Below are 144,179 nucleotides of genomic sequence, written 5' to 3'. Positions count from 1 at the left end.
TGGTCAGAGAGTACAGCCTAATGTCGACAGGTCCACAGTGTTATAAACCATGGTCTGACAATGGAAGAGGCTGATCAGAGAGTACAGCCTAATGTCAACAGGTCCACAGTGTCATAAACCACAGTCTGACAATGGAAGAGGCTGGTCAGAGAGTACAGCCTAATGTCAACAGGTCCACAGTGTCATAAACCACAGTCTGACAATGGAAGAGACTGGTCAGAGAGTACAGCCTAATGTCGACAGGTCCACAGTGTTATAAACCATGGTCTGACAATGGAAGAGACTGGTCAGAGAGTACAGCCTAATGTCAACAGGTCCACAGTGTTATAAACCATGGTCTGACAATGGAAGAGACTGGTCAGAGAGTACAGCCTAATGTCAACAGGTCCACAGTGTTATAAACCATGGTCTGACAATGGAAGAGACTGGTCAGAGAGTACAGCCTAATGTCAACAGGTCCACAGTGTCATAAACCATGGTCTGACAATGGAAGAGACTGGTCAGAGAGGACAGCCTAATGTCAACAGGTCCACAGTGTTATAAACCATGGTCTGACAATGGAAGAGACTGGTCAGAGAGTACAGCCTAATCTCAACAGGTCCACAGTGTCATAAACCATGGTCTGACAATGGAAGAGACTGGTCAGAGAGTACAGCCTAATGTCAACAGGTCCACAGTGTTATAAACCATGGTCTGACAATGGAAGAGACTGGTCAGAGAGGACAGCCTAATGTCAACAGGTCCACAGTGTCATAAACCATGGTCTGACAATGGAAGAGACTGGTCAGAGAGTACAGCCTAATGTCAACAGGTCCACAGTGTCATAAACAATGGTCTAACAATGGAAGAGGCTGGTCAGAGAGGACAGCCTAATGTCGACAGGTCCACAGTGTCATAAACCATGGTCTGACAATGGAAGAGGCTGGTCAGAGAGTACAGCCTAATGTCAACAGGTCCACAGTGTCATAAACCATGGTCTGACAATGGAAGAGGCTGGTCAGAGAGGACAGCCTAATGTCAAAAGGTCCACAGTGTCATAAACCAAGGTCTGACAATGGAAGAGGCTGGTCAGAGAGGACAGCCTAATGTCAACAGGTCCACAGTGTCATAAACCAAGGTCTGACACTGGAAGAGGCTGGTCAGAGAGGACAGCCTAATGTCAACAGGTCCACAGTGTCATAAACCATGGTCTGACAATGGAAGAAGCTGGTCAGAGAGGACAGCCTAATCTCAACAGGTCCACAGTGTCATAAACCATGGTCTGACAATGGAAGAAGCTGGTCAGAGAGTACAGCCTAATGTCAACAGGTCCACAGTGTCATAAACCATGGTCTGACAATGGAAGAAGCTGGTCAGAGAGTACAGCCTAATGTCAACAGGTCCACAGTGTCATAAACCATGGTCTGACAATGGAAGAGGCTGGTCAGAGAGGACAGCCTAATGTCAACAGGTCCACAGTGTCATAAACCAAGGTCTGACAATGGAAGAGGCTGGTCAGAGAGGACAGCCTAATGTCGACAGGTCCACAGTGTCATAAACCATGGTCTGACAATGGAAGAGGCTGGTCAGAGAGGACAGCCTAATGTCGACAGGTCCACAGTGTTATAAACCATGGTCTGACAATGGAAGAGGCTGGTCAGAGAGGACAGCCTAATGTCGACAGGTCCACAGTGTTATAAACCACGGTCTGACAATGGAAGAGGCTGGTCAGAGAGGACAGCCTAATGTCAACAGGTCCACAGTGTCATAAATCATGGTCTGACAATGGAAGAAGCTGGTCAGAGAGTACAGCCTAATGTCGACAGGTCCACAGTGTTATAAACCATGGTCTGACAATGGAAGAGGCTGGTCAGAGAGGACAGCCTAATGTCAACAGGTCCACAGTGTCATAAACCATGGTCTGACAATGGAAGAGGCTGGTCAGAGAGGACAGCCTAATGTCGACAGGTCCACAGTGTCATAAACCATGGTCTGACAATGGAAGAGGCTGGTCAGAGAGGACAGCCTAATGTCGACAGGTCCACAGTGTCATAAACCATGGTCTGACAATGGAAGAGGCTGGTCAGAGAGGACAGCCTAATGTCGACAGGTCCACAGTGTCATAAACCACGGTCTGACAATGGAAGAAGCTGGTCAGAGAGTACAGCCTAATGTCGACAGGTCCACAGTGTCATAAACCATGGTCTGACAATGGAAGAGGCTGGTCAGAGAGGACAGCCTAATGTTGACAGGTCCACAGTGTTATAAACCATGGTCTGACAATGGAAGAGGCTGGTCAGAGAGTACAGCCTAATGTCGACAGGTTCACAGTGTCATAAACCACGGTCTGACAATGGAAGAGGCTGGTCAGAGAGGACAGCCTAATGTCAACAGGTCCACAGTGTCATAAACCATGGTCTGACAATGGAAGAAGCTGGTCAGAGAGGACAGCCTAATGTCAACAGGTCCACAGTGTTATAAACCATGGTCTGACAATGGAAGAGGCTGGTCAGAGAGGACAGCCTAATGTCAACAGGTCCACAGTGTCATAAACCAAGGTCTGACAATGGAAGAGGCTGGTCAGAGAGGACAGCCTAATGTCAACAGGTCCACAGTGTCATAAACCATGGTCTGACAATGGAAGAGGCTGGTCAGAGAGGACAGCCTAATGTCAACAGGTCCACAGTGTCATAAATCATGGTCTGACAATGGAAGAAGCTGGTCAGAGAGTACAGCCTAATGTCGACAGGTCCACAGTGTTATAAACCATGGTCTGACAATGGAAGAGGCTGGTCAGAGAGGACAGCCTAATGTCGACAGGTCCACAGTGTCATAAACCATGGTCTGACAATGGAAGAGGCTGGTCAGAGAGGACAGCCTAATGTCAACAGGTCCACAGTGTCATAAACCATGGTCTGACAATGGAAGAGGCTGGTCAGAGAGGACAGCCTAATGTCGACAGGTCCACAGTGTCATAAACCATGGTCTGACAATGGAAGAGGCTGGTCAGAGAGGACAGCCTAATGTTGACAGGTCCACAGTGTCATAAACCATGGTCTGACAATGGAAGAGGCTGGTCAGAGAGGACAGCCTAATGTCGACAGGTCCACAGTGTCATAAACCACGGTCTGACAATGGAAGAAGCTGGTCAGAGAGTACAGCCTAATGTCGACAGGTCCACAGTGTCATAAACCATGGTCTGACAATGGAAGAGGCTGGTCAGAGAGGACAGCCTAATGTTGACAGGTCCACAGTGTTATAAACCATGGTCTGACAATGGAAGAGGCTGGTCAGAGAGTATAGCCTAATGTCGACAGGTTCACAGTGTCATAAACCACGGTCTGACAATGGAAGAGGCTGGTCAGAGAGGACAGCCTAATGTCAACAGGTCCACAGTGTCATAAACCATGGTCTGACAATGGAAGAAGCTGGTCAGAGAGGACAGCCTAATGTCAACAGGTCCACAGTGTTATAAACCATGGTCTGACAATGGAAGAAGCTGGTCAGAGAGGACAGCCTAATGTCAACAGGTCCACAGTGTCATAAACCATGGTCTGACAATGGAAGAGGCTGGTCAGAGAGGACAGCCTAATGTCAACAGGTTCACAGTGTCATAAACCTTAACTTTTGTTACAGCATTTAATTCATAACAATACAGCAACTATTGTAAAGGTAAATGCAAGTCTGAAAATCACAATGTACTTTAAGATATGTATGAGGAATATACAGTAAAACAGTAATACAGTAACACAATAATGCAGCACAATTTGAATACTATCTGAATACTATTGAATACTATCTGTAACATGATCTCTTTGTGCATATCCTTTTTCTGTGTACTACAGTATTGACTTTACCCAGGAAACTTTTACCTACTGTTGAAATCGGTATCTAAACAGCTCAGTGTGATACACAATAGCATTCAGATTGACAAAACTGCCATTCTTGTATAGTACAGTAAGCAGTCAGTATCCACAAAAAAAAGTAGAACAGAACTGAAATGTGTATGTAACAAACATATCCAGGGTTGACTGCCATGGTGAAAAAACATCTAAGCATTTTGACCAGTACGGTGGTCAAAATGTACACGATGACAAAAAAGTGCCATTGGCCAATTTACTGACAATTTACTGCTTTGGAGCATGAAATAAATGTTTCGGGTGAGTTACTACATTTTGCAGACATGCAATAGTGTTGCGGTGTCCCATAAAACAGTCGTGACAATTGCACTTACAGTTTAGAGAATGTTAAGACTGTTTCAAAAAATAGAAAAGCTTTCAAAACCTAGACCCAACACATAAGAGGACTCAAGATATTGCACACGGATTATACTGGCAAGATAAACATGCATCAACATGCAGTGGTCAGCATGTTGTGGTCGACTCTAATTGCAGTGTCTACAAATTGAATTTTCCTTCTCCTACGCACCTATGAATTACAGTGAGATTGTGACTCAGAAGTCTGTTTCTTCAATGCCACAGATAAGAAAAAGTGCTGTCCACCTACTGTAAAGATAGGCACTCACTTTTTACTGTACTGTTTTAAAATGTTCATTTCAGTAAGAGTGCAAAACAGACGTGTTGAGTTGGAAGCTGGTCATGCCATTAAAGTGCTAAAGACACTGTGTCAGAGTGGCAGCAGACTTATAGCATTAGATTCATAATCATGATCTCATATCTCTGGCTATGGCTTAGTGGAGGGGAGAGGGGGTGTGTGAGGAGGGAGGAGGGGTTGGGTAAGGAGAGAAGAGGAGGGAGAGAGTGGATGGGAGAGACGATGATATCACCCTCTCAGGTCCAGTATGTTCTCTCCTCTCCTGCCTGTCCTGACCTGTTGGTGTGTGATGTGATCCAGGCTGTCTCTCTGGGCCCAGATCCTGCTGGTCTCCTGCCCAGTCTAACATCGGTTAGCATGGGGCGGCTCATTCCCATACCCCTGTACTACCCTCCCACAACTCAACTACTACCTCTGTGCGTGTGTGTTTAGAGGGGTGAAGGTTAAAAAGGGATCTTGAATGGAAAACAATTGTTGATCCCCAAAAAGTTCTCACAAGTATAGTGAGACATAGCTGTGTGTGTGTGTGTGTGTGTGTGTGTGTGTGTGTGTGTGTGTGTGTGTGTGTGTGTGTGTGTGTGTGTGTGTGTGTGTGTGTGTGTGTGTGTGTGTGTGTGTGTGTGTGTGTGTGTGTGTGTGTGTGTGTGTGTGTGTGACTACTACCAGAAGTCCCCACAAGAATAGTAAACAAACAACAATTTGACCACCTGGGGAGAATTTGTGTTGGTCCCCATATGGTCCAATACTATTTCTAGGGGATTTAAGGTTAAGGTTAGAATTAGTGTTAAGCTTAGAATTAGGTTTAGGGTTAGGAGCTAGGGTTAGTTTTAAGGTGAGGTTTAGGAGCTAGGTTTAGGGATTAGGGTAAGAGGTAGGGTAAGAGTACCGGTTAGGGTTAGGGAAAATAGGATTTTGAATGGGACTGAATTGTATCCCCACAAAGTTAGCTGTACAAGACTGTGTGTGTAAGAGTGTGAAAGTGTGTAGGAGAGTAAAAGTGTACACGCGTGTCTGTACCCTACGCCACCTGCTAAAATAGGAAGAAGGTCACAGACTCACCTTGGGTCATAGTGGCTAAATTTAACCAGCGACCTTCATTTGTCATGTATACTCCCTCTCCCGCGCTCGAAGTCACCAGGCTGCTCATTGTTATGCACACCTGTCACCATTGTTAAGGGCACCAGCGCCTCACTCACCAGGACTCCATCAGCTGACTGATTACCTTCCCTATATATGTCACTGCATTTGGTTCTTTCCCCAGGTGTTATTATTTCTGTTACAGTGTTCATGTCTGTACGCTCCCTGTGATTCTTATTTTGTTCTATGTTCATTTATTTATTAACTACACTTCCTGAACTTGCTTCTCGACTCCCAGCGTACACGTTACATCATTACCTTATTATACTTTAACTTCTAAAAGTCTACTAAGCTAACATGGAATTGTTTGAACTCATTGAATAACACAGTAATAAATGGCAAAAAAGACAGTCAAAATAAATCATAAAAATAAGGTTTTGACCTGTCTGTCCTTTATCTAGCAGATATAAGATATATATATTTTTTTTTTTTAAACATATTTAGCCCCTTATTTTTGTTGCCACAAAACTACCTCCATACTTCCATTAATTTGTATGGGTTTCCTTCAGACAAGTCCAGTGACACTTGTGGTGTCTTGGAGCACAACGGAGAACACCATCGTGTTTGCGAGAGTCACCCCGTTCCCAGTGGTGTACCGAATTGTCATACTTCAGTAAAATTAACGATACCTTAATAGAAAATGACTCAAGTGAAAGGCACCCAGTAAAATACTACTTGAGTTTAAAAGTATTTGATTTTACATATAATTAAGTATCCAAAGTAGATGTGATTGCTCAAATATACTTAAATATCAACACAAAAGTATACATTATTTGAAATGTATTATGCTAACCAGATACTGTATATATGTATGGATAGCCAGGGGCACACTCCAACACACGGATATTTAAAATGCAACTGGTATTTTTGTAAAAAGTACATTATTTTATTGAGGAATGTAGTAAAGTAAAAGTTGTCAGAAATATAAAAAAGTAAGATACAGATACCCCCAAAACCACTTAAGTAGTACTTTTTAAAGTACCTGTTGACATTAGGCTGTACTCTCTGACCAGCCTCTTCCATTGTCAGACCATGGTTTATGACACTGTGGACCTGTCGACATTAGGCTGTCCTCTCTGACCAGCCTCTTCCATTGTCAGACCGTGGTTTATGACACTGTGGACCTGTTGACTTCCTTACCTCCTGCGCTGTCGGAGTCTCTCGCCTGTTCAGCACAGCCAGAGCCTTCCTTCCCTCCTGCGCTGTCGGAGTCTCCTGCCTGTTCAGCGCTATCAGAGCCTTCCTCCTCTACAGCGCTGCCGGAGCCTCCTGCCTGTTCGGAGCAGCCTGAGCTGCCAGTCTGCAGGGAGCTGTCAGTCTGCAAGATGCTGTCAGTCTGCATGAAGCAGCCAGAGCTGTCAGTCTGCAAAGAGCTGTCAGTCTGCAAAGAGCTGCCAGTTTGCAGGGTGCTGTCAGCCTGCATGGAGCAGTTAGAGCTGTCAGTCTGCATGACGCAGCCAGAGCTGTCAGTCTGCAAAGAGCTGCCAGTCTGCAAGGAGCTGCCAGTCTGCAAGGAGCTGTCAGTCTGCAAGGAGCTACCAGTCTGCAGGGTGCTGTCAGCCTGCATGGAGCAGTCAGAGCTGTCAGTCTGCATGGACCAGTCAAAGCTGTCAGTCTGTTCGAAGCAGCCAGAGGTGTCAGTCTGCATGAAGCCCCTCAGTCCCGAGCTGCCCCTCAGTCCCGAGCTGCCCCTCAGTCCCGAGCTGCCCCTCAGTCCCGAGCTTCCCCTCAGTCCCGAGCTGCCTCAGTTCCGAGCTGCCCCTCAGTCCCGAGCTGCCCCTCAGTTCCGAGCTGCCCCTCAGTCCCGAGCTGCCCCTCAGTCCCGAGCTGTCCCTCAGTCCCGAGCTGCCCCTCAGTCACGAGCTGCTCCTCAGTTCAGTGGGGTTCTGGTTGAGGACTATTAGGCCATGGTCGGCGGCGAGGGTGGATTATCCCAGGACGCGAAGGGGAGGAACTATGACTTTAATGGAGTGGGGTCCACGTCCTGAGCCGGAACCGCCACCATGGACAGACGCCCACCCGGACCCTCCCTATGGTTTTGAGGTGCGTCCGGAGTCCGCACCTTAGGGGGGTTCTGTCACGCCTTGGTCATTGTATTTTGTGTTTTCGTTATATATTTGGTCAGGCCAGGGTGTGACATGGGTTTATGTTATTGTATTTTCGTATTGGGGTTTGTAGTATTTGGGATCGCGGCTGATTAGGGGTGTTGTATAGGCTTGGCTGCCTGAGGCGGTTCTCAATCAGAGTCAGGTGATTCTCGTTGTCTCTGATTGGGAACCGTATTTAGGTAGCCTGGTTTCGCTTTGTATTTCGTGGGTGATTGTTCCTGTCTCCGTGTAGTTTCACCAGATAGGCTGTAATTAGGTTTCACGTTCCGTTTGTTGTTTTGTATTTTGTATCGTTATTTCATGTGTCACTTTTTCTATTAAAGTCATGAGTAACCACTACGCTGCATTTCGGTCAGACTCTTTTTCGACAAACGAAGAACGACGTTACAGTACTTTACACCACTGCCCTTTCCACAATGGGGTCATATTAGTTTGTAGCCCAAACAGTTCGGACAGAAATAAGCACATCAGGACTTAGACTTTCATTTTGTGAGAAGACCGATTTTCGGGATGTCTCATGGTCTGACAAACGCTGTTGTAGCTCGGCCACCTTACACTGCAGATGCGGAAAGACAATTTAGGGTGATTGAGACGCAGCCCATGCAAAAAAAAACATATCTGCATCTTAAAGCTGACTGAGTTTGATGGGGATGTTACTTTTAGCAGAACAACACGAACAGAACCTAACATGTGTGGCATATCAAGAAGCTGATTCAACGGCTGATTCTAAAAGCACAACCAAAATCCAAATAAAAAAAATTCAACAACACCAACTAAAAAGTAGCAGTGCTCAGGGACACTTGACATTAAGGCCTAGATTCAATAAGATCAGGCGTAAACACCCGATAGCTGACACACACACAGTTGGTATTTTGGCGGTGTCAGAGGTGGAAGTGGGTTAGAGCTGTGAAATCGGTGAACGGCTGCTCGTGTGGTCATTGTCATGAAGCCACACTGTCCTACTCGCATTAGAAGTTCTGAATGATAAAATTTAGGCTATATAAAAATAATGATACTCAAATTGAAAATCATTTAAGAAAATAATGAAGACTGATTTCTATCAGTCTTTTTGAAGTGTAGAATACATCTCACATTCCAGCTCGGGACTGAGGGGCAGCTCGGGACTGAGGCAGCTCGGCACTGAGGGGTAGCTTGGGACTGAGGGGTAGCTCGGGACTGAGGGGTAGCTCGGGACTGAGGGGAAGCTCAGCACTGAGGGGAAGCTCAGCACTGAGAGGAAGCCCAGCACTGAGAGGAAGCCCAGCACCGAGAGGAAGCCCAGCACCGAGAGGAAGCTCAGACAGGTAGTTGGATCCGGCAGATCCTGGCTGGCTGGCGGATCTGGAAGAGTTTGGTTGACTGGCGGATCTGGAAGAGTCTGGTTGACTGGCAGATCTGGAAGAGTCTGGCTGACTGGCAGATCTGGAAGAGTCTGGCTGACTGGCAGATCTGGAAGAGTCTGGCCGACTGGCAGATCTGGAAGAGTCTGGCTGACTGGCAGATCTGGAAGAGTCTGGCTGACTGGCGGATCCTGGCAGACTGACGGATCTGGCTGCTCCATGCAGACTGGCAGCTCTGGCAGCTCCATGCAGACTGGCAGCTCTGGCTGCTCCATGCAGACTGGCAGCTCTGGCTGCTCCATGCCGACTGGCAGCTCTATGCAGACTGGCAGCTCTGAACAGGCAGGAGACTCCGGCAGCGCAGGAGAGGAGGAAGGCTCTGGCTGCGCTGAACAGGCGGGAGACTCCGGCAGCGCAGGAGAGGAGAAAGGCTCCGACAGCACTGAACAGGCGGAAGGCTCCGGCAGCGCAGGAGAGGAGGAAGGCTCTGGCTGCGCTAAACAGGCGGGAGACTCCAGCAGCGCTGTAGAGGAGGAAGGCTCTGGCTGCGCTGAACAGGCGGGAGACTCCGGCAGCGCAGGAGAGGAGAAAGGCTCCAACAGCGCTGAACAGGCGGGAGACTCCGGCAGCGCAGGAGAGGAGAAAGGCTCTGGCACTGGTGGTACTGGGCCCGAGGACACGCACAGGATGCCTGGTGTGGGGAGCTGCCACCGGAGGACTGGTGTGTGAAGGTGGCACAGGATGGACCGGACCGTGAAGGCGTACTGGAGAGCCTGAGAGCAGGACTGGCACAGGACGTGCAAGGCTAGGTAGGTACACAGGAGGCCTATTGCATGAGGCTGGCACAATTTTCACCAGCCGACTAACACGCACCTCAGGACGAGTATGGAGCGCTGACCCAGGTGCCATTAAATCCCCGACACGCTCCGTCGGGCGAATATCGTACTTAAAGCACCAAACTAGCAACTCCCTCATAACTCTCTCCTCCACTTTCCCCATTAACTCCTTCACAGTCTCTGCTTCACTCACCTCCAACACCGGCTCTGGTTCTGGTCTCCTCCTTGGCTCCTCACGATAAACAGGGGGAGTTGGCTCAGGTCTTAACCCTGACTCTGCCACACTCTCCCTGAGCCCCCCAATACATTTTTGGGGCGGACTCTCGGGCTTCCATCTGCGTCGCCGTGCTGCCTCTTCATACCAGCGCCTTTCCGCTTTCACCGCCTCCAGTTCTTCTTTGGGGCGACGATATTCTCCAGGCTGTGCCCAGGGTCCTTTTCCGTCCAATATCTCCTCCCAAGTCCAGAAGTCCTTTGATCGCTGCTCCTCACGATAAACAGGGGGAGTTGGCTCAGGTCTGAACCCTGACTCTGCCACACTCTCCCTGAGCCCCCCCCCCAATACATTTTTGGGGCGGACTCTCGGGCTTCCTTCTGCGCCGCCGTGCTTTTCTCTTCAACTCCATTCTCCTATAGCCCTCCTCGCACTGCTCCAGCGAATCCCAGGCGGGCTCCGGCACTCTCTCTGGGTCGACCGCCCACCTGTCTATTTCCTCCCAAGTCGTATACTCTAAACTTTGCTCCTGCTGCCGCTGCCTGTCACCACGGTGCTTGGTCCTGGTGTGGTGGGTGATTCTGTTACGGTTTTCTTCCGTCGAAGGAGAGTCGGACCAAAATGCAGCGTGGTTAGTTCGATACATCTTTAATGAAGAAAAACCACGAACAATACAAAAACAACAAACAGAATGTGAAAACCTATACAGCCTATCTGGTGACAACTAACACAGAGACAGGAACAATCACCCACAAAATACTCAAAGAATATGGCTGCCTAAATATGGTTCCCAATCAGAGACAACGATAATCACCTGACTCTGATTGAGAACCGCCTCAGGCAGCCATAGACTATACTAGACACCCCCAAGACGAAACACACCACAAAAACCCATGTCACACCCTAGCCTGACCAAATAAATGAAGATAAACACAATATATTTCAACCAGGGCGTGACAGGTGTAGATTACATATCACATTCCAGTGTTCCTAATGGAGGTGTAGATTACATATCACATTCCAGTGTTCCTAATGGAGGTGCAGATTACATATCACATTCGAGTGTTCCTAATGGATGTGTAGATTACATATCACATTCCAGTGTTCCTAATGGAGGTGTAGATTACATATCACATTCCAGTGTTCCTAATTGAGGTGTAGATTACATATCACATTCCAGTGTTCCTAATGGAGGTGTAGATTACATATCACATTCCAGTGTTCCTAATGGAGGTGTAGATTACATATCACATTCCAGTGTTCCTAATGGAGGTGTAGATTACATATCACATCCCAGTGTTCCTAATGGAGGTGTAGATTACATATCACATTCCAGTGTTCCTAATGGAGGTGTAGATTACATATCACATTCCAGTGATCCTAATGGAGGTGTAGATTACATATCACATTCCAGTGTTCCTAATGGAGCGGTAGAATACATCTCACATTCCAGTGTTCCTAATGGAGGTATAGATTACATATCACATTCCAGTGTTCCTAATGGAGGTGTAGATTACATATCACATTCCAGTGTTCCTAATGGAGGTGTAGAATACATCTCACATTCCAGTGTTCCTAATGGAGGTGTAGATTACATATCACATTCCAGTGTTCCTAATGGAGGTGTATATTACATATCACATTCCAGTGTTCCTAATGGAGGTGTAGATTACATATCACATTCCAGTGATCCTAATGGAGATGTAGATTACATATCACATTCCAGTGTTCCTAATGGAGGTGTAGATTACATATCACATTCCAGTGTTCCAACTTGTAAACAAGTGTGCATGGGATTTCTGTTAATGCGACTCCGTGCAGCCAATGGCAATTTCCACTTCAGGTATAATGCCAGGAGACGCTTGTGGATTAGACAGCTCTAACGCAGTTCCTCCTCCGACACTGCCAAAACAACCACTTTGTGGGTGTCTGCTAGCATGGCTCTGATAGTATCTAGCCTTAAGCATGCTTTGATATGCTTTGAGCCGCATCACAAGAGACATGCCAAATGGAAGATGTATAAAAAAATGACATCATTGATGCAATTTTAATGTCGTTTGAGTTGCTTTGTTTATCACCAAATTTGCTTGAGATGATTTTACTGCAAGAACTGCTCACTGCATCCAAGCTTCTTGACACAGGCATCAAGGTGAGCTCCCTGCCCAATCAGCCTGTCCTTTAAATCTTTCTAGTAGTTAGCAATGACAGAAAATGTCATTTGTCAAGGACTTTGAGCTTTTCTATTGCCCCAAAAATATTATGGGTGATATTTTAGTCACTCGAAAGACTACTTTTCATGGGAATCAGAATTACTGTTTAGGACCTTTAAGTTACTGGGAAATAATCAATAACCTCTTCATAATTCAGTTCATTACTGACACATTCTCTTACAAAATGTGCAGGACAGACAGTGTCTAAGAAGGTGCTCTACTTGTAGCAGAATAACCATCAAACATTTAAACTGCTTCAGCACGCCCACTGACGGTTGGCACCAATACACACACTATATATTTGACCATGCCCCCAAATATTCAAATGAACTATTATTGGTGTCTTGAACGATTTGGTGAGGGCCTTGGTCATGATTTTGTAGTCAACAGAGAGGAGGTTGATGAGGCGCCAGTTCCGGGGGCCCTTGAAGTCCCCTTTCATGGGGATAATTGAAATCATACACTGTTGCAGCCTCTTTTCCCTGTTTACTGCTCTTAAGACCTCCACCACATTGTCCTTTAGGAGATCCCAGAAGGTCTGATAGAACTCTCCTGGGATCCCATTTGATCCTGGTGCTCTGTGTTTGTTCAGGTAATGCAAGGCCCGGGTGAGCCCCTCAGTGCCTAGGTCGGGGTTCTCTATCTAGACTATCTAGGAAAGTGGCCATGAGAGCCTACCTTTTCGTTGGTAGGCTTGCTCCAGGATGCTACTGTATATTCCACCCACTCTTTTGCTAGTTTAACCCCTCTGGTTGTTTCTAGACCCAAGCTCCCTACCTTTTTGCACGTTGTACAGCCCAGCTTTGAATTCTGCATGAAAAGCCAGGGGTTATACGTTTGCTTGTTCTTGAACTGAGCATCCGTCCAAATTGCACCTGCTCCAGGAACCTGCTTCGAGCACTCCCTCTAAGTCTGACTCGCAAGTATGCCTACTAGCTAGTGGAGGTGCCGGTGATGATGCTGAACTGGCAGGATTAGCAGCACTGTTAGCTAAGGCATCTCAATCAGGAACAGTTTGTCCCTCTCCTTTCCTCCGGCACTGACAGTTCTCTGGCTCGTTCTCTGTTTGATTCATCATCTTTCTCTGGATATTTGGACTTGAAAAATGTAATCTAACTGGATTGCCGGGGTGGTCCATGGACTGGTGAGTTGGGCCGCAGTCAAGCCACTGTTACTCTTCCATCTTCCCCAGACATTCAGGTGATTCCGGCCTTGTCTGTTGGACTAGAGAGACAGCGCCTCCCGCGGTCAAGCCACTGCCAATCTCCTGGTTCATCCAAAGAAAAGGATAATGATAAAAGAGTGGGACACAACCCCCAGAAAATCTCTAGTTTACGCGTAATGCAGAAAAATGAGTCTCAAGCAATTAAAGATTTGCCATTCTGATCTATTCTCTATATAATTTGAATTGTTAGATAACCACTGCCACATATCACTTACATTGGCACAGCACTCTCACTAACGGGTTCAACAAATATAGCCTCTAACAAGACACGCCTAAAAAAAAGAGTGAGAAACAACAATAGCATGCACTCACCAGTGTTCAAAAGGTTTTTGGCTCTCCAAAAATGTGGTATGGTACTGTATTCTGAATTACAGTAAAATACTTGCAGCAATTGGCCAGTAATCTACTGTACAATTTCAGGATAAGGTTTGTAGAATTCCTAAAATATAGTAAATTACCGTATTCTGAGAGGTTCAGCATTCTCTCGCACGGAATTAACAAACACAGACTCTTACAAAGCATGCCTTAAAATGCAGTATGTTAATGAGCCAGAATCTTTTTTCGCTCACAACAGTTTCCCACAATGCACCATAATTAATAGTGTAAAACACATTTATGGTATTTTACTGTGCATTCTACAGTGTTTTAATGTTGAAAATACAGAGGTCTTACAGTGTGCTGTAAAACAAATGTATTTTACTGTGCCTTCTATGGTAATCTACTGTATTCGGTTTATACAGTGTCATACTGTTTATTAATACAGTAAGTTACTGATCAAATAAAAAAATAGCTAACAGTGCATACATACAGACACACCTCTCTGATATGCAGTTGTGCCAGTAATTGGTGTGCAGTCAGACAGCATCAGGTTTCTGTCACACACACACACACACACACACACACACACACACACACACACACACACACACACACATTAAAACAAGGTCACTGTCAAAGACAGGAGGCACAGAGACAGAAGAAGAGAGAGAGAGAGAGGAGAGAGAGAGAGCGAGTGAGTGAGTGAGTGAGTGAGTGAGTGAGTGAGTGAGTGAGTGAGTGAGTGAGTGAGTGAGTGAGTGAGTGAGTGAGTGAGTGAGTGAGTGAGTGAGTGAGTGAGTGAGTGAAAGGTAGAGTGAGTGAGCGAGTGAGTGAGTGAAAGGTAGAGAGAGTGAGCGAGAGCGATTGTTGAGTCCACCGAATTGACCTTTATCTCCTGACGAGCAGTACAATTATTCTTGTAATGCCTTCTCAACGCCTTTTCTGAATTACATTTTTTAATCACCTGTAATGAGCTTGGTCCGAGTTATCAACCCCGACATGTGTGTGTATCTTGTGTTAGTGTTCAATGGCAGCTCTGACCCGTGTCAGTCCAGTGACAGACATAGTAGACATTGTTTTTTGTGTGGTTGTACACACTGAATGATGGAGTTCCTGGTAGCCTAGTTGATTAGAATTACAGTTAGACTAGTCAGCAGCTGTTTTGCAATAGGACATTTGCATGTAAAATTACCAAAAAACACCAACATGTGAAGTTCATAGGAGCATAAATAAATAAAACCTAAGAGTACATTTATTTAGAGAAATTAAGGCATACATACATTTTTCAACCATTTTTCAAAAATAAGAGATTAGGAAATTATAACTATTTATTTACCCATATTTAACAAAAAAAAATTGCCACCACAATACTTCTTAAAATATGAAGACAACATGAAAAGTGTTGGTTTCATGAGCGGAAATAAAAGATCCCAGAAATGTTCCATACGCACAAAAACCATATTACTCTCAAATTCTGTGCGCAAATTTGTTTACATCCCTGTTAATGAGCATTTGTCCTTTGCCAAGATAATCCATCCACCTGCCAGTTGTGGCACATCAAGAAGCTGATTAAACAGCATTGTGAGAACTAATTCTGTGCTTCCTCACTCGTCCCATTTCACATGGCAATATAATTTCTTGGTCATCTCGCCAAATATACATTTTGGTTGAGTGTGTTACCTGTGTTTGATCTATTGTAAATTATTTCTAAACATTGAATAGAAATTGCATGTTGCTATTCTAAAGTAATACCTACAAATGTTTGTGTATAGATCTGTCTTGTAGCATGTGGACGGGCATTGCCACCAAGCACACAGGTGACATTGGTCTGCTCATTATTTAAGGGACACTACTAATTGGAGGGAAACATTTCTGCTCTTCTCCAGCTCTTTAAAGTATTCTATAAATCTGTGTCGTACAGGTTATTGTATCTACACTGTTGTTGTAGAGTTGTTTACTTTTTGCTAAGTGTTTATTGGCCCCATTTGACAAAGTGCTTTCTATTAAAACCTTTACAAGATCGAAATTGCACCTAACCTGGAATAATACATTGTGACCGTTCTCTTCCATTTCAAAGATGATTAAAACATAAATAAATATTATATTATCTAAATAAATAAATATGATCTTTTACCAGATCTAATGTGTTATATTCTCCTACATTCATTTCACATTTCAAATGTGTTTCCTTCCAAATGGTATCAAGAATCTGTGTATACTTGCTTCAGATCTTGAGCTACAGGCAGTTAGATTTGTCATTTTAGGCGAAAATTGAAAAAAAGGATCTGATCCTTAAGAGGATAATTATTAATTCAAGTTTTTTCTGTCACCTAGTCTCTGCCAGGTAATTTATGATTAGGTGTAGAGCATTATGGGGTAGAAGATGGCTGCCTGTCTCTGCAGGAGTTAGTTAGTTAGTTAGTTAGTTAGTTAGTCTATGCCCTCCCAGGCCCACCCAAGTCTGCGACCTTGCCCAGTCATGTGAAATCCATACATTTCCTTATACAAACTGTAACTCAGTCAAATCTTTGAAATCGTTGCATGTTGCGTTTTTATTTTTGTTCAGTATACATTAATTTATTAACCCTTGTGTGGTGTTTGGTTCTGTGGGACCCATTTTCAATGTTTGAACCTGAGACTCATTGGCCTTGGCTCATTTTCTGTGAAAAACATGTAAAAGAACACCTTTTCATTGAGTGCACACTGTGCACCCCCCTACACATTTATATTACATATGTGGGTGTAGGGGGGAAAAAGCATGGGGGTAGGTGAAAACAAGTAAACATTTACCAAAAAGATTGTATGTGTGCCTCTGTTTTCCTCCTCCCTGGGCCTGCTGTTTCAACACAGCACCAAGAACCTGTCTGCCTCCCTGCCTGTCTGTCTGTCTCCCACTTTTCTTGCACTCTTTACCCTTTGTAGTGTGTGAAACTACACAATATCTTACGGGAACCTGCACAATGTTATTACAATACGTTATTACAATACGTTATTACAATACATTACATCACAACGTACAGACTTGTTTACGTGCTGCTGTGCGTTTTGTTGCTAACCTTACTTTGCTACCTGACAACTTTACAGTTTTTACTTTAAATTACAGTTGATATTTTTAGTGTTTCCCTCAACCTTTTTTCATTCAACTTTTTCCCTCCCAACGCTTTATGGTTATCAGGACCTCCACCAGCCGAAGCTAAGTAGTAACATTAACATGATGCCTTCTAATTGCAGTCGCTGTACTCATAATATACAGGAGAACGATCGCCTTACGGCGAGGAGAGCTGTGCTGCAAGCCCAGCTTCAGACGCAATCGTTAGGCAAGGGTAATTTCAGTGTAGGAAAGGATGAAACAGCGTCTGTGCCACCAGTAAGTACAGATAGTAACGTTAGTATAAATCCCCTCACACAGTCCCCGCAGCCGGGCCAACTTTCTCAGGGCTTCTGGAGGGAAATGCTGTAGGAATGCTCAACCGGTGTTGCTCATTCAGCCGACAGAAACTTTCAACCGCTTCTCTGGTCTCTACTCCTCCCGTTACGGGGTCTGAGACGCCGAAGCCTCCCACCATTAGCTCTGACAAATTGAAAACCCTAGCCATTGGCGACGCCATCACCCGCAGTATTAGACTTAAAACTAATCATCCAGCGATCATACACTGTTTACCAGGGGGCAGGGCTACCAACGTTAAGGCTAATCTGAAGATGGTGCTGGCTAAAGTTAAAACTGGCGAATGTAGAGAGTATAGGGATATTGTTATCCATGTCGGCACCAACGAAGTTAGGATGAAACAGTCAGAGATCACCAAGCGCAACATAGCTTCAACTTGTAAATCAGCTAGAAATGTGTCGGCATCAAGTAATTGTCTCTGGTCCCTCCCAGTTAGGGGGAGTGATGAGCTCTACAGCAGAGTCTCACAACTCAATCGCTGGTTGAAAACTGTTTTCTGCCCCTCCCAAAAATAGCATTTGTAGATAATTGGCCCTCTTTCTGGGACTCACCCACAAACAGGACCAAGCCTGGCCTGTTGAGGAGTGACGGACTCCATCCTAGCTGGAGGGGTGCTCTCATCTTATCTACTAACATAGACAGGACTCTAACTCCCCTAGCTCCACAATGAGATAGGGTGCAGGCAAGGCAGCAGGCTGTTAGCCAGCCTGCCAGCTTAGTGGAGTCTGCCACTAGCACAGTCAGTGTAGTCAGCTCAGCTATCACCATTGAGACCGTGTCTGTGCCTCGACCTAGGTTGAGCAAAACTAAACATTGCAGTGTTCGCCTTAGCAATCTCACTAGGATAAAGACCTCCTCCATTCCTACCATTATTGATAGAGATCGTGATGCCTCACATCTCAAAATAGGGCTACTTAATGTTAGATCCTTCACTTCCAAGGCAGTTATAGTCAATGAACTAATCACTGATCATAATCTTGATGTGATTGGCCTGACTGAAACATGGCTTAAGCTTGATGAATTTACTGTTTTTCATGAGGCCTACCCTCCTGGTTACACTAGTGACCATCCCACAAAGGCGGAGGTGTTGCTAACATTTATTCAATTTACAACAAAAAAACAACGTTTTCATCTTTTGACCTTCTTGTAATGAAATCTATGCAGCCTACTCAATCACTTTCTATAGCTACTGTTTACAGGCCTCCTGGGCCATATACAGCATTACTCACTGAGTTCTCTGAATTCCTATCGGACCTTGTAGTCATGGCAGATAATATTCTCATTTTTGGTGACTTTAATATTCACATGGAAAAGTCCACAGACCCACTCCAAAAGGCTTTCGGAGCCATCATCGACTCAGTGGGTTTTGTCCAACATGTCCCTGGACCTACTCACTGCCACAGTCATATCCTGGACCTAGTTTTGTCCCATGGAATAAATGTTGTGGATCTTAATGTTTTCCTCATAATCCTGGACTATCGGACTATCGTTTTATTACGTTTGCAATCGCAGCAAATCTTCTGCCCAGACCCCAACCAAGGATCATCAAAAGTCGTGCTATAAATTTTCGGAAAACCCAAAGATTCCTAGATGCCCTTCCAGACTCCCTCCTCCTACCCAAGGACGTCAGAGTACAAAAATCAGTTAACCACCTAACTGAGGAACTAAATTTAACCTTTCAAAATACCCAAGATGCAGTCCACAGCCTTAAAAACAAAAAACATTTGTCATAAGAAACTAGCTCCCTAGTATACAGAAAATACCTGAGCTCTGAAGCAAGCTTCAAGAAAATTGGAAAGGAAATGGCGCCACATCAAACTGGAAGTCTTCCAAATAGCTTAGAAAGACCGTGCAGTATCGTGCAGTATCGAAGAGCCCTCACTGCAGCTCGATCATCCTATTTTTCCAACTTAATTGAGGAAAATAAGAACAATCCAAAATGTATTTTTGATACTGTCGCAAAGGTAACTAAAAAGCAGCATTCCTCGAGAGAGAGAGGATGGCTTTCACTTCAGCAGTGATAAATTCATGAATTTCTTTAATGAAAGATCATGATAATTAGAAAGCAAATTACGGACTCCTCTTTAAGTCTACGTATTCCTCTAAAGCGCAGTTGTCCTGAGTCTGCACAACTCTGCCAGGACCTAGATTCAAGGGAGACACTCAAGTGTTTTAGTACTATATCTCTTGACACAATGATGAAAATAATCATGGCCTCTAAACCTTCAACTTGCATACTGGACCCTATTCCAACTAAACTACTGAAAGAGCTGCTTCTTGAGCTTGGCCCTCCTATGTTGAACATAATAAACGTCTCTCTATCCACCGGATGTGTACATAACTCACTAAAAGTGGCAGTAATAAAGCCTCTCTTGAAAAAGCCAAACCTTAACCCAGAAAACATGAAACACTATCGGCCTATATCGAATCCCCCATTCCTCTCAAAACCTTTTGAAAAAGCTGTTGCGCAGCAATTCACTGCCTTCCTGAAGTCAAATATTGTACACAAAATGCTTCAACCTGATTTTAGACCCAATCATAGACCTTAGTGCTGATTTCAAGCACCACATTCTTTAGAAGAGATTGGAAACCCAAATTGGTCTACACGGACAAGTTCTGGCCTGGTTTAGATCTTATCTGTCGGAAAGATATGTTTGTCTCTGTGGATGGTTTGTCCTCTGACAAATCAACTGTAAATTTCCGTGTTCCTCAAGGTTCCGTTTTAGGACCACTATTGTATTCACTATATATTTTACCTCTTGGTGATGTCATTCAGAAACATAATGTTAACTTTCACAACTATGCAGAAGAAACACAGCTGTACATTTCGATGAAACATGGCGGAGCCCCAAAATTGCCCTCGCTGGAAGCATGTATGTCAGACATAAGGAAGTGGATGGCTGCAAATGTTCTACTTTTAAACTCGGACAAAACAGAGATGCTCGTTCTTGGTCCCAAGAAACAAAGAGATCTTCTGTTGAATCTGACAATTCATCTTGATGGTTTTACAGTCGTCTCAAGTAATACTGTGAAGGACCCCGGCGTTATTCTGGACCTTGATCTCTCTTTTGAAGAACATATCAAGACTGTTTCAATGTCAGCTTTTTTCCATCTACGTAACATTGCAAAAATCATAAACTTTCTGTCCAAAAATGATGCAGAAAAATTCATCCATGCTTTTGTCACTTCTAGGTTAAACTACTGCAATGCTCTACTTTCCGGCTACCCGGATAAAGCATGAAAATAAACATCAGTTAGTGTTAAACACGGCTGCTAGAATCTTGATTAGAACCAACAAATGTGATCATATTACTCCCGTGCTAGCCTCTACACTGGCTTTCTGTTAAGGCAAGGGCTGATTTCAATTTTGACTGCTAACCTACAAAGCATTACATGGGCTTGCTCCTACCTATCTTTTCGATTTGGTCCTGCCGTACATACCTACAAGTATGCTACGGTCACAAGACACAGAACTCCTAACTGTCCCTAGAATTTCTAAGCAAACAGCTGGAGGCAGGGCTTTCTCCTATAGAGCTCCATTTTTATGGAATGGTCTGCCTACCTATGTGAGAGACGCAGACTCGGTCTCAACCTTTAAGTCTTTATTGAAGACTCATCTCTTCAGTATGTCCTATGATTGAGTGTTATCTGCCTCTAACCCTATTACAGGGGCTGAGTCGCTGACTTACTGGTGCTATTCCATGCCATCCCTAGGAGGGGTGCGTCCCTTGAGGGGGTTGAGTCCCCGGAGATCTTTGTGGGATATACTCGGCCTTGTCTCAGGATAGTGGTTGAAGGTGTGGGGCTGTGCATTGGCAAAGTGGGTGGGGTTAAATACTGCCTGTTTGGCCCTGTCCGGGGGTATCGTCGGACGGGGCCACAGTGTCTCCCGACCCCTCCTGCCTCAGCCTCCAGTATTTATGCTGCAGTAGTCTGTGTCAGGGAGCAAGGGTCAGTCTGTTATATCTGGAGTATTTGTCCTGTTGATTTGGTGTCCTGTGTGAATTTAAGTATGATCTCTCTCTCTCTCTCTCTCTCTCTCTCTCTCTCTCTCTCTCTCTCTCTCTCTCTCTCTCTCTCTCCCTCCCTATCTCTCTCTCCCTCCCTCTCTCTCTCTCTCTCTCTGAGGACTTGAGCCCTAGGACCATGCCTCAGGACTACCTGGCCTGATGACTCCTTGCTGTTCCCAGTCCACCTGACCGTGCTGCTGCTCCAGTTTCAACTGTTCTGCCTGCGGCTATGGAACCCTGACCTGTTCACCGGACGTGCTACCTGTCCCAGACCTGCTGTTTTCAACTCTCTAGAGACAGCAGGAGCGGTAGAGATACTCTGAATGGTCGGCTATGAAAAGCCTACTGACATTTACTCCTGAGGTGCTGACCTGTTGCACCCTCAACAACCACTGTGATTATTATTATTTGACCCTGCTGGTCATCTATGAACATTTGAACATCTTGGTCATGTTCTGTTGTAATCTCCACCCGGCACAGCCAGAAGGGCACTGGCCACCCCACATAGCCTGGTTCCTCTCTAGGTTCTTCCTAGGTTTTGGCCTTTCTAGGGAGTTTTTCCTAGCCACCATGCTTCTACGCCTACATTGTTTGCTGTTTGGGGTTATAGGCTGGGTTTCTGTACAGCACTTTGAGATATCAGATGATGTAAGAAGGGCTTCATAAATACATTTGATTTGATTAGTTTGATACATAATTTTTTTAAATGCAGTATTTTCCCACACTCTACCACAGCTAGGTGCAAATTGGGGGAGGGACACTACAAATAAATAGCTTTGCATGTTTGGCTCCTTACTACAATCAATCAGCACAGCAAAAATAATCTCTGCTCAGGGTGCCTTGTTTTTGCAGAGAGAGAAGCTAGTGTGGATGGAGCGTCTTCCACTGTGGAAGATTTAGAATTTTCCCAAATATGAGGATCATGTCAATTCAGAGTGAAGATCATGTCAATTCAGAATCTGACAGTGAGTTGGAAGAAGAGGATGAGATTGACCCTCAGCTAGCCCCAGGACCAGCCCATCAGCAGCCATGACCAGGACCAGCCCTTCAGCAGCCAGCACCAGAATGCACCACCCTCTGGAGAGCCCTGCCGGCGGTGCAGTTGCCGTACCAGGTGGTGATACAGCCCGACAGGATGCTCTCAATTTTGTGTCTGTAAAAGTTTGTGAGGGTTTTAGGGGCCAAAAAATTTCTTCAGCCTCCTGAGGTTGAAGAGGTGCTGTTGCACCTTCACCACACTTTCTGTGTGGGTGGACCATTTCAGATCATTTTAAGATTTCCACCTTCTTCACTGCGATCCCGTCGATGTGGATAGGGCAGTGCTCCCTCTGCTGTTTCCTGAAGTCCACCATTTGTATTTTTTATTTTGTATTTATTTCACCTTTATTTAACCAGGTAGGCCAGTTCTCATTTACAACTGAGACCTGGTCAAGATAAAGCAAAGCAGTGAAACAAAAACAACAACACAGAGTTACACATGGGATAAACAAACGTACAGTCAATAACACAATAGGAAAAATGTATACAGTGTTTGCAAATGAAGTAAGGAGGTAAGGCAATAAATAATTACAATTGAGCAATTAACACTGGAGTGATAGATGTGCAGATGAGGATGTGCAAGTAGAAATACTGTTGTGCAAAAGAGCATAAAGAAAATATGGAGATGAGGCAGGTAGTTGGTTTGATTTGCTATTTACAGATGGGCTGTGTACAACTGCAGCGATCGGTAAGCTGCTCTCACAGCTGATGCTTGAAGTTAGTGAGGGAGATATAAGTCTCCAGCTTCAGTGATTTTTGCAATTCGTTCCAGTCATTGGCAGCAGAGAACTGGAAGGAAAGGTGGCCAAAGCAGGTGTTGGCTTTGGGAATGACCAGTGAAATATACCTGCTGGAGCACGTGCTACGGGTGGGTGTTGCTATGGTGACCAGTGAGCTGAGACAAGGCGGAGCGTTACCTAACAAAAACGTATAGATGACCTGGAGCCAGTGGGTTTGGCGATGAATATGTAGCGAGGACCAGCCAACTGGCTTTGTTGTGAAATAGGAAGTCGATTCTAGATTTAATTTTGGATTGGAGATGCTTAATGTGAGTCTGAAAAGAGAGTTTACAGTCTAGCCAGACACCTAGGTATTTATAGTTGTACACATATTCTAAGTCAGAACTGTCCAGAGTTGTGATGCTCCGCGGGCGGGTGCGGGCAGCTATCAGTTGAAGAGCATTCAATTAGTTTTACTTGCATTTAAAAAAAAGTTGGAGGCCACGGAAGCAGAGTTGTATGGCATTTAAACTCGTCTGGAGGTTTGTTAACAGTGTCCAAGAAGGGGCAGAAGTATACAGAATGGTGTCGTCTGCGTAGAGGTGGATCACAGAATCACCAGCAGCAAGAGCGACATCATGAATGTATACAGAGAAAAGAGTCGGCCCGAGAATTGAACCTTGTGGCACCCCCATAAAGGTCCGGACAACAGGCTCTCCGATTTGACACACTGAACTCTATCTGAGAAGTAGTTAGTGAACTAGGCGAGGCAGTCATTAGAGAAACCAAGGCTGTTGAGTCTGCCGATAAGAATTTGGTGATTGACAGAGTCGAAAGCCTTGGGCCAGTTGCTGCGGGGGGTGCAGAGCTGTTGGCCGGGGTGAGGGTAGCCAGGTGGAAAGCGTGGTCAGGGGTGGAGAAATGCTTATTGAAAATCTCGATTTTCGTGGATTTATTGGTGGTGACAGTGTTTCCTAGCCTCAGTGCAGTGGGCAACTGAGAGGAGGTGCTCTTATTCTCCATCGACTTTACAGTGTCCCAAAACTTTTAGGAATTAGTTTTGTAGGATGCAAATTTCTGTTTGAAAAAGCTAGCCTTTGCTTTCCTAACTGACTGTGTATATTGGTTCCTGATTTCCCTGAAAAGTTGCATATCACGGGGACTTTTCAAAGCTAGTGCAGTACGCCACAGGATGTATTTATGTTGGTCTAGGGCAGTCAAGTCTGGTGAACCAAGTGAACCAAGAGCTATATCTGTTCTTAGATTGTTATTTTTTTGAAAGGGGCATGCTTATTTAAGATGGTGAGGAAGGCACCTTTGAAGAACAACAAGGCGTCCTCTACTGACAGAATGAGGTCAATATCCTTCCAGGATACCCGGTCCAGGTTGATTAGAAAGGCCTGCTCGGAGAAGTGTTTCAGGGAGCATTTGACAGTGATGAGGGGTGGTTGTTTGACCGCGGACCGATAACGGACGCAGGCAATGAGGCAGTGATCGCTGAGATCCTGGTTGAAAACAGCAGAGGTGTTTTTAGAGGGCAAGTTGGTCAGGATGATATCTATGAGAGTGCCCATGTTTATGGATTTGGGGTGGTACCTGGTAGGTTCCTTGATCATTTGTGTGAGATTGAGTGCATCTAGCTTAGATTGTAGGACGGCCAGGATGTTAAGCATATCCCAGTTTAGGTCACCTAACAGTACGAACTATGATGGTATATTGGGGGCAATATATTCACATATGGTGTCCAGGGTACAGCTGGGAGCTGAAGGTGGTCTATAACAAGTGGCAACAGCGAGAGACTTATTTCTGGAGAGATGGATTTTTAAAAGTAGTAGCTCGAACTGTTTGGGCATACTACCTGGATAGTAGGACATAACTCTGCAGGCTATCTCTACAGTGGATTGCAACTCCGCCCCCTTTAGCAGTTCTATCTTGACCGAAAATGTTGTAATTGGGGATGGAAATTTCCGAATTTTTGGTGGCCTTCCTAAAACATGATTCGGACATGGCTAGGACATCAGGGTTGGCAGAGTGTGCTAAAGCAGTGAATAAAGCAAACTTAGGAAGGAGGCTTCTGATGTTAACATGCATGAACCCAAGGCTTTTCCGGTTACAGAAGTCAACAAATGAGAGCGCCTGGGGACACACAGGGCCTGGGTTAACCTCTACATCACCAGAGGAACAGAGGAGGAGTAGGATAAGGGTACAGCTAAAGGCTATGAGAACTGTTAGTCTAGTGCGTTCAGAACAGAGAGTAAAAGGAGCAGACTTCTGGTCCTTGTAGGATAGATTCAGGGCATAATTCACAGACAAGGGCATGGTAGGGTGCGAGTACAGTGGGGGTAAACCTAGGCATTGAGTGACGATGAGAGAGGCTGCATCTCCGGAGGCACCAGTTGAGCTAGGTGCTGTCTCCGCATGTGTGTAGAGCGGGACTAGGAGCTCCGCAGTAAAACAAAACAATGAGAGCTACCCTAAATAACAGTATACAAGGCATATTGGCATTAGAGGGAGGCATAAAGCAATCACAGGTGTTGATTGGGAGGGCTAAGACAACAATGGGTAAACAGTTAAGACAACAACAACTGGTAAATGGCAATGATTGGATAGAGAGTGTCAGTTAGCTACACACAGGGCCTGAGTTCGAGACTGGTGCCGACAGATAAACAAAATTAAGTATCGTGTTAACGATCAGCTCCTTTGCTTTGTTGACGTTGAGCGAGAGGTTATTTTCCTGGCACCACTCTCTAAGGGTCCTCACCTCCTTCCTGTAGACTGTCTCATCATTGTTGGTAATCAGGCCTACTACTGTTGTGTAGTCTGCAAACTTGATGATTGAGTTGGAGGTGTGCGTGGCCACGCAGTAATGGGTAAACAGGGAGTACAGGAGGGGGCTGAGCACGCACCCTTGTGGGACCCCTGTGTTGAGGATCAACGAAGTGGAGGTGTTGTTTCCTACCTTCACAACCTGAGGGCGGCCAGTCAGGAAGTCCAGGACCCAGTTGCACAGGGCGGGGTTCAGACCCAGTGCCCCGAGCTTAATGATGAGCTTGGAGGGTACTATGGTGTTGAATGTTGAGCTTTAGTCAATGAACAGCCTTCTTACATATCTATCTATTCCTCTTGTCCAGATGGGATAGGACAGTGCGATGGTGATTGCATCATTTGTGGATCTATTGGGGAGGTAAGCAAATTGAAATGGGTCTTGGGTGACTGGTAAGGTAGAGGTGATATGATCCTTAACTAGCCTCTCAAAGCACTTCATGATGACAGAAGTGAGTGCTACCACCATAGTCATATAGTTCAGTTATCTTAGCTTTCTTTGGAACAGGAACAATGGTGGACATCTTGAAGCAAGTGGGGACAGCAGACTGGGATAGGGAGCGATTGAATATGTCCGTCAACATTCCAGCCAGCTCTGAGGACATGGCTAGGGATATCGTCTGGGCCGGCAGCCTTGCGAGGATTAACAAGCTTAAATGGTCACGTAGAAGGAGAGCCCACAGTCCTTAATAGAGGGCCGCGTCGGTGGCACTGTGTTATCCTAAAAGCAGGCGAAGAAGGTGTTTAGCTTGTTCGGAAGCAAGGCTGCCACAACGTGGTTTTCCCTTTGTAGTCTGTGATTGTCTGTAGACCCTGCCAAATACGTCTCGTGTGTGAGTTGTTGAATTGCGACTCCACTTCGTCTCTGTACTGACGTTTTGCCTGTTTGATTGCCTTACGGAGGGAATAACTACACTGTTTTTATTCGGCCATATTCCCTGTCCCTTTATCATGGTTAAATGCGGTGGTTTGCGCTTTCAATTTTGCTGCCATCTATCCACGGTTTCTGGTTTGGGTAGGTTTTAATTGTCACAGTGGGTACAACATCTCCTATACACTTCCTGATGAACTCAGTCACCGTATCCATGTATTCGGCAATGTTATTCTCAGAGGCTACCCAGAACATATCCCACTCCGCGTGATCAAAACAATCTTGAATCATGGATTCCGATTGGTCAGACCTTCTAGCTAATTTGATGATACACAAAGCAACTCAAACAACAATGAAATTGTATCCATTACTGCAGCACTGACAAATCTTTTGATTTGATTTCAAACCTTCCACCCCTTTGTTCCATGCTGGCTGAAGACCTAGCTAGTCAGTAACTAGCTAAAACCAGACACAGATGAAGACCTAGCTAGCCAGTAACTAGCTAACACCAGACACAGATGAAGACCTAGCTAGCCAGAAACTAGCTAACACCAGACACAGATGAAGACCTAGCTAGCCAGTAACTAGCTAACACCAGACACATATGAAGACCTAGCTAGCCAGTAACTAGCTAACTCTAGACACAGATTAAAGGGGAAACATCTAAGTACAGTATCTTTGTCAAAGAGAAATAGTGTAAACTTTTAATTATATTTACTGACGTCCTATAGTTACATTTTGGCACCAGTAGAATAGCTATCTAACTGTATAAACCACGTCCCTGCAAACACGCATTCTCCAATGTTGGTTACAAGGTGATTGTCACACTCTGACCATAGTTTGCTTTGTGTATTTCTATGATTTGGTTGGTCAGGGTGTGAGCTGAGTGGGCATTCTATGTTACATGTCTAGTTTGTCTAGTTCTATGTTTGGCCTGATATGGTTCTCAATCAGAGGCAGGTGTTCGTCATTGTCTCTGATTGGGAACCATATTTAGGTAGCCTGTTTGGTGTTGGGTTTTGTGGGTGATTGTCCTTGTTCCTGTCTCTGTGTTACTGCACCAGTATTAGGCTGTTTCGGTTTTCCTGTTACGTTTTTGTATTTGATTCGTGTTTACTTTGTTTCATTAAACATGGATCGCAATAGCCACGCCGCATTTTGGTCTGACTCTCCTTCAAATACAGAAAACCGTTACAGTGATACTTATTTGAATTAGGTAGGAGAATATGATGTTACTGTTGGTGTATTAAACTAGAGTTAAGGTGATGTCACCTTGTCCCCTTAATAATGAATCCATGTGTTTGACATGGGGGAGGGGACCTGTAACTTTATGATCAAACTTTATCAAAGTAGAAGAAACATTTATTTGTCATACTTTTCATACTGGTCATCATACTTTGATCTGTTTTCATTTGAATATCATCAAATTTCATGAAAAACATTATTTTGATTGTTCATGACCTGTAACAAGTTTGGACAGCACAGCACAGTACATTACAGTAGATTACAGTAAAGAAAAGTACACAGTAGAGCACACTAGAGTTGACTACACTATAATGTACCGTATAATACTGTACTGTACTGTTCCGTACTGAACTCTACTGTACTCTATTGTACTTTACTGAACTCTACTCTACTGTACTAAACTGTGCTCTACTTTACTGTACTCTAATGTACTGTACTGAACTATACTCTACTTTACTGTACTGCTCTGTACTGAACTCTACTGTACTCTACTGTACTATACTGAACTCAACTCTACTTTACTGTACTCTAATGTACTGAGATATATTGTGCTGTACATTGATGTCCAAACTTGTAAAACATAGACGTCTACGATTGGTTCAGATTTGGTCCGGTCTAGAACAACCAAATATTGCTCTTGTTTGTGGGCAAAGCTCATTAAAATAATAGCCAGTGTGTAGAAATACTACCCAAATTTGCAAAGGAGGATATTGCATATTTATATATTTGTTGTACCTATTTATTTCTGCAGACATCTTTTAATCTTCATTCAGAGAAGATATTTATGAACGGAGCTTTGGGAAAACCTGGACACAAAGAACTGGGGGAGATTTTACTGTAATTCTGTTACCACAGTTGGCATTGGCACAGTTCTTCCAGTAAATGTGTTTTAGTAAAATGTTCTGTGTAAATTGTTCAAACGTAGTCCTTGTGCATAGAGTGGTATGGTTTGTTCAACTTTGAAATGAATGGTTTCTGTTTGGCAAACATTTTAAGAGTCTCAGCGCAATTCCATCCACGTGGAATTGTCCAGTGGTAAGCCCTTTATAGAAACTGATTTACACTCGTGAGAAGTCTGAACAGGCTTTAGGGTTGCCATGACCCAAGAAGACAGCACTTAGGCACAATTCAGCATCTCCAGCCTTGGAGAACTAGTCTGGAGAGAAAGATGATTGGATGTGGACACACACACAAACACATAAACAAACTCACACACACATATAAACACACTCACACACAAACACACGCATGTACATTCTCAGAAAAACTTTAAAGGACCATTTTCACAGACAACTTTTGTGGGCTTCAAGGTTTTGTGTTAAATGGTTCTGCTGGAAAAAGCTTTTTGTTTGTTGATGTGTTGTGCGTGCTTCAGACGGTTGCCATGGAGACCGCCTCCATTTTCTCCTCTCTGTGGCTGAGCTCATAAAGGACTGTGGCCTTGTCTTCATAGAAGTTACAAATTGAATACTGCACTTTCCAAGGACTCCGGTCTCTAACATACAGCTGTGTGTGTGTGTGTGTGTGTGTGTGTGTGTGTGTGTGTGTGTGTGTGTGTGTGTGTGTGTGTGTGTGTGTGTGTGTGTGTGTGTGTGTGTGTGTGTGTGTGTGTGTGTGTGTGTGTGCACACACTTTTTACTATAATTGAAAGTACCAGAAGTCCTCACAAGAATAACAAACCAACTACTGTAAAATCCAAAGAAGTGAGGACATTTTGCCGGTCCTCACTTGGAAAAAGGCTATTTTAGGCTCAGGGGTTAAAATTAGGGTTAGGCGTTAAGGTTAGGTTTTGGGTTAGATTTAGAGGGGTTAAGGTTAAAAAAGGATCCTGAATAGGAAACAATTGTTGGTCCCCGAAAAGTTTTCACAAGTATAGTGAGACATAGCTCTGTGTGTGTGTGTGTGTGTGTGTGTGTGTGTGTGTGTGTGTGTGTGTGTGTGTGTGTGTGTGTGTGTGTGTGTGTGTGTGTGTGTGTGTGTGTGTGTGTGTGTGTGTGTGTGTGTGTGTGTGTGTGTGTGTGTGTGTGTGTGTGTGTGTGTGTGTGTGTGTGTGTGTTTAATTGAGTCATCTTATGCTACACAAAGATAAATACAAATTGTCAAACGAATCCAGTCAGTTAATTAGATTTATTGCACTTAAATGGTTGTTCCAGTTTAAATGTTTTAGATAGTCTATTTTATCAATGTTCCCAACCCTGACAGTTGTTCTGAATACAGGTTGCAAGTGAATAAAAATTCCAACTGTTGTATGTCCTAACGCTGGCTGGATTCCAAAATGAATTGCATATCACTTTGCAAGCCAGCATAATGTGACTTGTAAACCAGTAGGTTCCTAACACTACCAGTGATGTTATGTTTGATACTGGAGCTCAGAGGCATGCGTCAAAATCGCTAAGCAGCTAACTCTGTCGAAATCCTTAAACAGCTAACGTCGAAGCAGTGTGTCGATGCGTGTATGATGTCCGAAGGCTTGGTTTGATCGCACTTTGTTTGATCATGCTTTTTCAAACCATGTGTTGCAAAATGCGAGATCCCACTTATTTAGCCGTGTTTCCAGTGCTTTCTTTGAATCCAAGCTGCTTTCAAACAATGATCTGAACATCGGAAACTATTCAGAGCCTTTGACTTTTTCCACATTTTGTTACGTTACAGCCTCATTTTAAAATGGATTCAATTGCTTTTTCCCTCACCTATCTACACGCAATACCCCATAATGACAAAGCAAAAACAGGTTCTTAGACTTTTTTTCAAATTTATTAGAAATAAAAAAATGAAATATTACATTTCCATAAGTATTCAGACCCTTTACTCTGTACTTTCTTGTAGCACCTTTGGCAGCGATTACAGCATTGAGTCTTCTTGGGTATGACGCTACAAGCTTGGCACACCTGTATTTGGTGTGCCAAGCCTGCACAGCTATTTTTAGGGTTCCAGTCCGATCGGCTGGGCCACTCAAGGACATTCAGAGACTTGTCCCGAAGCCACTACTGCGTTGTCTTGGCTGTGTGCTTAGGGTCATTGAACCTTCACCCCAGTCTGAGAACCTGAGAGCTCTGGAGCAGGTTTTCATCAAGGATCTCTGTTTCTTGCTCCGTTCATCTTTCCCTCGATCCTGACTAGTCTCCCAATCCCTGCTGCTGAAACCCATCCCCACAGCATGATGCTGCTGCACCACCATGCTTCACCGTAGGGATGGTGCCAGGTTTCCTCCAGACCTGACATTTGACATTCAGGTCAAAGAGTTAAATCTTGGTTTCATCAGACCAGAGAATCTTGTTTCTCATGGTCTGAGAGTCTTTTGGCAAACATCAAGTGGGCTGTCATGTGCCTTTTACTGGGGAGTGGCTTCTGTCTGGCCACCCTTTTATTTATTTTACCTTTATTTAACTTGGCAAGTCAGTTAAGAACAAATTGTTATTTTCAATGACGGCCAGTGGGTTAACTGCCTGTTCAGGGGCAGAACGACAGATTCGTACCTTGTCAGCTCGGGGGTTTGAACTTGCAACCTTCCGGTTACTAGTCGAACACTCTAACCACTAGCCTACCCTACCGCCCCTACCATAAAGGCCTGATCGGTGGAGTGCTTCAGAGATAATTGTCATTCTGGAAGGTCCTCCCATCGTCACAGAGGAACTCTGGACCTCTATCAGAGTGATCATCGGGTTCTTGGTCAACTCCCTGACCAAGGCCCTTCTCCCCCGATTGCTCAGTTTGACCTGGTAGCCAGCTCTAGGAAGAGTCTTGGTGGTTACAAACTTATTCCATTTAAGAAAGATGGAGGCATTGTGTTCCTGGGAACCTTCAATTCTGCAGACATTTTTTTGGTACCCTTGCCCAGATCTGTGCCACAACACAATCCTGTCTCAAAGCTCTACGGACAATTCAACCTAATGACTTGGTTTTTGCTCTGACATTCACTGTCAACTGTGGGACCTTATATAGACAGGTGTGTGCTTTTCCAAATCATGTCCAATCAATTGAATTTATCACAGGTGGACTCCAATCAAGTTGTAGAAACATCTCAAAGATGATTTATGGAAACATGATGCACCTGAGCTCAATTTCGGGTCTCATAGCAAAGGCTCTGAATACTTATGTAAATAAAGTATTTCTGTTTTTTTATTTCTAATAAATTTGCTAATATTTCTAAAAACCTGTTTGCTTTGTCATTATGGAGTAATTGTGTGTAGATTGCTGAATATTTTATTTATTTAATCTATTTTAGAATAAGGCTTTATCTTAACAAAATGTGGTAAAGTAAAGGGGTCTGAGTACTTTCCGAAGGCACTGTATAGTTGAAATCACACTTTCTGCAATGTATGAATCATTTGTTTTATTTGGTATAGTATAAGCATCCTAAATAAATGCCATAGATTCCGTTTTTGACAAATGAGTAAGCCTGAAGGCAACAAACGGAAGCATAATGTAAGATGCAGACATGGTACTTCAACTGATTATAGGCACACAAAAAACTGTTATTTATTTCTGAGAGTAATCAACTGTTTTTCCGACAAAATTTGGTGAAAGCGGCGAAGCCTTCAGAAAGCCTTGGTTTCCCATCACTGAACAGTACTGTGTTAGAGTAAAACATTGCAATCATAGTAAGGCCGTATGATATATGTAATGTATTGTGTTAAACAGTTACACTTGTATGGTAACCATTTCAGTAACGGGTGTAATAAATCAAACTAACTGATTGGTTGGTTGAGAAAAATGTATTTTATTTATCTTTGTGTAGCGTACGATTAATCAATCAATGTACATGCAAATACATATATAGATATACAGTACCAGTCAAAGGTTTGGACACACCTAATCATTCAAGGGTTTTTCTTAATTTTGACAATTTTCTACATCAAAACTATGAAATAACACATATGGAATCATGTGGTAACCAAAAAATTGTTAAACAAATCAAAATATATTTTATATGTGAAATTCTTCAAAGTAGCCACCCTTTGCCTTGATGACAACTTTGCACACTCTTGGGATTCTCTCAACCAGCTTTAATTTCTACCAGCATGTTATTTAAATGTGCAACCAGAGGGGAAAAAACTCTAGACCACCATTAATTACTCCACACACAGAACTTCCTCGCCCTCCATTTGGCAAATCCTGATTCCTGCTTACAAGCTTAAACTAAAGCAGGAATTATCATCAAATCAAATCAAATTGATTTGTAATGCCCTTTTTACATCAGCTGATATCTCAAAGTGCTGTACAGAAACCCAGCCTAAAACCCCAAACAGCAAGCAATGCAGGTGTAGAAGCACGGTGGCTAAGAAAAACTCCAGGCCAGAACCTAGGAAGAAACCTAGAGAGGAACCAGGCTATGAGGGGTGGCCAGTCCTCTTCTGGCTGTGCCGGGTGGAGATTATAACAGAACATGGACAAGATGTTCAAATGTTCATAGATGACCAGCAGGTTCAAATTATAATAATCACAGTGGTTGTTGAGGGTGCAACAGGTCAGCACCTCAGGAGTAAATGTGAGTTGGCTTTTCATAGCCGATCATTCAGAGTATCTCTACTGCTCCTGCTGTCTCTAGAGAGTTGAAAACAGCAGGTCTGGGACAAGTAGCACATCCAGTGAACAGGTCAGGGTTTCATAGCGGCAGGCAGAACAGTTGAAACTGGAGCAGCAGCACGGCCAGGAGGACAGGAGACAGCAAGGAGTCATCAGGCCAGGTAGTCCTGAGGCATGGTCCTAGGGCTCAGGTCATCCAAGAGAGAGAAAGAAACAAACAAAGAAACAAAGAGAAAGAGAATTAGAGAGAGCATACATAAATTCACACAGGACACCGGATAAGACAGGAGAAATATTCCAGATATAACAGACTGACCCTAGCCCCCCGACACAAACTACTGCAGCATAAATACTGGAGATTGAGACAGGAGGACACCGTGGCCCCATCCGACAATACCCCTGGACAGGGCCAAACAGGCAGGATATAACCCCACCCACTTTGCCAAAGTAAAGCCCCCACACCACTAGAGGGATACCTTCAACCACCAACTTACCATCCGAGTATAGCCAAGGCCGAGTATAGGCCACAAAGGTCTCCGCCACGGCACAACCCAAGGGAGGGGCGCCAACCCAGACAGGAAGCTCACGTCAGTGACTCAACCCACTCAAGTGACGCACCCCTCCTAGGTACGGAATGGAAGAGCACCAGTAAGCCAGTGACTCAGCCCCTGTAATAGAGTTAGAGAGATACTCCCAGTGAGGGATTCTCTCTCTTCCCCAGGAGAGAGGGGAAGCGGCCAGTTAGAAACAGCAAGTGCGGTTCGTTGCTCCAGTGCCTTTCCGTTCACCTTCACACTCCTGGGCCAGACTACACTCAATCATAGGACCTACTGAAGAGATGAGTCTTCAATAAAGACTTAAAGGTTGAGAGTGAGTCTGTGTCTCTCACATGGGTAGGCAGACCATTCCATAAAAATGGAGCTCTAAAGGAGAAAGCCCTGCCTCCAGCTGTTTGCTTAGAAATTCTAGGGACAGTTAGGAGGCCTGCGCCTTGTGACCGTAGCGTACGTGTAGGCATGTACGGCAGGACCAAATGAGAGAGATAGGTAGGGGCAAGCCCATGGAATGCTTTGTAGGTTAGCAGGTAACCCTTGAAATCAGCCATTGACTTAACAGGAAGACAGTGTAGAGGCTAGCACTGGAATAATATGATCACATTTTTTGGTTCTAGTCAAGATTCTAGCAGCCATATTTAGCACTAACTGAAGTTTATTTTCATGCTTTATCCGGGTAGTCGGAAAGTAGAGAATTGCAGTAGTCCAACCTGGAAGTGACAAAAGCATGGATTAATTTTTCTGCATAATTTTTGGACAGAAAGTTTCTGATTTTTGCAATGTTACGTAGATGGAAAAAAATCTGTCTTTGAAACAGTCTTGATATGTTCGTCAAAAGAAAGATCAGGGTCCAGAGTAACGCCGAGGTCCTTCACAGTTTTATTTGAAACGACTGTACAACCATCAAGATTAATTGTCAGATTCAACAGAAGATATCTTTGTTTCTTGGGACCTAGAACGAGCATCTCTGTTTTGTCTGAGTTTAAAAGTAGAACATTTGCAGCCATCTACTTCGTTATGTCGGAAACACAGCCTTCCAGTGAGGGCAATATTGAGGCTTCACCATATTTCATCAAAATGTACAGCTGTGTGTCATCCGCATAGCAGTGAAAGTTAACATTATGTTTTCCCGAATGACATCACCAAGAGGTAAAATATATAGTGAAAACAATAGTGGTTCTAAAACGGAACCTTGAGGAACACCAACATTTACAGTTGATTTGTCAGAGGACAAACCATCCACAGAGACAAACTGATATCTTTCCAACAGATAAGATCTAAACCAGGCCAGAACTTGTCCGTGTAGACCGATTCGATTTTCCAATCTCTCCTAAAGAATGTGGTGATCAATGGTATCCAAAGCAGCACTAAGGTCTAGGAGCACGAGGTCTGATGCAAAGCCTCGTTCTGACACCATTTAAAGGTCATTTACCACCTTCAAAAGTGCAGTCTCAGTGCTATGATGGGGTCTAAAAACCAGACTGAAGCATTTCGTATACGATGTTTGTCTTCAGGAAGGCAGTGAATTGCTGCGCAACAGCTTTTAAAATATTTTTGAGAGGAATGGTAGATTAGATAGTTTTAAAAATATTTTCTGGGTCAAGGTTTAGCTTTTTCAGGAGAGGCTTTATTACTGCCACTTTTAGTGAGTTTGGTACACATCCAGTGGATAGAGAGCCAGTTATTATGTTCAACATAGGCGTGCCAAGCACAGGAAGCAGCTCTTTCAGAAGTTTAGTTGTGTCACAATTTCCACCGTAGTCGGCTCCTCTCCTTGTTCGGGTTGTGTTCGGCGATCTACGTCACCGGCTTTCAAGCCATCGCCTCTTCATTTTTCACATGTCTATTTGTTTTGTCTTGTTTCCACACACCTGGTTTTCATTATCTAATCACACTGCATGTATTTAGTCCTTTGTTCCCCTCCATGTCTTGGTGTGTAATTGTTATTTGTTATGTGGGTATGTTCACGCGCTAGACTTTTGTACATGTTCCGTGTTTTGGGCACTTTGCTGTCATTTTGTGCTTATTTATTGGCCAGAATAAAAGTGCGCTTGCTAACTCTACTCTGCTCTCCTGCACCTGGCTTCGCTTCCCGTACACACCCGTAACAAGTTGGAATAGGGTCCAGTATGCAGCTTGAAGGTTTAGAGGCCATGATTATTTTCATCATTGTGTCAGTACCAGTGACTCTCTCAATAAGGAAGTGGTCAGATGATACAGATGCTAAGCTACATGACTGTTTTGCTAGCACAGACTGGATACTTCCGATGGCATTGAGGAGTACACCACATCAGTCACTGGCTTCATCAATAAGTCCACCGATGACGTCGTCCCCACAGTGACCATACGTACATACCCCATCCAGAAGCCATGGATTACAGGCAACATCCACACTGGGCTAAAGGATAGAGCTTCCGCATTCATGGAGTGGGACTCTAACCCGGACGCTTATAAGATATCCCGTTATGCCCTACGAAGAACCATCAAACAGGCAAAGCATCAATAAAGGACTTAGATTGAATCGTAATACACCAGCTCTGATGCTCATTGAATGTGGCAGGGCTTGACAACTATTACGGACTACAAAGGGAATCACAGCCACAAGCTGTCCAGTGACACGAGCCTACCAGACGAGCTAAATAACTTCTATGCACTCTTTGAGGCAAGCAACACTGAAGCATGCATGAGAGCATCAGCAGTTCCAGACGACTGTGTGATCACGCTCTCCGTAGCGATGTGAGTCAGACCTTTAAACAGGTCAACATTCACAAGGCATAACCTGTACTCCAAGTATGAACAACTAGCAAGTGTATTCACTGACATGTTCAACCTGTCCCTGACCGAGTCTGTAATACCAACATGTTTTAAGCAGACCACCATAGTCCCTGTGCCCAAGAAGACCAAGGTAACCTGCCTAAATGACTACGGACCCATAGCACTCACATCTGTAGCCATGAAGTGCTTTGAAAGGCTGGTCATGGCTCACATCAACACCATTATCCCAGAAACCCTAGACCCACTTCAATTTTCATACCGCCCAAACAGATCCACAGATGATGCAATCTCTATTGCATTCCACACTGCTCTTTCCCACCAGGACAAAAGGAACACTTCTGTGAGAATGCTATTCATTGACTACAGCTCAGCGTTCATCACCATAGTGCTCTCAAAGCTCATCACTAAGCTAAGGACCCTGGGACTAAACACCTCCCTCTGCAACTGGATCCTGGACTTCCTGACGGGCCACCCCCAGGTGGTACCTGCCACTCTGATCCTCAACACGGGAACCTCTCAGAGGTGGGTGCTCAGTCCCCTCCTGTACTCCCCGTTCACCCATGACCGCATGGCCAAGTACGACTCCAACACCATCATAAAGTTTGCACAACAGTGCCTCATCACCGACAACAACAAGACAGCCTATAGGAGGGAGGAGGTCAGAGACCTGGCAGTGTGGTGCCAGGATAATAACCTCTCCTTCCACGTGATCAAGACAAAGGAGATGATTGTGGACTTGGGGTCCACATCACCAACAAACTGTCATTGTCCAAACACACCAAGACAGTATGGCCCACTACATAACTGGATTAAAGCTTCCAGTCATCCAGGACCTCTATGCCAGGCGGTGTCAGAGGAAGGCCCAAATATTTGCCAAAGACTCCAGTCACCCTAGTCATAGACTGCTCTCTCTGTTACCGCATGGCAAGTGATCCGGTAGTGCCAAGTCTAGGTCCAAAAGTCTTCTTGTCAGCTTCAACCCCCAAGCCATAAGACTCCTGAACACCTAATCAAATGGCTACCCGGACTATTTGCATTGTCTCCCCCTCACCCCCATTTTTTCGCTGCTGCTACTCTCTGTTAATTAACCATGCATAGTCACTTTACCTCTACCTACATGTACATATTACCTCAATTACCTAGACTAACCGGTACACCCGCACATTGACTCTGTACCGGTACCCCCTGTATATACTGTAGCCTCGCTACTGTTATTTTATTGTTACTCCTTAATTATTTGTTATTTTGTTATTTTTTTACTTCAGTTTATTTTAGTAAATACTTTCACAACAGTTTTTTTCTTTAAACTGCATCGTTGGTTATGGGCTTGTCAGGAAGCATTTCACTGTAAGGTTATTTTTATTTGAATTGATGAGGTAGTCACCTGGAATACATTTCAATTAAGAGGTGTGCCTTAAAAGTTTATTTGAAGAATGTATTTCCTTCTTAATTCGTTTGAGCCAATCAGTTGTATTGTGACAAGGTAGGGATGGTATACAGAATATAGCCCTATTTGGTAAAAGACCAAGTCCATATTATGGCAAGAGCAGCTCAAAAAAGGGAAACGACAATCCATCATTACATTAAGTCATGAAGGTCAGTCAATGTAGAACATATCAAGAAAGTTTCTTCAAGTGCAGTCGCATAAATCATCAAGCGCTATGATGAAATTGGCTCTCATGAAGACTGCCACAGGAAAGGAAGCCCCTGCAGTTACCTGCAAAGGATGAGTTCATTGGAGTCACCAGCCTCAGAAATTGCAGCCCAAATAAATCTTCACAGAGTTCAAATAACAGACACATGTCAACATCAACTACTCAGAGGAGACTGCTTGAACCCTGCCTTCATGTTCGAATTGCTGCAAAGAAACCACTACTAAAGGACACCAATAATAAGAAGAGACTTGCTTGGGCCACGAAACATGAGCAGTGGACATTAGACCGGTGGAAATCTGTCTGATGAGTCCAAATTTGAGATTTTAGTTACAACCGCCGTGTCTTTGTGAGACGCAGAGTAGGTGAACGGATGATTTCTGAATGTGTGGTTCCCACCGTGAAGCATGGAAGAGGAGGTGTGATGGAGTGGGGGTGCTTTGATGATGACACTGTCAGTGATATATTTAGAATTCAAGGCGCACTTAACCAGCATGGCTACCACAGAATTCTGCAGCGATACGCCATCGCATCTGGTTTGCGCTTAGTGGGACTGTAATTTGTTTTTCAACAGGACAATGACCCAACACACCTCCAGGCTGTGTAAGGGCTATTTGACCAAGAAGGAGAGTGATGGAGTGCTGCATCAGATGACCTGGCCTCCACAATCACCTGACCACAACCCAATTGAGATGGTTTGGGGAGGAGTTGGGCTGCAGAGTTAAGGAAAAGCAGCCAACACGTGGTCAGCATACGTGGGAACTCCTTCAAGACTTTTGGAAAACGCATGTTTTTGGTTACAACATGATTCCATATGTGTTAGTTCATAGTTGTGATGTCTTCACTATTATTCTACAATGTAGAAAATAGTAAAAATAAAGAAAAACTAGGTGTGTCCAAACTTTTGACTGGTTCTGTTTATGCATGTATTCATTTATTAAAAACAACCTGCATAGCTGTCACGTTCTGACCTTTATATTTTGTGTTGGTGGGTGATTGTTCCTGTCTCTGTCTTTGCACCAGATAGGACTGTTTTAGGTTTGCTCACGTTTGTTGTTTTTGTTAGTTTGTTCATGTGAAGTGATTTATTAAAGCAATGAATCAAAACAACCACGCTGCGCTTTGGTCCGCCTCTCGTTCCGATGAAGAAAACCATTACAATAGCTTGCTGGGAAATGTGATAATGATGGGTGTGGTTTTGATGGGACTATTTTACTCACTGCCCAATTTGCTGTGTAGCACAGTAGTTTTCTCCCACATGCAGCCAAGGCTGCTTGGCATCTGCTGCTTTGTTTGCTGTGAACAGGCCAACCTTGGGTTTGTGTACCAACCTTGTACACTGTTACAGGAGAGAGAGAAAGAGCGAGAGAGACTGAGAGAGCCAGGGAGGAAGAGAGAGTGGGTAACTGGGAGAGAGTGGGGGACAGGGAGAGAGAGACAGAGAGATAGAAAGAGAGAGTGAGTGTGATAGAGAGATGGAGACAGAGAGAGAGAGTGGGGGACAGGGAGAGAGGAAAGGGTGTGTAGGAGAGGGAGGAGATTGGAGAGAAAGGGTGTGTAGGAGAGAGTGGGGAACTGGGAGAGAGTGGGGGACAGGGAGAGAGAGAGAGGGAGAGAGAGGAAACATGAGACAAAGAAATAAAAATGTGGCAGAAGGAGAGAGGAGGGGGTGTGTGTGTGTGTGTGTGTGTGTGTGTGTGTGTGTGTGTGTGTGTGTGTGTGTGTGTGTGTGTGTGTGTGTGTGTGTGTGTGTGTGTGTGTGTGTGTGTGTGTGTGTGTGTGTGTGTGTGTGTGTGTGTGTGTGTGTGTGTGTGTGTGTGTGAAGGGGGTAAACAGTAGCCAGTGTTTGTTTGTTCATTGTGAGATGTTGTGAGATGATGGAACTGTCACTGAACTACATTTATTAACTACTGGATTTACCCATAATGACTCCATGATAGAAAGAGATAGATAGAGAGAGAGAGAGTAAGGTAGACACAATTCATTATTAGAGGCTGTACTGCACGGTATATAAATAACAAGCAAAATAAACAAGAAGCAAAGAGCAATCTATAAAAAAAAGTACAATGTGAGTCATCTCTCAAACTACAGAGACGCGCACTCATGCACCTGCCATTGCCATTGCTGGTGAAAGGACAGAGTAAGTGGAGGAAGAGGTGGATTAGCCAAGGTTGAGAAGGACAGGGGGAAGATGGGGGAGGAGGAGGGAGGGGGCGAGGTAGTCAAGGTCAAAGCCATAAGTCTGCAACATGCAACTGAATCCATACACATCTGTCTGTCTCTGCTTCTGCTTCCTTTACAGCAGGGGTTCCCAAAATGTTGGCCATTTTGATAACAAAAAATGTTAATGACCCCACCATGTAAAAAAGGTTACGTAATCAACGGCCACTGTTTACTTTTTAAATTGGGGTTATGACAGTCTATTACAAATCAGTCTGACAGTACTGTTGACAGTATTTCAATCTGAAGGAAGTATGGTTTGAAGTGACTGAAATACATCAGAAAGGAAATCATCAGGTAAGAAGATCTTCTGTATAGAAAATAACAGTTCCCCAGTCTGATTTAGTGCCTGTTCTTGTCCACTCTGTTCTACCCAGTCATGAGCGGCTTGTGGGCATTGAAGAGGGAACATAAGTGTTCCTTAGTCTTATCTTTCAGTGATGGGGTCCTAATGTTTTTAGCTTAAACCGTTCAAAATATTTGTGTGAATATTGTGAGCCACATTTGTGTGAATTTGTATTTAAAACATTTATTGAACCTTAATTTAATATTTAATCATGAAGAAAACATAACCCGCTCTGTTTATTACAACCGCATCTAGAAGACCACATCAAGCAGACCACATCTAGGAGACCGCATCTCGAAGACCACATCTAAGCAGACCGCATCTAGAAGACCACATCTAGCAGACCACATCTAGCAGACCGCATCTAGAAGACCGCATCTAGAAGACCGCATCTAGAAGACCACATCCAGCAGACCACATCCAGCGGACCACATCTAGATGACCTTATCTAGAAGACCTCATCTAGAAGACCTCATCAAGAAGACCACATCTAGAAGACCGCATCTAGCAGACCGCATCTAGAAGACCGCATCTAGAAGACCACATTCAGCAGACCACATCTAGCAGACCACATCCAGCAGACCACATCCAGCAGACCACATCTAGCAGACCACATCTAGCTGACCTCATCTAGAATACCTTATCTAGAAGACCTCATCTAGAAGACCTCATCAAGAAGACCACATCTAGAAGGCCGCATCTAGCAGACCACATCCAGCAGACCGCATCTAGCAGACCGCATCTAGAAGGCGGCATCTAGCAGGCCGCATCTAGCAGGCCGGATCTAGAAGGTCGCATCTAGCAGACCGCATCTAGCAGACCATATCTAGCAGACCGCATCTAGAAGACTGCATCTAGCAGACCGCATCTAGCAGACCGCATCTAGAAGACCGCATCGAGAAGACCGCATCTAGCAGACCTCATCTAGAAGACCTCATCTAGCAGACCACATCTAGCAGACCTCATCTAGAAGACTGCATCTAGAAGATCGCATCGAGAAGACCGCATCTAGCAGACCGCATCTAGAAGACTGCATCTAGAAGACCGCATCTAGAAGACCGCATCTCGCAGGCCGCATCTAGAAGGCCGCATCTAGCAGACCGCATCTAGAAGACCGCATCTAGCAGACCGCATCTAGCAGACCGCATCTAGCAGACCGCATCTAGAAGACCGCATCGAGAAGACCTCATCTAGAAGACCTCATCTAGCAGACCACATCTAGCAGACCTAATCTAGAAGACTGCATCTAGAAGATCGCATCGAGAAGACCGCATCTAGCAGACCGCATCTAGAAGACCGCATCTAGCAGACCGCATCTAGAAGACTGCATCTAGCAGACCACATCTAGAAGACCTCATCTAGAAGACCACATCTAGCAGACCACATCTAGAAGACCACATCTAGCAGACCACATCTAGCAGACCACATCTAGCAGACCCCTAGTTTGGTAAAAGCTGTTCTCACCACTTCATTTTATTCACTTATTGTCTCTATTCTCCTCTCTCTTATATTCTTTTCTCTTGCTACTCCTCTCCCTTTCTTCTATTCTGTGCTTTTTTTATATTTCCCTTTACCTCTTTCTCAGGTTCACGATCCAGATCTTTACTCCATGTATCTCTTTTGTCCTCTCTCTCTCTCTGTTCTTCTTTTGCTCTCTGTCTCCCCTCTCTAGCCTACTACTTACGGTACACAGCATATTGGCCAGTGTTACCTAGTGGTGTAAATAACCCCAGTGTTGGTGTTAATAACCAGTGTAGAACGTAAGAGTGTGATTGTGTCAGTTTTACTCTGTGGAGAGTAAAACAATCCCATCAAAACCACACCCATCATTATTTCCCAGCATGCTCTACTGCAGCTAGATTGCTTAGGATTGTTTTTAATGCACACTATATACACAAAGGTATGTGAACATCCCTTCAAATGAGTGGATTTGGCTATTTCAGCCACACCCGTTGCTGACAGGTGTATAAAATCGAGCACAAAGCCATGCAATCTCCATAGACAAAACATTGTCAGTAGAATGGCCTTACTGAAAAGCTTAGTGACTTTCAATGTGGCACCATCATAGGATGCCACTTTTCTGAAAAGTCAGTTCAGAACATTTCTGACATGGTAGAACTGCAAGTGCTGTTATTGTGAAGTGGAAACATCTAGGAGCAACAACAGTTCAACAGGACTGCTGAAGTGTGTATTGAGTAGAAATAGTCTGTCCTCAGTTGCAACACTTACTACCGAGATCCAAACTGCCTCTGGAAGCAACATGATCACAAGAACTGTTTGTTGGGAGCTTCATGAAATGGGTTTTAGTGGCCTAGTAGCCGCACACAATCATAAGATCCCCATGCGCAATGCCAAGAATCGGCTGGAGTGGTGTAAAGCTTGCCACCATTGAATTCTAGAGCAGTGGAAACATGTTCTCTGGAGTGATGAATCATGCTTCAGCATCTGGCAGTCCAACGGACTAATCTGGGTTTGGACTAGGCCCCTTAGTTCCAGTGAAGGGAAATCTTAATGCTACAGCATACAGTGACATTCTAGACGATTCTGTGTTGCCAACTTTGTGGCAACAGTGAGGAAGGCCCTTTCCTGTTTCGGCATGACAATGCCCCTGTGCACAGAGCCTCAACTCCATCGAACACATTTGAACACCTTTGGGATGAATTGGAGCACCGACTGCGAGCAAGGCCTAATTTCCCAATATCAGTGCCTAACTTCATTAATGCTTGTGGCTGAATGGAAGCAAGTCCCTGCCGCAATGTTCCAACATCTAGTGGAAAGTCTTCCCAGAAGAGTGGAGGCTGTTAAAGCAGCAAGGGGGGGGGGCAACTCAATATTAATGCCCAGGATTTTGGAATGAGATGTTCGACAAGGTGTCCACATAGTTTTGGTCATGTAGTGAATGTGTTTTTTGCATGTACATTGGTTGAATTATTAACCTTATGCTACACAAAGATAAATAACATACATTTTCCTAAACTAATCCAATCAGATTTATTGAACCTGTTACTGAAATGGTTGTTCCAGTTTAAATGGTTTAGGTAGGTGCCATTATTAATATTCCTCACACTGACAGTCATTCTGAATGCAGGTTGCAGGTGAATGACGTTAAATCGAATTCAATCAGTGTAGATGAAGGGGAGGAGACAGGTTAACAAATTATTTTTAAGACAATTGAGTCATGGATTGTGTGCTATTCAGAGGGCTAAATGGGAAAAGAAATATGTAAGTGTCTTTGAACGTAGTAGATGCCAGGTGCACTGGTTTAATTGTGTCAAAACCCTGCTGGGTTGTTCACACTCAACAATGTCCTGTGTGTATCAAGAATGGTCCACCACCCAAAGGACATCCAGCCAACTTGACACAACTGTGGGAAGCATTGGAGTCAACATGGGCCAGCATCCCTGTGGAACTCTGTCGTCACCTTGTAGAGTCCATGTCACGGTTCTGAGGGCAAGAGGAGGAGCAACTCAATATTAGTATGTAATGTATTGTCATAAACAGTTTCATTTTAATGATAACATTCACCTACAGTAGAAATTCATATGGTGAAGTCCACAGGACTGAAAATGAACAAATTCAACAACCATGTCTCTGTCACTAACAAATGGTCACGGGTGGTAACTACAATTTAAAAAGGCACACTGGGAAATGATATTGGAGGTTAGTCTGTATAAATGTTTACAAAAGAGCATGTAGCAATCAAGACTTGTAAATATTATTGTGGTGTTCTTATACCGACACCTTGTCAATAGATATGGACTTCTTGGTGTGATGGTTAAAATGAACACCATTTGTGCAAACTATGTACACTGAGTGTACAGAACATTAGGAACACCTGCTCATGCCATGACATAAACTGACCAGGTGAATCCAGATGAAAGCTATGATCCCTTATTGATGTCACATAAATCCACTTCAGTCAGTATAGATGAAGGAGAAGAGACAGGTTAACTTAAAATATGTAGAGGCGAAAGAAACTCACAGCTATTTAGGCGAGGCGCTGGCTAGTGGAGTGGAACTCTTAAAATAATAAAGGTGAGCCACACACTCTAGGAGCTCAGACGCAAAAGTATTTATGTCTACCATTTTGACAGACAAGCTGTCTTCATCAAGGTATAATGACAAACACTGCGAGGTGACTCATTTATATAGTGTAAAAAGACACACACAGGTGTCTGTAATCATGGCCGGGTGTGGCCTGATATCATTGGTTAATTCTCATATATTAAAATAGCATACAAGAAAACATAAATTGATAGTGTACGATCATAGATACAATTTGGCTACATAAGCCTACAAACATTTACAATAGCAAAATCACAAAAATCACATAAATATGGACATAAATATTTTCGCATCTGAGCTCCCAGAGTGTGCGGCTCTCCTTTATTTTTTCAACTTAAAATATGTGCAATTCAAAGGGTGAGTGGACAAGAGAACATTTAAGTGCCTTTGAACGGGATATGGTGCTAGGTACATGTCCCAATTAATTGAGGCAGTTCTGAGGGAACAACGGGGTTGTCACACCCTGACCTTAGAGATACGTATTATTTATTTATTTGGTTAGGTCAGGGTGTGATGTGCGGTGGGCATTCTATGTTTTGTTTTCTATGTTTCTTTGTTTCTATGTTTTGGCCGGGTATGGTTCTCAATCAGGGACAGCTGTCTATTGTTGTCTCTGATTGGGAATCATACTTAGGTAGCCCTTTTTTCCCCCTCCTTTCAGTGTGGGTAGTGACTTTGTTTAGTGGCACTATAGCCCTGTAAGCTTCATGGTTGTTTCTTCGTTTGTTGTTTTGTTGGTGACATTTTAAATAAAAGGTAAATGTAGGCTCACCACGCTGCACTTTGGTCCACTTCTTTTGACGGCCGTGACAGGGGTGCTATTCAATATTTGGAAGGTTTTTCCTAATGATTTGTACACTCAGTTTAAACTTTGTGTTAAAAAAACTATATGAGGTGTTATTGCATGTAACACTGAACGTGTTAATTCCCTAACACTGACAAAGTGTAACAGCATCAGCACTAAGCACAGTGCTAACTTAAAAGTGTGAACCCGTATAGACACTGGCCCGGTGTTATGTAATACTGTCAGTCTTGGTTTTAACACTGAAGAATTTGCTGTGTATGTAGATTCTATGTACAAATGTGACTTATTGCCTCCTGTTATGTATAGCCTTCACATAGATACAGACACCCACTAATGTACGCACACGGCATGGGAGAATATATATTTTTATGTAAAGCCAATGTCAGTCTGCTCCAAAGGGGGGTGGAGTTACGTTGTGTGTACGTGTATCAGGGTGTGTGTCTGTCTGCATCTGTGCGTGCGTGTGTGTGTTTGAGGTGCTCTGTGAAATATGAAATGGCTGTTCTGAGGTAATCTATGTCTGTGCATGTGTCATCCTTTATTGGTCTCACGGTGACTTCCTTTTGAATATTCTGCCTGTGGGCTCCGAGCGGACAGGGTCATGTTTGCATATGGACGTAAATTAGGACACTAATAACAACGTTGCCGTGCCAGGAACAGACAGCAGGGAGGGGGGTTGGCTGATAGAGGAGGAGGGAAAGAGAGGGAGAGGCAGTAATGGAAGAAAAGATAGATAGGGGAAAAAAATACAGAATAGACAGAATAGAGTATTTCCCCCTAATTGTAATATGCAATATGAATGATAGTATTGTGGGTAAACACTTAAAGTCAACCAATGAAATCCATTAGGACCTGCTATAAACATGTATGTTGTTCATTGTTTGTTTGTTTTTTTGTATTTTCAATGTTGGACATAAAACACTGTAAAATCAGCAGGAAATCAGCTCCAAGTGATTTTAATGTTGGAAATGTGTTCCCAAATATTCCCACGTATAATAGAGGCACATGCGATCGTATATAAATGTAAGTTATGTTTGAAATGATTGTTTTATTTAAATATTATATCTGTTTGGGCTTCTTGCGGTCAATTTGCAGTCTACTAATTATTTGTTATGTTCCGGACCCCCGACCATCTGCTCAAGAAAAAATCGGTCCGTGGTTGAATCTAGTTGATGATCCCTGATGTAAAGTGTTACCTTATTGTGTGTATATGACTTCACACAATTAGATATTAGGAATATTTTTGGAACTAAAAATAACGTTATTAACCAGTTCTCAAGATTTTAAAATAATGGTTCTGTCCAGAAAACAAGAGATAACTTTAGTTCCCAGTTCTGTTTCTGTTCCCCTGAAAATGAGGTTCTTTTTATTTGGTTCTCTTCCCTAAACGGTTTACAACGCCTGAACACAGCTGCTTTTCAGTAAGTGTTAAAGTAGATGTGTGTAGAATGTCCAAATCATTAGTATAGGGTATGGGGTGATATGTGGAGATGCATTAGCCCATTATGGTCTGCTGTCTGCCTGTCCCCCTCTCTGCTCCCTCTCTCAGCCCCGTCTTGCTGGCCTGCTGTCTCTCAAGGTCTCTCTCCTGGACTCTGGCTGAGCCAAGGTCACTCGCCCGACACAGGCAGGCAGCGCACAGACCTTGAGCTGCTAACTGACCGGGGAATGTGTGCTCTCCTGTTCTCTCTCTCTCTCTCCCTGTGTGTGTGTGTGTGTGTGTGTGTGTGTGTGTGTGTGTGTGTGTGTGTGTGTGTGTGTGTGTGTGTGTGTGTGTGTGTGTGTGTGTGTGTGTGTGTGTGTGTGTGTGTGTGTGTCCACATTTCAATCAGCCGGATACAGAGCAGCTTTGGGCGTTCCAGTGTGTTAGCTAGGGCTTCGATGCTAGGTCGCCCAGTGTATGTAATCACAAACAACCAACCTTCTCAAGGCCATCCCAACAATGAGGATAAGCATTGTGGCTTCTGAACAGATGTAAATTAATATCTAATTAGAAGGGCTGCCATTGAAGTATATACAAATCAAATCAAATTGTATTTGTCACATACACATGGTTAGCAGATGTTAATGCGAGTGTAGCGAAATGCTTGTGCTTCTAGTTCCGACAATGCAGTAATAACCCATGAGTAATCTAACCTAACAATTCCACAACAACTATCTTCTACACACAAGTGTAAAGGGATGAAGAATATGTACTTAAAGACATATGAATGAGTGATGGTACAGAACGGCATAGGCAAGATGCAATAGATGGTATAGAGTACAGTATATACTTATGAGATGAGTAATGTAGGGTATGTAAACATTTTAAAGTGGCTAGTGATACATGTATTACATCAAGATTGCAAGATGCAGTAGATGGTATAGAGTACAGTATATACATATGAGATGAGTAATGTAGGGTATGTAAACATTATATTAAGTGGCGTTGTTTAAAGAAGCTAGTGATACAGTTTCCGTACCAGGCGGTGATACAGCCCGACAGGATGCTCTCGATTGTGCATCTGTAAAAGTTTGTGAGTGCTTTTGGTGACAAGCCAAATTTCTTCAGCCTCCTGAGGTTGAAGAGGCGCTGCTGCACCTTCTTCACCACGCTGTCTGTGTGGGTGGACCAATTCAGTTTGTCTGTGATGTGTATGCCGAGGAACTTAAAACTTACTACACTCTCCACTACTGTCCCGTTGATGTAGATCGTGGGGGGGTGCTCCCTCTGCTGTTTCCTGAAGTCCACGATCATCTCCTTTTTTTTGTTGACGTTGAGTGTGAGGTTATTTTCCTGACACCACACTCCAAGGGCCCTCACCTCCTCCCTGTAGACCGTCTTGTCGTTGTTGGTAATCAAGCCTACCACTGTAGTGTCATCCGCAAACTTGATGATTGAGTTGGAGGCGTGCATGGCCACGCAGTCGTTGGTGAACAGGGAGTACAGGAGAGGGCTCAGAACGCACCCTTGTGGGGCCCCAGTGTTGCACATTAACCTGAGTCCAGTCACCTTTTCTGATGTTGCTCTAACACTGTGTGTGTGTGTGTGTGTGTGTGTGTGTGTTGTTGTTGTTTATGGTTTTGCCTCCATCATAACCCCTGCCCTATAAGAATACTGGGTTAAAAAACAAAGATAGAACCAATTATACTTATAGGGTACTCTAGATGTGCTTATGGAACACTTAACAATTACCCGTGATTTGGCAGTAAGTTACTGGATACTGAAAAAAAAAGTATTTTTATAGTTTAATTAATTAATTAAGGTTGAAAAATGACTTGTTTACCTTACTTTCACTGCATTTTGAAATGAAGGCGGGGCACTCCCTGTTAATGCAATCTTTGGTTTCGCTTCATTGCACAACCCTGCATGTTGGGGATTTTCTGGGGTTGTGTCCCTCTCTCTCACTATCCTTTTCTTTGGACGGACCAGGAGGCAGCTACGGTAAAAGTGGTTTGACCGTGTCTGGCGCTGTCTCTTTAGTACAGAGGACAAAGCTGGCATATCCTTGAGGCAAGTAGAGCACTGCTGACCCTGTGCAGCCAGACTTATTTGCCATTCCTTTTGCCTCATCCCTCTCAAGGATACATGTTTTCTATTCTTCATCAATCCATGGGAATTTAACCGTTTTTACAGTAATTTTCTTAATGGGTGCGTGCTTATTAGTAACCGAATAAGCAATTTCATAAATACTTTGTAACGATATGCGTTGAGAGTCAGAAAGCTGGTTCAGGGAGTGGGTGTTTTAATCAAATAAACAGGACATAATACTAAAACAAGAAATACTAACAGCACACCTACACGAACCACTAACTGCACACAGAGATGAACCACTAACTGCACACAGAGATGAACCACAAACTGCACACAGACATGAACCACTAACAGCACACATACATGAACCACTAACTGCACACAGACATGAACCACTAACAGCACACAGACATGAACCACTAACAGCACACAGACATGAACCACTAACAGCACACAGACATGAACCACTAACAGCACACAGACATGAACCACTAACATCACACAGACATGAACCACTAACAGCACACATACATGAACCACTAACAGCACACAGACATGAACCACTAACAGCACACAGACATGAACCACTAACAGCACACAGACATGAACCACAAACAGCACACAAACATGAACCACTAACAGCACACAGACATGAACCACTAACAGCACACAGACATGAACCACTAACAGCACACAGACATGAACCACTAACTGCACACAGACATGAACCACTAACTGCACATAGACATGAACCACTAACAGCACACAGACATGAACCACTAACAGCACCCAGACATGAACCACTAACAGCACACAGACATGAACCACTAACAGCACACAGACATGAACCACTAACAGCACACAGACATGAACCACTAACAGCACACAGACATGAACCACTAACAGCACACAGACATGAACCACTAACTGCACACAGACATGAACCACTAACAGCACACAGACATGAACCACTAACAGCACACAGACATGAACCACTAACAGCACACAGACATGAACCACTAACAGCACACAGACATGAACCACTAACAGCACACAGACATGAACCACTAACAGCACACAGACATGAACCACTAACAGCACACAGACATGAACCACTAACTGCACACAGACATGAACCACTAACAGCACACAGACATGAACCACTAACAGCACACAGACATGAACCACTAACAGCACACAGACATGAACCACTAACTGCACACAGACATGAACCACTAACTGCACACAGACATGAACCACTAACAGCACACAGACATGAACCACTAACTGCACACAGACATGAACCACTAACAGCACACAGACATGAACCACTAACAGCACACAGACATGAACCACTAACTGCACACAGACATGAACCACTAACAGCACACAGACATGAAACCGAAACAATAACACCTGTGGAAAGAACCAAAGGAAGTGACATATACAGGGAAGGTAATCAGGGAAGTGATGGAGTCCCGGTGAGTCTGCTGACGCGCAGGTGTGCGTAACGATGGTGACAGGTGTGCGCCATAACGAGCAGCCTGGTGACCTAGAGGCCGGAGAGGGAGCACATGTGACATACTTTAAGTGCAGCGTCAGGATGGTCCCCATTACACACATCAGACCAACAAATATTTTTTCACATGTTCAACATAGGAATCATTGCAAAATCTCTTGTATGATCGCTTATACTCTATTTTAGGTCCAGTCTTTGGAACTTTGGTTTTCATAGATATGGTTATTATATTATGATCACTATATCTGATGGGTGTCGGTACTTCTTTAGAGCAGATTTCTACAGCATTGGTGAACATGTTGTCAATAAAAGTGACCTAATGTTGTAAGCTTTCCTGTAATAAGAAAATATAATTAACTTGCTAGTTGGTCAGCGCAGTCTGCTTCAATATCTGTGTTTTTGAATATACATTGATTGATTCAGGTAGTCTCATTTCTAGCACTGGCAGTCATTCTGATAGCATATTGTGGGTGAATAAAAGTTCCAATTGTTGGATATCCCCAACCATGTTGGATTCCAATAAGATTTCAAAATCCTTTTGCAAGCCACCACCATGTGACTTGATGCTGGTTTTGCTAGTGACCAGCATATGCCAGGCTGGTGACCAATGTCCAAAACACAGCGAAGGCTGGACACCAGAAAAAACACAACAAAGGATGGTCATCATCGAAAACACAGTGAAGGCTGGTCACTGGTGAAAGCACAACGGCGGCTGGTTACCAGCAAAATCACAACGAAGGCTGGGACACAATAAGGTTTTCTCTAATTATACAGACTACACACACATCAACCTGACAATTAACCAGACAACATTTTATGAAGGTTTCGTTCTGGAGGAAAAAAGTGACAGCGGAGAAAGGCACAAAGCCTGCGCCAGTGACAAGAATCACAGTGGCCTTGTGTGTGATGAAATCCTGCGTCCTTGCCTCTCTCGACCTCTGTGTTAAAAGCTCTTTGTGTCCCGGAAATTACTTTATGAACCCCTGAAAGACACTCCAAAGCTCCTATTCAGCCCCGACTGATAGCTTCACTGCGCCACTGTTTCGTCAGAGCAGAAGTTTATTTCTCTTTTTGAATTGTCCTCACCTTGTCCTTCATTTTCCTTTTCAGTCCCGCTCTCCTTTTGTGGTTTCTTCTCGTTCACTGGGACATCAGACTGTCTGCTTTCTGTGAGCCAAACACAAAGTAATGATCAAGGTTTCCTCTATGGAGGTTATTCATCAAACTTAGCATCCTGACATTTGCTTTGGTTTAGTTCATAAAACAAATGAATAAAGATTTGATGGATGCCTGATACTCTGTACGTCACTCAAGCAGAAAACCGCAAAGGTTGCTAAATCCCAATGAGTCAAATTTGACATGAGATGTAATTTTCTGGTAAAAGTCTAGTTTAAGAGCTATCAGTTAAGCATATTACAACCAGGTAAATCTGTTTTATTTTTGACATCAATGCCTGGGAAGAACATCATATTACAACCAGGTAAATCTGTTTTATTTACGACATCAATGCCTGAGAAGAACATCATATTACAACCAGGTAAATCTGTTTTATTTACGACATCAATGCCTGAGAAGAACATCATATTACAACCAGGTAAATCTGTTTTATTTACGACATCAATGCCTGGGAAGAACATCATATTTTGGTTGTTACCTGGTCAGGTAAAGACATTGCTAAAATATGTAGATTTCTTTGTGTGTTTTTGATCTCTCTGGCAATACAAGCCTACAAGTTTGAAATGCAATGGAGTGGTAGGGTTTTATGTACAAGCCCACTAGGTCTTGTAGTGTTAAAGCCTTGCATTCAGCCATCTCTACTATCCCAAACCTCAGTTGGAAAAAAACAGGCCTGTTTTTCATTCTGTCTTTCAAGGTCTCTGGAAATCAGTTTGTTTGAATATGCTCACACTGTGGGGACTGGAAGTGCGGTGTGTGTGTGTGCGTGCTTTCGTGTGCGTGAGTGTGTGCGAATCATATTTACGTGTGTGTTTTTGTTTATGTCTGACCGGACTAGGTTGTTTATACTCATACCTAGGCTGATGGAGCCAGATAAAAGCAGAAATACTAAACATGTGTCTCCACGGCCTTGAGACTTCACACAGGCCTTGACTACAGAGCTCCGCTTTGTGAACACAGTTCCCTCCAGTTGCTGTGTGTTTGGACAGGAAACATCGAAGCTGATCAAACACTGGCTCAGACGGCCACTGCTGCGCTGAGACAAAATTGTGCAATGGTTCCTTCAAATCGAAGGAAATGTGAAAAATAAACAGCAATGGAGTTGAGTCCCACTGATGTTCAAGCGTAGCTGGTTTTGTTTTTAATTTTGTTCATGTGGACGTGTCAGCAGCTGTCCCTAAAATAAAACCATGGTGAGCATAGATTCTTATCTTTACATGAGTCTCAGGCTTTGTAGAGGCAGCAGAAGCATAGACATACACATACACAGGTACAACTACACACACATGCAGAATTTCACACAAACATGTACATCTACTCACACAGACATACATACAGTACCAGTCATACAGTACTACATTTTGGACACACCTATGAAATAACACAAAAAAAGTGTTAAACAAATCAGAATATGTTTTATATTTGAGATTCTTCAAAGTAGCCGCCCTTTACTTAAATGACAGCTTTGCATACTCTTGGCATTCTCTCAACCAGCTTCTTGAGGTAGTCACCTGGAATGCATTTAAATTAACAGGTGTGCCTTGTTAGAAGTTCATTTGTGGAATTTCTTTCCTTCTTAATGCGTTTGAGCCAATCAGTTGTGTTGTGACAAGATAGAGGTGGTATATAGAAGATAGCTCTATTTGGTAAAAGACTTGCCATATTATGCCAAGAACAGCTCAAATAAGCAAAGAGAAAGGACAGTCCATCATTACTTTAAAAGATGAAGGTCAGTCAATACGGAACATTTCAAAAACTTTGGACGTTTCTTCAAGTGCAGTCGCAAAAACCATCAAGCGCTATGATGAAACTGGCTCTCGTGAGGACCGCCACAGGAAAGGAAGACCCAGAGTTACCTCTGCTGTAGAGGATAAGTTCATTAGAGTTACCAGCCTCAGAAATTGCAGCCCAAATGAATGCTTCACAGAGTTCAAGTAAAAGACACATCTCAACATCAACTGTTCAGAGGAGACTGAGTGAATCAGGCCTTCATGTTTGAATTGCTGCAAAGAAACCACAACTAAAGGACACCAATAAGTGTTCTGCAGCGATACGCCATCCCATCTGGTTTGTGCTTAGTGGGACTGTCATTTGTTTTTCAGTGATGACCCAGAACACACCTCCACACACACACACACACAGCAAAGTTTTGTGTGGCCTGTACAATAGATTTAACACTTAGTTGTGATAACATCATTGGCAGTAGACAACAGGGAGTGGAAAATAACAACCCATTAGCTGGATGGGTTCAAGGAGAGGGTTAGGACAGGACAGAGAGAGAGAGAGAGAGAGAGAGAGAGAGAGAGAGAGAGAGAGAGAGAGAGAGAGAGAGAGAGAGAGAGAGAGAGAGAGAGAGAGAGAGAGAGAGAGAGAGAGAGAGAGAGAGAGAGAGAGAGAGAGAGAGAGAGAGAGAGAGAGAGAGAGAGAGAGAGAGAGAGAGAGAGAGAGAGAGAGAGAGAGAGAGAGAGAGAGAGAGAGAGAGAGAGAGAGAGAGAGAGAGAGAGAGAGAGAGAGAGAGAGAGAGAGAGAGAGAGACAGAGAGACAGAGAGAGAGAGAGAGAGAGAGAGAGAGAGAGAGAGAGAGAGAGACAGAGAGACAGAGAGAGAGAGAGAGAGAGAGAGAGAGAGAGAGAGAGAGAGAGACAGAGAGAGAGAGAGAGAGAGAGAGAGAGAGAGAGAGAGAGAGAGAGAGAGAGAGAGAGAGAGAGAGAGAGAGAGAGAGAGAGAGAGACAGAGAGAGAGAGAGAGAGAGAGACAGAGAGAGAGAGACAGAGAGAGACAGAGAGAGAGAGAGACAGAGAGAGAGAGACAGAGAGAGAGAGACAGAGAGAGAAAGAGGAAACATGAGACAAAGAAATAAAAATGTGGCAGAAGGAGATTGTGCCTGCCTTCCTGCCTGTTCTGCAGAGATACAACTCTCGGCTCCCCTCTTGTGGTTGCTTGAAAAAAGCACACTTCACAACTCAGCTACTGTCTATGGCGCATAAAACTACCTCAAACTTATCTAGATGGTTGTGAGATCTACCTGGACATTCAATGAAGCAATTTGAGTGTTTGCGCCAACGCTTTGACCACTCAAATGTTATATCACCACAGGACTACATTTAGTGTACGCTACTGTTATGATAATGTATTGGGAACGATCCACTGTAGTGGGATCCGTATCAGAGTAACTGACATTTGTGTGATCAACATATTTATTGATTTTTCACAGACAAAAAAACAAGATAAAAACATTAGATAGAAGGTCATGTTCTCTTCATGAAAACATGACAACAGTGCAGATGTCTTCACTCTCCACCACTGCGTTTCCACCTCAATATCGATATTATATCACTGCAACTATTTGACAGCTGTTTCGTTTCATCATGAGAGAACGGTGTATAGGGGGAACTGAGAGGATAGACAGAGTCTGAGTGAAGGTAATACCAAAGTAGGTAAGGTAGCAACAATTTACATGTTCCATTAGGTTAAAAACATAGCTGCTGCACACACTCCCTCCTGGTCCTTCCCTGTTCAGAGGCTGTTTTTTAAAACTAGGGGGACAGTGAAACTGTCTAGTACTGGAGGAGAACTGAGTCAAGTTGGTTGGACCTCAGTAACAAGACGGTTTCTGAGTGCAGTTGTTTCAGGGGTCAGGGGTCAAAGGATGTCTTTAACTGGGGGGTCAGTGGTGAAGTTGAGCGGTCCCTGAGGTACTCCTAGGCCCCCAGCACCAGCACCAGCAGCAGTAGTAGTAGAAGTAGAAGCAGCAGCAACAGTAGCAGTAGTAACAGCAGTAGTAACAGTAGCAGCAGTAACAGCAACAGTAGTAGTAGCAGCAGTAACAGCAGTAGTAACAGTAGCAGCAGCAGCAGCAGCAGTAGCAGTGGGGAGCTGCAGGTCAGTTGAGATCTGGAGCAGGGGAGTACTGATCTCACTGGACTGCAGGCCGCTGGCCACCCTCAGCAGGCAGCTGAGCACCATGTCTTTGGCCCGGCCTGCTTCTAGGTGGCCCTCACGGCTCAGCTGCAACGTGATCTGATCCAGGCTGGTAAGAAGCATCTCTGAAGCCAGCAGGTGGCTGGGGAAACCCTCATTACAACCCCCTTCCCGGGCCATGCTCTCCAGCATGTACTGCTGGTACAGGTCCAGTAGCTTGTGCTCCAGGTAGCGGTTGAGCAGTGAGTTGGAGAGGGGCCCCTCACACCCCTGGAGGAGGAAGCTCTGGTCGCGGCCGCTCCCCGCCCTCCAGCGGGAGGATCCCAAGCCTGAGCCCCCCTGGAAAGGACGCAGTGGCCTGTCTTCAGAGGCCCGATCTGGGGGAGAGTCATCTGCGGCTGGGAGGACGTCACAGGAATAGAGGAAGGGGCCGTCGGCCTGGGTATCGCTGCAAGGCAGGAGCTCCCCATCGTGATCTGAAAGAGGCAGCACCTGGTCCCCACCGATGTGGAGGTCGCTGTAGTTCTGACAGATGCTCTGGCAGGAAGAAGGCACCAGGAAAGGGACGTCGCCACCAGAACGAGCCTGCCCAGGGATCTCCATCTCTGGGGAAATGTGTCTGCCAGGATGGGGCCTCTGGGAATTCAAGGCCTGCTGTAGAGAAGAACCCTGGGGCTGGATTTGGGCATTCACCCGGGAGGGCCTCTGATCTTGGGCCACTCTAGGCAGGATGGAGTGGCCCTTTCTGCTTGGCTGGTCTGGAGAGGCCTGGAGTGTGAAGAGGGGCCCGGCTTTAACCTGCTGTGAGCCAGGCCTCACACTACTCGTGGGGGGCTCTATCACAGGGGGGAGAGGGTCCAGTCTCTCCTGGTCACTACAGTAGGTCATGCTCCATAGTATGCTCTCACACAGCATGGCTGGAAAGGAACACACATATACAGCCGTTTGGTCAGTTTACAGCAGCTTGTGGATAAACTGTCTTTGGTCAGTTTACAGCAGATTGTCTTTGAGTCCCTTTTGAATATATTTGTTTATATTTTACAATGTATTCATACACTGGGGAGAAAAATGCATTTTTGTTTTGACTCCTTACCTTCAAATTCAAACGATGCAACACGTCAAATGACGCAACACTCTTCAAGCAGTCATGCAGTCCACCAACTGTTGCTCTGAGTTGGATGTGTGCTCCTCTCCTCGCTCTATTCATGTAAGTGTCTCCAGGTCTATTGTACCAAGCCAGTGCAGTACCATAGAGCAGTGTGAGTGAGTGGTTGTGACAAGTGTAGGTACCATTGCTTTAAGCTTTATACAAGACCAAGAGGAAGTGAGAGGGCTGTCTTCCATATCCTCCATCATAGCATCTGTCAATGTCCTGAACATGAAACAATACAGTTTTGTTTTCCACTGAAAAAAGCACAGGGGTTTAAAAGAGGAAGGAAAGCACAGGTGAGGGGTTTAAAAGAGGAAGGAAAGATTGATTTAAGGAGAAAGAAACTTCACACTAAGCCAAACAAATATAAATTGGCCTCTCCCTTTCACCTTATGTCTCAAACTGACAGAAGAAAGTGTGTGTGTGTGTGTGTGTGTGTGTGTGTGTGTGTGTGTGTGTGTGTGTGTGTGTGTGTGTGTGTGTGTGTGTGTGTGTGTGTGTGTGTGTGTGTGTGTGTGTGTGTGTGTGTGTGTGTGTGTGTGTGTGTGTGTGTGTGTGTGTGTGTGTGTGTGTGTGTGTGTGTGTGTGTGTGTGTGTGTGTGTGTGTGTGTGTGTGTGTGTGTGTGTGTGTGTGTGTGTGTGTGTGTGTGTGTGTGTGTGTGTGTGTGTGTGTGTGTGTGTGTGTGTGTGTGTGTGTGTGTGTGTGTGTGTGTGTGTGTGTGTGTGTGTGTGTGTGTGTGTGTGTGTGTGTGTGTGTGTGTGTGTGTGTGTGTGTGTGTGTGTGTGTGTGTGTGTGTGTGTGTGTGTGTGTGTGTGTGTGTGTGTGTGTGTGTGTGTGTGTGTGTGTGTGTGTGTGTGTGTGTGTGTGTGTGTGTGTGTGTGTGTGTGTGTGTGTGTGTGTGTGTGTGTGTGTGTGGCCGTGGCCCTGCCCAAGCGTCTGGTCTGTTTACAGGTGACAGAAAGGGAAGTGTGGCCTCACGCTCCAACCTGTGGTCATGCAACCACAACTCATCATTTCCTGTTTGAAACCCAAGACTTTGGGCAGCTCAGTGTTATGCTAGAAACCAGGCCCTGCATAGTCAGGTCCGCTCTGACACATTGTGTAACCATAGGTGCCCATGGAGGGTTGAGCCTATCTGATAAGGGAATCAATTAATGTGTTGGGGGATCCCTCAGTTTACAATCTATATACTGTATAGTTCTATTGCAGTCATGAAAAGATTTGCAGAGTAGAGGTGGGAGGGGGGTCGTTTTCTTGTGTTCACTCTCCAGTCTAGGGCTCCTTAGTCAATAGATGAGTCAATGCAGATTGCAGATCTTCGCCTTGCGTCTGTTGGCCAGCAAAGAACCAGCGCAACAATGGTGTTCACAGGGCCTGAAACATGACACCACAGTCACCTTAATTATTTATTTGGAGGGGATATTTAGACAGATATTATGCATAGTGTAATCCGTAATTTATTAAATGAACACTGAAAGTGTGGACCTGTACAGACACTGGAACAGTGTTAAATCCACACACTGCTTATTGTAAAGCTTTATTTACCAGAGTGACTTGCTTTTCGACTGAATTGTAGTTGCCACCCACGACTCTATTTGTTAGTGAAATTCGTTCATTTTCAATCCTATGGACCTCACCAAGCGTTTTCCTACTGGAGGCAAATGTTATCATTAAAGGTCCCGAACAGGCATTCTGATTCCCATGGAAAATAGCCTTTTGAGTGAATGAAATGTCACCCATTATATTTTAGGGGGATAGAAATGCTCAAGGTCTTTGAAAAATCTACATGGAAGTTTGAAAAAACATGCTGTTTTCAGTGAGCTTATATTAATGAGTTTGCCTTTACTGACAGCTCTTTGAAACGCCTGTGTCAAGAAACTTGGATGCAGTGTTGTAGTAAATTCATCTATTTGGAGCAACTCAAACAACATTGCAAATGCATTAATGGTGTCAATTGTTTTTTTTAAATCCTTTTTGGGATAGGGGGCAGCATTTTCACTTTTGGATGAATAGCATGCCCAGAGTGAACTGCCTCCTACTCTGTCCCAGATGCTAATATATTCATGTTATTATTAGTATTGGATAGAAAACACTCTGAAGTTTCTAAAACTGTTTGAATGATGTCTGTGAGTATAACAGAACCCATATGGCAGGGGAAAACCTGAGAAAAATCCAACCAGGAAGTGGGAAATCTGAGGTTTGTAGTTTTTCAAAGCTTGGCCTATCATATACACAGGGTCTATGGGTCAAGTTGCACTTCCTAAGGCTTCCACTAGATGTCAACCATCTTTGGAAACTTCTTTCAGGCTTCTGCTATAAAGGAGGGGGGAGTGGGAGCTGAATGAGTCATGGGTCTGGTAGAGTGTCTCAGGCTCGTGATGCGCGGTGGAAAGAATGAAAAGTAAAGGAAAGAATGAATGGGGTCATGTATCGTGAGATTTTGAGTGAAAACCTCCTTCCATCAGCAAGGGCATTGAAGCTGAAACGTGGCTGGGTCTTTCAGCATGACAATGATCCCAAACACACCGCCCGGGCAACGAAGGAGTGGCCTCGTAAGAAGCATTTCAAGGTCCTGGAGTGGCCTAGGCAGTCTCCAGATCTCAACCCCATAGAAAATCTTTGGAGGGAGTTGAAAGTCCATGTTGCCCAGCAACAGCCCCAAAACTTCACTGCTCTAGAGGAGAACTGCATGGAGGAATGGGCCAAAATACCAGCAACAGTGTGTGAAAACCATGTGAAGACTTACAGAAAACATTTGTCCTCTGTCATTGCCAACAACGGGTATATAACAAGTATTGAGTATTGAGATAAACTTTTGTTATTGACCAAATACTTATTTTCCACCATAAATTGCAAATAAATTCATTAAAAATCCTACAATGTTATTTTCTGGCTAGTAATAGGGGTTGCAAGACTTTAGGGTCCAGATTGTCTCGCCCAGCTGATTTGTAGGGATACAGATTTTGCAGCTCTTTCAGAAGAGGTCTGGATTTGGGTGAAGGAGAAGCGGGGGGCTTGGGAAAGTTGCTTTTGGCCGGGGTTAGGGGTAACCAGGTGGAAAGCATGGCCAGCCATAGAAAAATGCTTATTGAATAGATTTACCAGTGGTGACAGTGTTTCCTCGCCTCAGAGCAGTGGGCAGCTGGGAGGGGGTACTCTTATTCTCCATAGACTCTACAGTGCCCCAAACCTTTTTGGAATTAGTGCTACTGGATGCAAATTTCTGTTTGAAGAAGCTAGCCTTTGCTTTCCTTACTGACTGAGTATAATGGTTCCTGACTTACCTGAAAAGTTGCATATCAAGGGGGCTATTCGATGCTAATGCAGAACGCCACAGGATGTTTTTGTGCTGGTCAAGGGCAGTCAAGTCTGGGGTGAGCCAAGGGCTATATCTGTTTTTAGTTCTACATTTTTTGAATGGTCCATGCTTATTTAAGATGGCAAGGAAAGCATTTCTAAAGAGCAACCAGGCATCCTCTACTGACAGGATGGGGTCAATATCCTTCCAGGATACCAGGCCAGGTCGATTAGAAAGGCTGTGTTCCAGCTTGAATTTTTAAAAATAAAACAAGTAAAAATATCCATACAGTTGAATTCTGAAGTTTACATACACTTAGGTTGGAATAATTAACTCGTTTTTCAATCACTCCACAAATTTCTTGTTAGCAAACTATAGTTTTGGCAATTCGGCTACTTTGTTTATGACACAAGTAATTTTTTCCAACAATTGTTTACAGACAGATTATTTCACTTAAAATTCACTGTATCACAATTCCAGTGAGTCAGAAGTTTACATCCACTAAGTTGACTGTGCCTTTAAACAGCTTGGAAAATTCCAGAAAATGATGTCATGGCTTTAGAAGCTTCTGATAGGCTAACTGACATCATTTGAGTCAATTGGAGGAGTACCTGTGGATGTATTTCAAGTCCTACCTTCAAACTCAGTGCCTCTTTGCGTCATGGGAAAGTCAAAAGAAATCAGCCAAGACCTCAGAACAAAGACCTCAGAACAAAAAATTGTAGACCTCCACAAGTCTGGTTCATCCTTGAGAGCAATTTCCAAATGCCTGAAGGTACCACATTCATCTGTACAAACAAAAGTACACAAGTACAAACACCATAGACCACGCAGCTGTCATACCGCACAGGAAGGAGATACATTCTGTCTCCTGAGATGACCGTACTTTGGTGCAAAAAGTGCAAACCAATCCCAGAACAACAGAAAAGGACCTTGTGAAGATACTGGAGGAAACAGGTACAAAAGTATCTTTATCCACAGCAAAACAAGTATGATATCAACATAACCTGAAAGGACCATCAGCAAGGAAGAATCCACTGCTCAAAAAAAGCCAGAATACGTTTTGCAACTGCACATAGGGACAAAGATCATACATTTTGGAGAAATGTCCTCTGGTCTGATGAAACAAAAATAGAACTGTTTGGCCATAATGACCATCGTTATGTTTGGAGGTTTAAAGGGGGAGGCTTGTAAGCCGAAGAACAGCATCCCAACCGTGAAGCACGAGGGTGGCAGCATCATGTTGTGGGGGTGCTTTGCTGCTGCAAGAGGGACTAGTGCACTTTACAAATAGATGGCATCATGAGGAGGACAATTATCTGGATATATTGAACCAACATCTCAAGACATCAGTCAGGAAGTTAAAGGAAGTTAAAAATTGGTCTTCCAAATGGACAATGACGCCAAGCATACTTCCAAAGTTGTGGCAAAATGGCTTAAGGACAACAAAGTCAAGGTATTGGAGTGGCAATCACAAAGCCCTGACCTCAACCCTATAGAAATGTTTGTACAGAACTGAAAAAGCATGTGCGATCAAGAAGGCCTACAAACTTGACTGAGTTACACCAGCTCTGTTAGGAGGAAAATTCCTCAACTTACTGTGGGAAGCTTGTGGAAGGCTACCCAAAATTCTTGACCCAAGTTGAACAATTTAAAAGCAATTCTACCAAATACTAATTTAGTGTATGTAAACTTCTGACCCACTGGGAATTAAAGAAATACAACTGAAATAAATCATTCTCTCTACTATTATTCTGACATTTCACATTCTTAAAATAAAGTGGTGATGCCAACTGACCTAAGACAGGGAATTTTTACTGGGATAAAATGTCAGAAATTGTGAAAAACTGAGTTTAAATGTATTTTGATAAGGTGTATGTAACCTTCCGACTTCAACTGTATGTAACGGCATTCAGAGGTGGAAGAAGGATCGGACCAAAGCGCAGCGTGGTAAGTGTTCGTGATATAATATTTAATGAAACGAACTGAACACTGAAATACAAAACAATAAAGTGAACGAAGGAAAACCGAAACAGTACCGTGTGGACCAAACACTCACATGGAAAACAAACACCCACGAACCAAAAGTGAAACCCAGGCTACCTAAGTATGATTCTCAATCAGGGACAACAATTGACAGCTGCCTCTGATTGAGAACCATACTAGGCCGAACTCAAAACCCAACATAGAAAAACAAACATAGACTGCCCACCCCAACTCACGCCCTGACCATAGTAAACCATAGACAAAAACAAAGGAACTAAGGTCAGAATGTGACACTGTAAGTATTCTCAACCCTGAGTCAATACTTTGTAGAAGCACCTTTAATGATGATTACATTTACATTTACATTTACATTTAAGTCATTTAGCAGACGCTCTTATCCAGAGCGACTTACAAATTGGATTACAGTGCTGAGTCGTTTTGGGTAAGTCTCTGAGAGTTTTGCACACCTGGATTGTACAATATTTGCCCGTTATTCTTTCTAAAATTCTTCAAGCTCTGTCAAGTTGATTGTGTATCATTGCTTAACAGCCATTTTCAAGTTTTGCCATAGATTTTCACGCTGAATTAAGTCAACACTGTAACTGGGCCACTCAAGAACATTCAATGTCATCTTGGTAAGCAACAGTGTAGATTTGGCCTTGTGTTTTAGGTTATTGTCCTGCTGAAAGTTGAATTAGTCTCCAAGTGTCTGTTGGAAAGCAGACTGAACCAGGTTTTCCTCTAGGATTTCGCCTGAGCTTATAGCTATATTCCGTTTCTTTTTATCCCAAAAAAACCCTCTCTAGTCCTTGCCAGTAACAAGCATACCCATAACATGATGCAGCCACCACCATGCTTGAAAATATGAAGAGTGGTACTCAGTGATGTGTTGTGTTGGATTTGCTCCAAACATAACACTTTGTATTCAGGACAAAATGTTAACTTCTTTGCCACATAAATTTCCTTCAAACCAAATTCCACTTTGACATTATGGGGTATTGTGTGTAGATCAGTGACACAAAATCACAATTTAATCAAATGCAAATTCAGGCTGTAACCCAATAAAATGTGGAAAACTTAATGGGGTGTGAATGCTTTCTGAAGGCATGGTGAGTGCCTTTTCCATAGATGAGTAGTGTGAACTTTCAATTATATTTGCTGACACCCAACAGTCAAATTCTGGCACCAGTACAGTATCTGTCGCTCTGGATAAGAGCGTCTGCTAAATGACTTAAATGTAAATGTAAACCACACTCCTCTGCATACTTTGATTTGGTTTCATCCAAATATCATCCAACTTCATGAAAGACATGATTTTGACTGTTCGTGTTCTTTAAAATTTAAAACTCTCAAATGTAAAACTTTAAAACTCTTTAGAACAATAAATGAAATATATAACGCCTTACTTTGATGGCAAAGTGCTACCCTAACACAGCGGGTGTTAGGACCCTCATTGTTTACAAGCCACAGCATATCTGCAATGACACTTGGCTGGCTTGTAAAGTTATATGTAAGTCCTATTGTAATCCAGCCAGTCATCCAGCCATCTGACAATTTCTATTCACCCACAACCTGCATTTAGAATGACTGTTAGGGTTAGGAATATTGTGAGGAGACTAATATATAAGGGGACCTAATATAAGGGCACAAGGCGAGACCCAGATGCAGACATGGGAGGCAGATGGTTTGAATCTTTGATATTTATTATAATCCAAAACGGTTGGCAAGAGATTGGTCGTGGACAGGCAAAAGTTCAAAACCAGTTCATAGTCTAGGAGGTACAGAGTGGCAGGCAGAATGGTCAGGCAGGTGGGTAACAGAGTCCAGAAATAGGCACGGGTCAAAACCAGGAGGACTAGCAAAAAGAGAATAGAAAAAGCAGGAGCACAGGAAAACCACACTGGTTGACTTGAACATACAAGACACACTGGCACAGAGATACAGGAAACACAGAGATAAATCCACTGGGGAAAATAAGCGGCACCTGGAGGGGGTGGAGACAATCACAAGGACAGGTGAAACAGATCAGGGCGTGACACCTAAACCATTTAAACTGGAACAACCATTTCAGTAATGTGTGCAATGAATCTAACTAACTGATTGGATTAGTTTAGAAAAATGTATGTGCTATATCTTTGTGTAGCATAAAATTAAAAAAGCAATCAATGTGTATGCAAAAACACAGATATTAAAAACAATCCTTAAAAAAGAGCATGCTGGTTAAATCTGATAATGAACGGCATGGTTTTGATGAGAAGGTTTTAGTCTCCACAGAGACAAAACGTATATAATCACACTCTCACACTCAACACTGGCTATTAACACCAACACTGGGGTTATTTTACACCATTTGGGTGTTAATTTTACTCTTAGAGCCTTCATTTAACTCCTGAATCAACACTAGAAATGTTACACTGAAATATGCAACACTGGACGATTTTCTGTGTATAATCCACTGGGCAGCGGGACTACAGCATGTGCGTTTTGGTGACAATGGGAGCTTGAGGTGCCCATAAAGACATTTGACACGGGACAGCTGTTCAATAGTAATGACACAAGAGTGGGTTGAATTTCGAGGCCCGTTGCCATAGCACAACCCCCCATAACACCACAGTGATGGCCGGGAATGTTTTTTTTTAAGTGAGAGGAGTCTGAAGTTATCTTCTCTGCCAACGATACTCACGGGCAGTTTCATCCCCATGGACAAGACCAACTTTGTTCTTTTACGCGCCATGTGCTTGTTTTCGAATTGATTTCTGAGGAATACTACTTGGAAACGGTTATGGGCACCTGGATTGAACTAACATTATATTTTTTATAACTGTGAGTTACTCCACGCACAGGGGGGATGTTTAGGAAGATCAACAACGCACTCCGTCCCAACAATGGACACAGGGCTGGTGATGGCAGTCCGCGGTCCGAGCAGGACTACCACAGCGCGTGCACCGTCAAGTTGGTGCGAAGCACCTCCATGCTGATGGTGGGCCAGAGGAATCAGTCATCTGTCAACTCCACACTGAAGCGGAGCAAAAGTTTTGTGAATGTCGAGTCCACCACCGCCTTGTATTATTATCAGAGGCAGGAGGACCGGATATGGCTCTACTCCCAAAATCAGAACTGCCTGGAGTATTTGGAAGAGCTGGTGGCGTTGAGACGGCAGTACACGAGGAGTGTCAACAACTTCAAAAGCAACGAGATGAAGGCCACAATCTCCCCCAAGAAGAAGCCTGCGCCTCCCCCACCCAACTCCAAGAACGCACAGGTAGAAAGGCTTTGTGAATCACTTAATGGCTATGACCTCACCTCATAATTATCTTTGTGTCCTAAATTAAATTGTTGAACCACTGAATGCCTTCTACTAAAGAAATCGATAGACAATCATGTTCTCTCTTATTTTGTAATTTTTTTAAAGATCATGAGGACCAAACCGTCTGCCCCTCCAATCCCCAATGAGGAGGACACTCTGGACTTCTTTGATGCTGTCATCGCGAGCTGTGACCCTGAGCACACGCGCAAGCCCCATGTAGACGATGGGCACGCTGACGTTGACTTCATTGGTGAGTTGTGTTTTGGTTTGAAGTACGATCAAGTTGCCTAAACAGTGAAGACAGTGGACAGCTACCTGGTGCTGATATAGAGACAGTGGACAGATACATGGTGCTGATCTGGAGATACACAGCAAATTCTCCAGTTTTAAATCAACACTGACAATGTTAAATTTAAAACTGGGCCAGTGTCTACATGGGTCCAGACTTTTGCGTGTTAAAGGTCCCGAAGATCATTCTGATTTCCATGTAAAATAGCCTTTTGACTAACCATCCAACCTTTTTACGTGAGTAAAGTACATGTTGGATAAAAAAATGTCATGACTGGCCTGATGGAAACATAAATATTTTATGTAAACTTTCCAAATGTCAACAAAACAAAATACGCTAGACAAGGTGGATCTTCTTGTGTCGGTAAAATGATTTATGTGAGAAATGTCAGTGAAAACGATTTTATGCGCAAATATTGATATACTGTAATAACCATCACATCGAAGTAAATTTGTCATGCAATGAGATATTGTGTGGTCCAACTAGGACTGGTTGGGAAAGCATGCAGTTTATTAGACCACAGATGGAACAAGTTATGGTGAACTTCACAGGGTGGTGAAAGTGCACGGTGATGAGCTTGATGCTCCTTTCTACTAAATATTGACGGTCTTATTCTTGTGACATGATCACCAATGCTTGGCTGCCATTTGACAAATAAAAATTATCTCGCTCTTTTGTCCATAATAATTTCATCATGTAGGCTATACAATATGTGCACTGTAGCCGGTTAGAGTGCGCATGCAAAGACCAGAGTGGGCACACTCACTATAAAACGCACATTTTTGGGGTGAGATGACATGAGTAGAGTTGTTAATGCAATGACATTTTTTTACTTGTGTTTATTTGTGAATTTAACCGTGTACTTTTATGTGCACCTTTTATCTGCAACAAGTTAATTAGATGGAAACACCTTTCTGGTGGGAAAATCCGCAAATTGTTTTAATGCAGATTTTTAAAATATTCGCATGAAAATCTGTCGCCAATTGGATGGAACCCTAGCTCTAAAATATCCCCCAGAATATTTTGGGGGGATAGAAATGCTCAAAATTACAGAAAAAAAAGAGTCTACTTTCTCTCATGACTAACTACCAGGAACTTTGAAAAGACAAGCTGAGTGGGCAGGAGGTTATATTCAGGAGCTCACCTTGACTGACAGCTCTTTTGAAGGACTATGTCAAGAAATTTGAATGCAGTGAGCAGTTACATAATCTCATGCAAATTTTGTGATACACAAAGCAATTTAAACAACATTGAAATTGCATCAACGATGTCAATTTTACACCTCCTGTTTGACATATCTTTTGCGGTTCACAGCAGCGCTGACAGATTTTAACATGACAAAGGTGTCAGCATTTTGAACTACGTTCTCTAGTAAATAGCTAACACCAGATACATATGAAAGTGGAAACATATAAGAATATTTGCCATAGATGAATAGTGTAAACTTTTAATTATATTTGCTGACACCCTGCAGTCAAATTTGGTCACCAGTAGAGTAGCTATCTAGCTTTATAAACCACGCCCCTCTGCAAACACGCAGTCTCCTATGTTGGTTACAAGGCGGTACTTATCTAAATTAGGTACGAGAATATCATGTTACCATTGGTGTATTAAAATGAGAGTTAGGTGATGTCACCTTGTCCCCTTAATAATCCCGCCTCCTGAAATCAAGTGTTTGACAAGGGGGAAGAGATCAATAACTTTATGCTCAAACGTTATCGATGTCGGCACAACATACAAAAAACAGAGCCCCAATATAATTTCCCAGTGTGCCTTACCTTTTTGAGTGACTTGTAGAGTTACCACCCATGACTGTATTTGTTAGTGACAGAGACATGGTTGTTGAATTCCTTAAAATCTGGTCCTGTGGACTTCATAGTGAGGTTTTGCTGTAGGCAAATGTAACAGAGCCATTATGCACTCACGGGGCATGGCGGGGGCACCAGGCTGTCGGTAAGGCACATGCTCTGGGAGTGCAGAGCTGCCAGGGACCTGTGGATGGAAGCAGGCCCCCTGATCACCCCGTGTCTGCCAGCAGGGGAGGACCTAACACCTCAGCTCGTGCTGTATGGGGTGGGCCGAAGGCCTATTCCATCGAAGGCCTTCACCAAGTCCTGGCCCACCCTCACGTGCACGAAGGCCTTCACCAAGTTCTGGCCCACCCTCACGTGCTTGAAGGAAGCACTGTGGTCCTCCTGCAACCTGCTGGTAGGGAAAAGCGTAGAGACCACCCCCAGGCACTGGCCATGGTAGCCACGGAAGCCCTGGGGTGGTACAGAAGGAAGGGGGCAATGGGTCCCCCACAACACCCTAGGTCCCGGCGGCCACGGACTGACAGCGCTGCGGTGCCTAGGGGAAGGATCTCCTCTGGGCCCTGAAGGACGGGACGTTAATTTATTCAGAGGAGCAGGATGAGGCGAGTTTGATAAGGACTCACCCCGAAGACAGCCTTTTAACAAAGTGACTTTTTAACATGTTTTTCATGTCTTAAAAATGTTTTACCTTTGTTAGATCATTAGTACATATTTTAAATGGCTTTTACAGATTTGATGTTTACAAGGAAAGTACTTTTATTCATGGTTGTTTTAATTGATTTTAACATGTACTTTTTAGCAAATTTAAATGTAACTTTCAAATGCTGTGTTTTATGCTTTGTTGCAGTTTTATGTGTATGACATGATGTAAAAAATGTATGGGCTGTTTTTAAAAGAAATGTGTTAAAACTTTTCCAAAAGAAAACAATTCAAATAAAACTGTTAATGACAATATCTTACATATATCATAAGGCCTTCCTTACTTTATTGGCAATATTTTACCCCAACACAATGGTGTTAAGAACCTACTGGTTTACAAATCACAATATACTGACTTTCAAAGTGATATATAATTCCTATTGGAATCCAGCCTGAGTTAAGATAGCCACCAGTTACACTGTTTATTCACACACAACCTGCAGTCAGAAAGATGTTAAAGGTTAGGAACTTTGATGAAAGAGACTACCTTAACTATTTAATTAACGTGTGCAATAAATCTAACTAATTGATTGGATTGGTTTAGAAAAATGTATGTTATGTATCTTTGTGTGGCATAAAATTAATCAATCAATGTACATGCAAAAACACACATATTAAAAACAATCCCCTCCAAAAAATCTAGATCCAGTAGAGCGTGCTGGGAAATAAGATAATGATGGGCGTGGTTTTGATGAGAATGTTTTAGTCTCCGCAGAGTAAAACTGACACAATCACAGTCAACAATGGTTATTGACACCAACACTGGGGATTTTTTTGAGTTAATTTAACTCCTATATCAACACTAGAAATGTAACACTGAAAAATCAACACTAGGTGTAGTGAAGCCCTAGCTACCTGGTGCTGATCTAGAGACAGTGAACAGTTTGTTGCAGTCTCAGAGTAATTGTAACCGTAATAGATCACAAACTACACTTTAGTGTTTTTTTCTCTCCCCATGTACAATTTGGATGGGCATTTTGAGAACTGACGTGAACCCATCTCTCTCTTCATCAGTGGCCACCAGCACCAGTGAGCACGACCTCCACTCCAACTGGGTCATGAGGGTCCCACGGTGTCCCACAGATGAGTCCAAGCTGAAGAAGCCGGCCTCAACCAGCAAAAGCAGCAGCACGGCCAAGAAGAACAGCGACAACGGGACGACGAGCAGCCGACGACACCTGCAGAGAAACCCCATCCACCTGCCCAAAGTGGTGGAGAGCGCTTTCCAGACACTGCGCTTCAAGCCGAAACTCAAAAAAAAGTAGTGGGAACTTGCTTGTCCTGAGTTTCATAACAAGTACAAGGAGTCAACTTGGGGAGGTCCCGTGACATGCAAGCATTCAGCTGGTGAGGAATTGGCAGGGAAACCACAAAATAACCATGGATAGTAATATAGGAAGTGAGAGAGAGAAGTAGGCCTAGAGGAAGTGAGAACTGAGAGAAAGTAGCAGCCAATGATTATGGTATTGTGTTGGTGTGGACAGGCATAGCATGTGACATTGTTCGCTATGCCACCAGCCTGATAAATTATCCAGTCCGCTGTGGCCCGTGGGACTGATGGGACAGTAACCCGATCCACAAAGGACCGTGCGTAACTTGGACAGCGTAATTACCAACAAACACTCTCATTACTTAGTTACTGTGACTAAACAGACCACCTACTCCACCTGACATCACAATCAGTCAAGTCTTTTAACTGAACAATGCAACTGTCCATTTTCTTTTGCAAGTATTTTTATTACACATTTAGACTCGGCTTATTATATCCAGGTTTACCTGTCGCATCAGTCTCCCTAGACTCGATGATCAACATCACTGTATGAAATGTAAGATGTTCACCATGTGCCTCAGATTGAATCATTGAAATGATTCTTAAACATTAACCAAGGTACTGCAAATGGCACTGCTTATTTAGTTTTATACTGTAGTGGGCTACCATTGTACTGTAACAATATAATTTATCCTGTTAAGTCTATATTATTTATGTACATTAAAATGGGTCACCATGGCACTTTTTCCATGACTTGTGGACCCTTGGTGGGTGTTGTTGAAATGGTTGTACTTCATTGCAGGAGACGACAGGCTGAACTGATGCTGGTTATCGACACAATAATATGAGAGCACAGAAGGGATTTTTTATTTAGCTAGGCAAGTAAGTTAAGAACAAAGTCTTATTTACAATGACGACCTACCAGGGGGCAAAACGACATATTTTAACCTTGTCAGCTTGAGGATTCAATCCAGCAACCTTTCGGTTACTGGCCCAAAGCTCTAACCTCTAGGCTACCTGGAAGCACAGTTTAAACATAATTTATATACTCCCCCAAACCTTGAAGTAATAGCTATTCATGTTCTTGTTTTTTATCCTCTTATTCTCACAACTAGTGTGAATCAACTCCATTTCTCAAGGCAAGTTCAAATCACCTTGCTACAGATCTGTTTCCCTCAAAAATACTATTTTCTTTTATTTATTACTAAAAGCACAAATGTGCAAACAAACACACACAAGGTACACTGAGTGTAAATAACATTAGGAACACCTTCCTAATATTGAGTTGACACCCCCCTTTTCCCTCAGAACTGCTTAAATTCGTCGGGGCATGAACCCCACAAGGTGTCGAAAGCATTTCACAGGGATGCTGGCCCATGTTGACTCCAACGCTTCCCACAGTTGTGTCAAGTTGGCTGGATGTTCTTTGGATGGTGGACCATTCTTGACACACACAGGAAACTGTTGAGCATGAAAAACCCAGCAGCGGTGCAGTTCTTGACACACTCAAACCAGTACACCTGGCAATTACTACCATACTCCATTAAAAGGCACTTCAATAGTTTGTCTTGCACATTCACCCTCTGAATGGCACACATAGACAATGCATGGCTCAATGGTCACAAGGCTTAAAAATCCTTCTTTAACCTGTCTCCTCCCCTTTATCGACACTGATTGAAGTGGATTTAACAAGTGACATTAATAAGGGATCATAGCTTTCACCTGGTCAGTCTATGTCATGGGAAGAGCAGGTGTTCCTAATGTTTTGTACACTCAGTGTATCCACACACACATACAAATTCTGATGCACCATCCTAACATTCAGTTTTTCTGCTTTGCCCTTGGGGCTGAAGAAGGCAGACATGCTTTTCATGCCTGTTTTGTCCACCTTGGCCAGGATCTTCTGTGCCGCACTCATCTTCTAGGGCGGCTGGAGGAGGAGAAAAGATGTATTCAATAGTTTTGCTCATCGGCCTTGAGTGAAGACGGCTGAAACATAATTACACATCATCATGACTCCTTTCCAGACAGAATATACAATGTTACTTGAACCTTCGTCTGGATTTGAAGGCCTCTGCATTGCATTGCTTTAAACTGCACTCACGTGAACTTCAGCAAGGATCCTCCCCCATATATATATATATAATTCTCTCATGGGTCCATTCATGCAGGCTGCACCTAATCTCCCTCACTTTGCGGGAGAAATCGGAGCTGTTGAATATGGTGTAGTCCTCTCCCGCCTCCACTGATTTGTCAGACAGCTTTCACTTCTGCCGAATGAGGATGGGATGTATAGAGTGAGACCTGCTTTCCATCACTCTAAACACCAACCACCAATCACACCACAGACACACGTTTACAAGTTACCGTGGCAATACCGTGAGTATCACAAACTGACCAACCACATCCACCAACAATAGGCATAAGAACACACTAATCTACCTGTACACTGCTACCATCTGGTGAATCTCAAGAGAAAATCACGGTGGAAAAGCCAGACCCTAAAATAGTTTATATGTCAAATCAAATATTTATCCCGCTTTGGTTCCTAATACATGCAGAAAAGGAACAATGTCCCCAAATAAATAGAAAACTAGGAAAACAATAGGTCAGTATATACAGTAGGCCTAACTACACAGTGTGATGACACAAGTAGCCTACACAGAGAAGCTGAATAAAATACCTTTGAATGATGCTCCACTTTCTTAGTGCTTGAGAGCTCAGGTAACCTGTCAGGAGGAAGGTGAAAGGTGACTGACCATCAGACTGTTAAACACTAATAATGCTGCTTAATGCATTACCTTCAAAAGTATCACTGTCTTAATAGCACAATGTCACTTTCATCACCAGTACATTTCCAGTCAAAAGTGCTGACCTGGGCCCTGCAATTGTCTTCAAACTGTGGGATGTGTCTTGAGAAATCTAACTGCCACGAGTTATTTGATTTCGGTCTCCAAAACCGCACACTCATCTTCAGTTTTTTGGGGGTGGTTAACGTGTATTTCAAATGACTCAGTGACACTTACGATGAAGCGACATGAACATTTGATTTTAGATTGTGCATGTACATACTGTAGATGCTTGAGGAGAGCTTTTCTCAGGTCTTCACTGATGTCCGCAGATGTCAGACCACGGGCATACTGCAGGTAGTCCTCTGTGTTACAATGAAGAGAGGGCATAAGAGGGTTGATACCACAGCATCCCTTTATACACTTCATTATGGAATGACATCCATCCTATTGATATCACAGGAAACTGGGTTGACAGTCTGAGCTTTAAATATAAAATGAATGTGAAACATAAAATGTAACAGGTGAGGCTATGTTTGGTGTGGAAAGCTCCTGATCTCTAAAGTGGGTTTGGTGCCATCCTCTGGTTAATTTGATGTTTGCAGGCCAGTGAGAACATGGCACAGGTCTGCGGTATTAGACCAGGCCCTGAGAGTGACTCGCCTTCCTGGGTCTCTGACTCCTTCTAGACTCTGACGTATGTCATGGACTTCACCCTTTCTCCCACTGAGATGTTAGTCTTTCCGAGGGCCTTCACTGTCCTCTCAGCCTAGAACAGCAGGTACACAGCAAAACCAGCACACTGTTAACACTGTTAAATCTACTGCAGAGCAGCAATTCTGAACTCCTGATTCAACTAATCAAGGATTTGATGATTAGATTAATCTGGTGTGTTATTCCTGGGCTAGAACAAAAGCCTGCACAACCTGGAGGTTGCCAGAATCAGATTGCTTCAGGATGTACTATAGAGCATGACAAACCCTGCTTATGCAGCTCATAGATTGATCAATGGGTACCTTCTTTAACCCTTCCCATGGTCCTTTCCTGGCAGTAGCGGTGAAACTTCGGACTGCCCATCTCTGAAAGAGCAGTACACAGAACACGTATAACACCTGAGACCCCTCAACATTACACTTTTATAATGTGTTCATGTGCAGCTCATCTTCAGAAAATCTCAAACAATTTCAAGGGTGCTGCAGTCACGGAATTACCTGATATACTAATTAAATCTATTAATGTGCACTTCAGTCTGACATAGAAGTGAGAAATTAATTATTGGGTTTAGGGGTCTACAGTTGATTGTTTCTGAGGAGCACATTAACTTTCAACATTAGTTTGTGTGGGCTGAACAGTGATCTCTGACCTTTTTCCTCAGCCACGTGGTGCAGGGAGGCTAGGGAGTGCGTGCAGCTCAGCAGCCTGGTGTATGCTGGGAAGTCCTCATCCATCACCATCTGGTACACAGACTGGAACTTTGCCTGCACCAGAATGGTATCACAAAGAGAGGAAGACAGTGATGACATCACAAAAAGAAGGGCAGAAATTACCTTGCAAAAAGAGACAGAATGATGAATGATATGACATCACAATAACCAGACAGAGATCGAAGCACAGAGGACAGAGATGACATAACAAAGAAAATAAGAAAAATTAATGACAAAAAAAATCTGGATAAAGATAGAGTCACAGAGGGCAGGAGGTAACGTCACAAAGAAAATAATGAAATGACAGAAAAAAGACAGGGGATGTAGCAAATAAAGAAAGAGACAATGTATGACATCACAAAGGGATCAAAGGGATCAAAGCAAGAAAGACTGACTAAGATGAGATCAAAAAAGGGGAAACAAAGTTAAAGTCGGAAGTTTACATACACTTAGCTTGGAACCATTAAAACTCATTTTTCAACCACTCCACAAATTTCTTGTGAACAAACTATAGTTTTGGCAAGTCGGTTAGGACATCAGCTTTGTGCATGACACAAGTAATTTTTCCAACAATTGTTTACAGACAGATTATTTCACTAATAATTCACTGTATCATAATTCCTGTGGGTCAGAATTTTACATACACTAAATTGGCTGTGCCTTTAAACAGCTTGGAAAATTCCAGGAAATTAGACATTTAGAAGCTTCTGAAAGGCTCATTTACATCATTTGAGTCAATTGGAGGTATACCTGTGGATGTATTTCAAGGCCTACCTTCAAACTCAGTGCCTCTTTGCTTGACATTATGGGCAAATCAAAAGAAATCAGCCAAGACCTCAGAAAAAAAATTGTAGACCTCCACAAGTCTGGTTTATCCTTGGGAGAAATTTCCAAATGTCTGAAGGTACCAAGTTCATTTGTACAAACAAAAGTACGTCAGTATAAACATCATGGGACAACGCAGCCGTCATACTGCTCAGGAAGGAGACCGGTTCTGTCTCCTAGAGATGAACATACTTTGCTGCAAAAAGTGCAAATCAATCCCAGAACAACAGCAAAGGACCTTTGTGAAGATGCTGGAGGAAACAGGTACAAAAGTATCTATATCCACAGTAAAACGATTCCTATATCGACATAACCTGAAAGGCCGCTCAGCAAGGAAGAAGCCACTGCTCCAAAACTGACATTACTCAGCCAGACTCCGGTTTGCAACTGCACATGGGGACAAATATCATACTTTTTGGGGAAATGTCCTCTGGTCTGATGAAACAAAAATAGAACTGCTTGGCCATAATGACCATCGTTATGTTTGGAGGAAAAGGGGGAGGCTTGGAAGTCGAAGAACACCATCTCAACCGTGAAGCACAGGGGTGGCAGCATCATGTTGTAGGGGTGCTTTGCTGCAGGAGGGACTGGTGCACTTCACAAAATAGATGGCATCATGAGGAGGACAATTATGTGGATATATTGAAGCAACATCTCAAGACATCAGCCAGGAAGTTAAAGCTTGGTCGCAAATGGGTCTTCCAAATGGACAATGACCCCAAGCATACTTCCAAAGTTATGGCAAAGTGGCTTCAGGACAACAAACTCAATGTATTGGAGTGGCCATCACAAAGCCCTGACCTCAATCCCATAGAAACTTTGTGGGCAAAACTGAAAACGTGTGTGCGAGCAAGGAGGCCTACAAACCTGACTCCGTTACACCAGCTCTGTCATCGAGGAATGGGCAAAAGTCCCCCAAATTATTGTGGGAAGCTTGTGGAAGGCTACCTGAAACGTTTGACCCAAGTTGAACAATTTAAAGGCAATGCTACCAAATACTAATTGAGTGTATGTAAACTTCTGACCCACTGGGAATTTGATTAAATAAATGAAAGCTGAAATCATTCTCTGCTATTATTCTGACATTTCAGTCTCTTAAAATAAAGTGGTGATCCTAACTGACCTAAGACAGGGAATTTTTCCTAGAATTAAAGTCAGGAATTGTGAAAAACTGAGTTTAAATGTATTTGCTTAAGGTGTATGTAAACTTCCGACTGTAAATACGCAATAAGCACACTATAATTTCAAAAATATGTATTGACATATGGGCCTTGCCACTTTACTTTGATCAAGTAGGGCAACAGAAGGTAGAAGGGATCTATTGGAGTTAAGTACGGTAGTCTACCATCTGTTCAAATAAAAACATTTGGATCTTCAACCCCATTATTTACACCTTGTACTAAACCCATTAAGCTTACCTATCATTAGCCAAGTAAATCTCACTCCACTATGCTGATCACGCCAACGGAGTGGAGTGGAGACGAGTATGTGGCGAGAAAGACCAGAGTGGTGCAGCGGTCTAAGGCACTGCATCTCAGTGCAAGAGGTGTCACTACAGTCCCTGGTTTGAATCCAGGCTGTATCACATCCGGCCGTGATTGGGAGTCTCATAGGACGGCGCACAATTGGCCCAGTATCGTCCAGGTTTGGCCGGTGTAGGCCGTCAATGTAAATAAGAATTTGTTCTTAACTGTCTTGCCTAGTTAAATAAAAGTTCAAATAAACATTTCAAAACATGTGGACTGTATTGCCAACTACATCAAGTCGCCAAAGGTCGATACTTGTAAAAACTTGTATTCTTAAACCCTTACCGTGTGGCTATGTTTGTCCTCCGTGGCTGCGCATCTTTCTTTGTTGGCTGAAATCTATACTTTTTAATGAAATGTTAATCAAATACAACCACTGACTGTTTCCTCATATCAACTATCTAGTTCCATTTGTATCCACAGTGGGACGTTGCATGACGTCATCTTAAAGGCACATACTACAATAACAGAAATAGGCCTCCATCTATACTGAAAAACAAATATAAACGCAACATGTAAAATGTTGGTTTCATGAGCTAAAAGATCTCCGAATTGTTCAGTACTCACAAAAAGCTTATTTCAAATTTTGTGCAAATTTGTTTACATCCTGGTTAGTGGGCATTTCTCCTTTGCCAAAATAATCCATCCACCTGACAGGTGTGGCATATCAAGAAACTGCATAATCATTACACAGGTACACCTTCTACTGGGGACAATAAAAGGACACTAAAATGTGCAGTTTTGTCACAACACAATGCCACAGATGTCTCAAGTTTTGAGGGAGCGTGCAATTGGCATGCTGACTGCACAAATGTCTACCAGAGCTGTTGCCAGAGAATTGAATGTTCATTTCTCTACCATAAGCCCCCTCCAATATCATTTCAGAGAATTTGGCAGTATGTCCAACCGGCCTCACAACCGCAGACCACGTGCAAACACGTTTTAAGTACTTAGTGATTTACTGACATTGAGGGAGAGGTTATTGTTCCGGTCCCACACTGCCATGTCACTGACCTCCTCCCTGTAGGCTGTTTCATCGTCACTGGTGATCAGGCCTACCATCGTTGTGTCGTCAGCAAACTTGATGGTGTTGGAGTTGTGTGTGACCTCTCAGTTGTGGGTGAACAGGGAGTACAGGAGGAGACTAAGCACACAACCCTGTGGGCCCCCGTGTTGAGGGTCAGCATGGCAGAAAGAGGCACTGAGTTTCAAGGTAGGCCTTGAAATACATCCACAGGAACACCTCCAATTAACTCAAATGATGTCAGTTAGCCCATCAGAAGCTTCTAAAGCCATGACATAAATTTCTGGAATTTTCCATGCTGTTTAAAAGCAGTTAGTGTTTGTAAACTTCTGACACACTGGAATTGTGATACAGTGACTTATTAGTGAAATAGTCTGTCTGTAAACAATTGTTGGAAAAATTATTTGTGTCATGCACAAAGTTGATGTCCTAAACGACTTGCCAAAACTATAGTTTGTTAACAAGAAATTTGTGGAGTGGTTGAAAAATGAGTTTCGTTTGAACGTTCGCTGTCTTCCGAAAAATCATGACCACCTTGTTCATTGTCTGTCTTCACTGTCATGAATTTTCCATTGTTGCTCTTTCAGAAAGCTTTGTTACATGTCTCCTTATAATGCTCTTCACCACTGTAGAACATCAAGAATTGGAGGAGGGGTGTATTTTTGTTCATAAACATTTTCAATTCTTTGTAAGAAAAAAAAAAACTCACATCTGTTACGCACGCCTCTATGAAGAGGGAACGCAACACCCTGCTACAACTACACTCTCCGTGAAGTGAACAAGGTATGGACTGTAGGTGCAAGTGAGAATGACAACAGGCAGAATGTGGTACCGTTTACAAGGACTTTATTCCTTTACACGGTAATATGGGGAAAAGGGGCTGGACGGAACCAAAGCAAAGAAAGTAAATCTCAAAGCCCCCCTCTCCCATCTTACCTGCCGAAACCAATACTTAATTTAGCACCACCTGGTGCCCTAACCAAAATACAGGGGGTGGGCCGCCCAGGTCTTACCTAGTGTGCCTAGACAGCGAATATGCTACGGGTATATGTATGCCCGCGGGCCTCTTGCCTAAGCACTCCCTAGGTGCCTTCCCCTTCTCCCCTGGGAACAAATGAAACAGAATATTAAACCAGTTCACAAACAAACTAAGAAACAAAGGACATCAAATAAGCTCTATCTGAGCAACAAACTCACAAAACATACCAACTTTCCAGCAATGAACTCAGCAAAATCGACCCCTAGCAAAATCAGCCCCTAGCAAAATCAGCCCCTAGCAAAATCAGCCCCTAGCAAAATCAGCCCCTAGCAAAATCAGCCCCTAGCAAAATCAGCCCCTAGCAAAATCAACCCCTAGCAAAATCAACCCTAGCAAAATCAACCCCTAGCAAAATCAGCCCCTAGCAAAATCAGCCCCTAGCAAAATCAGCCCCTAGCAAAATCAGCCCCTAGCAAAATCTCTCTAGCAAAATCTCTCTAGCAAAATCTCTCTAGCAAAATCTCTCTAGCAAAATCTCTCTAGCAAAATCTCTCTAGCAAAATCTCTCTAGCAAAATCTCTCTTGCAAAATCTCTCTTGCAAAATCTCTCTTGCAAAATCTCTCTTGCAAAATCTCTCTTGCAAAATCTCTCTTGCAAAATCTCTCTTGCAAAATCTCCCTTGCAAAATCTCCCTTGCAAAATCTCCCTTGCAATTATCTCCTTGCAAAATCTCTCTTCTGAACAGAACACTGGCTTTTATATAGCTTCAGAATGAATGTGTAACTGGAGACAGCTGAGTCTTGACGAGGGGGCGGGGTCAGCTCTCCAATTAGCCATGGAGTCGACTAATCAGCTGCTTGAGGGATTTCAGGAAGCCATTTCCTGAAATAAACACATGCAAATACACAAACTACAACACATAAACTGGGGAACGTAACAACATCTGATAACATTAATGTTGAATCTGGAGTCAAGGAAATTCACAAATTCTGGTAGTTTCATTGATATACTTGCATCAGCTTTGGATTTGATTAATCATGAAGATCAAATGTGTTTTCTATTGGGTGATTACAACATACTGTAAATGTATTTAAATGTGAGAACCACTCACTGACATCAGATTTTGTGTATCCCCTTGTCTGTAAGCCCACAAGACTGATCAATTCATCTGACACCCTTATTGATAATATTTTTACAAATTATTTGAATAATGTGTCTAATACTTTATACTGACATTTCTCATCACTTTCCAATTTTCCACTTCTCATTGGCAGCTGGAAATGAACTAATTGGAATGATTAATAGCATTACATTTAGAATATTTAACAAAGGTTATTGTGAGCCCTTTGAGATGTTGATTCGTGATATTTAATGGGAAAATGTTTATAGTCAGGCTGATGTGGAGTCTGCTTACCAGACTTTTCATTCATCTTTCAATTCTATATTTCACCTCTGCTTTCTTTCATTTAGTTAAACCATGTAAGAGAGCAGCAGAAGTGTTCTGGAAACCTTGGTTTACAACGGGTCCAGTGGTGATTTTAAGCAAGTAAATCTTGCTGAGGAAAACTCCCCCAATATTTTTTAGACACATGCCAGCAAAGCCACTACACTACACAACACAACCCTAAACAATACATGAATTGCACTATAACGATGACAAGCAGTACCCACAAACTGTTACAGGCTGACTACACCGCTCGCGTTGCAAAATAAAATAATTCTTCAATTATTGCACCCACACTTCATGCGCGTGCCAACTACCGTCTGCTTTACCAAGGGCTAAAATAGAAGTCAGTTCTATTTCTGACGCAGATCGCGCTGCAAGTCCTGCCTCTCCCATCACCTCATTGGTTTATAGAAGTGAGCAAATGCAAGCTAGCTAGCTAAATTGCCATAAATGTTTAATGCTTTTCGACCTGTCCCCAATGAATATAATTGGTTCAGAGTTTGTTTTGATATTTTAATCTGCGTGTCTTGATCGCGTTTGGTGTGGGGGGACAAAATACATTTATGCACAATGGCGCACGCGCGCAGCCAGTTTGGATTCCGTGTTAGGGCATACATAAAGCTGGCCCAACAGCAGAGCTTTCTTTCCAGGGCAATGGAGTGAATCCTTACCAACACTACACTTGGCTATCGGTGGAGCCTAGTCTGGCAGCAAAACAATCAGCCTCGTTTACTGCCTTTTTTTGAAACATAGCTGATATGGCTTGCTTAAACCAATGTGGTTTCTACTGAAAATTGAGATGTACAAACTATGGCATAAAGGAACGATGAGCGAATAAGAGACAATCCGTAATTTCCATTAAGACATGAGCGTGCTAAGGTGGACGTAGTCAATATCACTGTTCAGCACTTTTGAAATGTACAACGTCAGCATGCAGAACATGGGCTACACTTAAAGTATTTTCCCTGTAGACCAAGTCAGAACTGTAGGATAAATAAAGGAGGCATATAAGCAGATAATGAAAGCTCATGCAATATTAGATGATGACATTTCTCTTAAAACAGGTTATAGGCTACATTTGCACCACCGAGTCAGAACAGTAACGTGAGGTGAAAATAGACCAAATAATTAGGGTGAGGCACATGGGCTACTAACAAACACTTAGTATTACTTTCTTAGTAAGTGCGGTGGTCCTTCGTGGGCAAATTTTATCATCAAAGAAAGAGAAAGATTTACAATTCCCATTTGGATGACCGTTCAAAACAAATGAGCCAAGTCTGAGCTCGTATATATTCTCCACTTACCAGTTGCCATGCTTGTGGTTAGCCACTGTCACCAAACCACTCAATGTTGAATTTGTGATTTCCAACTTGTTGTGTTATGTTATGGCCAATGGTCGATGAGCACCGATACGTTTTATCTATAATTTATCTTCATTATTTCTCTTCATATGACAAGGATTAAACATTATTTGTCAGTAGATTGTCGACTTGATTCTTGATGATGACTGCTAGTTAAGATTTTGAAAGTGAGATGTTTACATGGTCAGTCCAATCAAAGCTACTGTACATATAACGTGATTTGACATTATTTTATCTGTGGCCAATGACCTTGAGCCTTCTTGGAAGGGCTCTACTAATTTAACTTTATGGCAGGATGCAGAGGGCTAAAATGTACGATGTCTACACTTACTAAGGACTGGTGACGTAGTGGTGATGTAGTATCCCCATGCGTGACAGAACACTGAGCCAATCACGGCACAACACTCCTATTTTCTGCTGGCTTGCCCCACATCACAGATAGCACTGAGCTAAGCTGAAACACCTGCATTTTGGAGCTGCCTTACTCGAGAAAACAAAAAAGAGACCATGTTTGTATGCAGCTTTATTAACTCAATAATATATATATTTTTTTTACATTGTTTGCAAACCGATATGTGACTTGTATTAATGCCAAAATAACATGCAAAACAAGTAAACTTTTATTTATTTTGTTTCCTTTTTATTTTACCAGGCAAGTCAGTTAAGAACAAATTCTTATTTTCAATGTTGACTAGGAACTGTTCAGGGGCAGAATGACAGATTTGTACCTTGTCAGCTCGGGGGTTTGAACTTGCAACCTTCCGGTTACTAGTCCAACGCTCTAACAACTAGGCTACGCTGCCGCCCCTTTTGCTAAGAATGTGGGCCTGCCCCACCTGCCCTGAATGACGGGTCGCCACTGAACGGGTCTCAAAAAATCCTCTGTTAAAAAAAAAAAGTTGTATTAAAAATCCCTCTCCCCTGAATTCCGCAAATTCCAAAAAGTATAAGAACAAATTTACTCACCTACTTCGGATATCCCCAAAAAATATATATTACAAAAAAATGAATTCTTAAATAATATAAAATCAACTTGGAAAATCATCAATCATCTGTTGAATAAGAAAAAGGCGAATGACACAAATCCACAAAGTTTGCTGCTTCAGTGTCTTTAGATATTTTTTTTGTCAGATGTTACTATGGAGTACTGAAGTATAATTACAAGCATTTCATAATAGTCTTAATTTTTTTTTGCCAATTACATGAAGTTGATGCAAAGAGTCAATATTTGCAGTGTTGAACCTTCTTTTTCAAAACCTCTGCAATCCGCCCTGGTATGCTGTCAATTAACTTCTGGGCCACATCCTGACTGATGGAAGCCCATTCTTCATAATCAATGCTTGGAGTTTGTCAGAATGTGTAGTTTTTCTTTGTCCACTCGCCTCTTGAGGATTGACCATAAGTTCTCAATGGGATTAAGGTCTGGGGAGTTTCCTCGCCATGGACTCAAAATATCGATGTTTTGTTCCCTGGGCCACTTAGTTATCACTTTTGCCTTATGGCAAGGTGCTCCATCATGCTGGAAAAGGGCATTGTTCATCATCAAACTGTTCCTGGATGGTTGGGAGAAGTTGCTCTCGGAGGATGTGTTGGTACCATTCTTTATTCATGGCTGTGTTCTTAGGCAAAATTGTGAGTGAGCCCACTCCCTTGGCTGAGAAGCAACCCCACACATGAATGCTCAGGATGCTTTACTGTTGGCATGACACAAAACTGATGGTAGCGCTCACCTTGTCTTTTCCGGACAAGGTTTTTCCCGGATGCCCCAAACAATCGGAAAGGGGATTCATCAGAGAAAATGACTTTACCCCAGTCGTCAGCAGTCCAATCCCTGTACATTTTTCAGAATATCAGTCTGTCCCTGATGTTTTTCCTGGAGAGAAGGGGCTTCTTTGCTGCCCTTCTTGACACCAGGCCATCCTCCAAAAGTCTTTGCCTCACTGTGTGTGCAGACGCACTCACACCTACCTGCTGCCATTCCTGAGCAAGCTCTGTACTGGTGGTGCCCTGATCCCGCAGCTGAATCCACTTTAGAAGACACTCCTGGCGCTTGCTAGACTTTCTTGGGCACCCTGAAGCATTCTTCACAACAATTGAACCGCTCTCCTTGAAGTTCTTGATGATCCGATAAATGGTTGATTTAGGTGCAATCTTACTGGCAGCAATATCCTTGCCTGTGAAGTCCTTTTTGTGCAAAGCAATGATGACGGCACGTGTTTCCTTGCAGGTAACCATGGTTGACAGAGGAAGAACAATGATTCCAAGCACCACCCTCCTTTTGAAGCTTCCAGTCTGTTATGTGAACTCAATCAGCATGACAGAGTGATCTCCAGCCTTGTCCTCGTCAACACTTACCCCTGTGTTAACGAGAGAATCACTGACATGATGTCAGCTGGTCCTTTTGTGGCAGGGCTGAAATGCAGTTGTCACGCCCTGACCTTAGATATCTCTGTTTTCTATATATTTCGGTTAGGTCAGGGTGTGACTAGGGTGGGTACTCTAGGGTTTTTGTATGTCTAGGGGTTTTTTTAGATCTAGGGCTTTTGTAGGTCTAGGGTTTTTGTAGGTCTAGGGTTTTTGTAGGTCTAGGGGTTTTTGTATATCCATGTTGGCCTGATATGGTTCCCAATCAGAGACAGCTGTTTATTATTGTCTCTGATTGGGGATCATATTTAGGCAGGCATTTTTCCCACTTTCTGGTGTGGGATCTTGACTATGTGTCGTTGCCTGTCAGAACTATATTGTATAGCGGCATGTTTAGTTTGTTATTGTGTTAGTTTGTTTGGTGTTCATTCTTTTAATAAAGAGAATGTATGCATTCCACGCTGCACCTTGGTCCGATCCTTGCAACAAACATGACAGCAGTGGAAATGTTCTTTGGGGATTCAGTTCATTTGCATGGAAAAGAGTGACTTTGCAATTAATTGCAATTCATCTGATCACTCTTCATAACATTCTGTAGTATATGCAAATTGCCATCATACAAACTGAAGCAGCAGACTGTGAAAATGTACATTTGTGTCATTCTCAAAACGTTTGGCCACGACTGTACAATTATTCCATCACAATGTATTGTTGTAAATAAGACCTATCTTGATGTTATTTTATGTGAATTTATTAACTTTTTGTGAGTGTGGGTTCCTCTCTGTGAATGAAAATTGAGAAAACTAATTGGATTACATTGAGGGACATTTCCCTTCTCTGATTCAGTTTGATCCACCTGATGTAATGGTGTTGGAGGTCATCGGTAACTTAAAGATATCAGCAGCAGGTCATGATGAGATTGGTGCCTCTTTGATGAAATCAGTGTCTTCCTTGATTACTGGGCCTCTAATGTACAGTATACATGTATCTTCACCAAATCTATGCCAATTAAAGACTAGAAAATTGGCAAGGGGATCCTAGATATTTTACAAATTATTGCCCAATATCTGTACTTCCATGTTTTTCTAAAATCAGAGAAAAATGGTTGAATAAGAGAATGTTGAAACATTTAAATCAACACTGTATTCTATATGAGCACCAACATGGTTTTCGTAAAAACTACTCCACACATATGGCTCTTTTGCAACTTGTGGATAAAATCTTTACAGCCCTTAACAATGATGAATACACTCTCGGCATCTTTTTAGATTTATCCAAAGCCTTTGACACGGTTGATCAAGAAATATTACTTTCTAATTGCGTTTTTTACGGTTTTCATGATTATACGTACACTACATGACCAAAATTATGGACACCTGCTCGTCGAACATCTCTTTCCAAAATCATGGCCATTAATATGGAGTTGCTCCCCCCTTTGCTGCTATAACAATCTCCACTCTTCTGGGAAGGCTTTCCACTAGATGTTGGAACATTGCTGCAGGGCTTTCATTCAGCCACAAGAGCATTAGTGAGGTTGGGCACTGGATGTTGGGTGATTAGGTCTGGCTGACAGTCGGCGTTCCAATTCATCCCAACAGTGTTCAATGGGGTTGAGGTCAGGGCTCTGTGCAGGCCAGTTAAGTTCTTTCACACTGATCTTGACAAACCATTTCTGTATCGATCTCGCTTTGTGCATGGGGGCATTGTCATGCTGAAACAGGAAAGGGACTTCCCAAAACTGTTGCCATAAAGTTGGAAGCGCAGAATTGTCTGGAATGTCATTGTATGCTGTAGCATTAAGATTTCCCTTCACTGGAACTAAGGGGCTCAGCCCGAACCATGAAAAACAGCCCCAGACCATTATTCCTCCTCCACCAAACTTTACACTTGGCACTATGCATTGGGGTAGGTAGTGTTCTCCTGGCATCCGCCAAACCCGGAATCGTCCTTCGGACTGTCAGATGGTGAAGTGTGATTCATCACTCCAGAGAACGCATTTGCACTGCTCCAGAGTCCAATGGCAGCAAGCTTTACACCACTCCAGTCGATGCTTTGCATTACGCATGGTGATCTTAGGCTTGAGTGCGGCTGCTCGGCCATGGAAACCCATTTCATGAAGCTCCCAAAGAACAGTTATTGTGCTGACATTGCTTCCAGAGACAGCTTCGAGACAGTGAGACAGTGTTTCAACCAAGGACAGACGATTTGTACACGCTACACGCTTCAGCTCTCTCCAGCCCCGTTCTGTGAGCTTGTGTGGCCTACCACTTTGCGGTTGAACCATTGTTGCTCCTAGACGTTCCCACCCAATTCACAATAACATCACTTAGAGTTGACTGGGGAAGCTCAATCAAAGCAGAAATTTGACGAACTGACTTGTTGAGCTCTTCAGTACAGTCCATTCTACTGCCAATGTTTGTCTATGGAGATTGCATGGCTGTGTGCTCGATTTTATACACCTGTCAGCAACTGGTGGGGATGAAATAGCAGAATCTACTAATTTGAAGGGGTGTCCACATCATTTTGTATATACAGTGCATTCGGAAAGTATTCAGACCCCTTGAATTTTTCTACATTTTGTTACGTTACAGCTTTATTCTAAAGTTGATTTTTTTTTATTCCTCATGTACACACCATACCCCATAATGACAGTGTAAACATGTTTTTAGAAATGTTTGCAAATTTATTGAAAATATAAAACAGAAATACCTTATTTACATAACTATTCAGACCCTTTGCTATAAGACTTGAAATTGAGCTCAGGTGCATCCTGTTTTCATTGATCATCCTTGAGATGTTTATACAACTTGATTGGAGTCCACCTGTGGTAAATTCAATTGATTGGACATGATTTGGAAAGGCACACACCTGTCCTTATGGAAGGTGGTCCTTCTGTAGCATAGTTGGTAGAGCATGGCGCTTGTAACGCCAGGGTAGTGGGTTCGATTCCCGGGACCACCCATACGTAGAATGTATGCACACATGACTGTAAGTCGCTTTGGATAAATGCGTCTGCTAAATGGCATATATTATTATTATTATTATATAAGGTCCCACAGTTGACAGTGCATGTCAGAGCGAAAACCAAGCCATAAGGTCGAAGGAATTGTCCGTAGAGCTCCGAGACAGGATTGTGTCGAAGCACAGAACTGGGGAAAGGTACCAAAAAATGTCTACAGCATTGAAGGTCCCCAAGAAAACAGTGGTCTCCTTCGTTCTTAAATGGAACAAGTTTGAAACCACCAAGATTCTTCCTAGAGCTGGCCGCCCGGCCAAACTGAGCAATCGGGGGAGAAGGTCCTTTGTCAGGGAGGTGAACAAGAACCCAATGGTCACTCTGACAGGGCTCCAGAATTCTTCTGGGGAGATGGGAGAACCTTCCATAAGGACAACCATTTCTGCAGCACTCCACCAATCAGGCCTTTATGGTACAGTGGCCAGAAGGAAGCCACTCCTGAGTAAAAGGCACATGACAGCCCACTTGAAGTTGGCCAAAAGGCACCTAAAGGACTCTCAGACCATGTGAAACAAGATTATTAGGTCTGATGAAACCAAGATTGAACTCTTTGGTCTGATTGCCAAGCGTCATGTCTGGAGGAAACTTAGCCCTATCCATACGGTGAAGTATGGTGGTGGCAGCATCATGCTGTGGGGATGTCTTTCAGCAGCAAGGACTGGGAGACTAGTTGGGATCGAGGGAAAGATGAATGGAGCAAAGTACAGAGAAATCCTTGATAAAAAAACCTTCTCTAGAGCGCTCAGGACCTCCGACTGGGGCAAATGTTCACCTTCCAACAGTACAATGACTGTAAGCACATAGCCAAGACAACCTAGGAGTGGCTTTGGGACAAGTCTCTGAATGTCATTGAGTGACCCAGCCAGAGCCTGGACATTTTTTACCTTTATTTTACTAGGCAAGTCAGTTAAGAACAAATTCTTATTTTCAATGACAGCCTAGGAACAGTGGGTTAACTGCCTGTTCAGGGGCAGAACGACAGATTTTGTACCTTGTCAGCTCGGGGATTTAAACTTGCAACTTTTCAGTTGCTAGTCCAATGCTCTAACCACTAGCCTAGTGGACACCTCAAAATAGCTGTGCAGCCATGCTCCCAATCCAACCTGAAGGACCTTTAGAGGATCTGCAGAGAATAATGTGGGAAACTCCCCAAATACAGGTGTGCCAAGCTTGTAGTGTCATTCCCAAGAAGACTTGAGGCTGTAATCACTGCCAAAGGTGCCTCAACAAAGTCCTGAGTAAAGGGTCTGAATACATACGTACATTTTTTTTAACCTGTTTTGCTATGTAGATTGATGAGGGGGGAAAACGATTTAATCCATTTTAGAATAAGGCTGTAACCAAATGTGGAAAAAGTCAAGCGATCTGAATACTTTCTGATTGCACTATATAGTGCATCGCTAGCTTAAACTGACTGATTTTGATGGGATTTTTTAAAGCTTATATTGATGCACAGGTGTGTCCATAGACTATTGATGAAAATCCTGACTAAAATCCCTAATTAATAAAAATGAGACACATTTCGTCGTGGGACTTGTTGTAGCAGTTGCACACTGATGTCACTAGATGGCGTCAGAAAATCATGAAGATAGGGCCTGGAGGCTGGAACTGCTTTAAAGGGACAATTGGCAGTTGCTACATACATTTTTTTAACTTTAAATTGAAATTAATTATATGTACATATTAATTCTTGAAGAATATAACTTGTAAATGCCTCATGAGCTTACTTTAACTGTCGTACCACCATCAGAACCCAAAATATAAGCTTGTTTTACTCCAATGTTTGTAAACAAATTTTGATATCATAGATGGTCAGTCCTTGCATTCATAGCTCTGTCCATTAATTTGACAGTGATTGCATTTCAACTGCTGATTGGCCCTTTAAGAAATGTCTGTATCGTTATATAAGTCAACACAGACATGTTGTAAGGCAATTGTTCTTCATTACTTTAAAGTTATCCTACCTCTTACAATTCTACCAGTAGTTCTTCTGGACCTTTATTACTTCATTTTGGACTCCTTGGCCCTCATGGATGTCTCATACATTAGACGTATCTCCCAGTGGGATTCATGTGAGTCACTTGTTTTTTGTTCCTTCACCGTTCAGTCTGTTAAATAAGCCTGTGTGTTTCCTCCTCAGTTTGTTTATCCCAGCTGGCGTACTGCCTCTCTTTAGAACAGCTGGTCTCTCTTATGTTCATCCTTATCAGCCAGTTCCTGAGGATAAAGTGTTGCCTCTGTTTGGCTCTGTGACTTGAAGATGATATCATGCTTGAACACTCATATAGGGAGATGGAGAAAAAAGTAAAGACAGAGTAAATCATTGTGTGTGTGTGTGTGTGTGTGTGTGTGTGCGCGTGTGTAACAGTATAAGTTTAAACCGTTCCCTCACCCATACCCGGGCGCGAACCAGGGACCCTCTGCACACATCAACAACAGTCACCCACAAAGCATCGTTACCCATCGCTCCAGAAAAGCCACGGCCCTTGCAGAGCAAGGGGAACCACTACTTCAAGGTCTCAGAGCAAGTGATGTCACCGATTGAAATTATATGTAGCGCGCACCGCTAACTAAGCTAGCCGTTTCACATCCGTTACACTCAACCCCCTTTTGACCTCCTACTTTTCCGCAGCAACCAGTGATCCGGGTCAACAGCATCAAAGCTAGCCGTTTCACATCCGTTACACGTGTGTTCATGTACAATATGCGTGTGTACTTTTGATCAAGTGCTTACTTAGCACATTTGTGTTTACTAGTTTGTCTCAGCTTAGCTAAAGTGCGGGTGCCTCTGGCATGTTTCTAAGTCTCCTGTGTCATGTTGATCTCTCTGTCCTAGATGCACTCATAGTACAGCCCATTAACAAGACTCTAATTAGCTTATTTTGCTAACAAGGAGGGGAGGGAAGGGCTGTGTATACCGGGTGACCAGTGGAGCTTTGAAGCACCGCCATTGTGTCTATGGGGCAGAATGCAGCGCACTGAAAACCTACCACAGCTAGGCGTACATCTGAGCCAAGGAGCTAGATATGGCTCAATTTCCTCGTCTCCATCTGTCTCTCTGGCTTTTTCTTTCCTTCCATTTTGTTATTTGTCTCACTGATCCTCTCTTCATCTAGTTCTCAATGTGGCCCATCAGGGTTTCACAACTTTCCCTCGGATTTCCCATCTTTTTTGTTTGTTCTTTCTCTGCAGCTCTGCGTCCCTCTCACCTGAGGCATCTGGGACAATTAAGGTGAATTGAATAGCAAGTAGGAGAGAGTGGGGTAGGTTGAGCCATTTTTCAATTCAGCATCACTCCATCAAGGGAAATATAGTATTGTTTCTAAGAAAGATATCTACATATAAATTATTTCAGGATGTTGTGTATTCCTGGAAATATGTACAACATTACAGTTTTAAAAACAAAGCTTGTCCCAAAAAGTTATTTTTTTTGGCACAACTTACCCTTGGTATTGGGTAAGATGAGCCACCTACAGATTTCTGTACTGAATGAAATATTACCACTACATTTTTAAAACTATGTCTATCTTTATTTCCCAAACACAATTGAACAGAATCACAATCGCTTTTAAGATAGGCCTTTTGTTACCTCATATCCCCGCGATTAATGCCTTGCATTACGCCTAGGAAGAAAACACTTCAGTTTGCTCAACTTGCCATTGGCTCAATTTACCCCATGGCCATTGATGACTTACTGATGACATCCAACCAGAACCTGAACAAGAGCAGGCCAAACTATCCCTCTCAGCACTGCCTGGACTGTGACAAAATGCAAACGCCTTCCGTTTGAGTTATGTTATAATTCTTTGATGACTTACTGCAAGGCAAACATTTGGACTATATTAGCCCGCACAGTTACAAGGATGCACTTTTATGCTAGGTTTAAGACCTCATATTGAAACTTATAGAGACTCCAACTATTTTATTTTTTATATAACCTTAATTTAACTTTATTTAACTAACTGATGTATAGAGCAATCTTAAAAGGATCTAATATTCTTTAGAACCAAACATCATGAAACCTCTCTCACAATAAATTCATTTGACTTGGTGAAAATCCGTTTTTTGGACCTAACTTACTTACCACTTTTTCCATGTTGTTTCTTTCTTCAATTAATCCATGAAATGATGACGTCTTCCTAAATATTTGGTAAAGTGACTCATTTTGTGTATGGTGTCCTAGATAAAAGGGTGGCTCGACTTATTCCACTCACCCTACTGCACTTAAATCCATGCTAAATATAGTAATAATACCCCTCTGTTCTGCCCTGGACATAACATACTGTGGCATTAAACCCTCACACAAAACCACATTAGCCCTTTGATTGTAATTCTATTGATGTGTTGATGGATTATGGTCTGTGACAGACATAGATCTAGGGTGAAATATGTGGATTACATGTTTTATGGCCCAGAGAGATGTACATTAAGCAGAGCTGGGTTCAAATAGTATTTGTTTTCTTTCAAATATTTGTAGCATTTGATTCCGCCTGCCTGGAGAGAAGGCTGGGTAGGGTCTGCACTTTTTGTGTTCTTCCATGGGTTCCATTGCGCAAGGCGAGCTCAGTCCAGCGCAGCTAAAGTATTTGAAATAAAATAGGAATTGAACCGAGGTCTGATATGGAGGTGGGATATTGAGCAGCCAGACAGACAAAACAGTGAATGAAAGCATTCTTTCAGTAGGTCCAAAAGACAGTTATTGGGTCCGGGGGGGGTTCTCTCTTAGTGAGAACAATAACAGCCTTTCTGACTGAGGATGGCACCAGAGGACGATAGACAGCAGAGGTCTCTGTCTTCCACATGCACACAAGAACAAAGTGGCTCTAAATTTAGATCTGGTTCAGGGTTAGAGTGGGCCCAGACGACTAGTGTGGGCTACTCCCCTCTTCCTCAAACCTCTGCTCTCTCCTTCAACCGTACAGCTACAAAGAAGCACAATGTCATGGAAACACTCTTTCTTACTTACTCACTTTCTTTCTGTTTTATTTTCTTTCTTTCTCACTCTATCCCTTCTTTGGGCTAGTGGTGGGGGGTGGGGGACCACACCCCAGTGAACCGCTCATCTCCATAAGTCCTGCGTCCCAGTTCCATTCAGAGCCCAGCGAAGCATTACTCAGATGAGTTCTTTATTGCTCTGGTTACAGTTAATGCCTCGGACCTCCCTGGAGTTGTCCTCCTCAATCATACCAAGTAGAGGGGGCTGCTGCATCTGTCCACAGCCCCCCCACCCCACCCTCCCCACTACTGGCCTTCTGTGGTCTGTCTACTGGCCCTACCATGAGGCGTTTGGGGAAGGAGGGAGAGTTTGGGCAGGATGTGGTCTGAAGAGGGTAGACAGCGTTTACCCCTGGGGTTCATACTACTGTCATACAGGAAGCTATGTGGCCTCCTGTAAAGTCTAACAGTTTGTCTCAAATGGGCAACACATCTCTGGTCAAAAGTAGTACACTATTTAGGGAATATATAAGTGTGTGTGTTTATTTAATGCTCAGCTACAAAAGATTCTGAAGTAGGTTGTGTATCCTCTCATGAATGTTTTATGTGCCTCTCTCTCTCTCTCACACACACACACACACACGTGGAGAATTCCCCCTTGGCAGCAGAAACCTCTGAGTCACCATCCGGGTTTCCCTTCCTTTCTCTTCCAAATATGGGAGGGAGTAGGAAGGAAGAGCAGGAAGCGGAAGGCGGAGTGGAACCCCTTTGTGATGTCAGAACATTCTAACAGCAGGATTCAAACGACTTCACGATCCCACTGCCTGTAAAGACACACCACACCGGAGGAAAGAATTCCTGGCAATCATAATGGCATTCCCTGTAGTATAGCACTAATGTCTAAACTCTCTACTGGACACACACAAACACACACATACACCTCCCCTTCCCTTTTGGTCTTTGCACCAGAAAAAAACCTCTTCCCGTAAAATATCTTGACATTTTTCCCTCCTTGTTGTCCCTCCAGACGTTGACCAGTTATTCCCAGCATCACTCTTTCTATGGGAGAGCAAAGGACAAATGGTATTACTTCACATCCTTATTGGAGTTTGTCTGTCCGTCCGTCCATCCATCAGTCTCCTTCTCTCCCGCGTTAATTGTGTGAAGGTGGAACAGGTCTGGGTTCATAATATTCTGTATGTTATAATGAGTAGTTTGATGACAGTTGCATAACCATTGACCATGACTTCCAACACTTTGAGGCCCTCAAAGAGTGTTGTCTACCCCACAAATGGGCTCCGCCGTTTGGGTAAATCCTCACAGATAGCCCCCATGCCCTGGCCCCTTTTTCCCTCCTCTCCTCTTCTCTCTGTTCTGCCATATAAAAGTCCTGCATCACAGAGTACAGCAACCCCCCATCACCGCTATTCCCAACCCTAATTACTGTTTACCAGGAATGAGGTCCACACACTCATGCTCTCTCTCTCCCTAGCTCTCTCTCTCTCTCTCACACATGCACACACATGCACACACACACACACAACTCGCTGGTCTCTGAGGAACTGTGGATCTGATGTAGTAATTACATCTGTGGACCACTAGACTGCCATGACCCACAGACGGCTCCAAGTCTTTCTGCTGGCAGAAATTAGAGACTGTTCAGCAAACGCACTGAGATGTAATTAAAACAAACACTCATCAAGCGGAAATGTGTGGACATGTGTGTGTTTATTTATGAGAGCCCAGGCCGCTAGGGCACCAGTGTCGTCTTTGGTCTCCAAGGTCAGATGTGTAGCACAACAGTGGTGCTAGAGCTTAGAGGTAGTATAGTAGTAGAAGTTGTTCACGAAAGTTCAATCAGGAAAGCTGGTCTGAATGCTCATTTAACTTCAACAAGTCAGCATAACATCATTCACTTGGTTTCCTATTATACAGGCATAGTGGGAATGAATGCCAACGTATCATCATCAGCATAGTGTCTTGCTTCTACTCCTCTTTCCTATTAGCCACATGTGGAATGTTATTTACCTTATAGCCTATAAGCACGGCACAATAATGGACATTCCTCATGATTGCTGTTCAACCACACTTGAAATTATCACCTTCCTCTCTCTCAACCAATGGGTGTAAATCTTGGGATGTATTTATATGTCCTCTCACTTGCTGTTTTTCAGCAGCAGTTGTTGACCGTGTTGTTTAAGTCATGTCAAACGAAATCTCCCAAATCAATCTACACCCCACTCCCAGCAGGCGATCCAGGTGATTCCTCCACGACTAGGTTTCCCTGAGTAGAAGTAGAGAATTGCCATTAGGCAAGTGGACCATTGTCCAATGCTCAACTTCTGGGAATCCTGGATGAGAAGGGAATTCACAGTGGTTCCAGGCATTTCCAGCATGAGCTCCTCACAACTGGCTACGAATGTACTCGGCTCATTTCTGCACTCTCAGACAATGGTATTCCTTTCTCAAGAGAAGAGGACGTTTTTCCCCAGAGGGGAGAAAAGGCTCAAGAAATCGGCATCACCAGCGAAGGGGAAATTCCAAGACGTGGGACTATGGGCGTCTCCGACCAGGCTGGTCCTTCCGCCTCTCCCCATGCCACTCTTCAGCCACCTCCACCACATCCATCCAGGCCCTTCTCGAGCTGCCGCAACCAACGACCCGGAGCTGGCAGGAATCTATTGTGGTAGCGTTTAGCATTTACCGCAATATTTTGCTCCATGTTTACCACCAGGAGAAGAGAGCTTGATAAATTACACCTCTAAGATTTGCGGCTGTGGTTTTCCGTCATTCCACGTTGATATATAATATAATTCATGTCAGCCTTCAGATCTGTGCAGATATTTCGTAAATGCTCCTTTTTATGGATAGTCTCTCGAGGCTATGAACTGGGAACATTTAACCATATGGGCTTTCTTTACATCCATGATTCATATTCCCTATCATGAATGTAATGTAATCATGATTGATTATTAGACTACTCAGAACTTCTTTAATAAAACTTCTATAAGAATACATGTTGTGCTTCCCGCACTCTCACCAGTAGTACTAACATCCTGTTTTGCAATGCCTGAAGTAAATGCCAATAACAATTAACGGTGCGCACTCTAGTGTCAAGGGGGGCAAAATCAACAACATTACAATACATTTTTACTGTTTGCTAAACAACATGTTGTCTTGCGTCAAAGGGAGCGCACTGAGTTATTTCCAATATAGCTGTCCTCTGCATGGACAAGGGTGCATATCTGCTGCTGGTAGTGGCTCCCAAGTATTATTCATGATAAGCCTATTTATTTGACAATATTCATCTTAACTCATGGTTACTTCATTCTTAAGTTCTGCACACAATGCATAGGCATAGTCATTTTAATATAACCTCCATTGTAACGGCTATCGTGCCTGCACAAATCAATACAATCAAATGTTATTTTTGTATGTATAGGATGGATGCGGTGTAAGCTTCACAGTTAAATGAAATGCTTATTGTGGCAATCGTATTCACTCATCGAGCTGTGGCAATTTTTATCATGTTATGTTGATCTAGCAGGAATCTATTGCATGTCTAGGATTTATGTTTCAGGTGTGTAGTCCACGGGCCTACTCTTTCCCCCTAATGTGTGGTGCTGTTTCCTCTCCCCTTGCTTTCGCTCTCTTCTCTCTATTAGAGCTCTGCTACCCTACCCAAGCCTGACGGGCCCAGACACTATACACCTGGTTAAGGGCCGGGTAGAGCCTGTTTTTTAAAATCAATAACTAGGGTATGAGCAGGGCTCGGGTATCACTGAATTGAGCCATTTTCTCGTGCTCTGCTGCGCAGTAAAACGATGATTAACATCATAACATGGTGTCAAAGGTGCTTCAACCTCGTCAAATATAATACAGGAGAGATTATTTCACAGAAAATAATGTTCCTTGAGTTTTGTGAGTTTAGAGTGACAAAACGTAGCTAACAGTTAACTGCTCTCTCATGTCCCGTCACTGAGCAGAACAGCCCCAGCGGAGACAGGGTTATGGATACACACGGACTCAGAGCCAACATGAGCAGAGCGCATGCAAATGTGAGCTGTGCACAGGGAACGAGTGACAGACAGAGAGGAGCAGCTAATGGATTTAGAGAAGTTATTTTGGGTTTCGGGCAGAGCAATTGGGCCTGGGTATGGTAGCGCCTGAACATTGCAGGCATGGGTAGGGCTAGGGCTTAAAATTCATGCCCGTACAGGGCTCTACTCTCTATGAATTCTATTAGAATGTTGGAACGCCATATAACACAGGCTCGTCTTTCATGGCCGTGCCCCGCCGTGTTAACTCCAATCCACTGTTCTACACAGGCTGATTGCTGCCGTAATGTTCACAGCTAAACTCAGCTTACTTATTGTCAGCAAACTTAACATGTGTAAATATTTGTATGAACACAACAAGATTCAACAACTGAGACATAAGCTAAACAAGTTCCATGTGACTAACAGAATGGAATAATGTGTCCCTGAACAAAGGGCCGGTCCAAATCAAAAGTAACAGTCAGTATCTGGTGTGGCCACCAGCTGCATTAAGTACTGCAGTGCATCTCCTCCTCGTGGACTGCACCAGATTTTCCAGTTCTGGCTGTGAGATGTTACCCCACTCTTCCACGAAGGCACCTCCAAGTTCCCGGACATTTCAGGGGGGAATGGCCCTAGCTCTCACCCTCCGATCCAACAGGTCCCAGACATGCTCAATGGGATTGAGATCCGGGCTCGTCACTGGCCATGGCAAAACACTGACATTCCTGTCTTGCAGGAAATCACGCACAGAACGAGCAGTATGGCTGGTGGCATTTTCATGCTGGAGGGTCAGGTCAGGATGAGCCTACAGGAAGGGTACCACATGAGGGAGGAGGACGAGTCGCAAAACAGCGACTCGTCAGTGAAGAGCACTTTTTGCCAGTCCTGTCTGGTCCAGCGGCGGTGGGTTTGTGCCCATAGGCAACATTGTTGCCGGTGATGTCTGGTGAGGACCTGCCTTTCAACAGGCCTAGAAGCCCTTAGTCTAGCCTCTCTCAGCCTATTGCAGACAGTCTGTTACACGTGGTCTGCCACTGCGAGGACGGTCAGCTATTTGTTCTGTCTCCCTGTAGCGCTGTTTTAGGCGTCTCACAGTACAGACATTGCAATTTATTGCCCTGGTCACATCTGCATTCCTCATGCCTCCTTGCAGCATGCCTAAGGCATGTTCACGTAGATGAGCAGGGCATCTTTCTTTTGGTGTTTTTCAGAGTAAGTAGAAAGGCCTCTTTAATGTCCTAAGTTTTCATAACTGTGACCTTAATTGCCTACCGTCTGTAAGCTGTTAGTGTCTTAACGACCGTTCCACAGGTGCATATTCATTAATAGTTTATGGTCCATTTAAGCATGGGAAACCGTGTTTAAACCCATTACAGTGAAGATCTGTGAAGTTATTTGGATTTTTACAAATAATCTTTGAAAGACAGGGTCCTGAAAAAGGGACGTTTATTTATTTGATGAGTTTATATGGTTGCATAGGAGGGGACTCAAATTAAGATGATCCCAAGAGCAGCTTGTTGAACGACCTCGCCGACACTCTCTCGCCAGCGTTCATGGATTGGTTTTGGATAATAATCAGAGACAACATGTTTCCTAATGTCCGTAAGCATAGGCATTCATACTTGACAGTAAGTTTCAGAGATTTTACTGTTCATATAAGGAAATCAGTCAATTTAAATTAATAAATTAGGCCCTAATCTATGGATTTCACATTACTGGGAATACAGTGTCATGCTCCATGACACTGTCGACAGCCCCAGTAGCCGGATCTTTCACTGGCGTGCCAGGATAAATCGGGAGGTGACAGGGTGCAGCAAGGTAAGCATTCTGTTGCTTTCACCAGTGTAATTCAAATCTAGGATTAAGGAAGGAAGGAAGGATGTATTGAAACAGGCCCACGTGTGTTACTGTTTTTTTCAGCAGTTTTCTCTCTCGTTCTCCCTCTCTCTATAGGATGACGTCTTCTCTCAGAGGCATCCGGTCCCTTGCCTGTCTGAAATGTATGGCTCTACTGACTCAATCTTAATCCATTGAGGGACATGCTCACAGGCACTGCACCGACACCTGTCAGTCCATCTGTACATTTGTACATCATTTGATGAAGTCAAACAGATTGACTCTTCAGATGTTCCCAAAGGATGCTCATAAATATGATGCAATGACTTGACAATCAGAATGGCTAAAAAGAGAGATGGAAGGATGGATGGATGGATGAATGGACGGATGTGCGTGTGGTACAGACGGATGGACGAATGGAGGAAAGTTTAGGAAGATGGCTTTTAATGTCAATGAAACCTGACTCTCGTCATTAATGTCAAATGACTCTCGTCATATTTTCATGCATTCTTGAATTCATGAGCACTCAAGCATTTGGAAAACGCAAAGCTCCACTGGTCTGACACTACAAGAGCAAAGTCAAACAAAATTTTGACCCAACATGCATAATCGATAAACCGATTGTCATTTAAAAAAAAACTAGAGTCTAAGCCCGGGGGTGGGGGGGACCCCTTTAGGTATATAAAACATATATAAAAACGATATGATGAAACATTGAATTTGGCTTCATTGCTATTAACCCATAGACACTCATTTCATAACAGATTCATACATGGGAAAATCGATAGTCATATTAGTGTGTAAACTGTTGGGACGCTACAGACGGAAGTTGGCAGATTGGCGGTACCGACTTCAGACGAGTCGCGTGACGCTTGTGGGTGTCGTAGAGCAAAACCTTCTCATGAGAAGACGGATTTTCAGGATGTCTCCTGGTCTGACAAACAGCGCACATTCCACATTCCACGGCAGATTTTTATGGAGATTTTTTTATAATGCTAATTAGATGTCAGCTGGAGCGCGGACATCGACTCTAGGGGGTTTGCACATTTGTGTCTAGTGTACAAAATGGTTTATGTCAGTATATATTAACAGTAAGACAGACAGTGTATAAGAATAGTGACATCATTCTTCATGTCCAGAAAGACAAAAACTTGATTTAGGCTCCACATGAGCAGTTTAGCGCGTGGTGATGTCCATTATGGGTGTATCTCAATAGTCTAAAGTGGCTTCCTCTACTCTCCTCATATACATATACCTGCTGTGCTATAGTTAACAGTAGCATCCCCAATTGTTAAAACTATATCTAGGAGAAACAACTCTACCTAACCTCTGTGGTGACCTTTGGTCACGGTGACGACCTGGAGGCGCAGGGCAATCCGGATGGAGGAATTCTCGCAGCAGGGAAGGATCTAACACGTCCTCCACCCGAACCCAGCATCTCTCCTACGGACCGTGCCCCTCCCAATCCACGAGGTACTGAAGGCCCCTCGCCCGACATCTCGAATCCAAGATGGAGCGAACGAAGTATGCCGGGACCCCCTCGATGTCCAGAGGGGGAGGAGGAACATCCCGCACTTCAGCCTCCTGGAGGGAGCCAGCCACCACCGGCCTGAGGAGAGACACATGGAACGAGGGGTTAATATGGTAATTGGTGGGTAGCTGTAACCTATAACATACCTCGTTCACTCTCCTCAGGACTTTAAACGGCCCCACAAACCGCGGACCCAGCTTTCGGCAGGGCAGGCGAAGGGGCAGGTTTTGGGTCGAGAGTCAGACCCTGTCCCCTGGTGCGAACATCGTGGCCTCACTGCGGTGAAGGTGTGCTGCATCAAGAAAAAAAAGTTTAGTAATATAATATGGTCTGAGAAGAACAATATTGTCAGGCCAGGCATATAGCCAATATGCTGTGATAATGTATTAGGCCTACTGCACAAACTGCATTTTTATTAGGTTAATGTTAAATGTTTAAGTCGTGTTTAAAAAATAAATTTGAGCAGTAGATCTTGGCTTGCTTTTTGACTGCGAAAGTGATCTTGACTCAGAAAAGGTTGGTGACCACTGGGTTAGGCAGACAGCAAAAACGGCTGGTAATTGAAGGTAGTTAGAGAAATGGGGCAATGATGAGAAATTATCCAATTAGAAGCTCTGCAGGAGCACAGGAAGCATTGAGGAACCTAGACAAAAGGCACAGGTAATGAAACTAGCACTCATAGCATTAAGCATCTTGGTAGTAACTTTTCAGAAATTATCTTTGACCAAATATAATTGTGATGGGCTACCAAATATTATCAACTACGAAGATATTTTAAAGAAAACAGACTAGAGGTCGACCAATTAATCGGAATGGCCGATTAATTAGGGCCGATTTCAAGTTCTCAAAACAATCGGAAATCTGTATTTTTGGGTGCCGATTTGCCGATTTTTGAAAATATATTTTTTTATACCTTTATTTAACTAGGCAAGTCAGTTAAGAACACATTCTTCTTTTCAATGACGGCCTAGGAACAGTGGGTTAACTGCCTCGTTCAGGGGCAGAACGACAGATTTTCACCTTGTCTGCTCGGGGGTTCCAATCTTGCAACCTTACAGTTAACTTGTCCAACACAATAACGACCTGCCTCTCTCTCGTTGCACTCCACAAGGAGACTGCCTGTTACGCGAATGCAGTAAGCCAAGGTAAGTTGCTAGCTAGCATTAAACTTATCTTATAAAAACAATCAATCATAATCAATAGTTAACTAAACATGGTTGATGATATTACTAGATATTATCTAGAGTGTCCTGCGTTGCATATAATCTGACTGAGCATACAAGTATGTAAGTATCTGACTGAGCGGTGGTAGGCAGAAGCAGGCGCGTAAACATGAATTCAAACAGCACTTTCGTGCGTTTTGCCAGCAGCTCTTCATTGTGCGTCAAGCATTGCGCTGTTTATGACTTCAAGCCTATCAACTCCCGAGATGAGGCTGGTGTAACCGATATGAAATGGCTAGCAAGTTAGTGCGCGCTAATAGCATTTCAAACGTCACTCGCTCTGATCCTGTGGTTGTTTCCCTTGCTCTGCATGGGTAACACTGCTTCCAGTGTGGCTGTTGTTGATGTGTTCCTGGGTGGAGCCCAGGTAGGAGCGAGGAGAGGGACGGAAACTATACTGTTACACTGGCAATACTAAAGTGCCTATAAGAACATCTAATAGTCAAAGATTAATGAAATACAAAAGTTATAGAGGGAAATAGTCCTATAATTCCTATAATAACTACAACCTAAAACTTCTTACCTGGGAATATTGAAGACTCATGTTAAAAGGAACCAACAGCTTTGATATGTTCTCATGTTCTGAGCAAGGAACTGAAACATTAGCTTTCTTACATAGCACATATTGCACTTTTATTTCTTCTCCAACACTTTGTTTTTGAATTATTTAAACCAAATTGAACATGTTTCATTATTTACTTGAGGCTAAATTGATTTTATTGATGTATTATATTAAGTTTAAATAAGTGTTCATTCAGTATTGTTGTAATTGTCATTATTACCAAAAAAAACAAAAAAAAATTGTCCAATTAATCGGTATCGGCTTTTTTGATCCTCCAATAATCGGCATCAGCGTTGAAAAATCATAATCAAAAAAAAAATCAAACCTCTAAAACAGACACTTTAAAAGGGGTGGCAGGGGGCAGCAGGTAGCCTAGTGGTTAGAGCGTTGGACTTGTAACCAAAAGGTTGCAAGATCAAATACCCAAGGTTAAATCTGTCATTCTGCACCTGAACAAGGCAGTTAAACCACTGTTCCTAGGCCATCATTGAAAATAAAAATTTGTTCTTAACAGACTTGCCTAGTTAAATAAAGAAAAATATAATAAAATTCCTATTCCTTCCTCTTCTTGTTTTTGGGCAGAGTGCAAATTCATTAATCAAATTGAAGGCATTCAAAATTTCAATTTGGAGCAGTCAGCCATACTGCAGCGTGGCCGTGACCTGCTGTTCGGCTCGTCAATTATCTGCAGCAGTGAGTTAAAAGTGAAAGTGTGACCTCACCCCAACCAACAATCACATGGGCCAAAGTCACCCTGGCCCTCAGCACTGACATCATGGATAATGATGTCATCCCAGGATTCTAGAACTTCTCCCATTCCTTCTTATACTTTCAGGCTTAGTAAGAAAACACACCCGAACACACACACATACACCACACTGCCCCACCCCTATACGTACTGAAATACTGTATGTGTGGCTTTCAGAGGGCAAGACAAAATATTTAAGTTCCTTTGAACGGGGTATGGTAGTAGGTGCCAGGCACACCGGTTTGAGTGTGTCAAGAACTGCAACACTGCTGGGTTTTTCACACTCAACAGTTTCCTGTGTGTATCAAGAATGATCCACCACCCAAAGGACATCCAGCCAACTTGACACGGCTGTAGGAAGCATTGGAGACAACATGGGCCAGCATCCCTGTGGACCCTTTCCACACCTTGTGGAGTCCATGCCCCGATGCATTGAGGCTGTTCTGAGGGCAAAGGGGAGTGCAATTCAATATTTGGTGTTCCTAATGTTTAGTACACTCAGTGAATAATGCACATACTCAGAACAGCGCACACACACACACACACACACACACATACACTTTCCAGGAACCTTCGCAGTGTGAATATTTATATAAACAGGAGCAACAACAGGTGCGATAAGGATGTCATTTGGCCACAGAACAAATTAAACAAGCCTCCATTCTCAACTCAAAAGGTATAATAATAAGCTGCTTGCCTTTTAGCTTTCTGACAGAAGCCAGACCACAGTTTCTCGTATTCCGTCCTGCCAGGAAAAAGCTCTCTTTAAATCAGCCACTGAACCTAATCACATTGAGACTACTTTAAAATGGACAGAAATAGTACCCTTGGACCATTGTGTTAATTTTCTTTAGCTTATATACCGAACATTTTGGAGAGTTAAAAACCACAAGTAGAAATAAAACAGACCCTTTCCCCTCTTTCTCTCTCATTCTTTCATTTTCTCTCTTTCTTTCTGAGATGTCTGTACATTTCGAACAGAGCTGAATGTCAAATCAAAATCAAATCAATGTTTGTTTGTCACGTGCTGAATATAACCTTATGTTAATCAACAATGCAGTTTTATGAAAATATTTACGAAATAAACTAAAGTAAAAATTATTTGTAAAGTTACTCAATAAAATAACAATAATGAGGCTGTATACAGGGGGTACCGGTACGAGTCAATATGTGGGGGTACAGGTTAGTTGAGATCATTTGTAAATATAGGTAGAGGTAAAGTGACTATGCATAGATAATAAACAGAGAGTAGCAGCAGTGTACATGTAGGTAGAGGTAAAGTGACTATGCATAGATAATAAACAGAGAGTAGCAGCAGTGTACATGTAGGTAGGGGTAAAGTGACTATGCATAGATAATAAACAGAGAGTAGCAGCAGTGTACATGTAGGTAGGGGTAAAGTGACTATGCATAGATAATAAACAGAGAGTAGCAGCAGTGTACATGTAGGTAGGGGTAAAGTGACTATGCATAGATAATAAACAGAGAGTAGCAGCAGTGTACATGTAGGTAGGGGTAAAGTGACTATGCATAGATAATAAACAGAGAGTAGCAGCAGTGTACATGTAGGTAGGGGTAAAGTGACTATGCATAGATAATAAACAGAGAGTAGCAGCAGTGTACATGTAGGTAGGGGTAAAGTGACTATGCATAGATAATAAACAGAGAGTAGCAGCAGTGTACATGTAGGTAGGGGTAAAGTGACTATGCATAGATAATAAACAGAGAGTAGCAGCAGTGTACATGTAGGTAGGGGTAAAGTGACTATGCATAGATAATAAACAGAGAGTAGCAGCAGTGTACATGTAGGTAGGGGTAAAGTGACTATGGATAGATAATAAACAGCAAGTAGCAGCAGTGTACATGTAGGTAGGGGTAAAGTGACTATGCATAGATAATAAACAGAGAGTAGCAGCAGTGTACATGTAGGTAGGGGTAAAGTGACTATGCATAGATAATAAACAGAGAGTAGCAGCAGTGTACATGTAGGTAGAGGTAAAGTGACTATGCATAGATAATAAACAGAGAGTAGCAGCAGTGTACATGTAGGTAGGGGTAAAGTGACTATGCATAGATAATAAACAGAGAGTAGCAGCAGTGTACATGTAGGTAGGGGTAAAGTGACTATGGATAGATAATAAACAGCAAGTAGCAGCAGTGTACATGTAGGTAGGGGTAAAGTGACTATGCATAGATAATAAACAGAGAGTAGCAGCAGTGTACATGTAGGTAGGGGTAAAGTGACTATGGATAGATAATAAACAGCAAGTAGCAGCAGTGTAAACACATGGGTGGTGTCAATACAAATAGTCCGGTGAATGTGCTTCATGAATGCCACTCAACAGTATGTTCACACTGATTTGGCTGTCATGCCTGTTTTGGTTGAAAATGTTTGTGCTTTAAATTGGGTAGTGGACATTTTAGATATGATCGTACCCGTATATTTTAAATGGGGTTGGGGTCGATTCCAATACAATTAAATAACAATTGCTATCTGCAATGAGAATGCACACTCACTTCTCTCACTCACCGTCTCTCGCTCTCTTTCTCTATCACACACACACTCCAAACCCCATACATATGGACTACATTTTTACATTTAACCTTTATTTAACTAGGCAAGTCAGTTAAGAACAAATTCTTATTTACAATGACGCCCTACCACGGCCAAACCTGGACTACCTTAAGGGTTCGATGGCCATTCCCTGACCTTAGTAAATACGTGGCTAATTTGAAGCATGTGGCGGCAAATTGGAGACGCAGCTTTTAAAACTGTGGGCTTTTCTTTTTCTCATGCTAATTATTCCCTGGAGATCAGATCGGCTGCACAGACCCAGAGCATGTCAATGCAGGGGGGGGGGGGGACGCGCACACACACAGGTGGAAATTCTTGGGTTCTTCCTCTTGGACAAAGGAGTGTTCCGTGTACCACAGAGACTACAGGACAACAGGTGCTAGTATATTTTTGCCTACCTCTGGTTTATAGCCTACGCCCATATGGGAGACCACCCCTCCCGTCATTCTTTTTCCCCCCTCCTCTCCTCTCCCTCCTCCATCCTTGGCACGTGGATGAGGGTCCCGGTCCTCTTACAATCTGGAGGCCCTCGCTGCCTCCTCACACCCCATGGCGGAGCCTCCTCTCTGGGCTAAGTTTAGCAGTGTTCCTCCTGGTTGCTGTAGCAGGTGACGGTGACGGGGATCTTGGCCCTTACTCAGGTGACAGACGCGTGAACGGCACTACCAGAGCCCCTGATGAGATCTGTCACAGTGTGTAACACCCCTTTATCACACACACACACACATCGAAGACACACATACACACACTCAAACACAGACCAGACCACACACACACACACAAACACCTAGCCCATTGACACTGACTCACACAGGCACAAACATACACATATACAATCACACTGTGCGTCTCACCGTCACGATACATTCCCGCCAGTTCCACTACCACCTCCCTAACACTGTAAATATTACAATGTGCGTCATCATGTGTCGCACACCCAAACGTAAACGGCAAAATCCATCCACAGCTATGGTACACATACTGCATATACTGTAGATGTATAATATCTTTATTTACCTCAACCCAGCCTGCTAAAAACACCTCAGAGTAGAAGTTGTCACAGATCTAGCATCAGCTTACCCTCTTCCATTCCTGACCGTAAGCATTGAGATAGAAACTCAAAGCGGACATTAGATCTGAATTCAACAATGCATTCTACTCCTTGCACTCCCCAATCACCCCCCATCCCCCTCCTTTTGTCTCCACCATTTCTCCCTCAGCACCAATTCCTTCCCAAACCCTCCCATCCATCTCTCCCTCGCTCGACCACCCCTCTCGCTCAATCTCTATCCCTCCACCTCACTCTCTCTCCTCACCCCCACTATTCCTAATTTCTGAATCTTGCTGATCCCCTTATTGCTGGCCCAGTACTGAGAATGACATCATCGGCTCCCGTCTGTGCCAACAGCTCAATAAAACTCAGGAGTTTTTCATTGTGGGTGTGCACCAGCTGCATTGGGAGACCTGGTTGTATGTACTTCATGTGTGCTGCACATGCAGGATGTCAATCATTCAAGTAATATCAAATATTTAACAAATACTTTGAAACATTATTTATTCTGACAAAAAGGTCTGTTGACCTGACCTGGTGGTGGAAATGGTTCTGTTCATGATTGTGTGGCACTACCACAGCTGGATAGGTAATATTCCACTATCATTTTAGTGTTATTGTGTATTCGACAAACTAACATGTAGCTGTGATTCAGCTTGCACTTTATACTGACGGAGCACCCTATACCTGAAAACATATATCTCTTTGTTTAGAATTTTTGTTGTGTTGATTGTAGTTTTGATTTTTTTTCTTTTTGTTTTTGTGTCCAATAATGAACCTTTTTTTTAAAAAGTCTATCAGCTCTTTGCCCAGGGCTGAGTAGACTAAAATAGTGTGGTGAACACAGCAGACAATGGATTCTGAAGGCAGCAGCCTATGCCAGCCATTCTCCCATGGGCAGACCTAATGACAGTGTTTGTCTAGGCCTTGTGGTGGAATGGTGGCAATTAAACTAGGCTGCCCGTTTCTTCCTCTTTCCCACTCTCATTCTGTCCCTCTCCCACTTCATACCATCCCTTTCTAAATATTCCTCCTTCCGTCCCTCTCTCTCTCTCTCTCTCTCTCTCTCTCTCTCTCTCTCTCTCTCTCTCTCTCTCTCTCATCCCACATTCTCTATCGTTCACTTTCTCCTCCTGATGGCATTCCTTCTCTCTCTATCACTCTTACTCCCTTTATCCTCCTCTCTTTCCATCCTTCCCTTGCTCCCCATTTGGGCACCAGGTAGCCTAGTGGTTAGAGCATTGGGCCAGTAACCAAAAGGTTGCTGGATCGAATCCTCGAGCTGACAGGGTAAAACTCTATCGTTCTGCCCCTGAACAAGGCAGTTAACCCACTGTTCCCCGGTAGGCTGTCATTGTAAATAAGAATTTATTTTTGACTGACTTGACTAGTTAAATAAAGGTTATAAAAATAAATAAAAATTATCCTGTGCCTTACTTCCCTAACCTCTCTCTACCTCTCCACTCCTGTCCTTCCATACCACCCTCTATCCCTCTTCTTCCTCCTTCCCACCCTCTCACTCTCCCTCCCCTTAAATAGTAAAGCTAGCGAGACAGCGGGTGCTTGGCCGATGGTCTGGGTTCTGGCAGCTTTTTTCAAGCAGCACCTTCCCTCTAAAGGAGGGGGGCTGGAGGGAGGAGGGGTGACATCGCATGGTGATGTCATCCAAAATGACATCATCCTCTGGGCTGGAGCCAAGGGACCTGACGAGTTAGCATCCTCCGGCTAGCGAGAGAGAGAGAGGGAAAGAGAAGGAGAGAGAGAGACAATAAAAAGAAGAGGGAGAGCTGATGACCACTGACAGCAGTTGCTCCCATTTTATCAGTCTTGTCTTTCTCGCCTTCCATGTTCTCTTTTTCTTTCAGCATATCTCCCTTTCGCTATGTGAGCAGGTAGTGTAACCCCTTAGTGAAATGCACAGCGAGGGTGCAGACAGGCAGCAAAAACATCTATACAAAACAACACCCCACCCACCCACACAAAAACACACACATACCACACACACACACACACACACACACACACACACACACACACACACACACACACACACACACACACACACACACACACACACACACACACACACACATGCACAAATTAAAGTCCTACTCTAGCCTCCCTTTCACATCAATTATCACCTGATTTTCTTAACAAAATGCACATCTCAATAGTGGGTCCAGGTATGACTTGACATGGCACAAGTGGGGGGCTTTCCTTTATTATTCTCTATTGTACCCGCAAGCAAGGGGAAGGACGACGACATCACATCAGATCACCAGACCAACTTCTTGAATGGCGTTTTTCTTGAAGTTTGCATTTGTGTAAAAAAAAAAACACTATTTTGATCTAAACTTCCCTTGCTTGGATATAGATACTTTTGTACCTGTTTCCTTCAGCATCTCCACCAGGTCCTTTGCTGTTGTTCTGGGATTGATTTGCACTTTTCGCACCAAAGTACATTAATCTCTTGGAGACAGAACACATCTTCTTCCTGAGCGGTATGACGGCTGCGTTGTCCCATGATTTTCAATCTTGCGTACTATTGTTTGTACAGATGAACGTGGTACCTTCAGGCGTTTGGAAATTGCTCCCAAGGATGAACCAGACTTGTGGAGGTCTACCATTTTTTTCCTGAGGTCTTGGCTGGTTTCTTTTGATTTTCCCATGATGTCAAGCAAAGAGGCACTGAAATACATACTTTGAAATACATCCACAGGTACACCTCCAATTGACTCAAATGATGTCAATTAGCCTATCAGAAGCTTCTAAAGCCATAACATTTTCTAGAATTTTCCAAGCTGTTTAAAGGCACAGTCAACTTAGTGTATGTAAACTTCTGACCCAGTGGAATTGTGATACAGTGAATTATTAGTGAAATAATCTGTCTGTAAATAATTGTTGGACAAAATACTTGTGTCATGCACAAAGTAGATTCCTAACCGACTTGCCAAAACTATAGTTTGTTAACAAGAAATTTGTGGAGTGGTTGAAAGACGAGTTTTAATGACTCCAACCTAAGTGTGTGTAAACTTCCGACTTCAACTGTGTATGGAGACTGATTACTGCCATAAATAAAGGGTCAAATACATGTAAAACAGACATGGATTTGACTGTTTAGTGCTGTTAGTGTAGACTGTTTAGTGCTGTTAGTGTAGACTGTTTAGTGCTGTTAGTGTAGACTGTTTAGTGCTGTTAGTGTAGACTGTTTAGTGCTGTTAGTGTAGACTGTTTAGTGCTGTTAGTGTAGACTGTTTAGTGCTGTTAGTGTAGACTGTTTAGTGCTGTTAGTGTAGACTGTTTAGTGCTGTTAGTGTAGACTGTTTAGTGCTGTTAGTGTAGACGGTTTAGTGCTGTTAGTGTAGACTGTTTAGTGCTGTTAGTGTAGACTGTTTAGTGCTGTTAGTGTAGACTGTTTAGTGCTGTTAGTGTAGACTGTTTAGTGCTGTTAGTGTAGACTGTTTAGTGCTGTTAGTGTAGACTGTTTAGTGCTGTTAGTGTAGACTGTTTAGTGCTGTTAGTGTAGACTGTTTAGTGTTCGGAAGTGTCTGTCCTATATCTGAGAGATTTAAGAAAGATCAGGAAACTATTTTTGTCATTTTTGACATGTATTTATCCCCCTATTTTAGGCACTAATCTATCTCCATATATAATTCTCTAAATTGTTTTAACTGGTACCAGGACCTTGAGACAAGTCTTGTTGTTGAGAGTCTCGTCTTTCCATGGAGGAGTCATAATAGTCAGTAGGCCAAACCGTTCAGACGCTACAGACGTTCCTGGTCTGACAAACAACACTTTAGCTCTGCCACCTTTCACCACAGATGCGGATGGGCGACATCGGCAGATGCGGAAGGGCGACATCGGCAGATGCGGAAGGGCGACATCGGCAGATGCGGAAGGGCGACATCGGGAGATGCGGAAGGGCGACATCGGCAGATGCGGAAGGGCGACATCGGGAGATGCGGAAGGGCGACATCGGCAGATGCGGAAGGGCGACATCGGCAGATGCGGAAGGGCGACATCGGCAGATGCGGAAGGGCGACATCGGGAGATGCGGAAGGTGACATCGGCAGATGCGGAAGGGCGACATCGGCAGATGCGGAAGGGCGACATCGGGAGATGCGGAAGGGCGACATCGGCAGATGCGGAAGGGCGACATCGGCAGATGCGGAAGGGCGACATCGGGAGATGCGGAAGGGCGACATCGGCAGATGCGGAAGGGCGACATCGGGAGATGCGGAAGGGCGACATCGGGAGATGCGGAAGGGCGACATCGGCAGATGCGGAAGGGCGACATCGGGAGATGCGGAAGGGCGACATCGGCAGATGCGGAAGGGCGACATCGGGAGATGCGGAAGGGCGACATCGGCAGATGCGGAAGGGCGACATCGGGAGATGCGGAAGGGCGACATCGGCAGATGCGGAAGGGCGACATCGGCAGATGCGGAAGGGCGACATCGGCAGATGCATAAGGGCGACATCGGCAGATGTGGTGGATTGAGACACAGGCCATGCTGTGATACCTCTAGTTTATATTAGATTTCCGCGGGAGCGTGGAAATTGTAGGCTAAGGTTAGTAGAAACACAAACACACACACATTTATATGTCACACCCCTCTCGTTTCTCTGCGTGATTCCACAGTTGTCCACTTGGCTGTGCTGTGCTCCACTGTGAGCTCCCAGCGTGCCTCATGGTCCTGCCATCTGAATCCACTACTGAGAATGAAGACCAGCCTCATCACTGACAAATAACTCTTACTATAGCTCCTGATCAAATACTCTGATAAAGGCTCATGTCAAAATGCATTGGTGCATTATTGCAATAGGCTCTGTCTGTCTTAACCTGTGTATTCTGACCTGGACCTAAAGGGATCGGCTGGCTGAGGGAATCTATCTGTCTCATCACCCTCCTGACAACAAAGGTAAATAATAACATAAAGATCTTCTGAAAGCAAATAGGAAAATATGCCATACACATGCACACATATGACACATCTGACTCAACTGGAGAGATAGAGAGATGGCTGTATATGTGTGAAAAGGGCAGAAGTAAGAGATGGAGAAAGGCAGGGGGAGGGAGGGAGGGAGGGGGGAGGGAGGGGGAGGGAGGGAGGGAGGGAGGGAGGGAGGGAGGGAGGGAGGGAGGGAGGGAGGGAGGGGAGGGAGGGGGAGGGGGAGGGAGGGAGGGGAAAGAGTCGTGATAGCAGAGTGTCCAATGTGCTACTCAGCAGGAAATGTGTCATCATGGTTTGCAAATCATAAATAAACACTGGCATGAGAGAGAGAGAGAGAGAGAGAGAGAGAGAGAGAGAGAGAGAGAGAGAGAGAGAGAGAAAGAGAGAGAGAGAGAGAATTATTTGTAGACCCTCAATGCATGAATATAGCTTTACAGACGCTCTTAAACTTTCATACAGACATACACATAATCAAACAAAAACAAACAAACAAACGCACACACACACACACACACTGTCCAAACACGTTTCCACCAGGCACACACATTTATTTTCACATCAAACACACAGCAACACCACATATGCGTAGACCACACACACACACTCATCACAAACAGATTTCACTTGTGGGATAAAGATGTTCATCAGCTTATGCCCGGATGTGAGGAATGACACCCCACACAAACACACACACACACACACAGTGATGCCAGTGTGTGGGTCTATTTCAAGCCATTTTGAGTTACCTTCCCCATCTCTCTCCTCCCATCTTCTCCAAACAGCCATCTCCCTTTTCTCTATCTATCCCTCCATCATTCTCTCACCCCCCCTTGGCTTTGAATGAGTATCTCTCTGTTTCTCTCTCGCTCTCACTCTCCACCTCCCCCTCTCTCCCAAACCTCCCCTTCTCTATTTCTCCTTCTCTCACCCCCAATCTCTCTCCCTCCCTGTTCTCTCTCTCTGTCCAGTATTGGTATGGTCATCATCCTCCTAGTCTCGGCCCGTCTTAGTCACAGGCCTCTCTCATAAATCTCCAGCTGAGCCCCAGTGGATATGTGCGCCTCTACCAGTGTCTTTATCAGTGAGGAAAGCAGAGAGCTTCATCATTACCACAGTGTTGTTTGTTGACGTGGTGAGTTAAATTGAATGTGTTTGTGCACAGCATGTGTGTGAGAGAGAAAAACAGATAGAGTGAGAAACAATGGGAAAACTATATGAGAAAATATATTTGCTCGAAAACAGCAGGTGTCTCTGACTCAACTTGCCACGTTGCCTGTAGATTACTATTGTGCTTCCATCCAAACTCTATGAACTGACAGAACGAGACAGGCCAGGATGGCCAAGCATAGCAGCCAGGTCACTTGTGATTCAAGTCAGTATTTGAAGTCCATCCATGTCTGAGGACGTTGTGAGATGACATGGAACCCGGCCACTAGGGGGCAACACTGAGCGCCATTACCTTTAAGTAGGTTTCAGTTTTGCTAAGGTGTTCTGGACAGAGATGCTGGATGGGGGTTAAGCATCTGTCTCTGATTCCAGCGTTTTTGAGTTTTTGGTTTTAAGCCTATCCCAAACCTTACTTTAACTATTTGGAGTTAATGCCTAACCTTAAAATGTTGAAGTTAATGCCTAAACTTAACTCTGACCTTAAAAATGCTGAGTTAATTCCTAAACGTAGCCTTAACACTTTTAAATGTTATGTTTCCAACAACTTTGAAATTGGAAGTTTGAGAAACATGGCTGAACGTCTAATTCTGACATGAGACTGTGAGAGCTAGTTGAGCACAGACACACAGCAACAGCTGGCCCTATGGGAACAAACCTATAAGCATTGCCCTAGAAAATATAACACCTATTGTGCTGTGTGTGTGTGTGTGTGTGTGTGTGTGTGTGTGTGTGTGTGTGTGTGTGTGTGTGTGTGTGTGTGTGTGTGTGTGTGTGTGTGTGTGTGTGTGTGTGTGTGTGTGTGTGTGTGTGTGTGTGTGTGTGTGTGTGTGTGTGTGTGTGTGTGTTTGTGTACGTGTCTTTCACTTCCTGTTGGCCTGTGTATCCTGTTGACATACCTGTCTGGTGGGTTCTACCATAGCAGTGTAATGTAAAGAGCAGAACCAAAGAAAATAAACCGTTGAAAGTAGAGGGTGTTTTGTCGAGCTCAAGTGAGTGTTTCTTAGTGTTTTAGTACTCTCTGTCTCTCTGTCTCTTTCCCTCTCTCTCTCTTTCAGTGTAACATGACTGTCTTTATTTGATTATGACCTGTCCTATACAGACAAAGATAGAGAAGCAAGATAGAGAAAGAGAGAATAAAATCTGTTAGTCAAATGAATTGACAGACTTGAAATGCAATTGATCCCAATGGTGGAGTAAATACTGAGAACCCATTAACAGCGGAGCCCCCGAAACAGTTCAACTGTACATTCACAGAGGAGCCCCCGAAACCGTTAAACTGTGCATTCACAGAGGAGCCCCCGAAACCGTTAAACTGTCCATTGCGAAGCGTTCAGAAGAAAATGACCAACGTTTGGTTTATTTAAGGGGACAAATAGGTCAAACACTCTCTAATTATCCCTCAATCCAAGGCAAGAATTCCTTCTATGTTTTTCTTTCTTCTGTGTGAGAGAGCAGCACCGTTCCAACTGACCAACCAGTGGTCTCCTCTGACCTAGTTCTAACAAGGACCCAGGGAGGCCTCACCCAGCACTATATACACACACACACTCACACACACTCACTCACACATGCATGTACACAGATACACACATTCACATACACATACAAACAAGAGTGTCTTACATGTAGCTCTGTTTTACCACTGTATTTGAATGTGTTTTTTCCTGTACATTGTTTATAAAATGGCTGACATTAACCCTTCAGTTACACACCCCACCCAAAACCTTGTTTACAGGGTGAAAAGCTGCTGGTAGCTGAGACATCGTGTTGTATCAGTGGAAGTCTTACACACACATGCTGTTACACAGATACACACATAGAAATGCAAACGTACAGAGCAACACACATGCATACCATAATGCGCATACACACACCAACACACACATACACAGACACTCACACACACAGCATCAGTGTGTCAGTGTGAGTCATTAAAGGAGGCCTCCCACACAATATGACCTTTCAGTTCCTCATATTCTAAATATCGGCCACAATTTGGTTAAAAAGCGTATAGTGTTACAATGTTGTTTTATTTGAATCATTTCCATGGCAATCCTTGTCTCCTTAGTTCTTTTGCAGTCTGCTGTTTGTTTGAAAAATGCCTACCCATGAAACTCTACATTGAATCACAATGTAGTTAGTTACTGTTTATGAAGTGACTGAGGTCGGTGCCATTGCAGACAAAGAATACAATATTGTGTAAATGTGCAATATCTTCATCCTATTATTATCAGCTCCAGTGGTATGCAGCATGTTATTCATTCATTTTGTGTTGAAAATCCTAATCAAACACTTTGTTTCTTCAGTGACATTTTGGTACAAAAACGATTGGTCTCAGTGGTCTGGCTGAATGTCATTGTTCAACTTTTTCCCCCTCATTTTCAGCAGTTAGTCTGGAGGCTGTTTGAAACACAAACGCACACACTCACACACACACACACACACACACACACACACACACACACACACACACACACACACACACACACACACACACACACACACACACACACAAAGTGTGCAGTGCAGCCTTCGTGTAAATCAAAGGCCTGGTCGTTAGGAGGGAGGAGGACGTCCTGGCTGTCTGTCACGCACAGATCTGTCTGCTCCTTTGAAGACAACAGCGCTGTGTTTGGAACACAAGTGGAACCAGACTTATAACGGCATGTTCTCCCACACACACACACACACACACACACACACACACACACACACACATACACACATACACACATATATATATATATACAAGCACGGCACATTACACACTCATGTGACCTGCACACAGTGTCACTGAGTTCAAGTTCAATTTGACTATGTCTCCTTTCACATGAATTGTCTTTGTATCATGTAAATTCCACAGAAAGAAACTCACATAGAGACAATGGTAAAGACATTTAGGATGCCACTTAGACTACTGAGATGTAGTCATTTTGCTCTGAACCTGTGGTTCTGGTTGTGTGCTGTCTGCTGTGGCATGAATGACCTTTCAGGGAGCAACAGATCAGTCTGATGATTACCCTGTCCTGTTTGCATTCTGACTGTACGTCTGCCCACACACCATGCAAATGAGCTGATAGTTATAATACTGTGCCACAGAAGACACGTTGGCAGACAGGCAAACTAATCACACACAAACATACGCATTTAACGACATCAAACAAGTTTGTAGGAGACTGGTGTGTGTGTGTGTGTGTGTGTGTGTGTGTGTGTGTGTGTGTGTGTGTGTGTGTGTGTGTGTGTGTGTGTGTGTGTGTGTGTGTGTGTGTGTGTGTGTGTGTGTGTGTGTGTGTGTGTGTGTGTGTGTGTGTGTGTGTGTGTGTGTGTGTGTGTGTGTGTGTGTGTGTGTGTGTGTGGTGGGAAAAGTACTCAGTTGTCATAATTTAATAAAAGTAAGGATATCTTAATAGAAACTGACTCAAGTAAAAGTGAAATTCACCCAGTTAAATACTACTTGAGTAGAAGTCTAAAAGTATCTGGTTTTAAATTTAGTCAAGTACAGTGGTGGAAAAGGTACTCAATTGTCATACTTGATTAAAAAGTTAATTATATATGTTATTTTTAATTATGGTTAGACAGGTGCACACTACAACATTCAGACATAATTTGCAAACACAGTATTTGTGTTTAGTGAGTCTGCCATCAGAGGCAGATGGGGTGACAAAGCGTTATATTGATAATTCTGTCCTGCCTGAGCTTTCGAAATGGAAAGAGTACTTTCTATTTTTTGGGGAAAACGTATGGGAGTAAAATGTAGATATTTTCTTCGGGAATGTAGGGGAGCAAAAATGGTTCAAATATAAATAGCGAAGTACATAATACGCCAAAAAAGACAGACTGTGTACGTGTCTGTGTGTCTGTGTGTCTGTGTGTCTGTGTGTATGTGTCTGTGTGTCTGTGTGTCTGTGTGTCTGTGTATGTGTGTCTGTGTGTCTGTGTGTCTGTGTGTATGTGTATGTGTGTCTGTGTGTCTGTGTGTTTGTGTCTGTAAGTGTGAGCGTGATATAATTATTCATAAAATGACCTGCTTCCCCCTATCAAAGCCTTTATCCAAGACAGAATAATCAATAGAATATTTGTATTCATTTCCGATCTAAAAAAAAATGCTATTTTATAGCAAACATACCCCAGTGATTCGGTCTCTTCTCTTGTTTTCTGACCGTGTTTTACAGGCCTAAAAACGGGTACTAGTAGATTTGAATTGCATACTAGATAGATATGAATTAGTTGGCCTCATTTTACCGGAGATTATGTTTGATAAATCAGCAACTATGCTATTATTCCCAGGTAAACCAGCAATTTAAGATGTAGATCAAACCTTGAATGTGAATTGATGTTGATGTATGCGTCCTGTAGTTCAATTTTTACATTTAAGTCATTTAGCAGACGCTTTTATCCACTGTAACTTACAGTAGCCCAGTGAGTGCATACATTTTTTGTACTGCTCCCCCGTGGGAATCTAACCCACAACCATGGCGTTGCAAGCGCCATAGTCCACCAACTGAGCCTCACTAAAGTGGCACATTAGCTAGGTTACCATCCAATTGGCGACAGATTTTCATGCGAATATATTCAAATCCGCATAAAAACATTTTCCCACTAGAGATGTTTCCATCAAATGTAATGTTAAAAGCGTAGTGCACATAACAATAACTTGTGCGGTTAAATTCCCATATACCAAATAGAACAATACAAGTTTAATAGGTTTCCATCGCATTTTCAACTCCACTGATGGTTTTGTCACTAAAACTGTTACATTAGATAGGTAATGTGATATTGGCTCATGCGCTATAGCCAAAAGCTCGCAGATACATGAATGAGATTATTATGGATAAAATAGCAAGATTGTTTTATTTTGTCAAATTGCAGCCAAAAATCGATCATCATGTCACCAAAATAAGACCGTCGATATGTCTTGGATCACTTTCACCACCTTGTGAAGTTCATCATAAGTTGTTTCATCTATAGCCTATTAAACTGCATGCTTTCACGAGTCGTACTGGGAGGACCACAAAACACATCATGGCGTGACTCCAAGTTTACTTTGATATGATGGTTATTTATCCATACTTGCGCATAAAGAAGTTTCCATCACCATGTATTGCATAATTAATTGTAACAACACAAAAAGATCCCACCGTGTCTGACATATTTTGTTTTTGTCGACATCTTTCCATCAGGGCTGTCGTGACCTTTTTTTATCCAACGTGTAAGCTACTACATAAAAAGGTTGGATGGAAACCTGGTAACTGGAACCATCGCTCTCTCACACAACAAGTAACACGAAAGCATGATTTGGCGATGGGCTGAAGACTGTAGTCACATTCATTCGCATGATGAAAAAAAAGGTAGGTCATCCAAAGGCTATATTGAGGTGAGTGTAACTGCTGTAGGCCTATCTATATGGTGAGTATAAACAGAGTGACGGTCAACCTCAGTCACAGTGCCTCTGCGGTGCGTGGCTACTTCAATGAATGGACAGCCAGCAGCATTAGCATACTTTTGGTAGTAACTTGGACATCGTTTATAAGATTGGCACAACATTGTCCCTATTCTAAACGCTAAGCTAAAGTGCGTGTTTTGTCAGTGACAGGAAAAGCTGGACATCTTATTTTTTTACCCCTTTCGAATTGCGCGGATTTCAACATGCATGTAATTATGAATACAATTATAACTCATCTTTCTTATAGGCGGCTACCATACGCAGTGAATAGTTGTTCAGATTTCGAAAGGAAAAACATTTGATATTTTTCAAAATATAAGAAAAAAATATATTTTTAAAGGATCTCAGTTGTCATTCACATTGAACCTTGATCTTTACTTAAATCCAATATGCTTATTCTGATAATGTTTGGCAAAGATCTCTGATTTCAGCTATTGTCCCTCAACACATTTCGTTCATTTGCTAATTGTGATTCATACAAATATTAGGCCATCCCCACACAATCCGTAGCAAATGCAATGAACCACGACAAAATCGAAGTCATGTTTAGCCTCCATTGATTTGATTTCTTCACTTTGTTTGATAAATAGGCCTATAGTGAAACAAATGCGGGACAATAAGATGCGGCAATGGGCCTAGTTCAGAAGTATACACAGCATCGCCAGGTTATTATGTTGATAAAGAAGTGGCCGAGCATCTCAAAATAGCCACATATTTGATGTTTTTAATGCGGGTCGCTACACTGAAATTCATGACCGAATATGGGTGTAAAATAAAACTTTTTCAGCCCTACTTTGAATTAAATATATTTAGAAGTTTACACCTGTTTCCACAAACACTCGTTTCATTTAATTTCCTTTTGGTAGGCCTATAGGGCATTTAAAAAACAATGATGAATAGGTAATTGCTGGAAAACGCCGACAGCTCACCTCAGCTGTGCAAACAGTTATGTGCAAGAGCAATGTTTTTCTCTTCCATAAATAGAACACTTTGCAAATTAACTTCCTAAAAGCTTCGTCCCTTCAAAAATAAAACTTTACGCGGTATTGTGGGCCACTGGTCTCTCTCTCTCTCTCTCTCTCTCTCTCTCTCTCTCTCTCTCTCTCTCTCTCTCTCTCTCTCTCTCATGAATACCTTCAAACGTTGTAACATTATTCATACGTAGATGAGGCCTATGCCAATAATAGGCCTAATGTATCGACTATTCAGTTCTCCATTAGTCAGTACAGTATATTCCTTAAAATGTATTTTTTAAAGTTTTTGTGGAAAATAATATTTATGTTTTATAGGCATACAATACACAGACCTCGTGTCAAAATACTTTGGTCAAACAGGCCTTCTCGGCCCTGTGTTTTAGTGACTGTTTGAAAGCATGGATAATGTCCTTATTATTCCAAATCCATGACAGACGCAGCTGGATTTTTTTATTTTTTAAGATTCAGACAGGCATTTTTGCGAGAACTGGACCATCAAACAGTATAGGTCACGCAACACACACAAAAATCACAATATTAAACGGCCATGAGTAGCCTAGACTAAATGTATGGAACCCACTGGCTATTTTGGTGACGTCTGGTCGACTATAGGCTAGTCCTACTCTAATTTAAACCAATGAAACCAGAGACTGAGAGAACTTGGGACACTAAGTGTAAATAGCTTAAATGTTGAGTCTTGGTTTTGGGGTTTCTGAACCGAACAAATAGTCTCTGATGCAACAGGATAATATTGGGTTCAAGTGGCCTCATGCTTTATAGCTGATGTTAGCCGTGTTTTTTTAAATAACTACATTTAGAAGCACGGCTGCAGGCCGCAGTTGGCATGTAATTAGTTTATTTTAGTCGCTGCTTTATTCCATTTCGAAACTGAAATATCCTATTTGGTGCAGGTTGAGCTGAACGTCACCCTGTGACTTTACGTGCTGATTGGAAGCTCTATGGGCTAGACCTTTCATAATGCATAATGATGTAACTGTAATCTCACATGAACCAATCCACATGAACCAGTCACTCCGAAAAATATGCAAGCATTTTATTATTCACAAAATGGGACAGTTTACGATCCACACTACATTTGCACATGCGGGTCCGTGTAGCCTATTGCCAAAAATGGGATACTAGCTCGCCTATAAAGTGCATTGCTTATTTTTTTGTTCAAAGAGAACAATCTAGCCTTTTTGCTCACTATTCCCCCGTTCGGTTATTTATGATTAATTGAAAAAACTTGACTTGTATTGCCTATAAAAGTTGCTGTGGTGCGCTTGGAGAGATGGTGCAGTCTGCTGCAAGCAGGTAGTTATTGTTCTGGCGGGGCGCAGCGTTGCAGATAATGTTGGTTCTCTATTCCACAGTTTTGAGTCATGTATGTTTTATTTACCTAATGTTGCAGTATATGGATATGATAGACTAACTGACTGACTGAGTAATTGGTTTTACAGCATTTGCGTAAAAACATAGGCATTCCTTTGTTTATAATGTTTATGTGGAATGGATAGTTTAGACAAAGAAATCCTACGGGTGATATCTGAGTCATTTCCCACACGTTCTGTTGCCTGTCAACTTTGACAAATTAAATGGGGAGGAGATGAGAACATGGCTTGTTGGTGGTGACATTGTCACGAGCGAACTTCCTGATGCAACAGTATGGTAACTGCGGGAAACGGACAAGCTCACCTTTTGATCCGAGGCACTCCGAGCAGTCTTTTGGAGGCTATTCGATTTTACAATTCAATGCTCATCAATCCCCTTCCAAGTTGTGATAGGATATAAAAACAATATTGAGCGCATCTAAGCTTAAACTGTATTTTGTCCTCCCTACCGGAGACTCCAGGGAGCTCTCCAGCTTGCCAACCATTGGCGCATGAAACCTTCAGCCTATACGTTGATTCAGTGAGTCATCACGACGTTATAGGAAGAGTTTGGTCTGCACTTGGCGTGTCCCTGCATTTCCCGGTCCTATAGCTGGCTAGCAGCTCTCGTCTCCGCAACTCTCGTCTCCGCTGCGCACGGTGAGCGCCCGGTAGCCTACCTATCATACCCTTGGCGGAGATGGGTCTGCTCGCTTGTGTCTGTTGGAGTTTGGAGGGGTGCTGGTCGTTTGAGAACACGTGACCTAATCTGATCATACGATTGTGTCTAGGATTTGGAAGAAGGGGTTTTCTGGCTACATCGTGCGCTCGAGGCTCGAAGGTTTTACGCTCATAGCCTATATGTTTTTCCCTCCACTCTCTCTCTAGCTCGCTTGTGCCACCGCTCCGCCTACCCTTTTCGCAACATTGACGCAACCTATAAATACTGGAACAAAAGAACAACTTCCTTGACTCCTGCTGAAATTGCACTTAATCGGGACACGGATCCCTGTTGTCAAGTGAAAGGAAATATTGATACTGGGGTTTATCTGGCAGCGATTTGAGCTGTGTCATCCCACTCGAACACTGGTCTCCGAGGCGCATAGTAAGTAGAATTAACCATTCGTACTCTTTAAACTTTTTGATTTTGATGCCGGGGTTCTGTCATAGATCTAGCCAGTTGCATCCTCCTTAATGGACTTCAATGTCGAAAATAAATGTTGATTATTCGCCATAGGATTGTTTAGGCTACTTGTGGTGTCTTGTCATCTTTTAATTTCTGACAACAGTAGCCTAATTAAAGACCCATTCTAGACACAATTCTTCAGCGTTTCTTTTAGGCTACAGAATTGGTATTCATGCATAGCGTAGCTTATGTATATTTTTTGAATAAACGTCAAATCAAAGTGTTGCCCTGTAGGCAATCGTAGCGAGTAGCCGGCTTCGTGGAATATGCTACTAGCTTGATAATAAACTCAAATTCATTTATACTTGTCATTTTATTCACAACCCCATTTAAACCTTGTTCCGTGTTTTAATCCACCACTTGCGCTGGCAACCCGTTATTGTCCTATTGCTTTGTCGCGCTGGTATTTGCAGTGTGTGAACAAAGGACTGGGGATAGTCGGCTCGGCAGAGAGCGTCAGTGGAAAGCAGGCGGGCTGTTTACAATAATAACACGATCCCGGTGACGTCACCTAACTGACAGAAGCCTCCGCCAGAGGTAAAGCCGCTTAACCATCGCCAACACTCTATACTTGGAAAGTGGTTACATCATCGAGGTACAGAAGGAGGGCGGGACTTCCGAAGGAGTTCAAGAGCTGTTCTGAGTTCAGACAGCCAAAGTGTGAGACTAATGGAGTTGTACGTTTTAAAATAGGAAACAATATTTGTTTATAGTGTTGTACAGTTTTTGCAGTTCATGTTTGCTTTGAACGCTAGAGGAACAAATACTTCACATATTAAACTTGATTTGATAGCCTGTTATGGGTTTCATCTCATAGCCTTGCCTACTCCTAAAGGTATTCACCAATGAATCCAGTATTCACAACAGCCTATTGTTTGTTCTATGAAGTTGTGTGAAACATGGATGATAGCCTAATATTCACTATGTGGTTTGAGAAAGTGCCAAGTAGAAGTTTGTCAGGCTTCTCTCCATTTTCTCTCCCTTTCACCCTGGATGTGTAAAATGCAATTCGTACTCCTGGCGTTTTAATGTGATAAGTGTGTGTGTGTGTGTGTCTACACAGCCACAGACTGTGGCTACTTGTGCTGCCTAAGTCCTAAGCATGCCAAGAAAGTGAGCTCAGTTGGTAGAGCATGGCGCTTGTAACGCCAGGGTAGTGGGTTCGATTCCCGGGACCACCCATACGTAGAATGTATGCACACATGACTGTAAGTCGCTTTGGATAAAAGCGTCAGCTAAATGGCATATATTATTATTATATTATATTATATTATATTATTATATCGTTTAGCAGGTAAAACATTAATTTTTTTCTATGTTGGTAGACACACTTTAGCCATATTTTTTTAAAAATACTAGACCATATGAATGCCTAGGGCGGAGATCTTTTTTTTACTAATCGCGAATTCAACTTGTTTATGAGTTATGAATATGTAAGGAAAGTGCTATTATAAAACATTATACATCTGTGTCCACATAGTAAGTCCACATGAGTAAGAGAGAAAGAAAGGGATAGAGCGAAAGAGAGAGGAGATACACCAAGGACTAGTGTGACCAGTGCACCGGCTTTGTGTTAAAAAGGGTCAGAGGTCGATGTTGTGTTTTCAGGGTGACCTGCCAGCGACTATTAGCCATTGATGAATGTGATGTTACTCAAGTGTGCTAGTTGGCCCCCTCCCAAAGGGGAGATGCCCTAACACACCCCCTCTAACCCTACCCCACCTCCACACACACATGCACACACACACACCACCCCACCCCCTGCACTGCCCTGCTGACAGGAGTACAAGGGGGCAGCTGCTACAGATGTCTTTTGGAGCGAGGGGGAGGAGCACCAGGGACACATCAATAGAGGGGCTCTGGGAGTGTCTCTTTAGAGCACTCTCTCTGGGACTCACAAAGCTGTTTGGAACCAAGATGTTTGGGACCAAGACATCTTCAGATGCAAACAAGTGCAATAGAGACAGGTTATGTTATATGCATTTATGCAGGACTATGTACGTGTGCTCACATATGTAATAATGTTAATAATAATCTGTTCAATAAACAAACTCTATTTAGGTGCACTGCAGTTCACCAGTCCCCATTCAAATGTACTTTTCTTTAAAGAATTGCTCCTGATATCTGTATGCACCAGTTTAGTGCCCATACAGGCCACATGACAGTCCCCATGACAGTCCCCAACCAGAGCATTTTTCTGGAGTTGACTCTACTCTGTAAACAAGCTGCCTTCACATCCACAACCATCAGCTGAGCACAGCCACTCACATCCACACTTCTCCATAACAGAGGGAAGTGGTCTTTCACTCTGTTTAGGACTCTCTATACTCTTTATTCTTTAGGTTACAAAAGTGATTTTAAATTGTGTTTTTATTTGGGGTGTAGCAGGGTGAAAGGTACATCTCTGACTTTGTTTGTGGACCAGGCTGAGGTGTTAGATTCGATAATGTGACACAGATCAATCTCGGGGCATTGTCTCAGTGTAGAGCCGGGCGTGGAGAGTATTAACGTATTTCAAATAATAGACTGGTGCTGTCTATATTTGGCCGTGGGTCAAGTGTGTATTTGCTCTTTTATGTTTTTTCAGCTGAACACAGGAGGGATTTCCCCTGACTGTTCTGTCCGAATCCCTATGTTGTGACGGAGAGGCAGGGAGACTTACAGTGTGACAGATTTGGCCTAAATTTGGCCTAAACCCTTCCATTTGACCCCTTTTTCTCCCCAATTTCGTGGTATCCAATTGTTGTAGTAGCTACTATCTTGTCTCATCGCTACAACTCCCGTACGGGCTCGGGAGAGACGAAGGTTGAAAGTCCTCCGATACTCCCTTGGTTAGTCCGCCACAGGAGTCACTGGTGCACGATGAGACAAGGACATCCCTACCAAGCCCTCCCTAACCCGGACGACGCTAGGCCAATTGTGCGTCGCCCCACGGACCTCCCGGTTGCGGACGGTTGCGACAGAGCCTGGGTGCGAACCCAGGGACTCTGATGGCACAGCTGGCGCTGCAGTACAGCGCCCTTAACCACTGCGCCACCCGGGAGGCCCCTTCCATGACTAAGTTGAGGGTGGCTAGGTGAAGGACAGGTAGATTGGCCAGGTTTACAAACTGTATGATGGATGACTGGACTGAGGGAGGGTTGGACAGACAGAGGTCGAGAAACCGATAGATGGCATTATGTCGGTTTCTCTTTTTTTAAATATACTGAACAAGAATATAAGCGTAACATGGAAAGTGTTGGTACCATGTTTCATGAGCTGAAATAAAAGATACCAAAAATGTCCCATACACACAAAAAGCTTATTTCTCTCAAATTTGTTTACATCCCTGTTAGAGAACATTTCTCCTTGGCCAAGATAATCCATCCACCTGACAGGTGTGGCATATCAAGAAGCTGACTGAACAGCATGATCATTACACAGGTGCACCTTGTGCATGGGGACAATAAAAGGCCACTTTAAAACGTGAAGTTTTGTCACACAAAACAATGCCACAGAGGTCTCAAGTTTTGAGGGAGTGTACAATTGACATACTGACGGCAGGAACGTCCACCACAGCTGTTGCCAGATAATTTAATATTAATTTCTCTACCATAGCAGCCTCCAGAGTTGTTTTAGAGAATTTGTCAGTACGTCCAACCGGCCTCACAACCGCAGACTACGTGTAACCACACCAGCTCAGGACCTCCATGTTCGGCTTTTTCACCTGCAGGATTGTCTGATACCAACTACTTGGCATGCTGGAGAAGTGTGCTCTTCATGGATGAATCCCGGTTTCAACTGTACCGGGCAGATGGCAGACCTTCTGAAACTGTCTACCATCTGCTTGGTACAGTTGAAACTGGGATTCATCCATGATGAGCACACTTCTCCAGCGTGCCAGTGACCATTAAAGGTGAGCATTTGCCCACTGAAGTTGGTTACATTGCTGCAGTCAGGTCAAGACCCTGGTGAGGATGACAAGCACGCAGATGAGCTTCCCTGAGACGGTTTCTGACAGTTTGCGCAGAAATTCTTCGGTATGGCGTTGTGTGGGCGAGCAGTTGGCTGATGTCAATGCTGTGAACAGAGTGCCCAATGGCGGTAGGGTCATGGTATGGGCAGGCATAAGCTATGGACAACGAACATAATTGCATTTTATCTATGGCAATTTGAGAGATACCGTGATGAGATCCTGAGGCCCATTTTCATGCCATTCATCCACCGCCATCACGTCATATTTCAGCATGATAATTCACGGCCCCATGTTGCAAGGATCTGTACACAATTCCTGGAAGCTAAAAATGTCCCAGTTCCTCCATGGCCTGCATACTCACCAGACATGTCAGCCATTGAACACGACAGCGTGTTCCAGTTCCCGCCAATATCCAGCAACTTCACACAGCCATTGAAGAGGAGTGGGACAACATTCCACAGGCCACAGCCAACAGCCTGATCAACTCTATGTGAAGGAGATGTCGCGCTGCATGAGGTAAATGGTGATCACACCAGATACTGACTGGTTTTCTGATCTACTTCCTACTTTTTTCTTTAAAGGTAACTGTGACCAACAGGTGAATCTGTATTCCCAATCATGTGGAATCCATAGATTAGAGCATAATGGATTTATTTCAATTGACTGATTTCCTTATATGAACTGTAACTCAGTGAAATATTTGAAATTGTTGCACGTTACGTTTATATCTTTGTTCAGTGTATATGCACACTACCTAGGCCTTGTCAGGGTGTGAAGCCCCTCCTTGGTGTGTGTGTGTGTGTGTGTGTGCTGTGCATAGGCCCACATGTAATATCCAGGTTTGCAGTAGAGACTGCAAGTGTGTTGTGTGAACTCCCCTGTTGCCCACATCCCTTTATGATGCGATGTCGTCCCATGTCTGTTTGCGGTGTGAAGGGACCCATCCTCAGTCACATGACAAAAATAAACCCTCAGAACCAAGAACACCTTGAATGAGAAGCAGCTGAGAGTGTTACAGCCAACCTGGCCATGTACGCAAGTAGTCTAACATGAAATCAAAGTATCAGGCTAAATCAGCAGCTCCAGCGTGGTCAGCTGTGTGCTTGATCGTCCGCTGTGCCTGAATTGCGCCGCCACAACCACCACACTGTGGCTCTTGTTCCCCCCTTCTGTTCCAAACGTCCCCTAATGAAGAGATGCATTATGTGATTTCATTTAGGGACCCTGCGAGAGAGAGAAAAATAACAGAACCACAGATTTGTGTGTGGTGACATGTGACTCATGAAGATCTCTCCCTCCTTAATGCAAAGCTGTGTGTGTGCTCATGTGACAGTGACACAATGCAGAACAAGCTGTGTAGTATTCCAGGGAATGGCTTGGGCTTGGGCACGGCTACTGTGTACAGTTGCTATTAGTGGGAGACCCATAGGGCTACAGCTCACATTATCTCCTAGATTTGTCATAATAAAGCTAAGAAGTGAATCTCATTGTCTGGTCCAACTAGTTGCTTTTAACATTTTAGCAATGACAGTGAGTTTGTGTCACTCTCTTAATCTCTTGCTTTTCCCCTCTTATTTTCCGCTTGTAAGAAAGATCGTATTTAGCTGAAGTGTACTGATCCTGTAGATAACTGACAAGTGTGTGTTGTGTGTGTGTAAACTTAGGCTAGCATTAGGGTTTTCCCTCCAGGCCATGAGGGTGTTTTTGCTGGCTCATCTCTGCCTGTTTAACAACACGGAGCTCCTCCTAACTGGCTTCCTGTACAAACCAGTTTATCTGTAAACAAACATGTTTTTTTCCTCCCAGTCCCATTGTCCACACTGTACCAGAAGGCATGTACACAATGAATGCACGTGCTCTCTCTCTCTCTCACGCGCTCTCTCTCTCTCTCTCTGAGATGTTTGTCACAAGTGCCTGTCTCTCTCTCTCTCTCATAGTGTATGCCTCTGTACTGAGGAAGCTTTTACTGAGAACTTAAACACTTGTTTAATTATCAGGTGCAGTTAGTTTGATTTGAACATATTTATGTATTTAATAAATGGTGTATGTTCTCTGAATGTGACAGGATGGGGAAGACACAGTGACAGAATACAAACCGAAAGTTTACCAAATTTATTAGATTAAAGTTATAAGAAACAAGAGTTCCACTTTGTCTGTCACCAGAGCTGTTTGTCACGAGTGCATGTCTAAAAATGATTTTAAAACCAGTCACCATATTCAAAATAATGTATCATTCCCAAGCTCTCCTTCATGTATAATATATCAGGAAATTAGGCCTGGGTGTTGAGCAGAGCAGATGCTGAGTGCCCTGGGGTAGTGTAGACATGGTGTGTGGGGGTGGGGGGTGGCTTTCTGTGTTTAACTTGCTAGAGGTGCACACAGCGCTGGAGGTGATAACAGGCCCCACCCACCCCCTGTCTTGGCCTGGCCTGGCCTGTCTGTACACGGCTGTGTGTAGTCTCAGGATCTGTTCTAATACTTAAATGCATTATTGGATGAATCCTCCATTCCCTGAGGTAGGCTGTATCACTTCAACATATAGGTGAGAGTAGGGCTAGCAGGATACCATAGCCTTACATTGCTTTACTCCGATCGTGTCATGTCAGATCAGATCATTTTCTGGTTGCTAAAATTTGAATTGTTTGCTTAATTTCAGTTTAAGTGACAAAACATCAAGTATAGTGTAGAGAATCATTGTACCATCTAAATCGCTGTATAATTATTTTTTTAATAACCCTAAATATTGTATTTTAAGCTGTTTGAAGCTAGTGTACAAAACCAAAAGTAAAAGACGCAAAAAATAAACTTAGCTCACATAGAGCAGATCTACCGCTTCTTAGACTTGCTTTCAATGAGAATGACAGATCTAACACACATGTCTATGTGAATTTGGTCAGGAAGCCCAAAGATTTCCATGTTGTTGCTTTAAAAGTCACTTTGTATAAAAGTGTCTGCTAAATGACCGTGTTAAACACATTATAGAGAACATAAGGTAGTGAAGAATGATGGATTAATGAACGAAAGACTGGAGAGCTGATAGCTGCTTGTTCCTTGGTTAGGCCTACTGTCTTTTTTTGCAAGCCTCTTGTTCCCCTGCTTATAGGCCTACTCTTTTGAACGTCATCTTGTACCATAATCCTCATGTGGATTGAGAGGATTTGTGTGGTATTTAATTTAACCCAGTGCCCTCTTACTTTGTGGGGAACTCCCAATAAAACTAGGCCGATCACATTTACTTCACTGTCCATGGAAAAAATAGTAAATTCTGGGGTATTATACAAACCAAACAGCAATCCAGCAATCCATGTTACCATCATCATTGGTTACCACCCTATGTAGGCTATTCCTACAATTCTGCATAAGGTTATATACAATGCATTCAGAAGTATTCAGACCCCTTGACTTTTTCAAAATTTTGTTACGTTATTCTAGAATGCATTAAGTAATTGTTTTTCCTCATCAATATACACACAATATCACATAATGACAAAGTGAAAACAGGTTTTTAGACATTTTTTCACGCTTATTAAAAACAGAAATACCTAAAATACATAACTATTCAGACCCTTTGCTATGAGACTTGAAAAAATTGAGCTCAGGTGTATCCTGTTTCCATTGCTCATCCTTGAGATGTTTCTACAACTTGATTGGAGTGGACCTGTGGTAAATTCAATTGACTGGACATGATTTGAAATGGCACACAACTGTTTATATAAGGTCCCACAGTTGACAGTGCATGACAGAGCAAAAACCAAGCCATGAGGCCGAAGGAATTGTCCATAGAGCTACAAGACAGGATTGTGTCGAGGCACAGAAAAAAATCTGCAGCATTGAATGAACCCAAGAACACAGTGGCCTCCATCATTCTTAAATAGAGGATGTTTGGAACCACCAAGACTCTTCCTAGAGCTGGCCGGCCGGGGAAACTGAGCAGGGCCTTGGTCAGGGAGGTGACCAAGAACCCGATGGTCACTCTGACAGAGCTCCAGAGTTCCTCTGTGGAGATGGGAGAACCTTCCAGAAGGACAACCATCTCTGCAGCATTCCACGAAACAGGCCTTTATGGTCGAGTGGCCAGACAGATGCCACTCCTCAGTAAAAGGCACATGACAGCCCACTTGGAACAAATATTCTGTGGTCTGATGAAACCAAGATTGAACCCTTTGGCATGGCTGCCAAACATCACGCCTGGAGGAAACCTGGCACCATCCCTACAGTGAAGCATGGTGGTGGCAGCATAATGCTTTGAGGATGTTTTTCAGCGGCAGGGACTGGGAGACTAGTCAGGATCGAGGGAAAGATGAACTGAGCAAAGTACAGAGAGATCCTTGATGAAAACCTTCTCTAGAGCGCTCAGGACCTCCGACTGGGGCAAAATATTCACCTTCCAACAGTACAATGACTTGAACCTGATCAAACATCTCGGGAGAGACATGAGAATAGCTCTGCAGCGACGCTCTCCATCTAACCTGACAGAGTTTCAGAGAATCTGCAGAGAATAACAGGAGAAACTCACCAAATGTAACAGTGCCAAGCTTGTAGCATCATACCCAAGAAGACTCGAGGCTGTAATCACTGCCAAAGGTGCTTCAACAACATACTGGTTACAGGTTCTGAATACTTATACAAATGTGATATTACTATTATTTTTTTAATACATTTGCAAAAATGTATAAAGGTTGTTTATGCTTTGTCATTATTGGGTATTGTGTGTAGGTTGATAAGGGGGGAAAACAATTTAATTTATTTTAGAATAAGGTTGTAACGTAACAAAATGTGGAAAAAGTCAAGGGGTCCGAATACTTCCGGGATGCACTGGAATAGGCCCCTCACTCACTCTTACACACTCTCTCTCTCTCAGTTAACAAGGGGTTGTGCTTATATAATAAGGCTATCTGACAATTTAAGTGAATAATGTATCTAAACTTATTTAGCATTGTGTGCTATAAGCAGGCGGCAAGGGAATGGATCCTGCAAAGTCGCTCAGTCAGTCTCAGCTACTCAAGCCTGTCCTAAACTTGCGCAATAGGCTGGTGTCTGTTCAAATAGCCTATTGTTGTTCCTTGAGAACTCCGTCTATCTTTCATGTGTCTGCGAGAAAGTATACACTTCATAGCAGCCTTACAAATTATGCAGCGGTTCAAGTTGCCATGGCAGGAGTGACTGAGAGAGGCGACCAGTCTCTCCACCAACCCAATGACTGTAAAAATAATTGACAAAGCCATCGATCACGTGACAACATTCATTCTTATGTGAAGACTCAATAGCACATTGAAGCCAAATTCAGTCAATTAAGATGGCATCTCATGGAGAGATAACATGCGCAGTTTGAGCTACTCCAGGAAGTGACATTGCAGGCTCTCCGTGCTGCCCCCTCTCATTGAGTAACTATAGTTGAAGGCCGACCAGGGTACTGCAGGCTGCCATTAGTAACTAAATGATCCTTATAACTGCTTCTGTGTGCGATACTTTTTTTCGGTTCAAGGACATGCATCTAGTGCATTCGAAGCAATTATTAATACTATGATTGTCTTCTAAACATTTCTTTATTTACTTATTTACAGAAAGATTGACCACGAAGATTGCCATTCCCATATTCACAATATGGGGGATCACGTTTTCGGCAAACAATGCCTGCAGCACCGCGTTCGGCCTTTCACTCCCGTGGCTTTAATGAGAGTTGGCAATCGTTCCCCCTGCTCCCCCTCATACTGAGCTGCGCTGCTGCTATGTTTAGTTGGGAAGACTACAGGTCTTTCCCTTAACTTTCTGTTAGGCAGAAAGCTTTTGACTTTCCCTAAATGTGAAATGTGCCCAAACCAGAGAAGACACAAGCCACAAGATGTGCTTTCTTTAAAAGTCTACATCCATGAGCGCCACAGACTATGCCCCCCGCCATAATGTAGTCCGGCAGTTGCAGTCAAAGTGTTGCCTACTGAAAATCAATTGCGTAAGCCAAAAACATCCGATTTGTCGAAAGGTTTGAAAGTAGCTTGAATCCACACCCCCTGCCTAAAATATGGTTATTTTATCACCCGTTTGCATTGTCAGGATGGATTTCGTATAGGTAGCGTATCGTGCTCTTTTGCTGTTGACATCGAAACTGGAAAATATTCGCTTTTTTAATCTGAATTCTTATCTTTCAAACGCCTCATCTTTACTTTAGTAATACGTCTGTGTTCAAATGGACCATTTGTGTTTAAGTGTGACAGTATGACTATGTAGGATTTTATACGTTTTAAAACGGGCTGTAAAATTGTCTTTCGGGGACCTAAAGTGTTAATTTCCCCCCTCCGTTGGCCATAGAAGAGTACGCTGCGTGGGCTGCAAGATCATTTGAGAGTGCATTTTGTCTCTCCTCCAATCCGATACACAGAGCTCAATCCCGATATGCCCAATGGGGAGAAGGGGTGGCTCTAACGAATTTGAATGAAGAGAGTATCTTTCGGCGCCATTTTCGAGTGAGCTGCGTTTGCTTCAACAGCTGTGAGGAGCGGCTGCTGAGAGTAGGCGAGTCGAGCGCTGGAGCTGTCGAAAGAGAAGGAAATTATTTCCAGACACTCAAAAAATATCACAAACATAAAAATCATCCCGGTAAAAGAACACCGACGGATGGTGGACGAATTAAAGGAAAATAAGTAAAATAGTACGTCGTATCGCCCGGTGGAGACGTTAGCTAGTGGATGCTAGCGAGAAGAAAGGGGTGTCTGACTTGGCTACCTTGAGAAATGCAACATTTAGAAATACATTTGCGACAAATTAGTGGACCTTTCTAAAAAATAATTTAAAAATTGAGAAATTATTTCAGGGTCAAGTGAGTGGAGTATGACCGGTGGAATGTGGATTTGTTACAGTTATAGTCCGTTTTTGTTACGTTCGGTTTGAGCGGGAGGCGCTGAACGGGCTGTCGGTGCGGCTGTCAACATGCACGGCAAGTTGTGGCTTTTATTGCTCCCTTTTGAAGACGATACAATGGTTTACATTAAGGGTTGTAAGGCTGAGGACACCGTTTCATGTTATCCACTTTTTTATATTTTTGAGGAATTTATGTATAAGTAGTCGCTTACCTACTAATTTGATAATGTTTTCTAGTTAACGTTAGTGGATTCGCCTGATGGAAAGCTTTTCACAACCTCTCGTGGTAAGTGTGTGTGTGTTGATTGCTGTTTCAACTAACAAGAGAACATTTATTAGCCTGCCACCAAATCGACAATTCTACCAGCTTGTGATACGTCTATTTGGTCACTGATTGTCTCGTTTGTTTTGACACCCCGATGTTTTTAGCCCAATGAATAACTAGCTGCGTTGTGTAGGTAGTCTAATTGTCTGTCTGAACAGTTGCCAGTTTTGCTATCGTTTAATGTATCTTGACTTAACTAACATCTTAGTTATTTCCAAAGCGACCAAAATAAAAATCAGCTGGCCTAGTTAGCACCTTTTTCCTATGAATGAGATGGTGTTTGCTCAGTCAGTCGTTACAATGTGGCGCTCGCCTGTGATTGCAACATACGGTTTAACTTTGACCAAACTACTGTCTACTGTAGCCAGTACGTGAGTTAAGACAATTAAAATGTACAAGCGGTGTTGTCAAGGCTGCGTGAATGTATGATGCAATGTTTCAGCCTTGATTGACTTGCACTAGGTAGCCAGAATATTAATCGCATTGAATAATAATACTATGCTATAATGTAACGTTTGTTACCAGAGTGAGTCCTTTACTGCAGTTTAAACTACCAATTCATTTACTTGTGCGCTTTATTCCGTGGCGGGGAGGCGGCTTGCTGACACGAGACCGATGCAATATGGTAGGCTCTATCTAATACGAGTCATACTATTTTCGTCCTGTCGTTCACTGTATTGAAATCGTGGCGCTGTGTAAAACTTTATCCAACTAGAAAAAAGCGTGTCGTATTGTTAGGCCTGCTCAACAAGGAAATTATATTATTTCCCCACGTAATATACACTTCAGTTCTTTTAATCCTGCCCCACCATGGCCTTCAGCTACTACAACTCTTCATACAGAATAAACTACTTATTTCAGTTTACTTTTTAATCCTGAGCTCCTTTCTACCAAGCAATTATAGTCATCTGATTTATGTTTTGTAGCCTACCAAACTACTCAGAACTCCCCCTTCCTTGTCGACAAAACTAAAAGTGGCGACTGGTCTGCTGCAGTAGGGGTCAAATGTCTTAATTGATGTAAAGGGTTCTACTCTTGTCATGTGATGTCAAAATGGGGTTAACAATAATTAAAACTTATTTAGACAGTCTCCCCTCGGGAACTCTACCTACTCTAGAGTTGAGGCTTTTCTAATTGTATTCATTTGAAATTGAATATGACCTACTCTTGCAATGTATTTTTCTCAAGGAATTTCCCCCCCAAAAACAGAAGGTTTGATTGCTTTTCTTTTAAAATGTTTTTGATTTGGTGCAACCCTGTCCCTGGGTTGTCTAAACTGCTCACGACTTCTACAGCATAACCAAATATCTATTGAAATGGCTCCTGTTGAATCCAAGGCTTGTATTAAGTGACATAGCCTGACTCGTATGTACAGGGAAATATCAATTATACTTGAACTTAAGACAATGTCTATTGTTACTAGCTACCATTGTAGCAGAACAGAGATGATAGAGATGTATTTGATTTTGTATCAATTAGGCCGCCCTACTATGGTCAGTTAAAGCAGATGGGTTAGTTTTAAACCCTGGGCTTAGACAGGAGTAGTTCTAATATAATTTTGTTCCTGTGATCTCTGCTAAACCTAGCGTGAGGGAAAACCCCTCAAAACCACATTGTGGAGGTGGTAATGCATGAAGCTTTTTTGTTTTTTATTTATTTTTTATAAGCCCAATCTTGAGCATATGAAGTTCTCACGTTGTCATTCCTATAAGGAAAGGCATCAGCATTTGAAAAGATACCTTTTGGGTTTGTAGAATGCACCATGTGAAATACACTTTACTGTTTTGAGTGATATCAAGTGAACATTTTCCCCCAATGTTGATTATTGGTATGTTTGTGTTGACTTAAACTGGCAAGTACAGACTGGTGTCAAGTATTCATTTGCCCATTTTAACTCTCTTTCTCCAGAGAGAAAGGGGGGGAAAAAAAGAGACCCTCCAATGCCCCATGAGTGTAGTTGTGAGTGTCATATGCAGCCCATATCATGCTCACTACGGTAGTTTTGTCTTGCAAATTTTTATCAAGAAGTGATAGTGAAGTTAGCAGTGCAGCATTTGCAGGAAGTAGACACAGTGGCATAGGAAACATTTTTAATTATCTGCATCAACAAAAAATGTAGGCTAATGGATATTTTTTGATGTGAAATATTGATGCTAGCTATATCATCGCTGAGAAAAGGGATATATCTGACCAAGTGTTAAGTCAGGTGAGCCCGGTAGTGAAACACAAGTGTTTGTGTAGTTCTAGAACGTTAATGACATTTAGTGACTCATCATTCTGTATTCTCAGGCCCCTCTGGCAAAATGGGCTCCCACCCCCATTTCCTGGTGGAGTTGTGCCTCCTCTGCTCTCCCGGCCTGCTCACACGTGTGATAGCCGGTCTGTAGAGAACCACCCCATGCAGCACAAACTCTGTAGTATTTAAATTCACCATGATGCAAGCAGGTTTTTACAGGTTTTGTTGGTTATTTTCAAGGACACTGTCGTGGAGTGTGGTTCCACAACTATGCCATGTCTAAGGCAGGCCATAAAGAGGCAAGTGGTGACTCCCTCATAAAACAGGATACTACTTCACAAGTCCTGATAGTTTTTACTCTTAACTGGTTCACTATGGGGAATCCATGTTTGAAATTATTTGTTGAGTATTATGGTATTATGTAAAATGTAGTATTGATATGTTCTCCCCACAAAATGTATGGTTGATGTCACAAGTGCTTATATAATGTGGAGCGTATTAAGTTGCTTCTGTCATGCATACATTTTTCCTGACTTGTTTTGCATTGGCGTCAGTCTTTGCATAGGCCACAGTGCATCTTAGTGTCACATTTGCACACAGCAGATTATTACACCTGCCCCTTCTACTAAATGACGATTCCTGTAGTGTAGGCCTGCTAAAAACTATATCTCAGGTTGGTGTGATGGGCAAATATATTAGTCTTACTTTTTTATGCTGATGAAGTGGCAATGCCACTTGTATATCAGTAAGGGCTTGGGAAAATGTTGGTGAAGTTTGTGCAGTTCTTATTTAGTGTGTATCTATCACACACAGTCCCTTCAGATAGTCACACCCCTAGACTTTTTACACTTTGTTAGACTGAATTTAAAATGGCTGAAATTGAGATTCACTGGCCTATAGACAATACCCTATGTCAAAGTGGAATTATGTTTACAAATTAATTAAAAATGAAAAGCTGAAGTATCTTGTGTCAAGTATTTCTACCCCTTTATGGGAAGCCTCTAAGTTCAGGAGTAAAAATGTGCTTAAGTTTCATGGACTCGCTCTGTGTGCGATAATGGTGTTAAAAAATGTTTTGAATGACTACCTCATCTCTATCCCACACACAATTATATGTAAGGTCCCTCCGTTGAGTAGTGAATTTCAAACACTGATTCAGCCACAAAGACCAGGGAGGTTTTTACAGTGCATCACAAAGAAGGGCAGCTATTGGTAGATGGGTTATAAAAACAGACATTGAATATCCCTTTGAGCATGGTGACATTATTAATTACACTTGGTATCGATACACCCAGTCACTACAAAGATAATGTCCCCCCTAACGTAGCTATTTTAAAATCTAAGGCAGAACCTGAAAATGGTTGTCTAGTGATGATCAACAACCAATTTGACAGCTTGAATAATTATTTTGTTTAAGAATAATAGGCTAATGTTGCACAACTCAAACTCACAGCTGTAGTCGCTGCCAAAGGTGCTTCTGAAAAGTATTCACTTGGGTGTGCATTTCATTTTCAATAAACGTGCAAACATTTCTAAAAACATGTTTTCACTTTGTCATTATGGGGTATTGTGTGTGTAGATGGGTGAGGAGAAAACATTGAATACATTTTGAATTCAGACTACCACAAAATGTAGAATAAGTATGAATACTTTCTGAAGGCCGCGTGTGTGTGTGGGGATATAGTACTGTGCAGTGCAAAACCTTTTAATAATATATAATAATAATATATGCCATTTAGCAGACGCTTTTATCCAAAGCGACTTACAGTCATGTGTGCATACATTCTACGTATGGGTGGTCCCGGGAATTGAACCCACTACCCTGGCGTTACAAGCGCCATGCTCTACCAACTGAGCTACAGAAGGACCACATAACCCAGTAAATATTGCTCAGTCTGTATGGACAACATAATGTTTTGTGGTCACTAACACTGTAATTCTATGGCTTTGCTGTGTAGACACCTTATGGTGGTTGTATGGATGTGCTAGACTGCTGATATGTCTAAATGCAGTATTTAATGTATTAGTGATACCGATAACATCACTCATTACATTTTAACTAATGCTGTCTGGTTACACCATTTTTAAATCCTCCACAATAAGTTTGACTCCATCCTATTGAAACACATGGTGTGTTTTACAAGTCAATTCAGGCTTGACTTAAGGGAAGCTACTGGTAAACATGGCTGCCCCACTTAAAATACTCATACTTACAGAATATTATGTAGTAACATTTGAAAATATGGTTGTCCTTTCTAGCTTCAGCCTTCCAGTTAGGCTTTTCACTGTTTCTTTTTTACACTGGTTGTAGTCAAACGGTTACAAGCTGTCCTTGAGCTTAATTGTGTAAAAATATATTGTTCATATTGTTTGTGTATGGGTGCCAGTCCACACAACTGTAAGATGACTGGGGTATAGTCACTCTCTTTAGGCCACATCAAATTAAATGGAGTATCTTATCAGTCAGTCAACCGTGTGGGGGAGATGTGAGAATGTAACCGTAGTGGCACTCTGCTGGGCCTCTCTTCCTCTGTGTTTGGGGATGTTTCATGATGTCCCCACTCCACCGGCCCCCATTATCACAAAGCGGCATAGCCCTCTTTACACGTCACAAACGGGAACTGTGGATAAATAATTTTTTTTTATCAATGTGTAATATTGTAGTTATATTTTGGGGCCCTATGCTAAACCTAGCTTGTGGGATGGGGAGGGAGAGACTGTCATAGGACTCAAATGTGGGAATGCATCGCAGAACAGCTTAACTGTAAATTGGGGTATGTGTGTGAGTTTAGACACTAGTCAGAATGGAGAGTGAGTTTTGGCCCAAGCGTGTTGATGGGGTGCATTGTGTACGTGTGAGAGTGCTTTGGATACACTGGGGGTGTGTCTCTTAAATCCACACCCCTCTTTTCCTCTTTCTCTCACACACCCCTCTCCCTCTTTCTCTCACACACACACTGAGCTTGGATCCTAATCTCCTTCACTGCTAGTTCTCTGGCCTGCTCCTCTCATGGAGAGATGACTCATGTTGATTACTAATGCGACAGGCGTTGGTTTGGTGTCAGTGTTTATGGCCGGGTGAGGGTTGTTTCTGTCATTTCTCTGTGGGTCCAGTGCCGAGGAGGCGTCTGTCAGGACGTAGCTCTGAAATGGCCGGCGTCACACTGCTTCTGCTTTGTCTACTTCCTGTTGATGGCTTTTCTGGCCCTGCAGTGGGGAGATGGAGACGCTCTATTGAAGTGGTGAGTAGTCAAGAGAAACACCTAGTTCTAGTGTTTTGGTAGTTAACCAAGTTTTGTGTACAATGTACATTCATGTGTTTGGTTTACTGTACAGGCAGGGCAGTTGTGTGAACCTGGGATTTTCTACAGTTCTACACTGGGATGTTTGCTATGTGAGGGGACGGGTGTGTGGGGCATGCTTTTTCTCCAGACGCATGCTGGTCATGGGAATAGTTGTATGGGAAGCCCTCTCCCTAACCTTGACTGGATGTCTCCCCCCCCAGTTTACTATACATGCATCTGGACTGGTATGTAGAGTTGAGATAAGGCTGGTTGTGTTAAGGTTTTCAATTGGGTTTTATGTTTTCCACATACAACCGGGTTTGAATTTTGTTTATACCTCTCCTCTTCTGCATTATCAGATGGTCGGCCTGCCAGGCTTTTTTTTCTCATCCCTCGTGTTCTCAGTCCTCAACATTAATTGACTTGAAAATATATTGTGTAGTGTTTTCCAGTTGATCTTTTTCCTTTATTTTCTCTAGTGCTGTGTTGGAGTGAGAAGGGCCCTACTGTAACAGACCCGCCTGACCGTGAATGGGGAGATTGCACACTGGGCTGATAGATTGGTGCTCGGAGGTCACTCGCAAGTCTCCATTAGTGGAGTCGCGTGAAATGAACAAACTGTGTAGGCTTGGTTTGTGTGAGTGTGTACCTTCTCTGACATTGGTGTTGTGCAGAGGGAACCCCAGTCAGTCAGTTAGCTCTGCGGTCACTGCCTGCCTTGTGCTCTACTGGGCATGTGTTGTGTGTTGGACAAGTGGGAACGGACTGCTGGAGTTTTTGCAGGATTAACACCCACAACTGCATGACTGGTGTTTCTATGGCTCAGAAGGGTTCCTATTTATAGATGTCAGGCCTGGTGTAAATTACTATAAACAATAAACTGAACCTCTACCTCCCTGCCTGCACACACCCCTGTCCAAAACAGTTACCTCTGGCTAGTTACTCACCACATTAAACTCTACTATTTTAGGGTGAAATTAACTCTCTAAAATACATGAATACACCCAAACCAAGTGTGGAATGGTCAGCTTTAAGTCCCTAACCATTCTAGATGAATGCTGATAATTGTGATTTTGGTTTAATGTGACTGGATTTTGGTAGTTGGATTCTGTTAATAGTGATTATATTCTGTTCAATTTATTGTAATAATTTTATGAAAAATGCAGTGTCGTGTGTGGGATAGTAAGAAATGTGTTTGTAGGTTGTGTGTCGATGAAGTATAATTCAAATGTAGGCCTATATTATATTTTAGAAAGTGATTGCTATCTTTAAAAGTCAAACATTCTTAGATAATGGACAAGAACATGCCTCCATACACAAGTACCCAGTTCTTCCAACTTCAGTCTAGTTACACCATGTAGTTACACCATGTCATGGTGTAACTAGACTAAAGTTGGAAGTACATCTGGGTTATTGTGTATGGAGGGATGTCCTTGAAAATAAAGCCATAGCTAAGGAAATTGCCCTATGTTGAGTTTGACTAAAAAATAAATAAATAAATAATAATAATAATATAGATTTATCTAGTGTGCCATTTTAGATTTATGTGAAGTTGCATGGGACTGCTTTCAAAACTAAAATCCTTTCCCAGAATGTAATATCAGGCATGTATAACTTGTCCAGTTATTTGAAATGTATTTGCATGTTTGGTACTAGTTGTTGTCTAAACTGAATTATGATGTAACTGCTTTTTATACTCGACAGCATTGTGCATACAATCCTCATAACCTACTTAAAATAATCAAAGAAATGATAACTTTTCCCTCAACTAAAGTCTGGATGTATCAATTCTTATCAAATTAATTATTTAAATGATAATCATTCTCCTATTGAATAACAATAATGCAACATTTTAACATTTACATAACTATTGTCAGTATAGTTTAGAAACTTCTTAGAAATGTACCATATAGCCTACACAACATACGCACATAGCAGAACAGACTTGTATTACAAGTGAGGCTAAACTAAATTTGCTCTTGACAAGAGAAGGGTTTGTGATGGGGGGGTCTAGAGTGTCCTGCCCCTGTGGAAGGGGGTCACTCAACTTTGCCCCCAGAGTCAGATCACTCTGAGTTGCTTATTCATGGTGCGAGCCATAGGAACTGGTTAAAAGGCTGAGGAACAGAGGTGACAATGGGAGAGAGCAGGGAAAGGTTAAAGCCATAATGGTGTGTGTGTGTGGATATTGGGTTGTAGTGACAACTGGTCAAGGCTCCTCTTGGCCCACTGATGCAGTCTGAGGCCTCGTTCAATCACCTGGTTCGTGAGTTAATTTATGATTTTTCATGAAGGTAAAGCAGGAGCGAGAGACCCAGGGAGGGAATGTCTCAAGGAGTGGGAGTGGTGTGTGTGTGGAGTGCACAAGTGTGTTATTTTTCAATCAACCGGGAGAGCGGGAATGCAATTTAATTAGAAAAATATGACATGCCTGATGTGAAATGTAATCAACTGAAATGAAGTCTGTATACTGTAGTTGCTGGTATGGAAAGTGGGTAAAGTGGTACAGATAGTTTAATTCTTTATTACGATGTACATGAGTCTGAAGCATTAATATTATTCAGGCAATAATTAACACTTCTCGTGTTTGTATTTATATAGTGACCAGAATACACCTTTGCTACCGCAGATCTTGAATTGAAAATATCTATGGATTTTCACTTTTAGTGTTCTAGATAAACCACTATAAAACTTGGACCTTATATTTCTCGTTTTCTTGTCAGCGTCATGAAATATGGGCCAGTTGCAATTGAGGCCCCCATTTCAAAACCTCTTTTAAAAAGGGGACATATTAAAGTGACCTATCTAGAAGTAATTTGTGGTTTGCTTTGCTGCACATTTAGTTGTCAGTGGCTATTTAACTAATTCTCTGAGAGAATTTGTATTCAGTATGAGGGAAACGGAAATCTATTAATCATTAGTTTTCTTGCGTGTCTTTTGACCCACCTTGTCCAAATTAATATTTGTGCCTCAGAGAGGGAGAGTGTGTATTTGTAGCCCTTGCTCACACTCTGTCCTGGTTAAGTACTTTCTGTTCTATGAACACTTAGCAGAACACAATGGAGCAGGCATTATCTTTGTAACCCAAAAGTACTCCGCCACAGAACACCTGGGATACTGCCATCAATGATGCATGTTCTTGTCCATTATCTAAGAATGTTTGACTTTTTAAAGATGGCAATCGCTTTCTAAAATATAATATAGGCCTACATTTGAATTATACTTCAATGACACACAACCTACAAACACATTTCTTACTATCCCTCATGTAAATTTTATGTATCATACTTCCCGTGGAGTCTTGTACAGGTGAAAAGGCTTCAAGTTGAGGCTCACCAATCTTAAGTGAAATGGTAAAAAATATGAAATACTGAAAAGATTGTGTTAGGAGGCCATAGGATGCAACGATCTGAAAATCCAATAAATTAAAGCACAGCCTATCAGCTGTTTAGTACAACTTCACCTTTTGGGAGGGTAAATGACTAAAGATATAATTTCTCATATGGTGTAACTTGAGTGAAGAGAAAATCCTAGGCCAAATGTCTTTTTAGCTAACTGGCAGTGCTGCTGTTAATTTAGAAGTTGTACTGTAATTAAACTGTAAGATGCAAAATGTGTTTGTTCACTTCTCTGCTCCCACCTCCCGACACAGCACTGTTAACGCTGGGTTATTTCCTTATACACCCACAGTTGCCCAAGATGGCGTCATTGTTTGTTAATCATTATAAACACCCGCTTAGAGACTAGAAAAACCACACATTATTCTCTCATTTCTGATGTGTTTTCCAAATGCTTTATTTTAAACTCTGACAAGGTCCAGTTGTAATTCATGGTGATGGACTTCATATCCTTGAATTTTGGATGCCTCTGTTGTACACACAGATTTGTGGTCATTTTTCACACAACCCAGTCCCCTTCTAATAAGTTACACCAATCATTTATGAAGATGCTATCACTGGCTGGCCAGGGGGGAGTGGATCATCAACTAATTAATGGTCTTCCAGACGTCCCTTTTTTTCTGTTGGTGACATTGATCAGAGTTGTTGAATTGTGCCATAGTGCATTAGTGATATTACCAGAGTGGTTATCGGACCTGATCAAATCAGCGGAAGCAGGCGATATTTGGAAACTAGGGTAACCATAATTGTGCCTATGATGCTAGTTAATACCACACCATAACTGGTGTATCACATTATAAACCCTGTTTGTCTGTTTGCTGCTCTACTTTTCAATAGGTTCCCCTTTGACCAGATGGAAGTTGAAGGATGTTTCGTTCAAACAGCAGTCAACCATATTTTTTTCCCCCAGTATAATAAATGTGACTTAGCAGAGTTGGACTAGTCTGTCAAGTGACTTGGACATTGACATTGTGATTAGATATTTATGTCCCTTTGTCATGCTGTGGTTCAGTCTAATAGTACTTATGTTCTACTGATCTTAGGGGATATAGTGAGTAAAGAATTTTCATTCTTGAACTGACTGATTACTTTCAAAATGGGCATTTTCTAGAGGTATAGCAATTGCCATATTTGTATTGTTGAATAATTAAGATGTACATGTCTGAGCTGTAATATTTGTAATTTTGGAAACAATGCTGTATGCAGATGAATAATATTTACTCTAACCCAAGCCGTGGGGCCAGATTTATAAACGTGGCACTATAGTTTAGCTAAGTAAAACTGGCCTGATGTGCGATTTGAAAGTGAAGTGATTGAAACTGCATCACATTTACATTTAAGTCATTTAGCAGACACCCCTTCAATGTAGCTGATTCAGTCTCAACCTGTCATAATACACAAACACACGTGATCTGTTGTAGAAGAGAGAGAAAGTACAACCTCAGTACTTTGCCTTTTTTATTTAGATTATTTACCCACATTCTCTTCTGTGCTTTTCAGATGGTTTGAGAGTCCTGGAGTTCCTTTCAGACACTGATAGGCCATCTGGATGCTGCTTTCGGGTGATTCCTCACAACTTGAGAAATTGTTTTAATTTCCACAATGTAATCCATATAATGTTCCTTTGGAGGAAGTATTGTTGGCATATATGGGGCACAAACATAATCTTCATGTCATTTAAAACCTCATTGTGTGCTCTAAAATGAGAACATTTACATAATTAAATCTTATTAGGATTTTGAAAAGTATGAAAATTATACATTTCTCATTGTGTTTTATGGACTGTTTTACTGACACAGAAGGTAAGAGTGGGATCTCTGGGACATTTTTTGTTATGACCAAATATATGTTGGATATGTAGAACTCCATTCTTCCTATTGCGAGTACATTATACTGTACTCTGGTGTACTGTACTGAATGCTACTCTGTTGTTCTGTACTGCAATAGAAAGAATGGAGTTCTACATATCCCACATATATTTGGTCATAACTAACAAAAAAAAGTCCCAGAGATCCCACCGTCTGTCAGTAAAATATTAGAAATTGAAGTCTCTATTTGTGATACTTTTCAAAATATGAAATGTACATTGAAATCTTGCATAATGAAATGTTTTACTCATTTTAGTGGACACAATGAGGTGTCAAATGACAAGATGTAGTTTGTACCCCATATAGATCAACAGTTGTGGTATCTTGCAATGCTCCTGGGTAGGGCTGAAATGTAAAATATGCTAACTTGGAATAATTATTTCTCAAATATGCTTCTAAATACACATTTAAAATATATGTCAACAATACTTCATCCAAAGGACCATTTTATGGATAAAATTGTGACAATCCAAAAAAAAATCCCTTTTGTTCTAGTTTCATGTGGAATTACCGTTTCTTTCTCGGAAGTGTGAGGGGGAGAGAGAGCCAGAGGATGAGGGTATGCAGGAGAGGGAGTTGGAGAGGATATGTGTGTGTGTGTGTATGCAGGGAGTGAGATATGTGTGTGTGTGTGTGTGTAAGGGAGAGAATCAGATTATGAGAGATGGAGTTGGTTGTGGTGGTGCTGTAGCAGCACAGAATGGTTTGTGGGTTACACAGAGATGCAGGCCGTACTGTGCTGCCGCAGTAACGCCTGGACAGACAGCATCTGTGGAACTACCCGGAAGAGTGTGTGTGGGATCAGACTGCCTCATCACTGGCTGCCTTGCTGTAGCAGCACGTAAATATTGGAGTTAAAACTACTGCTGAAGCCTCCAGTATTGAACGTGCTGCTGAAGCAAAGCTGACCGCTTACCACCGTTAACTTACGGCGAGTCTGCATTGCATCAGTCCCTCAACTGCGCATCGCAGGAGAGCGGTGCACAGGAGAAGATACCGAATGGAGAGGGACGCTGTGTGTCATCTTTATGACGGGTACATAATTATTAGGTTAAGCGGTTTTTGTCCATTGAACTTTTTTTTTTTTTTTTTTTTACATGTATGTTGTATTTTATAGTTCATTTTTTGGGGGTTATGTTCATATATTTGCATATATATTCTTTGCACATTAAATCATGCAAACAAGTAATAATTTAGACTGGCCCATGTTTTTTTTGTATTGAAACGCATTTGTATTGCATTCTCTAATAAACGTTTTTGAAATGATGCACGGTCTCCTTTTTTTTCATATTCTCACTATATTAAGTTCGCACTTCGCAGTGTTTTAAAGTTACCGTACAACAATAGACCATCATGCTGTTAATATGTGTTTTCAAGCCAAATGCTAATTATATCTCCATGCACTTATCTTCAGAGAAAATTCAATTATTGAAACGATACAAATAAGCAACGTAATTTATCAATTGACCATATATTTGAATTCTATGAAGGTTATAATGTGTATATAGGCCTCTTGCACCAGCTTTTGGTAAAACGTTTTACTGTGCTGTAACAAAATCTAGTTTTTCAACCGCCTACAATGCCTTTTTGTGGGAGAAGAATACACATTAGAACCTTCACCTTTGCACTGCTGAGCAAATCAATTGAGCATTATTTTGGTCAAGATAGGCCTTGAACAAGAGTTAGTAAAACGAAGTAGCCTCCTAGCCTGTGTATAGGCCTCAAGTGAGCCGCACTGTAAGTTCAACTGTCTAACTTACATCCATTCAGTTTGACTGACAAACGGGCTATACCGGCCTATTCGGGTAAATTAGCCTTTTGGTTTCTGGGAATATTCCAAACACTAATTTCCAGCTGATCCGTTTTAAATGTAAACTTAATGTGTATAATAATGTAACTCCAATTTCGAAGCTTTTGGGGGTGGTTGCCTATTTTGACAATTAAATG

General features: G+C 43.0%; 2 protein-coding genes, 1 long non-coding RNA gene and 1 pseudogene across 3 annotated transcripts; 2 read left to right on the top strand and 2 right to left on the bottom strand.

Annotated features, from left to right (window-relative positions):
- Window positions 1-55,384: 55,384 nt before the first annotated feature.
- On the bottom strand, window positions 55,385-57,409 carry LOC118371182 (TLR adapter interacting with SLC15A4 on the lysosome). The gene is made up of 2 exons (XM_035756542.2): window positions 57,239-57,409; window positions 55,385-57,062 (listed from the first exon to the last, which is right to left on the bottom strand). The coding sequence occupies exon 2, from the start codon at window positions 57,058-57,060 to the stop codon at window positions 55,867-55,869; it is 1,194 nt and encodes a 397-aa protein (XP_035612435.1). The 5' UTR covers window positions 57,061-57,062; window positions 57,239-57,409; the 3' UTR covers window positions 55,385-55,866.
- Window positions 57,410-65,299: 7,890 nt separating this feature from the next.
- On the top strand, window positions 65,300-70,742 carry LOC118371186 (uncharacterized protein C13orf42). The gene is made up of 3 exons (XM_035756546.2): window positions 65,300-65,842; window positions 65,993-66,137; window positions 69,704-70,742. Exons 1-3 carry the CDS (start codon window positions 65,429-65,431, stop codon window positions 69,952-69,954), a joined length of 810 nt encoding a protein of 269 aa, XP_035612439.1. The 5' UTR covers window positions 65,300-65,428; the 3' UTR covers window positions 69,955-70,742.
- Window positions 70,743-70,885: 143 nt separating this feature from the next.
- On the bottom strand, window positions 70,886-99,024 carry LOC127931271 (ribonuclease H2 subunit B-like; annotated as a pseudogene).
- A 20,365-nt stretch (window positions 99,025-119,389) lies between these two features.
- Window positions 119,390-122,382, top strand: LOC118371181 (uncharacterized). Its single transcript, XR_004822944.2, has 2 exons — window positions 119,390-120,230; window positions 120,725-122,382. It is a non-coding gene; the product is annotated as an uncharacterized LOC118371181 (long non-coding RNA).
- The last annotated feature ends 21,797 nt before the right edge of the window (window positions 122,383-144,179 follow it).

This window comes from Oncorhynchus keta, chromosome 7 (genome assembly GCF_023373465.1).
Source record: "Oncorhynchus keta strain PuntledgeMale-10-30-2019 chromosome 7, Oket_V2, whole genome shotgun sequence".
NCBI classification, from domain to species: Eukaryota; Metazoa; Chordata; class Actinopteri; order Salmoniformes; family Salmonidae; genus Oncorhynchus; species Oncorhynchus keta.
Note: the sequence above shows the minus strand (reverse complement) of the source record. Positions and strands in the feature narration are given on the sequence as shown.

Bases quoted from the DNA above. Each gene is read 5' to 3' on its own strand.
- LOC118371186 (XM_035756546.2), top strand. From the start codon at position 65,429: ATGTTTAGGAAGATCAACAACGCACTCCGTCCCAACAATGGACACAGG. The intron at 65,843-65,992 runs GTAGAAAGGCTT...ATTTTTTTAAAG, and splicing joins CCAACTCCAAGAACGCACAG to ATCATGAGGACCAAACCGTC. The intron at 66,138-69,703 runs GTGAGTTGTGTT...TCTCTTCATCAG, and splicing joins CGCTGACGTTGACTTCATTG to TGGCCACCAGCACCAGTGAG.
- LOC118371182 (XM_035756542.2), bottom strand. From the start codon at position 57,060: ATGCTGTGTGAGAGCATACTATGGAGCATGACCTACTGTAGTGACCAG.